Here is a 144,179-nt window from a genome sequence, read left to right as displayed (position 1 = left end):
TCTTATTATACATTTATTACAGTGTAATAATACACTGTGTTATTATACCTTTATTACAGTGTAATAACACATTGTGGTATTATACCTTTATTACAGTGTAATAACACATTGTGTTATTATACCTTTATTACAGTGTAATAATACATTCTTATTATACATTTATTACAGTGTAATAATACACTGTGCTATTATACCTTTATTACAGTGTAATAACACATTGTGGTATTGTACCTTTATTACAGTGTAATAACACATTGTGTTATTATACCTTTATTACAGTATAATAATACATTGTCTTATAATACCTCTATTACAGTGTAATAATACATTGTGTTATTATACATTTATTACAATGTAATAATACATTGTGTTATTTTACCTTTATTACAGTGTAATAACACATTGTTCTATTATACCTTTTTACAATGTAATAATACATTGTGAAATTATACCTTTATGACAATGTAATAGATTGTGAAATTACACCTTTATTACAATGTAATAACACATTGTGGTATTATACCTTTATTACAGTGTAATAACACATTGTGTTATTATACCTTTATTACAGTGTAATAATACATTCTTATTATACATTTATTACAGTGTAATAATACACTGTGTTATTATACCTTTATTACAGTGTAATAACACATTGTGGTATTATACCTTTATTACAGTGTAATAACACATTGTGTTATTATACCTTTATTACAGTGTTATAATACATTCTTATTATACATTTATTACAGTGTAATAATACACTCTGCTATTATACCTTTATTACAGTGTAATAACACATTGTGGTATTATACCTTTATTACAGTGTAATAACACATTGTCTTATAATACCATTATTACAGTGTAATAACACATTGTCTTATAATACCTTTATTACAGTGTAATAATACATTGTGTTATTATTCATTTATTACAATGTAATAATACATCGTGTTATTTTACCTTTATTACAGTATAATAATACATTGTGCTATTATACCTTTTTACAATGTAATACATTGTGAAATTATACCTTTATGACAATGTAATACATTGTGAAATTACACCTTTATTACAATGTAATAACACATTGTGGTATTATACCTTTATTACAGTGTAATAACACATTGTGTTATTATACCTTTATTACAGTGTAATAATACATTCTTATTATACATTTATTACAGTGTAATAATACACTGTGTTATTATACCTTTATTACAGTGTAATAACACATTGTGGTATTATACCTTTATTACAGTGTAATAACACATTGTGTTATTATACCTTTATTACAGTGTTATAATACATTCTTATTATACATTTATTACAGTGTAATAATACACTCTGCTATTATACCTTTATTACAGTGTAATAACACATTGTGGTATTATACCTTTATTACAGTGTAATAACACATTGTCTTATAATACCATTATTACAGTGTAATAACACATTGTCTTATAATACCTTTATTACAGTGTAATAATACATTGTGTTATTATTCATTTATTACAATGTAATAATACATTGTGTTATTTTACCTTTATTACAGTATAATAATACATTGTGCTATTATACCTTTTTACAATGTAATACATTGTGAAATTACACCTTTATTACAATGTAATAACACATTGTGGTATTATACCTTTATTACAGTGTAATAACACATTGTTTTATTATACCTTTATTACAGTGTAATAATACATTCGTATTATACATTTATTACAGTTTAATAATACACTGTGTTATTATACCTTTATTACGTAAGGGATAATGTATAGTGAGCCGGTTGTTATAGTGAATAACAACCCCGACAGGCTGAACGGGATCCCGACGCGAAGCGGAGGGATCTTGAATCAGCCTGAAGGGGTTGTTATTCACTATAACAACCGGCTCACTATACATTATCCCGCTTATTACATGGCTACCTACAAAATAAATAAATTATTTGCCGCGAATTATTGATTTAAAAAGGGGTTATTGATTTAAAAACGATTGTATTGCTTCCGCTAAAGAAAATAGTCCGTTCCGCGTCCATAGCAACGCGCTGTTTTTCATGGCAACGGTCTGTTATACTTCGCAGCGGTCTGTTATAAAGAAATAACAGACCGCATTCTATATTGGAATTCAGCCAAGCCATGTAATAAAGTGTAATAACACATTGTGGTATTATACCTTTATTACAGTGTAATAATACATTCTTATTATACATTTATTACAGTGTAATAATACACTGTGCTATTATACCTTTATTACAGTGTAATAACACATTGTGGTATTATACCTTTATTACAGTGTAATAACACATTGTGTTATTATACCTTTATTACAGTGTAATAATACATTCTTATTATACATTTATTACAGTGTAATAATACACTGTGCTATTATACCTTTATTACAGTGTAATAACACATTGTGGTATTATACCTTTATTACAGTGTAATAACACATTGTGTTATTATACCTTTATTACAGTGTAATAATACATTCTTATTATACATTTATTACAGTGTAATAATACACTGTGCTATTATACCTTTATTACAGTGTAATAACACATTGTGGTATTATACCTTTATTACGTAAGGGATAATGTATAGTGAGCCGGTTGTTATAGTGAATAACAACCCCGACAGGCTGAACGGGATCCCGACGCGAAGCGGAGGGATCTTGAATCAGCCTGAAGGGGTTGTTATTCACTATAACAACCGGCTCACTATACATTATCCCGCTTATTACATGGCTACCTACAAAATAAATAAATTATTTGCCGCGAATTATTGATTTAAAAAGGGGTTATTGATTTAAAAACGATTGTATTGCTTCCGCTAAAGAAAATAGTCCGTTCCGCGTCCATAGCAACGTGCTGTTTTTCATGGCAACGGTCTGTTATACTTCGCAGCGGTCTGTTATAAAGAAATAACAGACCGCATTCTATATTGGAATTCAGCCAAGCCATGTAATAAAGTGTAATAACACATTGTGTTATTATACCTTTATTACAATGTAATAACACATTCTTATTATACATTTATTACAGTGTAATAATACACTGTGTTATTATACCTTTATTACAGTGTAATAACACATTGTGGTATTATACCTTTATTACAGTGTAATAATACATTGTCTAATTGTGTAATTATACCTTTATTACAGTGTAATAATACATTCTTATCATACATTTATTACAGTCCCATAATACATTGTGTGATTCTACCTTTTTACAGTGCCATAATACATTTTGAAATTATACCTTTATTACAGTGTAATAATACACTGTGGTATTATACCTTTATTACAGTGTAATGATACGTTGTCTTATTATACATTTATTACAGTGTAATAATACATTGTGTTATTATACATTTATTACAATGTAATAATACATTCTTATTATATATTTATTACAGTGTAATAATACACTGTGTTATTATGCCTTTATTACAGTGTAATAACACATTGTGGTATTATACCTTTATTACAGTGTAATAACACTTTGTGTTATTATACCTTTATTACAGTGTAATAATACATTGTGAAATTATACCTTTATTACAGTGTAATAACACATTGTGGTATTATACCTTTATTACAGTGTAATAACACATTGTGGTATTATACCTTTATTACAGTGTAATAACACATTGTGTTATTATACCTTTATTACAGTGTAATAATACATTGTGGTATTATACCTTTATTACAGTGTAATAACACATTGTGTTATTATACCTTTATTACAGTGTAATAATACATTCTTATTATACATTTATACATTTATTACAGTGTAATAATACACTGTGCTATTATACCTTTATTACAGTGTAATAACACATTGTCTTATAATACCTTTATTACAGTGTACTAATACATTTATTTCAGTGTTATAATGCATTGTGTAATTATAGCTTTATTACAGTCTAATAATACATTGTGTACTTATACCTTCGTTACAGTGTAATAATATATTGTGTTATTATTAGTGCTGTCAAAGTTAGCGCGTTAATAACGCGTTAACGCAAAATCATATTAACGGCACAAATTTTTTTAATGGCTGATCAACGCAGCGCATATTTTCTGTTTGACCCGTGGCCCAACCCCAGTTGAAGAAATGGAGATACACAGTCTTGCCAATTTAACGACATTGCAGACCCTTTAGCCATTTTTTCCCTTCAAAAAAGCGCCCAAACCTTATTTAGTTTCTGAGAATCGCCGGTACTGCTCTCCCAGCACGCGCGCGCACCTCTCTCTCTCTCTCTCTCTCTCTCTCTCTCTCTCTCTCTCTCTCTGCGTCTCGTAGTATCTTTTATTCAGTTAAACACAGATATTATGCTGCTTCTCTAATTTTACATGCAAGTATAGCCGAAATCACAACACAAATATTGTCTTTATCTTATGTGTATTTGATTTCATCAGACGACGGCTCGATTATCAGGATTTTTGTGCAGATTAACGTCTTGGAAGTGAGAGCTGGTTATGTTTATTGGGTTGCATTTCAGTCACTATTTCATATTCATTCCGTTGTTTGACAAAAGAAACAGTAAAATATACCAATGAAAACAGTTTTATTCAGAATTTAGCTTCATTAAAATGGGCACAGAGACAGACAAACTAATGTAATAATAAATAATAAATGTACATTTAGCATTTTCAGAAGAGCTGCCCTGTCAAGCAAAAATCTAAGCATGTTTGTGTTAGTAAATTGATTAGTGCAAAGAAAGAGAATAATTAGAATCTGGTATTTCTTTGTTCTTTCTACATGTGTCTAATAATAGACATGAACAAGTTCTTTGAAAAACATCTATGACCTTTGAAACATGTCTTGTCTTCATGCTCTATGTTGACTATGGTTTCAATAATAAACATACATTTGCATAAAGCATCCATATTTATCCATGCCCATGTTGATTTAGAGTATTACAAACTTGAAAAGTTTTAATTTAAGGTACATTTAGAACAAATAAAAAATGTGCGATGAATTGCGATCAATCGCGAGTTAACTCATAACAATCATGCGATTAATCGCTATTAAATTTTTTTATCGATTGACAGCCCTAGTTATTATACCTTTATTACAATGTAATACATTGTGTAATTATACCTTTATTACAGTGAAATTATACATTGATCACCACATTTCTCAACACATTAAGTCATTTTACGATGCGATAAGGGCTCCCCCTCCCTACAAAAGCCAGTTTAACCACTGGGACCAACGATTATTTGTGAAGAATAACTTTAAATAAAACAAAGTGTGAAGACTCGATTACAACTTTTGCAAACCACTAGTAAAGATAAACAAATATGTGCCAGGAATCAAGTGTTGATATAGTAGTGTGGATATAGTAGTGGGGATGGCTGTGCCAGGCTAGTAATCTCTACTACACAATGAGGCCTGCTGGTGGTCATTTTGGTCTTGGTCATACAATTCTATGTTATATAGCTGACCCGGCCCCGGCCCCCCATCACAGTCAGGAACGATAATGTGGCCCCCAGAGAAAAAAGTTTGGTGACCCCTGGGCTAAGTGATGTTAGCCTATTTTACTATGCATAATATTAGGCTACTCATCATATCGCCATGAGTGATAACTGTAGGCCTATAGGCCTTCATACCTTTATTTTTTGCACGTTCCCCTATTTGTTTTCCTATTTAGACTCGTGGTGGCAACACCTTTTGTCTTTTCCCATAATTTCAATGTAGAACTTCTCCTGCTGGAATCCCTGAGGCGAGGTAGCCTAAACAAACCCCCGCTCCTCCTTACTTCTGTCCTGAGTGAGTGTGTAGCCTACTTTCCAACTTTTTTTTAGGGCGCACACTCCGAATCCTGAACAGGTCGAATGACCCACACGGTGACATGATATTGACGTGATGTGTAAATGAGCGGTAAAACGGTTGGGCAAACCCTTTTTTCCCCCTCAAGATGCTTATGTCGCCCATGCCAAAATTCGCCACTGTATATAAATATAAAATTATAATTGAATGTGAATTTATATAGGCCTATGTGTTTGAGTACATTTTTTGTTTAACTACTGACAATATTCTTCCGAATTTTAAGTAAACACCTTGTCAATAGGCCTAGAGCATTTATTTGAAGAAAATGTCAACTGGTCAAAATAACAAATAGGATGCCATGTTTTCAGACGTCGAATAATACAAAGGAAACACGCATATTCATCTTTAAACAACAAGACACTAACTTCGAAAGAGTTCAGAAATCAATATTTGGTGGAATAACCCTGATTTCCAATCACAGGCATGTTTCTCTTTACCTTCACATTGCTAATGAGTGAAAAAAAATCAAGCAGCTCGTCTTTTGTTTGGTGGCTTATGACCTTCCATCTTCCTCTTGGTCACAAACAAGAGGTTTTCAGTGGGGTTCAGATCAGATTGGACTGGCCTGGCCATGGTCCTTTTTCTTGTTTTGTTTTTTTTGTAATTTTTAATTTATTACAAAATAAATGTTCTAAAAGGCCATATTTGAAATTGGGAGGAAATGTTGTCAGTAGTTTACAGAATAAAACAAAAATGTTCATTTTACTCACATACATACAAATAGAAAATTCAGAGAAATCCCTTATTTTTCTAGAGCCTTCATTAATTTATAATCCATATTTAACTTGATATGTAAAATAGTTTATATAAAAGTACCAATCCTAAAAACTCAGAAGACTAATCCTGGAGATTATTATTTGCTTCCATCTACTGGTCAAGTCAGTTGCTGCCTACCTAACAGAGGATGCAATACTGTACATTTTCACTGTAATCCCTTAATCTTAAGGAAATACAGCTAAGCAAGGTAAAAATGTGAAGCCATAAATAGAAATCTTCCATAATAAACAAATACTCTTATATTCTTATACTCTTATATACTTAATTTTTTAATAACTTCAATTGCTTTTAACAATAATTAGAAAGTTTTAATTTTCAACTTGAAAATGACAAATTATATTTCCCTGACTTGTGCACAAGTTATCCTAAGATGTTGTTCTGTTTTGTCTGGTGTGGTTCACAAAACTGCAAAGGAAAGTGACAAACTAGAAAGAGACCCAGTGGGCTGAACATCAGGAGGGGTTGTGAAGGAAACAAGAAAGTGAGTCTGTCACATAAAAAATTCACAGGAAAGAGCTGAACTATACTATACAGTTGAAGAGGTCTTTTGTTTGAACTTCAAAACCCAAGTAAATGCCCCAGAGAAAACAGACACACACACACAAATAAGATTTGTAGCTTGATGAACAAAAACTACACCAACTGCAAGAACCGTGATAAATCTGTTCTTTAAAACAAGCAGACCAAAGACTGAAGAGTCTAAGTTGAGAAAGTTCAATGAACTTACATTCATATAATTGTTTCTTTTTTAAAACACCTGAAGAAAAAGGTCTTGAAGACATACAGTGCTGAGGCAGGTGTTTAAATTGTCCTCTGGTTTGAAGTTTCAGTCCTCTTTCTGTTTTCGTTGTAGGTCTCAGGTCAACTGGCACTAATGCTGATCCATGAGTGGATGGTGGTTGACAGGTCATAGCAGACAGTTAGTGTCCAACACTTAAACTGATGGAAAATGTCTTGAACTACCTCTTGAACAGGGGAGCATGTAAGGAAAAACTAATTTTATCTTTGGGGTGGGGGTGGCATGTTTAACGAATTAAAAAAATACGTTCCATGAGAAAACAAGGCTTTTAAAAAACTTAAATGAAGGAGGAAATAATAATAAAAAGAAAATAAAAAAACATTAACATCAACCCTTCCTGAGAACAATCAGAAAAAAAACCCATTGCTTGTTCCTCGGTGTGCATTTAAGTGTGTGTGTGTGTGTGTGTGTGTGTGTGTGTGTGTAGGGCAGACAGGGACAGGGCGATCAGTCCTGATTTACTTGGCTGGTTTGTCAGTATCCCTGCAGTCCATTATAAATCTTTTGAGATGGTGCCTGTTTCAGAAGTTGTCTTATACCTGAGAAAAAAATATTTGTTGAATTTATTAACTCATAAATGCATAAAAAAAATCCAGAAACACCACAGTAGTCACACAGAAGAGGGACAATTTTTTAAAAATCCCATTTTTTATATTCTTTATAATGTTCTCTTACCATCTTTCTGTTGGTCATCAAGCTGCTCCTTTGGAAAATCTACATCAAAGGTGACTATGAGCGATCCACGGATATTGTTGTTGTCAAAATTTGGTAGGCCCTCACCCTTCTTCCAAATACGCGCTCCTGGCTTAGTGATTTTATCTCTCACAACGTGCACCTACAAGACCACAAGATGAGTCTCTGTGAGTTTGTGAACAGCCTTATTTTATACAGCAAACACAACAACACATGACAACAGGAGGATATTAGGGATGCACGTTATTTTGTGTTCATATTGCTGATCAACCAATCATTTTTAAGTAATCTGTACCTGTCAATACTAATGTAACTTTAAATTTGGTAATAAAGTAATTTAAACTCTGAATTATTTATTAAAATTAATTATTTATATATATATATAATTCACAGTCCAAATTTTACATTTTCAAATGTTGCATTCTAACATAAACATAAATCAAGTTCACACACACACACACACACACACACACACACACACACACAAAAAAAAAAAGAGTAAATCTGTTGACAGTAAAATCTGGGAAATTATACGTGCCTTGTGGCCATCTAAATGAGTGATGTCCATCTCAAAACCGACCAGAGCCTCTACCAGAGAGATGGTGACATTTGTGTAAAGGTCGTCACCTCTGCGCTCAAACAGAGGATGCCTGGACAAGAACAAATTTACATGTGATAAACTGAAACTCAATTTTAAATCTCACTCTTTCAAACAGCTACATTAATTGAAAGTATATTAAACATACATTAAGAGTTCAATTAATTATTCTTATCACAATAATATATTAATTTACTCTTACTTCAAAACTTTGATGCGGAAACGCAGATCTCCAGGCTCACCATCAATGTGAGGTTCACCTGTGGTCAGATACACACTTGCTAAATCATGTTGCAGTATCTAGCCAATTCATAAAATTAAGTGTTACTATACTGAGTTATCTGTACAATTATTTCCTATACCTTCCCCAATGAAAGGGTATTCCATCTCATCTCTCACACCCTGCTCGATCTCCACCTCTAGTGTTCGCTCTTCATTCACAAGCCTGGAAACAATGATACAGCACTTAATAGAAAATCATGAACCGTCTTGAGTCAAAGTGAGAGTGATTATCGGGCAAACTTACTTGATATTGGGGCATTCATCACAGACTACTTCCTGTGTCATCTGGAAGCGACCTGGTCCTAGCTGTGTGGTTCTCATTTCCTGCCGGCAGTTGCATTTTCTTTTGCCTGGCGCTTCTTTTGCTACAGGTTTGTTTCGTACCACCTACGTGTTGAAGAAGAGAGGAAACACAGGAAAGACAAGAAAAGGAAAAGGAGGTTACTGTACATTACCATGTGACTATGTACACTGCCAAACAAAAGCCTATAAAAGAACACAGAAGGTCTGAATACTACAGTACATCAGGAAGGAAATGGAGAGGGATCAAGAACAAAAAGAAACTCACCTCCACAAAATTCCCTGAATACACCTCTTCTAGGGTTACTTCAAGATCCAGGACGATGTCATTACCCCTGGGAATATCCCGGCCGGCCGGCTGCCTATTTCCACCGAACATAAACCCAAAGTCGCCGAAGAAACTTGAAAAACAACAAAAAAACACATGAATATCAGTGCAGTCACATAGTGTAGATTGAATGTGCCGTTACAGTCACAACATTTTTGTTTCAAACAGACATGCTTCTAAAACTAGATAAACAACTATGCATCAGACTTTTGAAAATCTATGATACAAGCTCATTTGACAAATCAAACAATGTTAATGGAAAAATGCACAAAAATATCAGCAGTTAACTGTTAAAGAAAATGTTAATTAGGTGGGTGCCATCTTAATATCGTAGGCTTGTTTACCTGGAGAATATATCACCATGTGAACTTTGATGACCTTCCTTTAACCCCTCCTCTCCATATGCATCATACTGTTTCCTTTTCTCCTCATCTGAGAGCACCTGCATTTAAAAAGCACCATAAGAAAATAGTATTTTTACTCTGGAAAAACACCATTTACTCACTTAAAGCCAATGTCAGAAATCAACTTTGCCCCCTGAAGTTGTTGTTCTACCTTTATGAGATTATTTTTGTTTAACAGAAGAACATAAAGGACACTTTAGTGTATAAAGCCATGATTAGATATTATGAAATATACAAAATGCTAGATAGCAGATAAATAACAGCCATTTTTGCCACCACATTTTAAAAAGCTGGGGCGTTTTTGTAGCTTTCTGTGTTGTTTTTGGCCCAGGCAAGCAACCTTGGATTAATTTCTAATTTCTTTCTTTTAAGCATCCTGCTGAAAAAACAACTCAGATGTTCAATCATAATCATATTATATACTCATCCTTAAGTTAATCATCCATAATTTAATATATAAATATATTTAAGTCTAATTATTAATGTTGCATAAAATATTTATAAATGAAAAAGTATACTTTACAATATTATTTATGTTACAATGAAGTCGACCAATGACTAATTTACTTTAAACAATAAATAATTTACTGTGTAAAAATGTAACTTTGTAATATTGTAGCCTACAATGTGTACAAGCTACACTAGCGATCCACGTCACAAATCAAATGAATGACAATGAGCAGATGTTTCAACCAATCAGAGGCAGCCACACATTTCTTCCAACCAATCAAATCGCTCCATCGGTTCGTTTCTAACAACAACGATAATGCTTGTCATATTCACTAGCATTATACTGACGTTTTGTTCAGAAATAATAAATATGTCTAGCGATGCTTTAGTGATACAATGCATAGCCAGTTCAAATATTTGTATTATAGTTTCGCATAATATTTGCATGAAAACTAAGTCACATCAATTTGAATATCTATAACGGAGTAAAATTGTCTTTGTTCAACATATGAAGCGTGGTCAAAACGAATAAAAAGCCCCACGTGAAATGACTCAACATAAACAGCCATACCTCGTAAGCAGCTCCAAGGTCTGCAAATTTGTCTTGGGCATTTGGGTCATCTTGGTTCCTGTCTGGATGAAGCTGCAATGCCAGCTTTCTGTAGGCTTTCTTAATATCTTTAATTGATGCTGATCTACTAACCCCCAAAATTTTGTAGAAATCCCTCCTGAAAATACACATTATTTTAGAACTTTTGAATCATAAATCTATTCATACATTCAAATTATTGATGAACAGATACAGCTACATAGATAAGTCTATTGATTTAACATAAACATCTTGACGAGGAAATCAGCCAAGGCACAATAAAAGCTTCATATATTTCTAAAATGTATATAAACGTGGCATCGATGACAAGCTGCAGCCTTGTTACAGCAATTATCGGCAGATACTTAAAAATAAAAAAATAAAAACAATGTCCTATTTTTAAAAAACACTCCGGGCTTTAAATAAACACATTAAATTACAATAAATAACGAGGTTATTTAAAGTAGTTTATGGCGAGATTCATCAGCATGATGCATGAACAGTGGCGTAGACCAATCACAGTGAAACATGTGTACCAGCCAGAGTAACGTTAGTGAGTTTATAATGCACTGAACCTAAACGATGGAAATAACACGATATTCACTTACCCAGCCAGCACTGTCACTATCAAATATAAAAGCAGAAAACACACACTCGACAGTTTCATTCCTCTAACCGCCATGGGTACTTGTGTTTCTTTCAGAAGTCCAATAAAACACACCGGCTTTCTGTGATGTCTATCAAAAAGCCTCTTCCTGCTCTGTCACAAGTCCCGCCTCTTTTTAAAAAGGAAGTTTTATAAAAGTTCTATCGAAAGAAGACTCACTGAATCAAGAAATCGTCATTATATTATATTATATTATATTATATTATATTATATTATATTATATTATATTATATTATATTATATTATATTATATTATATTATATTATATTATATTATATTGTAGTGTATTGTATTGTAATATATTACATTATATTATGTTATGTTATATTATATTATATTATATTATAATATATTATATTATATTATATTATATTATATATTAGAATATATTATATTGTTTATATTGTATTATATTATATTATAAATTCGGAATATATATATACAGAATATCCCACAAGAGCTATTACTAAATATAAGATGGAACTTTATTTATTTGAATTTATACTTTACTCAAATACTTATATTTTATTTTATTTTATTATCACTATTTCGTTCTGCACGCAACTTTTATTTTGTTTTCATAGACGTGCAGAGAGTTTACACAGTATACTTCCGGAAAGAAATGGCATCTTTGGATAGGGTGAAAGTGTTGGTCTTGGGAGATTCGGGTAATAAATATTATCTAAATAATCTATCGACCTTCTTTTCTGTAACCTATAATCATGTGAATGTAAATTTAAAATGTAAGTGTGTTGTATAATATTCGACTAAAGCTGGAGGTATTAGCCTGCCACATTAGCTTGGATTTCTGCAATACTAGTATTATTATTATTAGAATATCTATCACGAGGAACTTCATCCACTTAGATGTTTTACAGGAATACTTTGTAAGCCTCGATATGTCTCCTCTGATCAGTGTTATTTTATGTCTGTTGACAGGAGTAGGGAAGTCCTCTCTTGTACATTTACTTTGCCAGAATCAAGTTTTGGGGAATCCTTCATGGACTGTAGGCTGCTCAGTGGACGTCAGGGTACAGTGAAAATTATCAGTAATTATTATTAATTAACTGTGTTATTATCATAGCAAAACCTGTCTTGATTCTTTGCACAGGTACATGACTACAGAGAAGGCACTCCAGACGAGAAGACGTACTACACTGAACTCTGGGACGTTGGAGGATCTGTTGGCAGTGCCAGCAGTGTTAAAAGCTCTAGAGCTGTGTTTTACAATTCTGTGAATGGTTAAGTATCAGACACAAAAATTAAAAGTTGTATTTTCATGTGCTCAAAAAGAAAAAAAATGTTGGAACATTTGCAACGACTCTTCTTTAATGCTAAATCACTATGTTTGTCTTTTTCCTGCAGGCATTATTTTAGTTCATGATCTGACCAACAAGAAATCCTCCCAGAATCTGTACCGCTGGTCACTGGAGGCCCTGAGCAAAGACTCCTCTCCAACTGGCATCATTGTATCAAATGGGTGAGTCAAGGTTAACTTCAGATTCTGTTAGAATGATTGCATCAAGCATTTCTTCAGCTGAAATACAATGCTTATATTTTGTGGTAAATAAATCAGAATACAGTGAGCGAATATTTGATTATGTTTATAATTGCCTAGATATGCAGAAATAAGTTAATTCTGATGTTTTGCACTTGCAGAGATTATGATAGAGAACAGTTTGCAGAGAACTCAGTCCCTCTCCTGCTAATTGGCACCAAATTTGATCAGATCCCGGAAAACAAGAGGAATGATGTCCTGACCCGCACTGCCTTTCTGTCTGAAGACTTTAATGCGGAAGAGATTAACCTTGTGTGTGCCTTTTAGTGCTGTTATAATGTTTTAACCTAAACTAACATAAGCCAAAAAAATAATAATTTGTCCGTTATGCATTCTGAGCTTTTTCCTGCTTTTCTTCTCAGGATTGTACAAATCCACGGTATCTTGCGGCCGGATCATCAAATGCTGTTAAATTGAGCCGTTTTTTTGACAAGGTACTTTAATTAAACTAAAGTCTATATTTCCTTTTTGACCCTAATGATTCTCTGTCATTTTGTGAGTAAATGTCTGATATATCTATGTGCAATGTATTAACATGTATATATATATACGTTGTGTCTCTTTTAGGTAATAGAGAAGAGATACTTCACAAGAGACTCTAGCCAGGTGAGTGTGTGCTTTTTTTGTTTACATGTGACTTCAATTGTGTAGCCACAAATGTGCATTTTTGAAATAATGTTGTTTTGCAGTAGTTTTAGAGAATTACTTATATATGTAGATGTAATTAATTTATAATTAATTTTATTGTAGAATAATTATTTTGTTAATTGGCAACCTATTGTTTTATTTTTTTCTCCTTAGATGCAGAGTTTCACAGACAGGAGGCGCTTTAATTTCAAGAGTCTGCACAGTGATTGAGTGTACACATATACTTTAGATTGGTGGGTTTAGTCCTGTTCATAATCTGAATAAGCATATCAATATTCTTCTGCCATCATGTTCTTCTGCAAAGACCAAATAGTTTGAGGGAATGTTTTTTTGCACACACACAAAAAAAATAACATTAACATCCAGTTTACTCACATGTATCTCATATTCTGAGATTTTCTGTATTTTCATATTTTATTTTCAATTGCAATTTGAAATCAATAATTTGGGAATTTGAGGATAGGAGGACTGAGATAACCTCACAATAATCCTAAATTGGAAATATCCCATTTTCCCCCCTTCTCATGTTTACTGTTTGTACTAATGAGGTGACATGGACCCTTGTTTTCTTTGGTAAAAGGTCATCTATGTTTTTTTTATTTTATTAAATTAACCATTTCTGCTTAATCTTTAGGATCATCTGAAAGGGAAAAAAATCATAGATTTCATAGTTTTTATTGTTGATCTTTGTAATTTAAAAATAATAAGCCTTTGCTATATTAGCAAGCTGTTAATACTGTGCATGTACAGAACTCTTAACTCGTGACAACATTAAATAAAGATGCATTTCAATAAACTCTGTTAGTGTCCTCTTTTCCACTTCTTTATAGGATATATAATATATAGCAACCTAGTATTTATATATAATATATAGCAACACTGCATGTCCTATATTCTGAGATCAAGTATCGATGCCACATGATTCTACATTCTGAAGTGAACAGCAGCTTGAGAGTGACTTCCTGCAGCACCCTTGATGAACTTCGTGGATAGTTAATACCCCAGCGCAGCCAGCAACATGTTCACATTAGCTGACATTTTCCTGTTTGAACAATAATGTAGTTCATGTAATTTTCTTAAATCTTAAACATTTATAAACACCAAAATGCTTTGGTGTAATTCAGTCAACTATCAGACAAGGAAGCATGAATCAGTGATAACCTACAGTATAAACTTGTATACTGTATGGATACATGGATATTCATCTGCAATATAAATAAATAGATGTTAGACCCCCATTCATTGCCCAACTAGGATTTGAACGTGTTTTTAAAATAGTTGAATCAGCTTTATCTTAAGTATTTAAGAGTAGTTGGTTGTGAGTGACCGGATACACTTTCAAATAAGACAGAACAACATGTAAAAAATACATTTCCTTAGAGACAGTGGTAGACATATTAACACCTAACTAGAATATTCGAAACTCTGGCTCAAACACACCTCCTAACCTCACCACACACTTCAAAGGGGCTTCAGGGGGACTTTTTACGCTACTCAGAGCAAAGAGGTATGCAATCACAAGAGCAAAACCTGGTTTTAGCAGGAACAGACTCATTTAAAAAGTATGAAACAATCACACACTTGCACACTAAACCCCACACAAGTAATTATAAATGAAATAATAATACATTTATTTTATATAGCCCCTTTAAAAGTTACTTTCTCATGGCACTTTATATGAAAGCTTTACAAAAAGTCAAACACAACAATAAAATAACATTACACTGTAAATATAATAAAAGGCAGATAACCAAAAACAACACAATAGAAAAACAAATCAAGTAAAAGCACTTCTAAAATAATTTTTTTTTTAAGACAAGTTTTAAAAATATGTAATGATTTTGCTTCCCTGATGTCAGCTGGGAGAGAAATCCACTGTTTTGGAGCATATGATAATAAGTCATTGACAACTTTAACCAAGGCTGTTTCAGCGCTATGCATTTTCCTAAACCCAGATAGAAGGTGCTCGAACAAATTATTAACCATTAAATGATTGTGTATTTGAGACGTAACAACACCCTCTGGAGGAAAGTTGCAAAAATTGTTTAAATCAGTTTTGCTTTTTTTAATACAGTAGTGACAGCAGTTTTAAGTGCTGTTGGTACAACCAGTAGACAAGGAGTCATATTATAGTTAGAACGGCAGGACACAAATAACCGAGACAAGATTTAAATAAATTAAAAGGCAAGAACATCATTTTTTATTTTATGTTTTTATTAAGTGAAAGCAATGTACTTTATTTTGTTCTGCCCATTTAAAAGCACTTTAAGCAAAGGCTGTAAAAGTGTGAAGTACACAATACTGCAATCAGGCTTCTTTTCATTGTTGAACTGACTGTCTTTATAACAATATATTTAAATTATAACTAACTGTTATTGATGAATGAATGTTTGTTCTGTTTATCCCACTAAAATAAGCTTCTCTTTGTCATCTCCTACATCTGGTGATCTAAACGGATGACTTAATGAATATTGCAGTTTATTTTAAGGGGTTTTATGGTCAATGAATAAATACTTCACATCAGAAATCAAGTGTTATCACCTTATTAATAATCTCAAATTGGCTGAACATATGGGGTTTTGACAGTTGCAGCAGAAACAGGTAATTAGCAGAGATATGCAGACTTTTTAACCAATCTTCTTTTTAATCCAGGGGAGGAAGTGGGAGATTTTTACATAAACTTGAGGAACTGATTCTTTTACACAGTTGCCATCATCGGTATATGAAGCAATTCCTTGTGGTTTGGTATTGCAGATAAGAGGACTACCTGAATCACCCTAATGAAGAAGAAGGACAGAGGGAAAACATTAATATAATATAATATAATATAATATAATATAATATAATATAATATAATATAATATAATATAATATAATATAATATAATATAATATAATATAAAACATAATATAATAATACCTTACAAAAACCATGTTTCCCATCTGAAACACTACAGATCATTCTCTCAGAGTTGAAGTTGTTCTTCCAGATTTCTTCACATTCTGAGTTCTCCTGCAGTGTAAGAGTGACTTCCCGCAACACATTTGATCCCTCTACTGCTTTTGGGGTTTTTGACCCCCAACCAGCAATTGAGCATTTAACATTAGCTGGTGTTTTTCCATTTTTCTTAGGAAGAGGCATAACTTTCACATATTTATTCAGCTTGGCTTTTTTCTTCAGCTACAAATAACAGAAAATAATTTAAAGAGAGCAAGCAAAGCGCATTAATATAGAGTCACAGTGAGTGACGGTGAAAATACCTTTAGTAACATGATATCATAGCTGTAGTCCTTCGCAGTATTATCAGGTTGAAACTTAGGATGTCGGATGTATTTTTTCACTTGGATTCTCTGCTGGGTGTCGTTCTCGTCCTTCTCTATGTTGTGAGCTCCCAGAACAACCTCAAAGTGGTCCCGACTAGAGAAGGCACTGCGACTGCAGGAAAAATGTAAAAACAGTGTATACCTTGAAGCGTTTAAATAACTAAAACGCAAAATTACAGATAAATAAACTAAAAAGTCTTTAGGCTATAACTTTATGAAAAGCATCATAAATAATCCTTCACACGCATACTAGCATACTTCAAACAGTGGGCCGTTGTCAGTACATAATCCTCTTTGATCAGCATCCCTCCACATTTCTGTTTATTTTCAAGCTGAATAGATGCCATGTATGGTCTGGAATGAGGCTTAACCTCTTTTCCACCAATAATACCACTCTCCATCCCACCTGTGACAAAAACAGTAGTAACACACCATTACCAGACTATTTAAGGAGGTATTGAATGTACATACTTTTTACAATTTGCATTCTAAGTATATTATTTTATTTTCATTTATATTTGAAATGATTTGAATATATTTTTTATTTTCATTTATATTTTTCAAAATGTTTGAGTTTTCAGATGTTATGCTCTTGTAAAAGGATGCACAATGTGAATTCAGGAAGAAAAGAATGAATAATATCTTACCAGCCACAGAGATACCAAGGAGAAGAAGAAAAGCGTATAGAACCATGGTGCAACTGCAACTGCAACAGCAACAGCCTGCGTTAAAGCATTAGTGTGCATATGCTATCAATAATATACTCAGACCCACTCATTAGCCTCACTAGTTGTATCTCCTCCCCCTCTTACCTCAAACCACAAAATGTGTATACAAAATAGCAAGCAACCATAACTCAGGAATCATTACATTTGAGTTACAGAGTAATAAAATAGTCTACTCAATTAAGTGTACTGTTATTAGAAATGAAATACAATAAAAAGTAAAAGAAATAAAAAGACATCGAAAAGTTACTGGCAGGTCAAAAAGAAATTTTAAATTCTCTTTTTAATAGAGAGCATGTTTGTAACATACACAAAGTGGGTTATTTCTAATTATAAATCCTATTTTGAAGGTTGTTGCTGGCCTTCTAATGGCATTTGTACTTCACATCAATTTTATGGACATTTTAATTTCATAACATCTTATAAAATATATAATGGTGCCTATAGTATGGTCTCTGGCCTAGTCTCTAGCACTATGACCCTAGAAGGACCAATCAATAAATGTATAATGTCTTTCAACATCAACAATGAACAATGTTCTGTAGCTTCATATGAACCAAATTTCTACAGCTGATTTTATCTGCTTGATAAGATTATTTTTACTTTATTCATACAGTATGCAAGCAGAGGTGGACAGTAACAAAGTACATTTACTTGAGTACTGTACTTAAGTACACATTTTGAGTATCTGTACTAAAGGCAATTTGACCAAAATCAAAAATACGGTCAATCTTAAAAGTGGCGTTTCCATCCTAATTATGCTTTTAAACGAAAGTTTGCCTCGGGTAGATTAACAAAAAGACCCTAGGTTGCATTTTGGCGACAGTTATCCTTGAACATCAATCTGACATCAGCCTGATTTTCATTTTCAAGCTGGGTTTGGTCTTCTAAATGCAAATTTTGTCATTGTTTTGGAACACACTAGCTTATAGATAATGGCAAGGCTAAGATATATTCATACTAAAAGCCAAAAAACTTTAAATAGGGCACTATTTGAGGGCACAGCCATTTGGGTGTCCGAAACCATTGTGGACATTATTGAGTGCACTTCACATTCAATCCAACAACTGTGTTCTAGAAATAAATTTGATATTGATTTGAGGGTAGGCAGGCATAGATTCAGAGACATAAGGTACTGTAAGTATTACACACAACAATGCAACAACAATAAAACAATGCATTGACATTTACTTTAGATACTTAAAGGTCCCATGACATGCTACTTTTTGTAGGCTTTAATATAGGCCTTAGTGGTCCCTAGTACTGTATCTGAAATCTCTTTCTAAAAATTCAGTCTCAGTGCAGAATTATAGCCACTATAAGCCAGTCCCAGAATGAGCTTCCTTCAGACGGGCCGTTTCGGTGTCTGTAGCTTTAAATGATAATGAGGAGGAGAAAGGCGGCGCAAGGTGGAGGGTGGGTGTGGCCTTGACCATCTGCGGCAACGGTAGACCATGCATGTTTACATTGGATATATTGCAATGGCACGGAGACACGCAATCGTTCAAGCCGGTTCAAGCATTTCAGTTTGACCCAGAATCTGATCCAGATGGAGAAGCAACGGATGAAGAAGTTGCAACTCAGCAGCTCCAGCAGGACGTTTCCGAATGGTTAGTTTAAAATATTATGTCTGGATACGGTACTTTATTCGGATGGTTTAGTTATTATCATGTAGCTAACGCTAACCTAACAGCCTTTTCACGGGAGATCTGTAACGTCTGTAATTTATCTTATTACAATTACATCAAGCTCTGCGATCTTGAAATGCGGATATCGCGCACGCCGTATAACCAACAGGAAAACGCTATCCAAATAACAAAGAAGTGTACAACACTCGCGTTACAGTGTGTGTATTCACACACATACTTGATGCTGTCTACCTTTACATTAGTGCAAGTAACTGCATAGCTAATGTTACAGCCACATTATACGTGTAACAAGCTAGGTAACCATAAACAGTAAAGCAACAACTTGTACCATTAGTTGACTTACTTGTCCGAGTTGTGTAACGTTAGCTGAGCCAAAGAGAGTTGGTACTGATCCAGACTTTAGTTTCAGACGTTCAGCAAGCCCAGCTCTGTATGAACCCCTCGGTGTTCATTTGTAGATCCAATTATTGAGCAATTATTATGCTTCGCTCGCTCAAAAGCCATTATATCTCTCGTGGACAAACTAAAATCGCGCACGCGCGTTCCTACTTCCTAGCTCATTTTCTCATGGGCGGAAAATATTCTCTGGGCGGGCAAAGCAGAGACAGGGGAGGTAACATTCCTCCTTATAACGTCACAAGGAGGAGATTCAAGATCAGCGCGATTGAGCGTCCATTTTCTCAAAGGCAGAGAAAGATATCAAAAGCTCGATTTACACCGATTAAAATTTCTAGAAACTTGGGGACCATATACAGGCTAGGGGAACTCATATTAATGTTAAAAAACCTCAGAAAGTGAAAATTTCATGTCATGGGACCTTTAAGTACTTTTAAAAACAAGTACTTCTGTACTTTTACTTAAGTAAAAATCGGTCTTTACAACTTTTACTTGTAACCGAGTAATATTTGACTAGTAGTATCTGTACTTTCACTCAAGTAAGGAAGTTGTGTACTTCTGTATGCAAGCTACTGGAAATCACAGAGAGTATCTAAGTGGACCCAGATCCTCCCTGAAAACAACCAAGGAGGCAATACAGACAAATAAAGTTTGTTTATTAGTATATATATATATATATATATATATATATATATATATATATATATATATATATATATATATATATATATTATTATTATTATTATAAAAAAAAAATTATGAAGTTCAAAAATAAAACAAAACTTGAAATGGCAGCAGGGAGTAGCCAAAAATTCGATGCTGTTTCAATCACTTAATGTTCTTCCTAATCCACGGAAGGAAGGCAGATATTTTCATGTAGACCTCAGGATACTCCTTGGATATACAGTTACCACGATATGTGTATGCAGCCATCCCTTGAAGTTTAGAGTCACAAAAAAGAGGACTGCCAGAATCACCCTAGAAAGAAACAGATGAAAGGATTAAATGTATTCTGCCAGTATTTTTTGTTAATCATCTACAGTAAGTGACATTTCAGTACCTGACAGAAAGCCCTTTTCCCATCGGAGATACTACAGATCATTTTCTCAGAGTTGAAATAGTCCTTCCACTTGTTTTTACATTCAAAGCTGAACTGCAATTTGAGGTTTACTTCCCGCAGAACCCTTGATGCTTCTCCTCTGGGTTCTTTCATACCCCAGCCAGCAATGGAGCATTCCACACGGGCGGGAACATTTTCAATGTTCTTAGGTAGATGGATAACATCCACAAACTTATTCCGCACAGCTTTGGCCCTCAACTGTAACATATCAATCAGAGAATACCAGAATACAAAAATTGCACAATCTGAGCACAAGCACAATCTGAGCAGCATGAATACCTTTAGTAACATAATATCATAGGTGAAGTTATTTTTTATATAATTGTGATGTTGGATGTGCTTCTCTATTTGGAATATCTGCTGGCTGTTCTCGTTCTGTCTGATATTGTGAGCTCCCAGAACAACTTCTAAGTAGTAGGGGTTTTCAACTCTGTGAAAATATTTAATGTTGAGGTTATTTTAAAGCATCATGTCAGAACATCGTTACAAACAAAATAAAGGCTAAAATACCTAACTTTTTAAAATCAGTTTAATAATCAACTGTTTCTGAATACTACATATTAACCAGTTTATTAAGGATATATGGATGCATACTTACTCCAAACAGTGGGCTGATGTCAGCACATAATCATCCTTAATCAGCATCCCTCCACACATATGTTGTCTTTTATACTGGATAGATGCCATGTATGGTCTGGAATGAGGTTTAACCTCTCTGCCTCCTACGATACCACTCTCTAACCCTCCTGTGATAGAGCATATCATGGGAACTAGAGTTTACTTAAACTTAGTTTAACTTGAAAATATGACAAAAAAACACAAGAAAAATGGTAATGAGCTTATTATTATTATTGATGTATTTCTCCTAATATATCACAATGATTTAAACTGTTTGAAAGCCATTGGTACAAAAATGTGGATATGTACATAGTCTAAAAAACCAAATGGGATCTCATTAAAATATTCCAACCCAAAACAATCTACTTGAAGAGGTGAATGTCTTACCAGACAGAGAGAGGACAGAAAGCAGGAGACCGACACTGAGCAGCATGCTGTATAAATGTGGTGATACAGGAATGGAATATGAAAGGCGTTTGACTCTCAGTGTTGCCTTTATACTGTCTGACCTATATTCTCTGTTGCATATGAAAGTATACAACGGAAAGGTGTAGGGGAAAGTTCTGACATGCTTATATTAATAGCACAGTGGGTGCAGTTCACTGAAAAATGAAGGTTCATTTTGTTTCATTCATTGGTTCATAAATTATGACATTTATTCACCATCATGTTGTTCCTGACCTGTATTACTTTACATTCTTCTGTAGAACACAAAGAATGTTAATAACCAAGCAGTTTTGGTGAACACTGACTTCTATTATATGGACAAAAAACACTGTTTTTGTTGTTGTTGTTTTTTCAAAGTATGTTATTTCATGTTTCACAGAAGAAAGTCATACAGGTCTGGAACAGCATGAGGGTGAGTAAATGATGACAGAACATTTTTGGGTGGACTTCCCTTTAAGGATTATGCGAAAAAATATCACATTCACATTAAATGAATGCAAAAGAGCTTTAAGAAGATTCCAATTCATCACTGTGTAGTATAAAACCTCCCACTAGCTTAGTTGTGATTTGACAGGAAAGGCTGGTATGATGACATTGTGGCATATGTGATGGCCATCAACTTTTGGCCCACAAACTGCCACAAACACAGTCAGTTTGCCCTAATTCCTATTTCTATTCTTATTTGAGTGTGACCACAAGTTTCCATCCATTTTTTCTTATATGACTGATTTCTACAGGTTTTTCTCTAGTCGCAATACGAATCATGGGGTTATAATAGAACCTCACCCCCCACTCTAAAATATCAACATAATACACAATTACTCTTAAATATTATTGATATTTATTGAACTTTCATAAACACCAGTGATAAAAATTTAAGAGGCTGTTTATGCCCCACTTGAAGGCCACATATCATCATAGACCAAAGACTCTAAGACACAGAGATTTTGTAAATTGCAGCTCTGATTTATCCGCTTTCCTTCTTCTTGGTCTTTATGAAGGGTTGGTGCAGTACATCATAAAGCCTTCTTGCCTAAATGAACAACAATCAGGATAGTGATTAAGACACATACCCTTGGATTGGTTAAAAGAGTCAAATGCTCTTATTGTTAAAAAAATTCCATCAAAGTACCATGCTATGTTACAAATAAAGACAACAGTTCAAAATATGATATCAAAGTGTCCCTACACACCTTCTGTGGACCGAGTCCTGGGCACAAAACTAGTTCCTCCTTAGAAGCCTTAATGATGCCCTCCAAAGACTGAAGAGATAAAATACCATCAATATAAGAACATAAAAGTATTTCAAGTTTTTTTTATGTACGCTACCATCCAAAAGAGGTCTGTAAAGTTTTTTAATGTTCTTGAAAGAAATCTCTTTAGTGTCACATGATCCTTCAGAAATCATTATAATATGCTGATTTGCTGCTCAAGAAACATTTCTTATTATTATCAATGCTAAAAATAGTTGTGCAGCTTAATATTTGTATTTAATAATTCTTAATAGTATTTATTTGAAATCAATTTTATGCATCCTTGCTAAATAGAACTAATAATTTATTTAAGAAAAATAATCTTTTGAATGGTAGTGTAAGTAATAATAAGATGTGCAACATCTAAAGGAAAAGTATTCCTTACAGAAAAAGTGGACAGCAGAGTCATGGCATCTGTCTTATTGACAGACTTTACAGTGGTTAAACAATCTGTAACCTGTCAAATAAAAAGAAAGTGCGTTTTATAGAAATGATGCCATCAGTGTTTGATTAAATGAAACCATACATGATCATTTCAGATGTATAAATAGATTTTTGGGCTCTAACCTGGGACAGGTAATTTTTCTCCACTTGTTCTTTCAGAAGATCCGCAGGTTTCTTCTCGTAGGATTTAAATGTCTCAAGGTACCGACCTGCTTCTTCAGGACTTACACATACAAACAGGTGTGTTTAGTTAAAGGAACTAAATTAAAGCGCTAAAAACTAGCAGGAACTTTAACAGCCCATATTTACACAAGCCACTCAGGAAATTCCCCTCCAGCTTGATTATTTAGAACTATCCCCCTTACCTCCAGGCCAATATGAGGGTACAGTCAGCCATGATGCATATTCGAGCAAGCTCTGTCAGTGCATGGTGAGGGTCTTTCTGATAAATGAGGAACACAGAAATGGGACATGAACATCAGCAGTCTCTAACTGAATTAAAGCTGCTTAAAACTTCAAAAACAGGCACTAAGCCAGCATTTATTTAGCATTTTACCCAGGGGGCAAAACACCTGTTTTTTAGGAAATCAGACATGGGCTGCTGTAAAAGGTTGTCATATATAAATGAAATCTATGATGTCTGAGGATCACAATCTGTGTGGCCAACCCGGTCAACAAGCTGCTGGAAACTTGTAATTAGGGTCAAAACAATGTTACCTCAAATTCGGCTTTAACTCCCAGAATCACCCAAACATGCTAAAACGGTTTGATTATATTCATGAATAGTGAGCCATATCTTCCTGATACTTTATGCTAGAAACAAACTGAGCACACATTTAGAAAGAGTGGAAGATAAGCTTTCATCTGATGCCTTGATTGTACATGTAATTAGAATGTAAGAGTTAACAATGCCTCTTAATTCATAGGTAGGCAAAAAAAAAGAAAAAAATATTGAACATTCCATTTGTAATCGGTAGCATTCTTTTCCCTTTGTTGTTGTTACAATAAACAAATTACCATGTAAAGTTAACTTTTACTGGATGAAATCATATTTTGATTTTTTTTTTTACTAACCAGACAGTCCTCATGGCCCATAACACATTTAGAGGGAATGCAATGTCAAGCCTATAATAGCCTGTCAATTCAAACAAGATCCAAGAAAGAAGTTTACCATTAACTGGTGTTAATTGTATACTGCTCTGTTTCTGTATGTACAGTATATCGTTTGCACATTTATGCAATATCAATTATTTGTATTGCAATGTCTATTTCTAATATTCTTTCACAAGTGGGATAGCTTTATTTATTCTATTGAAATAAAAAAAGGGATTTGAGGATTTTGGGTTAGGCTGGTTAGTGTTCAATCCAGGTGTTTGGAGTGTGAGACAAAGGTACTGACAACTAAATGCTGAAAGACTAAAACACACAGGAGTCATGTGTGGAGTAGGTTTAAAAGTATTTACTGATTAAAACTGTTACATTAAGTAGCAATTTGTACACACACAAAAAAAAAAAGACGAAACAGACAAACAGATTACAATTCAGGGTGATAACTAATTTCTGTAATAATGTTTATACAATTTGTTTAGCTGTTTCGGAATCACCGCTGCTGTCGCTGCTCTATTGTTTCAGCATGCTGTGTCCTGCTACATTTGGTTGCCAACCCCTAGCAACGGCATCCTGTGTAGCATGGAGCCGTTCTTCTGACAATCTTTAACCAGAGATGGGCACAAATACATCAAAAAGTATTTAATTAAAATACAAGTAATTTGTAATTTGAAAATACAAAAATATATTTTTTACAGTCTTCTGTAGTGTAAGTGTGGCGTTAGGTACATGTAAGAGTCTAGAATATTGCAATATTATTGTTTAGTGCAGAAGATGTGCTTTTAACGTACATGTTGCCACATACTGTCATAATAAAAGATAATTACGCATATAACACTATAATTGTATTATTTACACAAAAACTAGTTAACGCTGCTGTGAGGATGTTTCTAATAGCGCGGCTGTGACAAAGTTGACAACTTACTTTCTTCCGACTGCCATTATCTATTTTTTTACTCTTTTTGAAAGTTGTGAAAACACCGTTCACTGTTTCTTTTGCTATTTGAGCAAATTGGAACACAAAAATATATATTTAATGTAGTCTTTCATTCACTGCTATAGAAGTTAACCCAACTATGATGCCTTACACTTCTGAGAAACCCAGAAATGTGAACAGGGTCAATAGGATGTGTCACATCACGTGATTTACTTGCCAAAAACTGTGATAGGCAATTTGGTAGTCCTATTTGTATTTTATGTCTATGGTCCTAGGGATAGTTCACCCAAAAAGGAAAATTAGCCCATGATTTACTTACCCTGACGTCATCCTAGGTGTATCTTACTTTCTTCTTTCAGAAGAATACAATCAGAGTTATATTAAAAAGTGTCGTGGCTCTTCCAAGCTTTATAATGACAGTCAATGGGTATATTTTTCATCAAAGTGCATCTGTCCATCATAAAAGTGCATCTGTCCATCATAAAAGTGCATCTGTCCATCATAAAAGCGTATCTATCCATCATAAAAGTGCATCTATCCATCATAAAAGTGCATGTGTCAATCATAAAAGTGCGTCTATCCATCATAAAAGTGCATCTATCCATCATAAAAGTGCATCTGTCCATCATAAAAGTGCATCTATCCATCATAAAAGTGCATCTATCCATCATAAAAGTGCATGTGTCAATCATAAAAGTGCGTCTATCCATCATAAAAGTGCATCTATCCATCATAAAAGTGCATGTGTCCATCATACAAGTACGTCTATCCATCATTAAAGTGCATCTATCCATCATAAAAGTGCATCTATCCATCATAAAAGAGCATCTATCCATCATAAAAGTGCATCTATCCATCATAAAAGTGCATGTGTCCATCATAAAAGTACGTCTACCAATCATTAAAGTGCATCTATCCATCATAAAAGTGCATCTGTCCATCATAAAAGTGCATCTATCCATCATAAAAGAGCATCTGTCCATCATAAAAGTGCATCTATCCATCATAAAAGTGCATCTGTCCATCATAAAAGAGCATCTATCCATCATAAAAGTGCATCTATCCATCATAAAAGTGCATCTATCCATCAGAAGTGCATCTATCCATGATAAAGTGCGTCTATCCATCATAAAAGTGCGTCTATCCATCATAAAAGTGCATCTATCCATCATAAAAGTGCATCTGTCCATCATAAAAGTGCATCTATCCATCATAAAAGTGCATCTATCCATCATAAAAGTGCATGTGTCCATCATAAAAGTACGTCTATCCATCATTAAAGTGCATCTATCCATCATAAAAGTGCATCTGCCCATCATAAAAGTGCATCTATCCATCATAAAAGAGCATCTGTCCATCATAAAAGTGCATCTATCCATCATAAAAGTGCATCTATCCATCATAAAAGTGCATGTGTCCATCATAAAAGTGCGTCTATCCATCATAAAAGTGCGTCTATCCATCATAAAAGTGTCTATCTATCATAAAAGTGTGTCTATCCATCATAGATGTACTTTTATGATGGACAGATGCACTTTTATGATGGATAGATGCACTTTTATGATGGACAGATGCACTTTTATGATGGATAGATGCACTATTATGATGGACAGATGTACTTTTATGATGGATAGATGCACTTTTATGATGGATAGACGCACTTTTATGACGGATAGATGCACCTTTATGATGGACAGATGCACTTTTATGATGGACAGATGCACTTTTATGATGGACAGATGCACTTTTATGATGGATAGATGCACTTTTATCATGGATAGATGCACTTTTATAATGGATAGATGCACTTTTATGATGGACAGATGCACTTTTATGATGGATAGATGCACTTTTATAATGGACAGATGCACTTTTATGATGGACAGATGCACTTTTATGATGGATAGATGCACTTTTATCATGGATAGATGCACTTTTATAATGGACAGATGCACTTTTATGATGGACAGATGCACTTTTATAATGGATAGATGCACTTTTATGATGGACAGATGCACTTTTATGATGGACAGATGCACTTTTATGATGGACAGATGCACTTTTATGATGGACAGATGCACTTTTATGATGGATAGACGCACTTTTATGATGGATAGACGCACTTTTATGATGGATAGATGCACATTTATGATGGACAGATGCACTTTTATGATGGATAGATGCACTTTTATGATGATAGATATGCTTTTATGATGGATGGATGCACTTTAATGATGGATAGACGTACTTTTATGATGGACACATGCACTTTTATGATGGATAGATGCACTTTTATGATGGATAGATGCACTTTTATGATGGACAGATGCACTTTTATGATGGATAGACGCACTTTTATGATTGACACATGCACTTTTATGATGGATAGATGCACTTTTATGATGGATAGATGTACTTTTATGATGGATAGATAGCTTTTATGATGGACAGATGCACATTTATGATGGACAGATGCACTTTTATGATGGATAGATGCACTTTTATGATGATAGATATGCTTTTATGATGGATAGATGCACTTTAATGATGGATAGACGTACTTTTATGATGGACACATGCACTTTTATGATGGATAGATGCACTTTTATGATGGATAGATGCACTTTTATGATGGACAGATGCACTTTTATGATGGATAGACGCACTTTTATGATTGACACATGCACTTTTATGATGGATAGACGCACTTTTATGATGGACAGATGCACTTTTATGATGGATAGATGCACTTTTATGATGGATAGATGTACTTTTATGATGGATAGATACGCTTTTATGATGGACAGATGCACATTTATGATGGACAGATGCACTTTTATGATGGACAGATGCACTTTGATGAAAAATATACCCATTTACTGTCATTATAAAGCTTGGAAGAGCCACGACACTTTTTAATATAACTCTGATTGTATTCTTCTGAAAGAAGAAAGTAAGATACACCTAGGATGACGTCAGGGTAAGTAAATCATGGGCTAATTTTCCTTTTTGGGTGAACTATCCCTAGGACCATAGACATAAAATACAAATAGGACTACCAAATTGCCTATCACAGTTTTTGGCAAGTAAATCACGTGATGTGACACATCCTATTGACCCTGTTCACATTTCTGGGTTTCTCAGAAAAGTAAGGCATCATAGTTGGGTTAACTTCTATAGCAGTGAATGAAAGACTACATTAAATATATATTTTTGTGTTCCAATTTGCTCAAATAGCAAAAGAAACAGTGAACGGTGTTTTCACAACTTTCAAAAAGAGTAAAAAAATAGATAATGGCAGTCGGAAGAAAGTAAGTTGTCAACTTTGTCACAGCCGCGCTATTAGAAACGCCCTCACAGCAGCGTTAACTAGTTTTTGTGTAAATAATACAAATATAGTGTTATATGCGTAATTATCTTTTATTATGACAGTATGTGGCAACATGTACGTTAAAAGCACATCTTCTGCACTAAACAATAATATTGCAATATTCTAGACTCTTACATGTACCTAACGCCACACTTACACTACAGAAGACTGTAAAAAATATATTTTTGTATTTTCAAATTACAAATTACTTGTATTTTAATTAAATACTTTTTGATGTATTTGTGCCCATCTCTGGTTAAAGATTGTCAGAAGAACGGCTCCATGCTACACAGGATGCCGTTGCTAGGGGTTGGCAACCAAATGTAGCAGGACACAGCATGCTGAAACAATAGAGCAGCGACAGCAGCGGTGATTCCGAAACAGCTAAACAAATTGTATAAACATTATTACAGAAATTAGTTATCACCCTGAATTGTAATCTGTTTGTCTGTTTCGTTTTTTGTTTTTTTTTGGTACAAATTGCTACTTAATGTAACAGTTTTAATCAGTAAATACTTTTAAACCTACTCCACACATGACTCCTGTGTGTTTTAGTCTTTCAGCATTTAGTTGTCAGTACCTTTGTCTCACACTCCAAACACCTGGATTGAACACTAACCAGCCTAACCCAAAATCCTCAAATCCCTTTTTTTTATTTCAATAGAATAAATAAAGCTATCCCACTTGTGAAAGAATATTAGCAATAGACATTGCAATACAAATAATTGATATTGCATAAATATGCAAACGATATACTGTACATACAGAAACAGAGCAGTATACAATTAACACCAGTTAATGGTAAACTTCTTTCTTGGATCTTGTTTGAATTGACAGGCTATTATAGGCTTGACATTGAATTCCCTCTAAATGTGTTATGGGCCATGAGGACTGTCTGGTTAGTAAAAAAAAAAAAAAATCAAAATATGATTTCATCCAGTAAAAGTTAACTTTACATGGTAATTTGTTTATTTTAACAACAACAAAGGGAAAAGAATGCTACCGATTACAAATGGAATGTTCAATATTTTTTTCTTTTTTTTTTGCCTACCTATGAATTAAGAGGCATTGTTAACTCTTACATTCTAATTACATGTACAATCAAGGCATCAGATGAAAGCTTATCTTCCACTCTTTCTAAATGTGTGCTCAGTTTGTTTCTAGCATAAAGTATCAGGAAGATATGGCTCACGATTCATGAATATAATCAAACCGTTTTAGCATGTTTGGGTGATTCTGGGAGTTAAAGCCGAATTTGAGGTAACATTGTTTTGACCCTAATTACAAGTTTCCAGCAGCTTGTTGACCGGGTTGGCCACACAGGTTGTGATCCTCAGACATCATAGATTTCATTTTTATATGACAACCTTTTACAGCAGCCCATGTCTGCTAAACCCCCTTTGCCCCCTGGGTATTTCATTCAGAAAGAGATTTAAATAACACAACAAAAGAACAAAGAAATGCGAGTGTGAGTGAAACAGACAGACTCACCACATCAACCTGGACGAGCAACACCCTGAGAGTGAAACTCTGTCCCAGCTGTTTCAGACGCTCATGGATGTAGTTTGGGTTCAGATTATGGTAACGCACACTGTGGTCATGAGAGAGAGAGAAAGAGAAACTAAAAAATCCCATATAGTACTGGTATATGTTTCGTTAATATAAACACTATTAAAAAAGTGAATTTCTATTTGGCATTTGTAATTCAGTCAAATGAAACCACTGGTTAAGGGACTGAAAACTTCTGCAATGATTCATATATTAAACACAAAAAGCATAATCTTGCCATATACATAAAATTCTAAATCCAATTACAAATTGCATTTGTTAATTAACATTTCTCAGCTGATTCTACATTGTCTAAAATGTATTGTCACACCAATCATTACAATCAGCCACAACATGTTTACTTCCTTGAATTCTCACAAATTTTCTTTGCAAAGAGAGGTAGAGGATGATGTGGTTTCACACCTGACTAAGTGAGACGATTCCATTTAACAAGTTTCAAGTGCACATACACTTGCTGGAAACCATGTTTCTATAATTTAACACTTGATTTGCCATTAGAAATGAAGTATTATGAAATATTATTTAAGATTTCTTGGCACGAAAGGATCTGCACAGATGTTCAGTAATTAGTTTGATAACAAAAGCCACACATCTCACACGCAGAGAAAAAAAAAACACACATTGAAGTAGTACTTTGTCTTAGACAAACATTAAACTAAGCAAATAAAGGATAGAGCAGAGCTGGCAACATTTATGAAAGTGGCATTTTCATAAACTTAAAAGAGGACCTATTAAACTTTTTTACACTTTCAACTTTCTTTAGTCTGTAATATTAAGGTCTGCAAAGTTACAAAGCACAAAGTCCACTCAAAAAGGAGCTATTTTCTAGATCAGTAAGCACTGTTTCTGAACTCCCTGAAACGTCTCCATTATAGTCTAGACTAGAGTATATATGAAGAGTTGAAGTGCCATCTGAAATTTTCTTCTAGAATGTTCTTCTAGAATTTTCTTCTAGTGAGGAGATGTTTGCTGTATGTGACAAAAAAAAATGTTTTGGCCTAAAAAAATGCGTGACATTGCTTAGAGCACCTTTAAAAAAAAAAAAAAAAAAAAAAAAAAACACACCAACATGAACCCCTATTCTGTTAGACCCCAAAATCAAGGGCATAATATGGCCTCTTTAAATATGCAAATCTGGTGCAGGTTTTGAGATCAAACAAATATAAACTTATTACTTTCTTTCCTCCATGATTGAGTGCATTAAAATCCAACAAGACGTGTACACTTGGGCTCAAGTGTGTACAATGAAAACAGTGACAGCACTGCTCCCATATTTATCTCCATCGGTGTCCTGCTGAAGCTTCTAGCTTTTCAATGTGTACATTTGGATTCCAATTTTGAAGAAGAAACATTGGCAACTGTAATATTAGAAATAATCCCACTGATACTATTCATATACCCACAAACCAACCTGAGAAAAAGAGCACACGTTGTACGTCCCAAAACGTAGTCTGGCACCACTTCTCCAAACTCCCAAGGAACATTTCTCACAAACTTTAGGATGGGATTGCCTCTCTGTATAAAGATTAAAAACATATCTTAATCATGTTCTATATTTAATTTTGGTATATTAAAAATCAAGTAAAAGGTGCATTCAGTAAGTTTCGATTTACACTGCCGTTTAAAAGTCAGTAAGATTTTTCATGTTTTTGAAAGAAGTCTCTTCTGCTCACCAAGGCTGCATTTATTTGATAAAACAAAAACAAAAAAACCCAGCAATATTGTGAAATAATTATTACAATTTAAAATAACTCTTTTCTATTTGAATATATTTTAAAATGTAATTTATTCCGTTGATGGCAAAGCTGAATTTTCGGCATCATTACTCCAGTCTTCAGTGTCACATGATCCTTCAGAAATCATTCTAATATGCTGATTTGCTGCTCAAGAACATTTCTTATTATTGTCAATGTAAAAAAACCAGCCGTGCTGCTTAATATTTTTGTGTATTTCACAATATTAATATTTTTGATGGCTTTTCTTCTTCCAAATGGTCTTGGGACTAATACTGACACCTATCGACATGGAAGCATGAAGTCGATTTATTATATGCTGCTACTTCACACAAGAGTATTTCTCAATATTACTATACAATTCTTTATATTTTTTAAATCAGGGGGGGAATTCTGAGCATACCTTTTAAAGATAGGAAAATGATAGATAATGAACATACGTTAAACAGACCTGTCGAGGACTGACAATAATACTGTTCCCAGATCCTAAGAGATGAGGAGGAATGATACGACTTTCCAAACTCTGACCTTCCTCTTTCGTCTGATCTTCTGTTGGTACCTCTGCTGGTCCCTGCTGTTCAGTCTCGGGTTTTCCTGAGTCTGTGGATGCCGTACTAACTGAGCCGCTTCCAGCTGTGTTTACACTGCTTTGTCCTGCAGCATCGTTCCTACATTGGGCAGCAGATATTTGTTTCTCTGATCCATGAGCTGCTCCCTGAAGCCCCCTGTTTTTGCTCTGAACAACAAACTCTGCATAGGACAGTGGTTGGCCAGGAGCTGGAACAGTTGAGGCCTCTACTTGACCATCTTTGGCCTTAAACAACGATGCCACCTGTGAGAATAAAAGGAACCAGGATACTTGCATCATTTCAGAGACATTGCCATCTGAATAACTTAATGTAATCTTAAAGGTGCCATATATTCTTCTGCAGCATTTTTTGTTTTATTCATCTCTTGCAACTTATTATTTTTGTCATTTGAAGGTTACATTAGAACTGTCATTAAAAAACAAGGTGTTGGGCAAGGCTAAAACAATAAAAATCTACACATGAAAAGCATTTGAAAATAAATGTTCACTACTTTTCAAATGCCTTTTATGTATAGATTTTCTTAACCTCGTCAAAAGACTGTTCTAGTGAGATTATGAAAATTCATTATAAAACATTCATTATAAAACAAGTTTTTTTAAAAATGTTGAAGAAATGTAGAACTATGATGATATGTAGAACATGTTGTACTATGATGATCCAAACAATGATTGAAATAAAACTATTACTGTGAAAATTTATTTTTATACATATTTGAAAAATTAAGATGACCCCACAGTTATGGCCTCATTTCCATCACACACACACACACACACACACACACACACACACACACACACACACAAAAAAAAAACATTTCATTCCCACAAGTTACTGTTGTCTACTTGTTTCCTAAGGAGACAACAGTGTCAGTCAAGAACATGGTTGATAAGATATATGGGGAAAACACCACAAAATCTAAATAATTTGATTTAAATATCAAAAAGTGTGTTTAGGAGATTTTATATTCAAAACATGCACAGTCATAACTGCGCTTAAATAATGATGTTTGATGTGTTCTCTCTCGCTCGCTATTCTAGTGAGAAAATTAAGTCAAAATAACGAGGGGCGTTTTAAAAAAAATAATGCATGGCCTCTTAGGGCCTCCGTAATCAGAGGATCTTCCAACGTTTATGATCCACTGAGGAAAAATGTCATATGGGTTTGGAAAGGATAAACATTGGGGGTAAGTAAATCATGATAAAACTGTAATTTTTAGTGAATTGTCATATGGATCAAATGTATGAATCCAGCTTGTTGTAGTTTATTTTAAGTTCTGTCTTGAGTGTTGCACTTACTGATCGATAGTGGTAACGTTCTATGTTAGTTAGACTGTTGCAGTGTGCAACATGATGCAATGCATCAGTATGAATTGAGTCATCAACACCTTGTTATGGCCAAACTTGCAGTGTGCAAACTTGCAGTGTGAAAGTAGCTCATCATGTTGGTAACTTTAGATCGTGCTTGTTTAGTAACTTACAGTACATGCATTTAAGGTTAAGTCCCCTGGCTTAATATCAGTGGTGATAGTTCATGTATGAATGGACTTTGGTGAGGTTTGAACCTCCATACTCACAGTTATTAAGACCTCTGCTACTACAACACACCATACCAACACAATCATAGTAACGTTAGCTGCTAAGGAAACAAAACCCACCGGACTTCTTTCCTTTGTGAACGCCGAGTCGTCCAAATTGATATTGAATTTCTTTTTTTCCATTTATAAGTTATCAGTGACTGCACAAATCATAGAAACCAAACATACTAGCAGCACATCTGCCGCCATCGCAGAAAAACAAAACAGTGTCAGACAAATGTGTCACACACAGAAACATCGATCGATACGGAGACGCTACTGGTACTACCCGACAGATGGCGCCCAAACCCGGAATTTATTGCTCACATTATCCGAAAGATGTCGACATTGCAAAAGATTTTAATACTTTCACGATGCTTTTCACACACGGTGTCCCAAATGTAGCCTGCCGATTCTTAATGTTATTCAAAAATGTATTTTAAACAATATTGTACTTCCGTAAGTTTTTAAACATTTACTTCCATTTACAACTACCACATGTGACAGCTAGCCCCAGTGCCTCCTATTATCAGTTGGCACTTTTGCAGTAGCGTGGTACTTTCTTTTCCTTTAATATAAAAAATTAACATTAATGGACATTGACTAAAGTCTCATTCATGACTTTTTTTTTATCTCATCTCAGTCCTCAGAGCATCATGTTCAATGTTTTTATAATGTTAGAGGTTATCCAATTAAGAAACCCAAAGTCTGACAGACATCTGTGTATTGCCCATTTAACCCTGTTTGTGTGTGTATGTGGATGGCGTTTCGGGACGTCCTGCCACCGTGCCATAGCATCATGGGTCCCACAGACAGATGGTGCCAGCTTCTTTCTGAAGTCATGTTCATGCCCTCCAAGAGATGGGATGCATTTACACAACACGCACAAACCTTTGGCATCACACCAATGTATGTCAGTCACCTTTCAGGACAAATCAGACAAGATCATAAGTTGAAAGACAGTATGGATGCGCATAGACACACACACAAACACATTCACATACATGTATGAGCAACCATGAAAGATTTGTCTGGTTAAGTAAGGGTGTGACAAGGACACAGTTAGAGTTTTAAGGTGAGCGGGGCTGTATATCCAGCCTGTGGAGCAAAGGACTGTGGGTAAAGACGTCAAGCCAATTAGCTGCTCCATGGGTATAACCTTAAATACGTGTCCTCATATTGAAATTATAATTTCCAGAAAAAGCTTTCATTTTATACACTATACCCACAAAGATGGAATAATATTTTATTTTACTTGATTTCATATATATATATATATATATATATATATATATATATATATATATATATATATATATATATATATATATATATATATATATATAACCTATAATAAATGATCACAGTTTATTATATATAAATTATTATAACCTGCAATAAATTCTTAGTCAGAACAATTATGACTATAAAATCAAATAGAAAATACAAAAAGTGGCTGTATTTGTAATCAGATGTATTTTATTAATAATACAATTTAGACACAATTGACTGGTCCCATGTTAGATGACATCTTATTTTTATCTGCATCAGTAAATTTTGATGTAAGTTGTTGGGAGTGTTTTATTCATGTTCAATGTTTTCAGAGTTAAATATTTTAGTTTTTTACTCTTTAAAAAAAAATGTATTTATAAAAAACAAAAAAAACTTTAAATCAGTTCCACATTAAACAAGACAGTAATTACAGATATACATTACAGTCATTACCTACTTAACCTATATAACTAAATATTTCTATAATAGAATATTCTTAATCTTATGTTAGATAACCTAAAAAAAAAAAGGTGTATATTTCGCCATCTCATTTTAAATTTACGAGGCATTTTTATCACATTCAATTACATTTTTCCCTAAAGCCCTGGTTAGTTTTTACACTTTCAGCATATAAGAAGAAAACTTACTGCTGTCCTGTAAATGTTTTTTGGGGAAGAACACAACCAATCACACCCCACACCTCTGTAGACCTGAACTAGCTCAGTTTGTGATGGCAGGAGACATGTAGGATCTATCCAGGCTAGTGCTGAATATCATGTAAACTTTTATGTCTTTCATCAATACTCATTTTCACATTCTTATTCTTGTTCTTGTCCAATAAAGGAGAGGAGGGATGCGACAGCAAAGTTACAGATGCACTAGTGCTTTTAATAGCTGGTATATCTAGACACTGTGTTTTCTGTTTCGCTCTTCCGTTCGCGCTCTTTCTTGCTTTCTCTCTCTGCCCATGTTGGCAGTGAGCCTGGCTTTGGCTGCAATAACGGCCACCTCCAGACCTCCAGCCCCTCCCTCAGGTCTCTCCTCCCCTCCCCTCGCTGACCCCATGCTGAGCCGGCTGTGTCGAGCTGTCAGCCCCCGGCTGCGGGCTGCTCCTGGGCTCCCAGTGTGTGTGTGTGTGCGTGTTGGGGCAGAGGGATAACGGTCGGGTCCGTAGTGGCCGCTTATCTGCCCTGCCATCGCTGGGCAGGCGAGAGGACAGATTGGCCCTCCAGCTGTCTGACTGAAGGACTCGCAAGACCCCTTACTGAGGAAACCACATGCCCCGATACACAACACGCACATACACACACATATCTTATTGAGATCACCACATTCCCTGATACGTACACACACCAAGTCACCCTCAGCTGTAACATATGCGTTTCAGCAGCACACTGACTGTACCATCCTGTGCCAAATGAGCCAAACTATAGGTTCAGAAAAAAATGCTTTTTTCAGTATGAATGCACATGGCATTCACACATCATAGCAGCACTGCTCTGGCGTCATTTAACCACACAGGGCCGAGTGCAATAGCCAATGCCATTACTAAAGTTCATACATTTTCATACAGAGGAAAAAAAGCAACATAAACTATAGCCTAAGCTGGTTTTTAGTTGGTCAGACTGGGAGACCAGCAAGTTCAGCTTTGCCCTTGAGACCATCTTAAAGTACACCATCTTAGGCTGGTTTAAGATTTAGTTTTTTAATCTTAAAGAAAGCCTAATTTTTAATAACAAAGTACTGAAAAGTCCCATAACAGTGTCATTTTAACCTCATCTCAAATGATGTATTATTTGAAAATAAAATATAAACATAATTTGATAAATTATATTTTTGAAAAATGCCCTTTTGTAATTTTATTTCATATTTTTATTTATCTGTTGGTATTTGTGCTGATTTGTGTGTGTAGATGAAACAAAAACATTAGCTTTTTTGGCAGCAAACACTTAATATGGGTTTGGTGCACACAGGGATAAAAAGTACCTTGTGTAAAATGAAATACTCTGCTGTATCTTTAATGCTGTCGGCCTAATTTTCTGCCAGAGGTCCTGGACATCTTGTTCAGATACATGGCCTTGCCTTGCCTAAACCTGACAGCCTGTTCTAGAAATCTTATAACGGAGAACAGGATGGAGAGATTCTGTATGGAGGAATGGTCTCTGATCTCTTGTCAGGTGTTCTCCAAACTCATCAGGCATTATAGGAGAAGACTCAGAGCTGTTATCTTGGAAAAAGGAGGTTGCAAAAAGTATTTAATAAAAGGGGGCAAACAATTGTTCCCAACGTGTTTTGGAGAAAAACATTCATTTCATAATGTGATTTTCCCCCCACTTTCAATTATTTTACTTTAATGAAAGGTTCGATTTTTGCACATTTTTTAAAATAAAATATCAAAAGGATTAAAAATGCAGATTTATTTTTTACAGCCATATTTGATCATATTTACCAAGGGGGCAAACACTTTTTCACACCACTGTGTGTGTGTATATATATATATATATATATGTTAGGGGCAAACATTTTTGTGTGGATGAAAAGACACTGTTAATTTGTTGAAAAAAATGGTGAATTACTTTTACACAATAAATATTTAAATGGTTTGTTTATTTTACTCTTTGATTAAGTTATCACAGTTTTCAGATTTTTATGCTGGTTTTTCTTATAGTTGAACGTCTGAATTTCTAATCTAAAAGGCATTTGAGAAAAAAATTAATTTTAATTTGATCTTCATATTACAATTTATATATATATATATATAACTCCTGGGACACAAAAGTTCCCAAATTTAAAGAAATATACTTATATGTATTTAAATAAAATGAAGAAATCTACCGTGATAAGGAAGTGTGTGTAGGCTACCATGATAAGTAATTGTTGTTTATGTATGTAAAGTTGATTTTCAAAACCCCTAAGCTAGAGCATGATAGTAATTACAGTGTTTGTTTATTAGCTAAAAAACCTCACAACAGATCATGGCATTTGTCTCCTATTGCAGCAGACACATTAGGTCAGGAGCCCTGTTGTTGTCTACAACATTAATAACCTCTTCTCTTAGCACATAGACACATAATGAAGTGTGTTTTCTCAGTCAGGTTACAATACATTGGTCCCCACATCCCAATGCCACATATTATGAGAATTCCCAGTCAGGCTTCGTTACACTATCTTACCTCCCCCACCCTCTAATCCTGGGACCAGCAATTCCCAAAACTGCCTGTTAGCTACAATATCAATGCACAGTTTTTCATTGGCCCCTGGTGGCTCCGTCTTATGTATGTACATCTGTACACACACATAGAGAGAGAGAGAGTGAGCAAGAGAGAAATTAAGGCTATTATGTGTACGAATATAACTTAGAAAGTAAAGATATACAGAAAGTAGGGTTAAATGAGGTAAAAAAAAAAAATTCTTTCGTATCTACGTATCACTTGTGTTTGTTGGTGTGGCCTTCGGGACAGCCAGACCGTCTTGAGGGCCTCCAGGGGCTGATGGTAGCAGACTGCATGCTGTCTGTGTACGGTCTGTTCTCCAGTTGTGACAGGGAGCAATTCCTTATGAGCGCAATTAACCAGAGAAAGGGTGCAGCCAAGACATCGAAGTCAAATATGAACCATTAGAAAGGACAAGACATACCAAGAGTTTATAAAAGAAGATAAAACCTTAGGTTAGATGAAGAAAAGACTGGATGAGCTTGGACGAGAAGGATAGGTGGAACCAGGTGTGGAGAGAACCAGGACGCAATTAACAAAGACACTTAAAATGCCCACTAATGAGAATACAACCAAATCTCAAGAGGGAAAGAGCGAGGGCGAACACTGCCCACTGGATTTGAGAGGTCGTCAAGGTGAACATCTTGGGAATACTTCCTCACCAGCCACTAAGCCTCAAATATATATGATATTCCATAACATTCACAAATCACGTGCACTAAATGACCTCGTCTACCCACAATGCATCTCCGTCCAGATCCAGGGCTTCTTCCCATGACCTACTTCCCCCCCTCGTGTGGTGCATTGTTGTGTGTTTGCGGCTGCTGAATGCACCCTTCTTTTGTGGCTATTTGTGAGACCAGGGGGTTAAGACCCTTGTGTTCTCCCCAGTCTCCAAAACAGGCCTCTAAACAACCGCAGCAACAATAACAACAAAAAAAGCAAATGTTGATGGCAGCCGAACTAGGAAGCGGGCCGTGACGGCATTGCGCCAACACAGTGCCGCCTTTGTCAGCGCTCACATGCCGTATTGTGTGGCACGACATCATCGCCTCCCAGCAGCTGTTGCCGATGGAAACGAGCATGACTGTCAGCCGTGCTGGATTGTGTAATGCTTGGGCATCGGGCACGATGACTCAATGCGTGTGTGAGTTTAGATTGGGTTACCGTTTTTGCCAGGGTTACGTCTGGTTTTTCATGGTTTACGACATATGCTGACATTCATTCCCATTTTTCAGTCTTAGTCCAGAAACATACTTTGTGCAAGTACCCAAATAGCACATGTTGTCTGCTAAAGACTGCTTCATCTGAAAAACATCTGTTGTGTATAAATATCTGATAAATCTTTTTTTTCTCCCAAAAAAGTTTCTCATACATTTTAAATCAAAATAATAATCTTAAAGGCAAATGTTTACTGAACATCTGACGGGAGACATCTTAGAGACTTATTGCAGATGAACAAATACTCTAAGAAAAAATCTTGCAGTTGACATAACTTACATGTGCGTTATTATTCAACTATAACTTTAGCTAATTTAGCAAGATTTTCTTCAAACTATTACTCAACCATGGCAGCAATCGAAAACTTTTTGATACTTGAAAGAGAAAACTGACCAAAAAAAGAAGACATTTAAGCTGATAACAGCTATTTTGCTCCTTTTGGCTAAATCAATCTTGCATATTAGCAAGCGTCTGTATTCATGTGCCTGCATTGAGTATGTTTCAGGCCCTAGACTACTATGTACGTGAGAAGATGACCCGGATGTACCCCAAATGTACCCAGATTCTGAAGGGCGCATCCAATGGTCACTTTACTATCCAGGCCGGGAGAGGATTTGTGAGTGGCAGTGAAGCGAAGAAAATGATGCTGGCAGGTCATATAGCAATGACATCGATAGCAATGACATTTTTAATGGTTGCAAAGTAATTACTTTTTCAACAAAAAAAAGTGCTACTCAGAGATTATGTAATTTTGGATGCAGCCATATGTAAATGCAATCTTTTCTAATTACACAAGCTCTATGTTGCATTCATTTCCACAATGGGTGCTAAAAAGTGCATTAGCATAAACCATGACACATCAAGCTGACATCAAAGAACTAGCGGGAACAAAAACAGACTTTGTCGCCTTGCGTCGGCCAAAAAAATGCACTTGAACACACCAAAAGGACTACAAGTGACTGCCATCTAGCATGTGCTTCCTGCGCCTATATCTGTTACAAACTGCTCTGAGACTCAAAAGGTTGGAGATCCAAAAGCAGCTTTTAATAATGGGACAATCCAGACATGTAGTCCAATGTACAGGCAACAGGTCAAAACACAGGTAGGCAGTCCAAACAAACAAACAAACACATAAGGCTGGGAACAAGGCAAACAGGTAATCCAAAGGCAGGCAGAGAGTCCAAAAACCTAAACCAGAGAAATGCAGTGCAACAACATAAAAAACTTCGCAGTGAATGACAGGGTGAACCAGGCTTTTATAGGCAGACCTAATGAGGCTAATGATTAACAGTTGTATGTAATCATGGCTGATAATTCTTGGCAAAAGATTATGGGGAATGGAGTCTGTGAAGGTGTGGTAATAGTCCGGGTTGGAGTGCCCTCTGATTGTAATCCTGGGCACTCTCACTAGTGAATGTTACAATATCAGCAGGTATCAATAGTCTATATTCATCATTCAAAAAGGAAAACCGAAACTAGGACTGCAGATATAGGCTACAGATTGTAAACAAAGCAGTGCTGGCATACCATTTTTGAATGATGTGAGCTGAACACACCACAAAAACTAGCCTGATAAACCCTAACCTTGAAGATAATCTTGATGAGCAAGTGAGTTGAAATGAATTAATTTGTTGATATGTTTATGCTAGCTACCTGAAAAACAACATTTTAAGTAACTCTTCCAATTCATCCCAAAGGTGTTCAATGGGTTCCCAAACCATTTCCACATAGTTAAATTCCTTAGAATGTCATTGTACGCAATAGCATTAAGATTTGTCCTCTCTGGAATAGGCAAACTTAGTAATTAGAAGGGGTGACCACAAACTTTTGGCCATGATGAAACGAGTGCATCAATAGTTTCAAGGTATTGCACATAACAGTTTTGTCAATGGGTGCCTATACTTTGGATACCAGGATGTCATGAAATTGCACAACACACACCTTACTTTCTCCTCTCTTTTTCCCTACTCCATGTTTTTGTCCTCCTTCCTCCACCCTTAATTGCCCATAAATGTCAGAGTCACAGAGTCTCCAATGTTCTTCCACTAAATTAACCTATGTTCCCCCTACACACATATTAACACACACACACAATTAGCTCTCCTGCGCTGACTCAGAGTTGTTCATTAGTGCAGATAAACACCCAGAATTGGAGTTAAATCACAAAACACACCTGAGAACATTTATTTGAGCAGATCATCCTCCCCGTGCCTCTCGCTGTGTGTCTCTCTCTCTGTGTGTGTGTGTGTGTGTGTGTGTGTGTGTGTGTGTGTTTTAGAGAGAGGAAGAGAGACTCACTTGGGAAATTAACCCCTGTCTCACCTTGTTATTGTTGCTGTAGCTTGCATGCATGGTGCCAGCCCTGACTGCCTTTCTGAACTTAGGTTTCAAAATGTTGCCCTATTCACAAGCAGTTAATGCATGTTGCTAGAGTGCAACAGTTTGGTTATGGAAGTAAAAATCCCATTCATTTTCTCCATAGGGAAACTGATTTGAAATGGTAACATAGACCTTAAAGACAGACCTACATGGTAGGCTATATTCTTTTGTTGAAGCCACCAGCCAGCATTATTTAAACATAAATCATTTCCCTATGTTCTCAGACTACTTATATACAGTATTTGTATATACTGTATTTTTTTAACGTGGCCATTTTAGTAAAGGAGCATTGGATCCAAATGCAGTATAACAAAACCACAAAAGTAAATCCAGGCAGAGAACAAAATAAATCCAGGCAAAGTACAAGATATTCCAGACAAAGGAGAAAACAGAAACTAAGGGGCTGTTAAAAACGTAAAACTTTTTATGCGTTTTGGCCGTTTATTTACACGACAATGGAATTTTGGGTGCCTGAAAATGTAAACGTCTCCATGTAAACAATAAAAACGCGAATCTGTGAAAACGATGATGTCATGCACATGCGTATTACGTGTTCAATCTATAGTGTTTCATCGCCATCTAATGGTCTGGCAGGCAGAAGAATAAAGCGTTTTCAGTCCAGTTTGTGGATCCGTGTGAATGGGGATCATTTTGTCAATGGTGTCGTCTGCATGCGGAAAACTTAAAGGAAACACTTCTCCGTTTTAAGCATGTCATGTAAACATACCCTAAAACAAAACATAGCACATGAAACATCCATAGAGGACAACACCACACCAAAAATAGAAGAAACACTGGGGAATACACAAAAGAACAATTGCAGGAACAAGGAACAGGTGTGAGTGATTAGTTACAATGGTAACAAATGAGGTTAACTAGGCCTATAGAAACAAACAAGGAGAAAGAAAACAACACAGTAGATGCTTCTCAATACTCAAATTGATGCTTCCTCGTTTTCTTGCTCCTTCGTCCTCTAGCCTTTGACCCGAAAACCAATCAAACTCAGCCGTCTTGAAGTCATAAGCAAGGATACACAGGTGTATCCTTCCCTTGCATCCTAAGGTGGTAGAGCTAAGACGTGAGGAAAGGAAAAAGAGGATGAACAAATTCAAAATGGGAAGCACCCAGGAACTAATCACAGGAAGTCAACAACAGAAACAATAGGAACCAGAATACACTTCAAACTAAGAGTCAATTAAACACAGGGGAACAAGAGACAGGAATCATAATTATATTTATTATATTATAGTTGTGTATATATATATATATATTGTATATATTAATAAATACATATATATATATATATTGTATATATTAAAGACGTTAAATATACAGTCTTGTAGCTTTGTCTTTTTGTCTAATTTTTAAATACGTTTTGGCTTCAAATCAAAGTTTGTTGTGTTGTGATTCATCTTGTAGCTGGTTTAATAATAACTCTAACGAATATTTAAAATACCTATGGAAAAAATACTTCTGTTGCACTCTGTACAAATTAATAATCGGAAGTTGTTTAAACTGACATCAGGGAAGAGTGGAATTACACATTGTCTGTACTGCAGTTGAGCGAAGTGACATCAAAATGAGGATATTTAATTCAATTCACATTTATCTGTATAGCGCTTTTCACAATACATATCATTTCAAAGCATGAAATGCATGTGTCTTCGAAACAATTTAGACTAGTGATCTGCTTTTCATTGGCAGGACTTTAGATACATTTTAGTTACATTTTTAGTTACATCACAGCCAATTTGATACTTTCTAGTTGTTTGCAGGGGGAGATACATTCTTATTATAGAAAAATTTGACTGGACAAAAATTTTTTTTTTTGTCCAGTCAAAGAGAGAGACTGTAGATTTTAAATGTGAATATGCTAAAAGTTAATTGCAGATATTTTAAATTAAATTAGTTTAACTTAATAATTTTTAACTGCACTATATAGTCTCATTCATTTCATGACTTCATTTCATAACTGACATCAACTGACTCAAAGTGAACACTAGATCTACCAAGCTGAATTGAACTCTTTTCATAATTGATTAACTTTACACAGTTATTGAACTGAACTGAATCAACACTGCACTGACTTGTAATAACTGCTTTACAGCAGAATTTTATTATTTTTGCATCATTAATAATTTTCCCGTTAACGATCTGTATTGTATAAAGTGCTATAGAAATAATGGTAACTTGACTTGACAAATGGACTTAAAGCAACAAAACTCTACTTTTAATAAAACTGATATTTCTCCTCAACAGGAACTTTAGTGGAGATAAAGTGTGAAAGAAAGAAAGATGCAGGTGGTATCTTGTTGCCTAGGTGATGGTTGGTGCAGTCTGGGGGTTTCTATCCCTTTACACCCTGTTCACAGCTGTGTGTGAGAGAGAACCTACTGGAAAAGACACACACACACACACACACACACACAAACACAGCAATAATGAGCATCTTAGTGAAAGATGGCTCCATAAGCTCTGAGGACTGACAAACACGCTCTCTCTTCTTCTCACTCATGCTGTCTCTTCTCTGTCCTCTGTCACACAGTGGCGTCTCTCTTCTCCAATAGCGTTTCAATACTCTACTGTCACGCCTGCTGTATGGGGACCAGATCTTATTGTGCCGGCTTAAGACGCACACATTGAAAAAGAGGGTTTGTGTCAAAGGGAGAAACAGAGAGACAGAGAGAGAGTGAGTTAGAAAGGAGAAAAGAGCCCAGCGGGTTCTCTATGATATCATTGCACAGGGAAGAGATGCGTTCCATTGTGATAAACTCTTGGCAGGAATACAATCTGCGATGTAATGCTTTGGGCCGGTCAGGTGTGTGTGTGTCGGCGCGTGCACGCGTGTGTGTGCGCGAGTCAATCACAATGTTTGTACTGTGGGGGTTTGTTGACAGATGGTCAGGCTACTCGTAGCTGCTGTGGAACAGACACGCCTTTGTATCAAAAGAAAGAGAGCGCTTGTCATTCTGTAACACTTTCGTATCCATCCATCCATCTATCTCTCCATCCATCAACACTCAAGTTCTCTTTACAAAGTTTTATGGTGATATATTTCAGCTTTTTTAAGTTTCACACTTTCACCTTTCGATGTGAATTAGAAATATTGGTTTTGAACAATCAGGTTTGCAGACCCAAATCACGGTTAAGATCTCTTTAACAACTTGGTTGTATCTGTGATGGAATTTTTGTTTTGTTTTTGATAAATGTGAAAAGGTCATTTGTGACATGGAATGTGAAGGATCTTGAAAAAGTGTTAAGAAATTGATTTAAGGAAGATGAAAATTATGGTACCATGGATTTTAATGGTTACTCTTCTATTATAATTTTACTCAATTGATTTAAAATGTGCTTATGTTGAAATGTTCTGTGCCCTATGGAGGTCATTGAAAACTTCTCAAAAAATAGCAGGCTCTGCATTGGAGTAAAAATAACCCATATGTAATGTCTATCTAATCTACAAATACTCTCTCACATTATCTAATAAATTAGTGATTAATATGAAAATACTGTCAGCTGCAAGTCAGGCAGGTATGAATGTAACCAATCAGAATGTAGAATGCTGTGGAGCACATGCGCGTCTGCAACTTGAATATTTTAACATACTGTAATCTGTAAGGTCTAAATTTGTGTGTATTTTTTTGGTTGTCGAGTTGCAATGCTGTGTCTGAATTGACTCCCAGCTGGTCCCTAATAAACTGCAAAGAGTAGGCCTAACTTGCGAGTGGTGTCTTGATGCTGCACAGCTTAGGCAGCACTACAGAATCTTGCACAGTCTGGAAGTAGTAATGCAGTGATAGTGGCATATTGGATGGGATGCCGTCCCCTAGGTGGTTAGAGTCCACCAGGCAACTGGGCTGCCAAGAGCCTTAAGTCATTTAGAAAATGTCTATGACATTTCTCATAGACAGCAATGAGATTGATTGGAGACTACTGCTTAATTCTCTTGAGAAAAAGACCACAGTAATTTCACATTTGTCTTGTCTAGGGTTTCAGAAGATACACTGTTATTCAAAAGTTTGGGGTTGGTAATATTTTTGGAAATATTTTTGAAAAAGTTTCTTATGCTCACCAAGATTGTATTTATTTAACCAATACAGTACACTAACTAAAATTACTGTTTTTACAGTACAGTAATATTTTGAAATATTATAACAAATAATAATATTATTATTTAACATTTTTTTTTATTTAATATATTTTAAAATATTCCTGTAATGGCAAAGCTGAATTTTCAGCATCATTACTCAAGTCTTCAATGTCACATGAAAAATCATTCTAATATGTTAATTTGGTGCTCAAGAAACATTTCTTACTATTATCAATGTTGAAAACAGGTGTACTGCTTACTATTTTTGTGGAAACCGTGATGCATTCTGGACACTGGTCACTGGGGTACCTCAGGGATCAGTTTTTGGACCCCTCCTCTTTTCCATATACACTAAATCACTGGGACAAGCACATGGTTTCTCCTACCATTATGCTGATGACACTCAGCTCAACTTTTCATTTCAACCAGATGATCCCACTGTAGCTGCACAGATCTCAGACTCAGTTCTCAGCATGAATGAATTTGAATCATGCAGGTTTGCACTTCACAATATTAGGAAGATCAGGCCCTTAACAGAGCATGCAACACAATTTCTCGTCCAGGCCCTTGACAATCTTCTAGCTGGTCTTCCAACATGTGCAGGAAAACCTCTGCAATTGTTTGAAAATGCTGCAACAAATCTTGTCTTGATTTGATCCCAAGTTCATTCAAGATATTCATGCTTGAATACAGAATGGCCACAGGCTCCGCACCCTTTTACCTCCACTCTCTCTTACGAGTCTACATCCCCTCCAGAAGCCTGCCTCGGTAAGTGAGCGGCGCTTTGTGGCTCCATCACAGAGAGGCTCAAAATTACTCTCAAGGATGCTCACTGTTCCTGGCCGGTGGAATGATCTTCCCAACCCCATCCGGACATTCAAATCCCTCACAATTTACCTAACCCTTAAAAAAAAAAACTCCTCTCTTTCCCATGAGCACTTAGCTTTAAAAATGCTTCTATGCTTTCAATGTTCCTCATTATTCCTTAATCCCTCCCTGTTCTAGCTTATACTATCCTGAACGATGACTGAAACTTTGTATCACTGGCACTTCTCAAGTTTATTGCCTTCTTGAGATGAATCGCTTGTTGTTTTCCTCAACTGAAAGTCGCTTTGGATAAAAGCATCTGCTAAATAAATGTAAATGTATATACATTCAGGATTTTTGATAAGTAGAATAGTAAATAGAAAGTTCATATATATATATATATATATATATATATATATATCCCTTTTTATCAATTTAAAGCATCCTGGCTGAATAAAGCTATTAAAATCTTATAGTTACCATAAGCTTTTGAACAGTAGTGTATCTCAACATTATAAATTTTATTGCTCAGATTTGCCAAGACACGAAAATCTGTTCTTAAATATAATTCTTAATGTTGAGATACACTTCTGTTCAAAAGCTTAAAGGTAAGTAAGAGTTTAAAGGGCTCACTGCACTGGATGCCCATTTTCCACAAGTTGGTATGGTTCTTTAGGGTCTTCATGTAAATTTTGTAACATACTTTGGTTAAAATGTTGGTAGTGTAAAACAACCACCTTTTTACCGCCTCAAAAAAACAGCTCTGTTCACATCGACCTATTTCAGTGCATGTCTCTTTAAATGATAATGAGCAACTGCTCACCCCACCCCTCTCTTCCATGGGGCAGAAAGTGCTGCCTTGGCAGACAGTATAGACCTTATGTAGCCCCGCCCCTTTTCAGCACTGCGCTCGTTGTCTTTTGTCTTCCGGTCTGTATTTTCACAGCAATCTTATGTATTTATGAATGTAGGGCTCGTTTTAAAATCTTCTCAGTCTACTGACATTTGTTAAGACATCTGCTTTAAACATTACAATCCTCATGATAACTTTCGTTAACTTTACATTAAGTAAATCCACTTCAAAAGCTAATTACTCCTGGAACCCAATGCCATAGTACGGTGACCGGGAGGGGACAAGTTCGGTTCACTTAGTTTTGTCGTGGCCACAACATATAAACTCCTGGGAACGTGATATGTTGTTGCCACGAGATATTAATTTGTGGGAAGGTCATGTTAAGTCGTGGGAATGTGATAATAAATCGTGGCCACGAGATCATTTTGTTGAGGTAACGACATCATTATGTCTTGGCCACACGATGTAAAGTCGTGGCCTTGGGATCATATGTTGAGGGAACGATATATTTTTCTCGTGGCCACGACTTCATATTTTGAGAGAAATTATTACGAGTTATGTTGAGGGTACTACACCGGTCAATATTGTAACCATACAGCAGTCGGAGATGGAGATGACTGATGAAATAACATTTTACTTTGAATTAGGAATGTCATATAAAGATATAGTGCGGTCTCTGGCATCAAGACATTCACGTGAAAGACACCTGATGGGCATTCTTAAGTTGAATGGGCTTTTTCGTCGAAAATTTGCTGGCTTGAATGAAGTACTCGGGTCACGAATAAAGTCCCGTTAAAGGCAATAAACAAAAAAAATGATGAGAAACTTAAATTAACAAATAAAGTAAATTATGACCGGTGTAAAAGGAGGAGTGTAAAAAATCGCGTGTGAAGATTCGGTTCCCACATGTTATAAAAATCGTTCCCTCAACATATTAAGTCGTGGCCACGAGAAACCGATGTCGTTCCCTCAACATATTAAGTCGTGTCCACGAGAAACGGATGTCGTTCGCTCAACATACGATCTCATGCCCACGACTTAATATCACGTTCCCACGAGTTTATATGTTGTGGCCACAACAAAACTAAGTGAACCGAACATGTCCCCAGCCGGTCACTGTACCATAGAGATTTACAGAGCGACCACAAAAACGGAAGTTCAAGGACAATATTCTGAAGATGCTGCACGCTTGTTTCTCTGGCACATAAGGTCTATACAAATGACTGAAGGCGGAAATATAATACGGGACAGTCCGTCTGTGGTCATGGGCGGAGCATGAGCAATATGACATCATATTGCTTAGAAAATCCAAATGGCTTGATTATTGAGTGTTTAGACTTTTTGAGGATTAAAAAAAAGGAGTGAATGGATTTATAGACACATTTATATGCAAACACCATATAAAAGTGAATTTTGCATCTGTTGACCCCTTTAATACTTTTATTCAGCAAGGATGCATTACATTGATAAAAAGGGGAATAAATGTTTTTGCACTTACTATTCTACTGATCAAAAAATCTTAAATGTATCACGGTTTCCACAAAAAATATTAAGCAGCACAACTGTTAACAACACTGATAAAAGAAATAAATGTGATCATGGACTATTTTTTAATTTCCCAAACAAGAAATCATTTCTTTATACTTTTTATTTCTATATTTTATGAATTTCAAATTTATATAAATATCACATTTATCTGAATACGTTTTTAATAATGTGTTCCCAAGAATCTTCATCTAAATCAAACCCCGCTTTGTGCAGAAATGTTTCCTCCCTCACTTTGTAATATTTAGTGTTTGTGTGTGTTTCACACCTGTGTGAGACTCATGCTGTGCTACAAGCCTCCCTGTCCAGAGACACCACGGCAGTAAACAAGCATCAATGTCCCTCAGCAGGAGAGGACAAACTCCGAGAGAAGGTGAGAAAGGGAGGGCAGAGATTCATTTTAGACAGCGATATGTTAAACTAGTATATCCTGGAATTAAGAAATAAATAGATGCTTGGCTACTTATCTTGTTTTAAGTCTCTCTTACTCCTTTACGTTATATTACGTCCATGCATTTACAGTAGCCTAATATGCTTACACTAAAAGCGTGGCAGGCAAGCATTCCTGACAGTTTCCGTTTGAGGTCGGACTACTTTTCTGGTTGCACATTTTTTTACAGTATGTGCACTTTCAGTGTACTTACCCATGAAAATACTGAGTAATGTAAGGTAATAACATGGGTTAGGTTTAGGGGTAGGTTCAGGGTTAGTACCTATTATCCAGTTAGTGTCATTACAATAAGTACATAGTATGTACATGCAAAACAGGACTGTAAAATAAAGTGCTACCACTTTTCTACATGGATGACAATCAATGTAATTCCTGTGGGTGGTTAAATATGCATTTCCAATTCCAATTCACAACAGTATCTTGCATATCAAGGTTAGCTTTAATAGGTCTCAAATAAAAGTACATTTAAAATTGAATACCAAAGGTGTCGAAATAACGTGTATGGTAGATTTCCAAAGTGTGTATGTCACTAACATTGTCCTTAAAGAGTTTGTAAACTTTCTCAACTTTTTCAGAAATAGAAAACTGTTTGTGAACACAGCTTTGAAATGCCATACCAAATAATAAATCTTTATAGTCATTTTATGGTAATTCATTCAGTAGTGGTGTCAACAATAATCGATTCGGCGATGCATCGCAATGCGGGACATGCACGATTCAGCATCGATGCGGCAAAGTGCCATAATCGATTATGTCACTGTTTTAGGGGTGTAACGATACGCTTATTCGTATTAAACTGTTCGGTACAAGGCACGCATTTTCAAACCGAACGGTTATTTCAAATGTAAGCGCGTCGCGAGCGCGCTCATAATGTAGACGCTGGCGCGACCACAACATCAAATGGCAAACGCAATGTAAGCGGAACAAAACTGAGCTACTCGTGACGGACTGTTTATCAGTTTGGACCAACGCAGCGCGAGCCGATCTTATACTACACAACGCTAAGAGATCCAGTAAAGAAAGCATTTGAACTCGCCACTAAAGTAATAACATCGCTGCGAGATCTAGTGAGAAACATTGACATTTCTCCGTTATTAACGGATCAAACAGCGCTGACGTGGAAACCAGGAAGAAACATTGTGACATGAATGAACAATCCAGTGTCCACAGATCTGCAATATTCACCATGGATTTACTGTAGTAACACTAACTGCAACTTTGGAAGTTTGGCAGGAATAGTAGGCTATAATGCTTTCAAGTAACATTAAATGTCGGATTTATTTCGACATTATGAATAACATTGCTGCCCTCAAATGTTAATCTGAACTAAAATAAACATTTGTTTATAAGCACAAAATATTACATATATTTTTTTCCAAGGAGCTGTTTTGTTTTATATGCTCCTAAGAAGAGTCAATTATAGCTCCATCATTGCTCAAAGAAAAAAAATCATACTTTATGATGTTAGTTCTAATAAAAAAAAGAATAAAAAAAAAATCAAGGAAATTTCTCTGGCATTTCTTTCTTTTTGCTGTATCGAAAACGTACCGAACCGCGACACAAGTGTATCGTATTGAACTGAACCATGAATTTTGTGAACCTTTACACCCTACACTGTTTATTTTCTGGCCTTGAGTTGGACAATAAAGTTGAAATTTAATTTCAAATGGTTCTCAAGCAAAGAGAAGAGAATCATTTCTCATTCAAAGCACTGAAAGCAGTGATTTATGCTTTCTTTTTCAGGTTTGAAAAAGCCATATCCAATACCCTGTACCATTCAATTTTATTTTATTTAATGACATTTATGTCAAAGATACAGGAGAGTGATAATACACACATAGCAGCCAATAAAATCTGTTGTTCAATATCTGACTGCTTGTATTCCTCATGACTGATGAAAATTTTGCCTTGTTGTGTGCAGTAGAATTTTGATGCATCGCAATGCATCGTAGAATCGAATTGAATCGAATCGTTACCCGGTGAATCGTAATCGAATCGAATCGTGAGGGCAGTGCCAATGCACACCCCTATCATTCAGTGTTTTTAATGTTCATTAAATGGATTCAATTCATGGTGGTGACATGGAGGTATGTGGTTTTAAGGAACAATTTTATAATGTGTGTGTCCCAAAAATGTATGTACTTTTCCATCACCAGTGAAGGACAGTAAAAGTAATTTTACTAAAGTTTAATTGTTCACTTTTTTTTCTTTCTTTTTTTACAAAAGGAATAGAAAAGACAATAAGTTGGAATATACTGTAAATAACTTGAAATATCATAATAACTAATATTTCTTTAAATAGTTAAAACAGGACATATTTTCTCTTTTCCTCTTTATAACCCTCTCTTTTTTCTGCATTTAGAACTAAACTGTCAGTATCTCTCTGTCTCTGTCTCTCTCTCTCTCTCTCTCTCTCTCTCTCTCTCTCTCTCTCTCTCTGGTTTTGGGTTAACTCCAACTCTCTGACGCTGTCTGACAGTATGCAAATATATGCAAACGAGGCTCTAGTCAAGCCAAGCAGCACCTGCGGACCTGACCAGTCGAGACCAGTAGTGACCTGTGCGTGTGTGTGTGTGTGTTTATGTTGTGTGTGTGTATGTGACCGTGCCCTTCCAACAGAGGGCTTTTTTTTACACCACCCACTTTTCTCACTGCCCTCCGTAAGCATAAGGACATTTGTACACAGGCTGAATGAAATGACTTTATAATCAGCACACGATATGTACAAAATAATAAAATCATCTGGAATTGAACTCTATTGAGCAGAGACAAACTAAAGTTGACTTCATCAATAGCTGGGTCCTCATTTTTTATATATTCTTTGGGATATTGCATACAATGTTTTGAATGAAAACAAGATGTGAATGGAACATACAATACTTGTTTGCAGTAGTTTTCTTTTATTTTTAGTAAGTACACGTACTTTAATAGAAACTCAAATAAATTCCTATATTCCTTAGAATATAAGTGGATAGCCTTTTTTCCCTTTTGTGATGTATATTCGAGTGAAACGGGTTCTCAATAACAAATTTATAGGACAGGACTTGATTTTTCCACTTTTTTTTGTTGGGTCATTGTCGTTTGCTATTATTGCAATGTCATCTGGGGGATAGGTTGCTGAAAGGGATATAGTGTATATTTATAAACTCAATTAAAATATCAACTTTACAGGAATGCAATATTTTACTTAATAAATAAATACATTTTATTTAAGCTTACAGAGTTTTTAAATCAATATTTTTTTCTTTTTATTCAAAAATGGAATGTGAACACTGATTAATGTTATTCCCATGTATATTAGAAATGTTGGTAAACCGCAAAAATGTGTTAAGTAGCAAGTCATCTTATACACCTGCAGATTTTATTCTATTTATGAATTCTGCAGAGCGGTGCGCTTTGATCCTGCCTGCTGGTTTTGGCATTCCAGCAAGCTGGAGAGGAGAGAATCTGACCCCTCTCCTCCCTCTCTCCTCATCTTTCTTTCCTTCCCTCCGCTGCCCTTGTGCCGATGTGTCTTTAGGTTTGTGCTGGTCAGCACAACGTCTGTCCACCGTCTGGCTGAGTTCTGCTGTCAGTACAGTTCCAGAGGGTGTGTGTGTGTGTGTGCGCTGACGCTTGGCATGGATGTCAGTGTTTCCCAAATGAGGAGAGGTGTGCATGTTTGGTTGGGGTGGTAGGGTGGGGAAAAGCTGAGGTAAGGTGGCTCAAGTCCAGACCTTGTCTATAAATGACACAAACCCTCATGTCTCTCTTTCACACACACACTCACACACACACACACACACACACACACACACACACTCACACACACACACACACACACACACACACACACACACACACACACACACACACACACACACACAAAGCGTTTGCCCTTCTCTGTCTCTGATCAGTGGCAGAGTGCACAGGGGAGAAGGAAGAGGGCATGACAGCATCACTCACACTGTGCGAAAAGCACATGCTTTGCACACACACATATGAAAGACTATAGGCTACTGTGGGGCTGGGTTTCTCTCATACCGAATTCAATGAGAAATATACTTTCAAAAGCATGTCATTGTGGATCAGTTACTTGTAATTACAAACAGACAAGTATGACAAATATGGACCATGCTATAATCCTGAAAGCACTCATTTCCAGTTTAACATTTCACAATACATTCGATTCGGTTATGAAACAAAAGATACGGACACTTTCTGGTTGTCAAGTGTTCGTATACTGAACAGTGGGTTAAGACACCTGTGTGAACATCCACTATAATTCCCATGACACATGTTGGTTAAAAGTAATTGCAAAAACAGCAAAGAATTCAGAGAAAAAGTCTACCAGCATCGTTTGCAGATGCCAGTTGGTTTGATATTTTGTAACTATTTCAATGTCAATACTTTGCATTGTTAATATGTGTATTTATATATATATATATATATATATATATATATATATATATATATATATATATATATATATATATATATGCAGATTTTCTTTTAATAATTGCCTCATAGTTTCCATAAATTACTTAACAATAAGATTAACACTTTAAGGTTACACTTTACAATAAGGTTCTACATTTTAACATTAGTTAGTTAGCATAATTAGGAACATAAGCTAACTATGAACAATACTTTTACGGCATTTATCAATTAAGGTTAAAGGATAATTCCGGTATTGAGCACTTTGAGTCTCTTTTCTGGTTTGTTTTGGATGAACTAGAGTGGTGGACAGAAATTTTGACGATGGGTCCTGTCTCGACTTTTTGACTCGTTTAGAATCGCCTTTGACCGCTTCAGAGTGGCTGGCTACGGGCATGCACGTTCGTTTTCAAAACTGTGGAACTCACCGAGTGGTCAGTGATGTTCGTTGATGTTCCAAAACAAGTAGCGTAGCGAAATACAGTTTCTGTCGTGTTTTATTTGCCATTTTGTAAAATCCCATTGATTTCTGTTGGAGGACTCATTGCTCGTTGATATTACTGCGCTTCAGACTCAAATATCGAGCGGAACTTTATACGCGGTTGTGAGGTATCTGAAAAAAAATAGTTCCACTATTGCAAATAGGCTAACACGGATTGAAATCATACATTGCGCCGATATATTTGTTTTTAATCATCAACGAACACCACTAACCACTCGGTGAGTTGCACAGTTTTGAAAACGAACGTTAAGTGTTGTTTTAAGGACATGTTCGTGCATGCCCGTAGCCAGCCACTCTGAAGCGGTCAAAGGCGATTCTAAACGAGTCAAAAAGTCGAGACAGGACCCATCGTAAAAATGTCTGTGTCCACCACTCTAGTTCATCCAAAACAAACCAGAAAAGAGACTCAAAGTGCTAAATACCGGAAATATCCGTCTTTAATTTCTGCTTATAGCAATACATTTTTAACATTAAAAGCATGATGTTAAATTATAGTTAATTAATTATGAACTGACAATGGCTACAGTACAATGAACAATAGTTTATTTTTAAATGAACATTAACCAAGATTTCAATAAATTATGAAAAATATAATTTTCATTGTTACTGCATAATACATGTTAACGTTGTAAAGTGTAACTAAATGTTCAATTTTATTGACATAGAAGAGGATCAACACAATTTAAACCTGAAATCATGCTTTCAAAAAAATATTCAGTTAGCCTATTTGTTGTGAAATTAAACTGAATGAATGTATATTACATACATGTAATTAATAGGCTACACACACACACACACACACACACATACACACACACACAGTGTTTACGGAGCACTTATATTTCGTCTTTTGTCTGAACAGATATGCCTGCGAGCCTCTTGTGGTGAAGTATAACTGCACTTAGAATCATCTGGAAAGAACTTTGACTCAAATGAGGTAGATATTTATGGTGTTTGCTTAGCTGTTAAGAGCTAAGGGCTTTTTTTCTCAGCCCATTTTAAAGAAAAGAATCAATACATTTGATGAAACTTTAATACACTACAACATTTTACATAACCTTTCCACTCATTTATATATTGATCATATTTTTGCTCTTTTAAATCATCAAATGTCTGCAGTTTAGTTTAGTTTAGTTTAGTTTAGTTTAGTTTAGTTTAGTTTAGTTTAGTTTAGTTTAGTTTAGTTTCCATGGCCTGTCAGAGAATTTAAAAACATTGTTCCGGTAATATTTCACCACACTTTAAAATCATTAATTACACAATTTCACCAGAAATTACCATGGTAATAGTAGTTATGGGCAACATACCAGAGTTCATACAGTTTTTCCACCATAATTTACAATAGAGATTAATTTTAAAATATGATGTCTAAAATTTAAAAATTGATCGAATTTGAAGTAGCTATTTGTTTATTGGGTATTCATTCCTAAAAAGCATTATATTATTTTCCTTACTGCTCTCTGTCTCTATCGCTCTGTGGAATATCTAGTCAAGCAGCACTAACAGTGAAAAAGTAACCCGTCTAGTGGAGCACAAAGAGCATCTCACACACTCTGTGTGTGTCTATACACACACACAGACTCCCCACGCTGTGGCGGCGGGTTGACAAGCCCGTCTGCCAAACAACTCAATTAAGCAGAAAAGAGGAGGAAAAAGAAAGAGAAGGAACAGAGGAGAGAGGGAAAGGGAGAGAAAGAGAAAAGCCTGTTCCCTGTCAGCTGCGAGGCCGCCTCTGCGGGGCAAGAAGGGCAGGAACACGTCGGAGAGAAAGAAGAGAAGAGAAGAATAAAGGGAGGGTGTGAAAAGAGAAAGCTCTGTGATGTGTTAACTGGCATTCTGGACCCCAGGGCAGTGATGGGGCACAGGTCAAACTAAGAGCCACTGGGTCATTGCCACGCCGACAGGGACACCCGGCCCAAACAGTGTGTCTGTGTGTGAGAGAGAATGATTGTGAGTATGTGTATGTTTGCTCTTCTCTTCAGTCTGGAGAGAACTCTCTCTGTCCCAAGAGTGCGAGTGTGTGTGTATTTATATTGCACTTCACAGACTCTTATGAGAACTGAAACATGACTACTTTCTAGCTCTGAATGCAAAAATGCACCGTAGAACTTAATTCTTAGCACTCAGGAATTTATACACGCTTCTTCCATGACAAGTTAGGTCATTCGTTTAGTTTTATTTTTCTATATGTATCGTGGCATATAGTGGCTGTTTAGAAAATATTTTGACACTTTAGTCAGACATTAAATATGTGACTGCCATTGTATTACATAAAATATCAAGTGGTATATTATATTATATTATATTATATTATATTATATTTAAAAGATGAAATGAAAAGATGTTTCAAAATGAAGACATCAAGTATTCAGACACTTTCTGTTTGTTAAATGCTAGTGAAACATGTTCATATGTAAATATAAACAAAACCAAATGGAAAAAAACGAATTTACCACTAAAATGAACTTGAGATTAGTTAGTTAGTTAGTTAGTTAGTTAGTTAGTTAGTTAGTTAGTTAGTTAGTTAGTTAGTTAGTTAGTTTGTTCGTTAGTTCGTTAGTTAAAAGTAATTACAAAAACAGCAAGAAAGTCAGTTCTCAGAAAATGACTAGATGCCACTTGGTTTTATATTTTGTTTGGTAATGCGATGAAATGTATACATTTTTGGTTTAAGTGTCCAAATATCTTTCTTGTGGCAACTTTATTTAATGCCACAATAATTTTGTAGTATGCAGGAGAAACCAGAATTAATAGGCCTTAACTGAACGAAAATAACATGTCTGAAAGGTAATGTTTCAGATTTCTTTGGCAAGACATTGAACTCTCTTTTCTAATGTCTGTGTGAGTGTGTTTGACTGTTCCCATGCCACACCACCCTGAAGCACTCACAGTCTTCAGGGGCATAAGGGTAATGAGACGCTGTTATGGAAGCCAATAAAACTGTGTGTGTGTGACAGAGAGAGGGTGTGAGAGGATCGGCGGGTTAATGGCACAGGTCATTACTGGGCCCAGTAAAGTATGTGTACTGGGCTGATCTGGCCTGGAGAACAGTAGGCAGGAATTTTGGGGTGGAGGGATGAGGGAATACAGGAGGTTTAATGCTCGAGGAGATAAATAAGAGGGGTGGGAAGAGGAGAGGGGACACCCATCCCTCCCACTCTCTCTTTCATTCACATGTTCCAATTTATGGCTCAGCATTTCCTATCTCTAAGACTCCCCACGTTGAGAAGAGAGAGAGGGAGAGAAAGCAGAAGAATATTTTGTGAATATGATCTTGAAAAGATAATACTCTGAAAAGCACAAAAGAAGGTTTCAAAAATTGTTTTTATTGAAATATTTTTTATTTAAATTACTTTTGTGGGTGTAAGTTTACCAAAGTCTGCTTAGTAATAATTTTTATTTTAAATAAATGATTTAATTTGAAATAGCAATTAAATGACTGAATTGGATCAAATCATTATTATCTTACTTGATAAAATATTTTTTACAGTGCAGGATTGAAAAAGATTTTGTAAATTATCTGGGGGATAAAAGGTGAGTGAGTTAAGATGTTCTGTATGGTTACTAGGGTGTTGCTATAAGGATACTAGAGTGTTCCAGATCCTAGTGTTACATAGGGTGTTTCTATGTGGGTAATACTAGTTGCTAGGGTTTTGAGTGGTTGCTAACTGACCCCAAGGTACATGAACCCTGTCCAAGTTTCTTTTCAATAAGTCAGCTGCAACTTTAAGGCATCATTCAAGTTCTTAACAGAAATTGCACATTAAAGTATAGGAATGAGCAATAGTAAGAGTGGTGCTTACTAGCTAATAATGTAATTGCATAGTGAATATGAAAATAAAAACATGAATCAGAAATGTAATGTTAAAAAATGTATAAGTTTCCGTGTGTGTGTGTGTGTGTGTGTGTGTGTGTGTGTGTGTGTGTGTGTGTGTGTGTGTGTGTGTGTGTGTGTGTGTGTGTGTGTGTGTGTGTGTGTGATATATCGATGACTCTCTAACCCTGCATAAGTCACAAAGAGATTGGTGTTTTTTGGCCGGGTTGCTGGAATAAAGAACCCGAAGAGTAGAGAAATAAATCCTGAGACATGTGCAGAGGCTCTGAAAGGAGGAGTGGAGATCTTCTCACACTCATCTTTTCACCCATAGCTAAGGATGGATGGCCCTCAATCAGTCTTAAACTTGGCCTGTCTCGGACACTAACACATTTGCATGTTTACCTAGCTAGACTTCTATTGTTATTCAATAAAGCGAATAAATGTAGGCTACATTTTTAAAATATAAAAAGAAAAAGTATTGAGTTTTTTTAGCATTAATTATTTTAGTATTTTTTAAATCATGTCCTTTGAGGACGTCCCCAAAAAAGAGATTTTTTTTTTACTTCAGGAAACATTTTTGGGCACCAAAACATTAGATACAAACCTGCTGATTTAAAGCAAAACACGAAAATAGTGAAGACCACTTCATTTTCATCATACATTTAGATTTGAACATGTTCGCTTTATTTGTGAGGACATTTTTGGTCTTCATAAGAATCAAAATTTGTATACATTCCTAACAATTAATTGTTTTTTTACAAACATTTCCTCTAAATCATTCATGAAAATCGATTTGCCTGAAATTTTGTGAATTCACAGTACAGATGTCAGATATCCTCTCTTCAACACACAGTGGTTGGTCGGGCCATATATCAGTGAAGTATACCAGGACACATTGGCATTTAGTGGTGAACAATAGGACACCCCGTTCTACTTTCTCTTCTTTTGTCTCACTTTGTTTTGGCTGGATTTAGCTGCACTGATGAGCTGAAGAACGAACACAAAGAGAGAGCAGACCCCTACATTCTTCTCACAATACGCCTACCATCATCAGAGAGAAAGTTATCACCTCAGGAGAGTACGACAGGGGAAGATGGCTTTAAGAAAAGCACTGAAGTGAGGTGAAATTAGTGAGGTAATCTCTTCAAGTTGTCAGCGGACATAAGGCAGCTATATGTAAATGTAAGAGGTGGCAAGTTAAAGTGAGTGTGTGCGTCCTCGCAAAGAGAAGGGTTTTAAGTCGGAGGGTCTTACTTTGATCTTTCCCACTTCTCTGTCCCACCTCTCCCCCCTCTGTACTTCTTTTTCTTTTCTTTTTTACCTCCTTGTAAGAAAATCAAGGCCTATTAACCCTAATCTCACTTAATGGCATATACCTCTCCTTTTGTCCTGGGCGATGGGCAACAGACTCTTTCCATTCAGCCTCTCGCCCTCTTTCACGCGCCTGGCCGGACTAATCCCCTTTTGCTGCAGGGCCGATTATTCCTTGTATTTTATCATTATTCTTATGATTATAATCTGCATTCTCATTCATGCACCCCTATCCACAAGATGGAATTGCTTTTCCCTCTCTTTCATGGCTTTCACCGTGCCCCGACATTGAAAGAATTGCTTCTTCTTTTTTTCAACTGCCCGGCCTTCGGAGGGGTGGATGTCAGAGTTTGGGTGCAGGAGAGGGTGTTGTTTGTAATTTAGGTAAGTGAACTCCTTCGGTAGAAACACATTTTCTGGCCGTTTGAATGTGTTGTTCACAGAGAGTAATGAATGGCGCCACACTGGCCCGTGTAAATGCATTTACCTCGACAAGCAGCGAACGAGGGAGTGGATTATAGACGGTGAGGTTGGAGAAAGAGTGTGGGCTAATTATTATGGGGCTGATGTGGGGTTTGTTTGGGGAGTTGAATGGGGTGGGTTCAGGCAAGGCTGCGGTGAAAGAAAGGCTTCGTCCTTGTGCTGCAAAAGGGGTGCACAATTAATTATTTCAATCCGTTTGGATGCACACACGCATGCACAAGCTTACTCTGACAGAGAACAAGTGGAAAAAAACAGGATATGTGTTTAAAGATTAACTTTTGCACTAGTTTTAAACAACAGGCACACACACACACTGTTTCAGTATTACTAGTTTAATTCTAAGCAAACACAATATGGGAGACAGTTAAGGCTAGAAGATTTTGCAGAAATAAAAACTGATAACACTTTACCAAAGGTTTCAATTTGTTTACATTAGCTAATGCATATTTGCACATTCAAGTTTAAACCACTTGAAATGTTAAAAATGTATATGTAGAAATTAACATTAATCAAGATTAATAAGTGCTGTAAAAGAACTGTTCAAAGTTTGTTTATGAAATTTTTTCCAAACCTGACTTTTTTTCTTCCATGGAATTATTATTTTTTTTTTTTTTTTTTTTGTATTCCACTAAAGAAAGTCAAACAGGTTTAAAAACATCATGACATCGTTAGGTAAACTATCCCTAAGGTTAACAAATTGGACCTTATTGTATAGTGTTACAAAAAAATTAAATAACCAGACACCTCATCCTGCTCAGAGATTAAAAAAAAACTGCATGTTGTTGTATTGTTCTTTTTTAGTCTTTCTCCAAGGCATGTTGGAATCACTTTGGGAAACGTGTGGCGGGATTAACATGCACCACCCGTGGGGTCCGGCACACCCCACACTGGCACACCAGGCTCTCCGTCATGCTGCTTGACCCCCAAGCCAAGGGCTCCTCCTGGGCACCCTGAGGCAGGAGAGGGCACTTTGCCACAGCCAGTTGCTGCTCAGGGGAGGAAAGCAGAAGCTGTCCCGGCCCGGTGAGAAATGGCCACCCTCCTGTCAGCAGTAGACGTGGTACAGTTCCACTGACACCCATCCCAATGCTGACCTCGCCCAGCAGACGCCTCATCTCCTGCAAGGAAGAGCCTAGGAGTAGGATGTAGTTACGGGCCAGCACCAGCGTGGAGATTTTGGACAGGCGCCTTCCAGTCGGAGGGGCTCCATTCGGGAGGTAAGGGTGCTGCAGTGCTCCCCCTACACCGGTGGGAGAAGAAGAGTAAGGCACCATTACTTCCCTTAAAGCATCCATGGCCACGTTGAGGTCCTGCATTCTCTTCCTCTCACGGCTGTTGATCTTTCTCCGCAGCTCCTGTTGCTCCTCCGCACTAAGCTCACGAGGGGGTTTCGAAGATCTGAGATGTCCCTGGAGACCCACAGCATTGGAGGTTGGTTCTCCTGCTCCTGTTACCCGTACCATTCTTGGCATGAGTTGCTGTAAAGAGTCTTCGCCCTGCTCTCGACACCTAAAACCAGGCACAGCCTGCATTCTGGAGAAGATATTGAGAAAACATGAGTAAGATAAGTAATTGAAAATCAAATTGAGGGATTTGCAAATATCTTTGGGATTTATGTATTAAAGTTACAGTTCACTCAAAAAAATGTAAAATTCCATCATTATTTACTCACCCTCATGTCGTTCCAGTCATGTATGACTATTTATTTTGTGAAGAATGTGAAGAACTGTTTTTTCCCCAAATAATTAAAATCAATGGGGCCCAAAACAACCTTTGTCAAAAAACACAACAAGACAATGGGACATTTTTCAAAATATATTCTTTTGTGTTCCACAGAGGAAAGAAAGTCATACAGGTTTGGAATGGCTTACAGGTGAGTAAATGATTACAACATTTTTTATCTTTGGGTGAATAATCTCTTTAAAGTTCAGTTGTCATATTGCTCAGTCTTTCTAGTAGGCAAAGACTTTACCTTCAAGCTCTTGATCCACACACTCCAGATCTTCTTCCGGGATTCCTCAAATAATATTAAAGCAGTTCACTTCTTCAAGTCCATATTCTAGTCATGAGTTAATCTTCCTTAAAAACAATAATTGTTAAATGCTCAATTAGAGGGTTTGCTCTCTTGTCCACGTACTGTAGATGTCCTTTATAGAGATCTTTAAACTGTGGCTAACTAACACGCTCCTAACTATTGGAAGAATATGAGAGAAGTACTGCTATAATGAGCTAATGAGTAACTCTGTCACTCTCTCTCTCTCTCTCTTTCTGTTCCTGACGCCCCCTCATCTGCCCTCCATGCTAATGATTTGATCTTCATTTCCAACTGTTAAAAACCCGGATCGTGAGCACATCAGCTCATGTTTGTTGAATGGGATATGATGATGTCTTCATCTCAATGCAATACTGTGACATTTTCTTGCATGCATAGGATACATTGTGACATTGATTTTCAGCTACTGAATGGGGAAGCAAATGAACAAGTGAGCCAACAAACAGAAGGCCTAATGATTCTCGTCACAGGTGGCACACCGGACATACCCAGGGCAAGACTGATTGTAAAACATATAAGCGGTGCAATTGTCTCTTTTACCAAACTATTGACACACTTTCATTTAGCCTCCCTCTAAATGTGAGAGGAAGGAAGAGACATAAACAGAAAGCATGTTGTTCACGTTGAGAGCGGGAGGTGAGAACATAGAATCTCCTGTTTGTCTCGCAGGGGTGAGAGGAGGGTAAGAAGGTTGCGGCACCCGGTCCCGGTGAATGGTATCATGGCATCCATGCGCACATACTCGTAGGCTCAGACAGGAAAGGGAATTTAAAAGAGCAATCGCAACGCCAGGCACCTGCAGGGCAACAGAACACAACCTGCCAGTGTGTTGGTGTGTGTGGAATTGTGTGTGCTTCTAGCTGACCTATAAAAGACAGCCTGTGATGGATTAGAGCTGGGATGTTCGTCAGCTGTATGTCTGTGAACGTGTGTGTGAAAAGAAACGGCAACCGAAAGGAGGGAGGGCGAGAAGAGAGGGCCGAAAGGGACACCTGCTCTGACACAGAGACAGAGAGAAGAGATGAAAAAGAGAGGGAAAGAAAGAACCTGGTGTCCACCCGCAACACCGCCCCCCTCCCGCTCACTCCGTCCTTCCTTCCAGCTTGTGGGGGGTTGAATGGGGTGGCGCAGTGCCGGGGGGCTCACATCCGTATCCCCTGCCCCCAGCGCCCATTGCCTCCGTGGGTTTCATAGAGAGGCTGGAGCAGGTCAGGGACCGGTGGAGCCAGGCAGCAGGGGAGATGAGGGCTATCTTTGTGGGGGCCAGAGTGTTTTCCGTCTGGGCCAAGCCGGCGAGCTTGGGCTAGGTCTCTGGAGCTGCACCTGGGGGTTCAATCAGCTCATTCACACCAAGCCTGTTTCCTGTAGTTAACAGTAAAACGCCTGGCTGAGGTGGTGTCCACTTGGCACCGCTGGGGTTCCCATCTCTGAGACACACACAGACATGTACGATAGCTTAATTATGCTTGTAATAAAAAGCTTGGGCTGTGTCCCTGGAGCTGTATATATAAAAAAATATACACACACATTCACCGGCCACTTTATTAGGTACACCTTGCTAATATCTTGTTGGACTAACAAGAGTCCCCCACCCCCGCAGATTTGTCGGCTGCACATCCATGATGCGAATCTCCTGTTCCACTACGTCCCAAAGGTTCTCTGTTGGTGACTGTGGAGGCCATTTAAGTATGGTGAACTCACTATCATGTTCAAGAAACAAGTTTGAGATGATTTGAGCTTTGTGACATGCACGTTATACTGCTGGAATTAGTCATCAGAAGATGGGGACACTGTGGTCATAAAGGGATGGACATGGTCAGCAACAATACTCAGTTAGGCTGTGGTGTTTAAATAATGCTTGGTGGGCCCGAAATGTGCCTAGAAAATATCTCTCACCATTACACCACCAGCGGCTTGAACTGTTGATTCAAGGCAGGATGGATCCATGCTTTTATGTTGTTTACACCAAATTCTGACCCTACCATCTGTATGTTGCAGCATAAATTGAGACTCATCAGACCAGGCAACTCTTTTCCGATCTTCTATTGACCAAATTTGGTGAGCCTGTACTAATTGTAGCCTCAGTTTCCTGTTCTTAGTTGACAGGAGTGAAACCCGGTGTGTTCTTCTGCTGCTGTAGCCCACCTGTGTCAAGGTTTAACGTGTTGTGCGTTCAGACAGAGATACTCTTCTACACACATGGGTTGTAATGAGTGCTTATTTAAGTACCGTTGCCTTTCTATCAGATCGAACCAGTCTGGCCATTCTCCTCTGACCTCTTGCATCAATAAGGCATATTTGCCCACAGAACTGTCGCTCACTGGATATTTTCTCTTTTTCGGACCATTCTCTGTAAACCCTAGAGATAGTTGTGCCTGAAAATCCCAGTAGATCAACATTTCCTGACATACTCCGACTAGCCAATCTGGCACCAACAAACATTTAAAGTCACTAAAATCACCTTTCTGCAGATCGTCTTGACCATGTCTACAAACCTAAATGCATTGAGTTGCTTCCACGTGATTGGCTGAATAGATATTGCATTAATGAGCAGTTGAACAGGTTTGTATATACCTTTATTACTAATTTGTATAAAAAAAATTATGTAGTGTTGAAACCTTTACTACTTATGAATCGTTACAAATATGGTCTTAAATTGTTTAATATGGTCTTTAATTAAAAACTTTTTAATTATTTTATTATTTAAAAAGTCTTATTTTTGTAAATTTCTTTCCCTTAAACATACAGATACCCTCTGAAGTTTTAGGACAAATTTCCCGATCCATTTCCTTATTTCTTGTGTTAAGGTGAAGGATCGTGCAGCACAAAGGCAAGACGGAAGACCAAAAATAAATCTGTGCACCAGCAGAAACATCACAATACCTCTGTGACAGGCACCTGCGCTTAATTGCCCAGAAACAAAAACAATTGGGCATAAAGAAGTTGGACTACCTGTGCTAACTTTGACAGCTTGCACTGCTAACTGTTTTTCATGATGTGGAAGGTCACAACACAAGCTGATGCAAAAAATCCGCAACATTGAAATGGAGAAGGTCTGCTTCCATATTCATTACCAGACCATGGACGCCGAGAAACGTCTGCTAAATGCCGAGCGTGATATTTCAACCGCCGGCTGGCCAGCCCTTCGCCAGCTTGTGTCCGTACTGCACGTACTGCGGAGCTGTCTCGCACACCAACAAACCTGCATAAAGAAAAGTTCTAATGAGAAATTAACAGATGTCACAACTTTATTCTCTCTTTCTCTCCCCTGGAGGGAAGCAGGTGTGGAGGGTGAGGCAGGAGGGCCTAAACCTCCATCAAACGTTTCACGTTCTCCACAAAGTAGCTTCTAAAAATGAGTGTGTATCTCGTGGAGATGCTGTAAAACAGTTGACATGGGGGAGGTGAGCTGTCTAGAGCTTCAGAGCACTGCGAACGCTGCTTGACGTGTTGCTCTGGGCCGGCGGCCATGGATATGAGAAGATTACAAGCTGTTAATAGGGCGGAACCAATGAGCTGAAGGCTGGGTATTGTGACTCCCAGCATGCTCTGGGAAAGGTTGGCCTGGACAGAACGGTTGGCTTCTCAGATGGATGAATCCAGGCGAAGAGTCACCCCATGGGCCTTTTGTCAAGTTGCCCGAAGAACAGTTGACACTGTTTCAAAATCATACACAGTCAGTGACGTCCAGAGAGTGTTGGGAATCATTCTTTAAACACACGCTCTGAAGCGGTCCTGCTGAGGACACACTGATTATAGCTGTCACGGGCTACTCAGTGCCAGCTGCCATGTGTGTCACATTTCACTAATAAGAGCACTCACTCTGACACGTCACATTGAACATATGCATTGCAGAACGCCGTGCCAAAAGGCTTCATGCAACAACAACAAAAAGTAAACCTTTTGTGAGGCAGATTTCCATTTCATGGTTTTTAAAGTTTTTTTCTCACCTTTTTGTTGAGCTCTTTACAGGAATAAATGCAAAGATCGTTGAGTCAGTTCGCTTCGTCATTCACTTCTTTATCGATATTGACATGTAAATTGAGTGGTGAGGTAACAAGATCAATTCCCACCCAAAGTGTTTTTGAGCTTTCTACGAACACTTCTGTATCTCCAATCCACCATTATAGCTGTGTGTTGCAAAGCTTCTGTATAGATTGATATTCTCATTCAGGCAGTTTTAGTTTATATGTGTTACTGTAGTACAACATTTGTGAGTGTTAATTTGAATATGAACACAGTGCCAGGGCTATAACCACCATAGACTTTTAAGGGTCCCTCCCAATAATCACATTTGGCCTTATTGTCTCCCCAATATTTGATCTTTTTGAAGCTGCTCTGCTACACTTCAGTATGCATGCTCTTATTCTTAAGTACATTTTTTAGGATGGTCCGCTTTAGAGGTCTAACTGCACTTTTTGCACTGCACTGCAAAATTATTGTCATCAAATTAAAGAAGGTGGGCTTTACTATTCACAAAGCTGAAGATGAATTCCATCGCGATGCTTAACAGTGAAAGAGGGCAAGATGTAAGTAGATAAACATTTAATATGCTAAACATCCTAATGTTTTGGGACAGAAATGTTAAACAACCCCAAGTAATATCCAGTGATGCAAGCTACTTCGAAGTTTTGCCATTTTTTAATTGAAAATCCTTTTAACTAATTCATCATTCAATGTGACAATACAAGAAACATTAACTGAGCCATCTTCATATTTTAAAATAAAAATATTATTTGCAAATAATTCAAATGAATTACTTTACAATGAATTCTACTTCTTTTACTCTTTATTCCCCTTAATCCCTTTAAATCTTCCCCCAAAAAATGGTTTGGTTGCCAATGTTGGTGATTTGATGTTATTGAAACTTAAGGATTATAAACACTTCTGGCCAGTTTCATTCTTTTTCTAAGTCAATGTCTAGCCAGGGCCATTACCAAAACGGCTGACAAGATGGGCTCATTTGCTTTAAAAAAGACTTTGGATTGAACTTCCCTTCCATAAGGGAACGTGAAAGCTCATGGGATGTGATAGATGAGTTGACATCACATTAGGTTTGAAGAGAAGACAAGGAATAACTCAGTGACTTGCTGAACAAACGAGACAACATGAAAAGCAATAAGCCAGAGAAAAAAAGAAAAAAAAAAAACGGAAGCACACACACCCACTGTCAAGATCATAGGCTAAAGGGCAGAAAGTCACTGGAGTAAAATTTAATAGGAAAAAAATAATTAACCAAACAAAATTCACGATATAGGCAACAAAGCTTTGTGATGCTCCATTGTTTGATAATGAACATAGCATGCGTACAGAGTAAATTTCCGAGCTAATTTAGCTTTTTGGTGTTGAAACTTCACTATAGTGTCGGTCTGCCGTCCATTCAGGCCTGATGAAGGATGGATTCTCAGATGCTTGTCAAGGCGGCTGAAAACGAGTGAAGATAAATGAGAGAAAAGAAGAGTCAGGCGACCCATGCAAACTGAGAGCGGAACACCTCTATCACCCAACCATCCATCAACCGCCCTGACACATGCACACACAACACACACCATCTAAACGCAGCAATACAAGACACAGCTTGCACGTGAAAGTGTGTGTGTGTGGCGACAGAAGTGGGCAGAGAAAGTTTCTCACTCCATAAAGTTACTAATATGATTTTGCAGAAGGAGAGAGAACAAGAGCGTGTTCCCCTGTGGATTGAAACGGAGAGACATATGCCAGAACAGGATCAGATTGCAGGACAAAGTCATTTAGAGTTTATCGGGTACACACACAGTTTTTTTTCTGAAGGAGGAACACTGCTCATAAGATCATGTCTCTGAAAGGGTTCAGCTGGACAGCAACAAAGCCACAAACAAAAGGTCCAGCAGCCACAAACCCTCATTGGCCTGCAGAGCTCCCATGGTGCTCTTTGATGCTAAGTTGTCCTGGCCCTGTCCTCTTTTCACAGCGCATCCACACTCGGCCAGTCATGAATATCCAAGAGTTCAGCCCCTTACAGGATTATCCCCTCTTTCTTTAACCGCTCAAACATTCCTAATGCACATCTTTCTAGCTATCTTTGAGTCTCTTTTCTTTCTCTCTATTTCTCTGCTCCATCTGTCTTAGTCTCTTTCAGTAAACACATTGATCCAGGCTGTATGAGAGTGCATTGGCTTTAAATCATAGACTTGTAGGTGCACACAGCACCCCAGCTCATGACCTGCAAACAAACACAAAGTTGCGCTGCATAAATGCTGGCTGTCTCTCGCTCCCGCTCCCAAAATCCCAATAGCACTAGTTGCAACAGAGACAACTTGAAAAACTTTTCTTTCTTTTTTTTTTACCTAAATGTTTGGTTTAGTCTGTTGGGTAATTTTTCTGGGTTATTTTTTATAATGTTTACCCAGGTGCTGGGTATAATGTTAAAAATATAATGTACATCACACTGTTGTGATATTGATGTTTTAACATCAAAAGACTGCTTAAAGGAGAACTCCGGTCAATTTTAACATTGAGCTCATTTTTTTGTAAATTTGGAGTGCTGTCAACACAGAGAATAACGACAAAAATCGTTGTTGCCTACACCGTGTTATCCTCTTTTTAAAATTTGCACCCTGTTGACTTCAATGGGGCAATATTTAAACCTGCTTTTAGCCTCTTAACATCCTTGATGTGTCATTACAAGTGCACAGGTCATGCGAGTGATTCCTTCAGAGTGAACAGGGTGAATCTGACTGCAGTAGATGTGAAAGATATGAATAAAAATGATGTTATTTCAGCCAGCGCACATACCTGTATTTTCTTCCTGTTTTCGGTCGAAGTCCATAGTAATCGATTGTCGAGTTCACGCGCGTGATCATAGGTAACTAAACCTATGCGTGTGAACTCGACAATCGATTACTATGGACTTCGACCGAAAACAGGAAGAAAATACAGGTATGTGCGCTGGCTGAAATAACATCATTTTTATTAATATCTTTCACATCTACTGCAGTCAGATTCACCCGTGATCACTCTGAAGGAATCACTCACATTAGCTGTGCACTTGTAATGACACATCAAGGATGTTAAGAGGCTAAAAGCAGGTTTAAATATTGCCCCATTGAAGTCAACAGGGTGCAAATTTTAAAAAGAGGATAACACGGTGTAGGCTACACCGATTTGTGTCGTTGTTCTCTGTATTGACAGCACTCCAAGTTTACAAAAAAAATTAGCTCAATGTTAAAATTGACCGGAGTTCTCCTTTAACACATTTTATTCTCATTCTAAACTGGAAAAAGTGCTTCAAGCAGTATCTAAATTAAATCAAATTAACATCTAAATTCATTAATTAATGTAAAAATGTATTGCCCATTTATGCCTGTATATTTCCAATCCATTTTATTTTTACTAATCAGACTGATTAATTATGCAATCATCACATGACACTTTCCTAATGAATCTCAATGAACTAAAATAAAAATGTCTTTTACATGAGGATGTCCTCGGCTCCATGGGGTGTGTTACATAAGGAAGAACAGATGATGGAGGGTGAGATAAACACTTGTCTCAGGGGACGTGTGGTCTCATATGGCCACTGTACAGGTTCCTCAAATCATCCGTCTGCTTCTCCTCTAAAATGCACTTCTTGGAATGATTATGTGATGAATGACTGACACTTGCAATAACGATGATGGATCAATGAAACTGAGAGGCCGAGAAACACATTTTAGAATTGAAGGAGACCAAGAGGATAACTTTACTTCTCTCCCAGTCTCTCTTTCTTGTTACTTTCTTTTGTCCCACAATGCTACAGATGCACTTTGTTTATTTGCTTATTTTGGCTGTTTTTTTTTTAATTTATTTACATTATTTGTGTTTTTCCACCACATTTGATGCATCTCTTCAATCCTCTCCGTCTAATCCTTTGGACTAACAAGGCCCAGTGTTTGCCTCTGAATGGCCCAACATCTGTGCTGAATCAGAGGATTTAAGAGTGGTTTTAAGATCTGAGTTTAAAACCGACACACACACACACACACACATAAATATTAAAGACTAAACAATCTGTGGAAATGCTATGCATGAGGCTGCTCTAGTTTGGCATGGATAAATGTTAGCTATCTATTCAAAAAGTTTCATTTAGCCTATATAATAACTTTTTCTAATAGTAGCAGATTATGTACATTCAGTTTATTGTCTCTGTCATTTTGTTTAAGTGAACTGATCTGTGAATCATTATTCAGCGGCATAATTAAGAACCCTTATATTGGCACTTCCTGATCACTGAATGATGACACGCTAGGTAGATTTGCTTTGCAATATTTGTCCGTGCGTTATTAGTGATGCTTATTAGTATCTGTAAATACAGTAGCCTATGTGTCAGTAATCAGTGAGTGAGAGGAGACCCTCGTTAAGGTGTTCTCTGTTCAGTGGCTCCGCGGGGGAGGTGCTGCTCTGATTAATTTGGAAACGTGATAGCGTGTAATTCTCATTACCTTTCGAAGTAATTGCATTTTACGCGGAGCAAATGGGCGAGGCGGCTGAAGATTACTAACAAGCAGATGTTAGTGAAGGAAGACAAGACATCAGCAGCCTGTTTGCTTTCATGGAGCTCAATCTGGAGTCGAAATTAGTATTACACTGACTGCTACTGGGTGGATGTAATGAAACTTTTTTTTATTGAAGCTTGGAAACTTGCGTAAAAAGATTTGTTGTTGTTTATGAGGCCTTTTTTGTTGCATTTAGACTATTTAGTTGTGAAATGAAGATGTTATTGAAATGCCCATCTAGGATAAATCTGCAAATAAAATATGCAAATGAAACAGTATACATCAATAAAATATCTCTTAAAATAATCAGTTTGTCCATATAAAATAAAAATAAATGCCTTTTTTTGCTGTGCAAAATTAATATGGTGAATTATTATAATAATATAATATAATGGATTTAAAAACAAATAAACACGTAGCAAATATGAATATTCAAAAGCCAGCTTCACTCCGTATCGTTCCAGCTCAAAAATCCCTTGGAAAACATTGCAACAGAAAGAGCAATCTGCCATCCAGCTGCTGGCGTTTAGTTATGTATTCCACGGTGCTCCTTTATTTATTCCCTCCATCTCGCATTTTCTTTTTCTGTATATTTTGTGTAGTGCAAGACAGCAACTGCGTTTTTTGCATTCTAAATAAATGATCGTCTCCTTGAGGCTTAAAAACATGAGGGTAATCTTAATTTTTCCCAGAATGATGGCCTTCATAAAAGTTAATGAGAAAATCTATTTTTGGTCTCATTTGGAAAGCTGCCCAAAGCAGAAGAATTGTTTGCTTTGACAGGTAAGGGTGTTCACAGGTGACATGAGAAGTGAGGAAATGAAGGCGAATTCCACAGCTCGATGTCATAGATGTGCCAAATTACGGAATAGACATTGTGACACATTCCTTCTATCTCAATCAACTTGTTTTCTATATGACTATATTTATATTTTGACTCAGTCTGTCTGCCTGTTTTATCAATGATTAGTGTTCCGTTACCGGGTTAAGATAAACATAATTTTAATTTGAACGCAAATGGACAGTGGCGAACGCTTTTTAAGTGCGCAAAAGTTGAGCATACATTTGTTTAATTTCGTTAATTAGAATGAACAATATATTTAATTCATATTCTCTCTCCTTTTTGTATTATTACTGATATTTGGTTAAAAAAAGAAACTCATTTAGTTTAGTTTAATTTGCCTGTATACATTCTGATAGGATAATGCGTAAATCATACAATAACTTTTTATATAATAACAATTATTATAGAATTTATCAAGCATTAGTCATCAATAATGCATTACTATATAAATATAAACTACAAAAAAAAAAATTAATCTGTAACCTGTGGTATTTAAAATAAATTCTGCCACACAGAGACTGTGGTTTATTGTGGACTGTTGTCAATAATCTTAAGTTATTAAACATTCTCAATCTTTTTAGAAATTCTTTGTTCCAGTTTACAATAAATAAATGGTGTCGGCCTGAGCACTCTCTGTTTGTTCTTATCACGAGCGAATAAGTGCTTATTGTTTCCAGGGGAAAAAAGCATACCGTTTTCCAAAAATGTAAAATATATATATATATATATATATATATATATATATATATATATATATATATATATATATATATATATATATATATATATATATAACTTTTTTCGTCAAATTAACTGCGCTGAACTTTATCTTATTTTTTTATTTTTTTTACGTTTTAAGTGATAGATAGATAGATAGATAGATAGATAGATAGATAGATAGATAGATAGATAGATAGATAGATAGATAGATAGATAGATAGATAGATAGATAGATAGATAGATAGATAGATAGATAGATAGATAGAGTTCATGTTTCCTTTCATTTTGAAAGTACTTCGAAGAATATATTTGAGCTTCCATACTGAAAAAGATATTTGGGTTAATTGATCAAGCACAAACAAGTAAATAAATGCATCAATTTAAAACATTTATTTTACAGTTATGACAAACATTCACCGCACATTAATTTGAAAATACCATCAAAATAAGTAAATAAATATCATTTTGCACTTTATTATAAAAAATAAAAGTTGATAATTTTTCGCATCGGCAATGACGGGTAAGTTTGTGCAGAAAGAAGTAAATAAAAACATCAAAGATGGAGAGAGAGAGAGAGAGAGAGAGAGAGAGAGAGAGAGAGAGAGAGAGAGAGAGAGAGAGAGGTGGATCTTAGCTGTTACAGACAGCGCTTGGCAAATGCATTCTGACCCCAAATATAAACTAGGAAGGTAATATAAAATCTCTCAAACTGTACAAACGCTATCTACATATTTACACAGCATACAGTCCTATTATGTTTTTCAAAACTTTCGTTTCGTCTAATAGTAATGGTCCATGAAACTATTTAGCCCTCTTTAACTGAGGCATGAATTGGCCGGATTTATTTTATTAACTCTATTTCACATTGAACTTGTTCTTTCGTAGCAATCTCAGGATTGAAGGCTAAAAAGAGTAAGGTATATCATTTTCACAAAATTCATACACAGAAATGCACACGGATAACCCTAATATCTCTAAAGTGTTAGAAAACTCTATGTTAGTGGCTTTGATTCATTCTTCTTCGCTTCAGATCTTGTGCTTTCCAAATTGTTCAGTCATGATAAACACGAGATAATACATTTTTTTATATATATAAAAGTCTATGGTTCGTTCTCAGAGTTCTGTTATCAAAGTTCAGTGCTTTATTTTGAGTCACTGGTCAGTCGTGGCATGCTGACGGTGCTCATACCGGACACATGAGGCGGAGGCACCTGGCACATGCTACACGGACACGGGATCCCGGGACCCCAGTGCTGGAAACCAGCGCCGAGTGGCCCTGAGTTCGATGGTGCCTTGAGGAGTCCGTGATGCGGTCTGACGGCTGAGAGACCCGGGCCGGAGAGAGATGCGGCACTGGAAACTGCTGGTGGTAGCAGAGGATGATGTACCGGGTGAGCGGAATGCGAGACTGCAGCAGGGTGACCCGCTAACGGAGCGGCCGCGTGTGCAAGGGTGCCGCACCCGGACGGGTGGAAACCGGCGTGATGGGCCCCGCTCCCTCCACCGTAGATCTCGCTCACGAGCCGCTTCATCTCCTCCAGCGAGTTGCTCAGCATAAGGATGTAGTTGCGTGCGAGCAGCAAGGTGGCTATTTTGGAGAGCTTGCGCACGGATGGCCCGTGGGCGTAGGGCATGACCTCCCGGAGCCCGTCCATGGCGATATTGAGGTCGTGCATGCGCTTCCTCTCGCGGCTGTTGATCTTGAGGCGCATACTCTGCAGTTCGTTCTCGGATAGAAGTTTACGGTCCTTTTTGGAGAGCATCTTCAGAGCCATTGCGTCCTCATCGGCGCTGGAGCTGCCATGCAGATCTGCGCCTCTTAACTCCGGAGGAGAGTCGCTCTGCGTGGAGGAGACGGCGCCGGAGAAACCCACGGACTTCTTGACTGCGGACAGGAAGAGATCATCGCCTTCAGGAGAAGAAGGTCTACTGGACACTCGGCTCGTGTCGGAGTCCATGATGTTCAGTGCGCTCGCAGCTTCTCACAGATGATTTAATATTCCTTTAAAAGAAGGTAATGATTAAAAACAAATTCAAAAATACATTTTTTTTTACAATGAAATAAATGTAATTAGAAATTAAAAACTAAAAGTAAAATAAAAAAATATATAAGGTTTAATTAAATGCAATACAGCAAATTAAGAGTAGGCTAGCCTATGTTCTAGAAATTCATATAAACTCTCCAACTCCATAAGTTCCATAAAGTAAAGCTGTTAAAGTTTGTTACACAGTTTGCGAGTTTAGTGGCGAAAAAGCAAACTATAGGCCTATAAAAAGATCATTTTGAAAACAGTTAGAGATGATCTAATAGCTAAATCATATAATAGTAGCATATACAAATTACTCAACTGAATAACTAGAAGGAGAACATAATTTAATCATTTAAGTCATGCTAGGCGTTTACTAATTGTAGGCTACATTGTTTTTAATACTTTTTTAAAAAGTCATCAAATCATTGCATTTATTTTCTATATATTCAAACTTACCGGTAGCAGGTGCAAGCGCGTGTTGTGTATTGTTAGTGTGTTATTCCAGTTCACTCGTGCACTGTTTGTGTTTGGCACGCCCGAGAGTGACGAGGGGTATTTTATAGTAGGTCCCTCCTCCCCATCACCCGGGGACAAGTCACCGGGACAATGTCAACGCTTTTCCGACAGCCCGTCAAGAACCAATGAGCTCCAGTGGGTGGGACTCCGAAAATCTGATGTCATTGCAAAAAAAAAAAAAAACCGAGGCTTCATTAACTGCATTAGACACACTTCGCATATGGTGCATCCTTACAGTCACAGAACATCGTTGGGTTTAGATTACAGTGAGTCGGTTGAACTGTGCAATCTGTACTGAAGCTATTGAGTTAGGCTATAGTTAGTTGAGTTAGTTAAGTCAGATGGTGCATGCGTCCACAAGTAGGCTAGATGAAAAACTTAAGGGAACTTTGTTTGACAATTTTGTACTGTTTAACTGTCCTAACTCTAAATGCACAGCACAATGTTGAGAAATTTAATGGCAATAAAATAAAATGAAATAAACTGCACTCAAGAAATTAATATTTTCACAAATTACACTAGACTATTTGTAATTAATTGGCATTTAAAATAATTATATATAGGCTATATATATATATATTTAATAGTAAGATATGGTAAATTCTATATAGCCTATGTGGTGTGAAGATGGATGCGGATGCAAGTTTTTCTTCGTGATCGTTTGTGTAGCCTATTTCCCGCAGTATTGAGCGCGGCAGTTGCAGACACTGTTTTGCGGTTTGAATGCGCTCATATTGTTTTAACCCGGTGACCCCATGCGGGCGCCTGACAGCTGACTGATTTCAGCCGTTAAACGCATTTAAAACGTTAGGAAACGAGGCGTGCAAAATGTTTTAAACGGTTATGATCTGAAACATTTCAATTAGGCCAATATGGACGAACAAAAGTTTTTGTTTGGGGTAGAAGAGAAGGGCATAAACATGTAGCTGGCTACAGCTATAGGCTACTAATATTTATGAGAAATTTACGTTTCTCTTATAGCCTACTTTGGAAATTAATTGAAACACATACGCTATGTGTATTTAGATAGATAGATAGATAGATAGATAGATAGATAGATAGATAGATAGATAGATAGATAGATAGATAGATAGATAGATAGATAGATAGATAGATAGATAGATAGATAGATAGATAGATAGATAGATAGATAGATAGATAGATAGATAGATAGATAGATAGATAGATAGATACTCAAAAGAGTCTGGAAATGTGTTTGTTCATATCTGACTCCACAGGTGCAGATTTAACAGACGCATCAGTGAGTTTAGGAGAGACATCACCAGATCAAGGTCTTTAACATATTTTCACTGAAGCATCTATGAGCTGTTGTTGTTTGGTTGTTTTCCCCGTGCGGACAGTCCCGTCTGTCTGTTTGCTTGTTTACTCTCGTTAAATACGCTTATGCAAATGAGCTGGTTTAAACCGTCGGTGTCGGAGAGAAGTTGTAGTTCAGTTCCTTCATTATGAATTCCGGTAATCTCACTTGTTAAGTGTACCAAAATGGTAATATATGCCGCGACTGTCTGGATTAGAAACGGGGGGACAGAAAGAGCCCTATTGTCGAAGCTGCAGTTTATTCCTCGCGCATATAATTATCTGAAATGTCACCCGGGGAAGAATGCAATGCACACAAATTCACACACACCCACACACGACACACACTGACTGACAACTGTCTTGGGAGCAATTACAGAGAGAGAAAGACAGGGGTTGGTCAGCCCTCGATTCATCCCAACTTTGGTAACTGTAGTCCGCCGAGAATGTTGCCAATTAAGGCTAATTAAGAGCATCCATGACTGACGTCATTACCTCTTGATTTAGATTACACTGAGGCAATGAAAAAGATGTACTCCTTCTTACAGACCTGCTTAAACAAGACTTAATGCATAAACACTGGCCACATTACAAGCAGCCAATGTGAAAGCCTAATGAGCAATGTTCTTAATTGTAAGTTTCAGTGGATCAGTTCATAATGCACATTGTCATTGTTGCAATTGTGATTATTTAATGTAATATGCATACAATTTACACTGATGCAAAGTGATGCTTTATTCAGTTTTGGCATGTCTTTTTCGTATTTATACTGCAAAACATTTCAATTAACCATTTTCCCGAGTTTCCAGACAGCATTTTACAGCTTATTCAAACTTCACAGTTCAGGTGCAGAGAATTAAATCAACTGAAATGATAGAAATACAGAACTGGCTACATTTTATGTCGTTCAGTCGTTTAATTGAAAGCTATTTGTTTAACACAACACCTTTCCTGCCTCGGAGAAGAGGGAGAGAGAGAGAAACGTTAGATACGAGAGCTTTTGCCACCTCAGGGTGAATGAATGTTAGCCTGGCTGTTGAGTGTGGAGGGAGACTGAGTGCTAATTTCCGCCTGTTGGCAAATCCTCTTCTTTTCTCATTACCTTTATGAGATAATGATGTGTTTGCATGTGCATTCCAATAATGAGGTGGGCAGAAGGTGTGTATATGTGTAAAAACTGTTAACCCCAAGAGCTACATTAGCCAGTGCTGTAACCGCAGTCATACTTAAGTTAATGAATCCAGCTGGAGTTCACTTTCAGCTTTTTTCTGCAAAACCCCAAACTCAACATAAGCACAGTGTAGTACTTTACTGTTATGTCACGACACTTTCTACATCTTCAAAATGTTTTGCGGTTCTATTAAACAGAGGTTCTTTTTAATCTTCTTTTTGATCCTGTGTCTGTTTGTTTTGCAAAATAAATGAAAATGGGGTCTAAAGTTTAAAACCACTAGTGAAAATGATTCTATTTTGCATTAGTTTTTAATGGATCCTTTTCACATTTCCAGGGTTCTCAGAAGTGGAAGTCGTCATAGTTGTGTAAACGTCTATAGCGGTGAATGGAAACTACAACATCTCAATTTGCTAAAAAAAATTGTGTGTGTTTCTATGAGTTTTCAAAATAGAAAAAACAAGAAAAAAGATTGGCTACAGTTAGGGGTGTAACGATACCCTCATGTCACAATTCGATACTGAACTCACTATATTATTGCGATACTCCAAGACATATGATAAAAGGTTCACAATTTTTTTTACTGTTGATTAAAATGCTAAATTTGTTATTACATTGGGGGTATTACTGAATTGGACTTGGTGCTGGTAACCCAATGCACAGAACAATAGTGACACCAGAATAAAAATATTCATGATTCTGAAGCTGAAAATACAGAATACAGAAAGACAAATATGTTTGCACTCTGTCACTGACTAGATATATTTAAAATAATGTAGGCCACTTTTTGCTGGTAACATAAGACATTTGGCATTATCAGGACCCACAAATATTCCCCCATAGCATTATTATACATTACATTCAACATTAGTAGTTTAGTGTAGTACTGACACTAAAACTCTGAAAACTTGATTTCTTTCTCACACAGTAATTTTTATTTTGGGTGAACTATCCACGATACATATTGTTGCATTTTTGTATTGCAGTATATTGTGACACGATATATTGTTCCACCCCTAGTTTCAGTTTTACAGAAGAGCTGTCACTCTTTCAGCCGTTGTATTGGAAACATCCACACAGCGGTGTTACCTAGTTTTCTGAAATGTATTGCCAAGGTATAATACAAAGTATTGTGTTATAAATGTACATTACATTTTTTTTTAAATGTATAGAATTGCAATATAACTGTTGAAACACATTGTGAAAAGGGTCCATTAAAAAAATCATTAAATTATGTTATCAGCATAGAAAGTGAAATTCAATTGAATAAAAATTTAACTGAAAAACTAACATAAATTTCATAATTTAATAGTATTTTTGTCTTCCTTTTGCAGTCGAACTGCATGAACTCCACATCTTAAAGCTGGTCATGGTAAAGAAGTTGAAATGATCATTGTCACAGATTTGCATAATATTGATAGGTGAAATAGTGCTCAATATTAAATATTTTTTCCCAGCATAACTTGCAGTTCAATTTAGTTAACTTTTGCACCCTCATCCATCCTGATTCCTTCCCCTCACCATCCAACAGCTTCTTTTCTCACTAAACAGCCTTACAATTATTCCAAACAGTTTTGATTCAGTGTAGCATTGCTTTAATATCAGAAGAAAACTTTCACTCTCACCCTCTACATCTCTCTTTCTCTCTCCGTCTGGGTGGCAGTTGGGCTTGTGTTGTGTTGAATGCCAATAGTGAAGAGCAGCATATGTGAGCTAGTCTTAATCCTGCTAATCTTCCCTCCAACTGAAAAAGAAAGAAAAAAGAAAACCTTTTCTCTCAAGTTTCTGAGCCCAAATGGCTTTCTAAAGAAAATCAAAACATGCATCTTCTTTCCTTTCTTTCTTCTCACCCAGACACCTCATATACATAGTGAATATAAGTGTTGATGGCATTTTTAACATATGGACATCACAAATTTCTGGCCACAACATCTCAATAAACAGATCCCCCCACCTCTTCCTCTCCCTGCTTTTCTCCTCTATTACAGGAGTGTAAGTTGTTGGGGTCTACACAAGTCTTTTGTCCCTACAACAGCCATTAGTAGGTAATTAAGTCTTAACATAGCCTCTGCTCCCCTGGCTACTATTACACCCTGCTCAAATGGAACGGCTTACAAGCTCCTTTACACGGCTGGACAAATTGAATGGTGCTCATCAGGCTCTGCCTATTATTCCTGCCACCCCATCTGGCTGCCAGCGGATAAAGGGGGATTTGAAGGCGGTGGTGAGGGGCATGCAGGCCGCTGTGCTCAGGCTGAGAGCAGGAGAAAGACCCGGGGCTTCACTGGAGAAGAGCCCCCCCTCCCTTTTTAAGGTGGCTGCTTCTTTTCAGGAAAAAGCTGTGGGATTTGCTGCAACCAAATGCTACAAATGTTACCACAACCTGCTCCCCTGATCCTGCAAGAGGGAAAGAAAAAAAGGAGGGGTGTGTTCTTGTGTGAAGCAGGGGGATGCTGAGATGGACCCTGAAAATGAGATGATGTCAGTATGGATATTAATCAAGAAAAACATTTTTGTTTCTTAAGAAATCTGCACCTAAAGGAATTTTTTTCCATCATTTACTCACTCTCATAATGAAAAATAAATAAATCATTTTACATTTTTTAATGTCCATAAAATTTAAATGGAAGTGGTCCAGTGTGTCTTGTATGAAGAAAACCGGTCTAAACATTTTTCTAAATATATTCAAAGATTTAATTGTGCTTTTGGAGTTGTACAGTGCCAATGATACTGAAACCTTTTTCATTAAATTATTTTTTGTGTGTGTGTAAAAATGCTAACAGCTTGTTAATTGGTTAACAGTGGGTTGGTTACCTTACCATTTATCAGTTAAACATTGTAAATGCTTTAACATCACATGCACAAAATAATGTCAAATTTACAGTAAAAAAAACAAACAGTAAAAGGACATTCCCAAAGTCCCTGCATGATGTGTGTTTTGTTTTATATTTTCTGTTATTTAGTTTATTGCATTATTTTAGTGCCATGTGTGTTACCCTGATGGTGTTTTGTCTTTTTGTCTAGAATCTCTGATTCAGCACGTGGCTTTCTATTTTACCACCTGTATTATTATGATGGTTATCACGGTCATTTCTGGCAACAACAGCTGACGTTTTTTATTTAACACAATATTTTTAGTGTAGCTACTCGCCTGAACTCAGTCAGTCTTAGAAGTAACTATGAGATAAAAATAGGAAGGGACCAAAAAGACTGCATATGAAAAACTGAGACACAGAGCTCTCGCTCCCAAAAGTCATTTGAAAGAGAGCATTCCTGTACTATTGGTTCCTGGTCCTTCACTCAAACACATGCACTTACCCTCGTGATGTCTAACGAGGGGGCTGGCAGCTTTATTACGAGCATCCCCTCCCACAGGCAGGCTGAAGCAGTAACAGGTTGGGGTTTTGTTTTCAAAGGAGGAGAGTTGTTGTGGGGAGAGCTGCCCTCTGTGTCACCCTTCTGTTCCCCAAGTGCCTGTGTGCTGTTCTATTGTCTCTGCCCAGATTCTTTAGTAGGTATACATCTCTCCATCCCTCCTCTGCATCCCGAACTTTCACAGCAGCCAGGGGTCGACATCATCTATGTCAGCCTTACACTGAATGTTCACCAAAAACCTGAGCATCTTCAAAGAATGGGTGGCACTTCCTGTGGATATTCTGCAGAAAAAAAAAAAAAATGCTGCATGAAAATCTCCCTTACGTTTTAAAGACTTCATTAATATCTAAGACTTTTCCAGACCTGGAAATGACCCGTTTAAAATGACCTGATATTTAATATAAATTTGTTCCTGCAACAGCACATTCATGGTTTCAGTTCCCAGGAAACACACCCTGAAAAAAATCTACCTAAAAAAAAGGAGGTAACATCTATATTCAAGTCTAACAACATTTTACAACACTCAATCAATACAAATGCCCTAACCTAACCCCTAACATAAAATATTTAAAATTAATAATCTATTTCAATCTTTTTAAGTGTTTTCAAATGTTTTATTTTCACTGTTTTTTTATTTTTAAATTGTTTATTTAAATTTTACATTTTCATGATTTAATTAACGCTTTTCAACTGCTCACAAACCCTGCAGTTCCCTCACAAACCCTCAGGGGTAAGAAAACCCCTGTTTGGAAAACATTTTAATACCCGTAGGTTATGCCAACAAAATGAAATGTATGGCTCTGTACTGATAAAGTATTATGTTGAATGCATTGTGGAATTAAGATAAAATACATATAAAAATGGAATAGAATCTATCTGATTATGGAAACTCACTCTAGTACACTCATTCGAATAGAATATTTTATACAACGTTCGCCACAAATCCACAAGTTCATAAACATCCCCAAATTCCGCTTATTTTTTGGCAGAGCTCAGTGATCATGATAGTGTTTTGATGTGTATGTGCGACTGTTTCGCTGCAGATACGAAGGAATGCCGTTGGGTTTTCTCACCCCTCTGGCAGCGTCGCTCATTCAATTCTTTTGCCATTACGTTGTCATCAAGCCATTTGGCTGCTCTGGCCTCATAAGTGCGGCAGAAGAAAAGAGCTAGTTGATTCAATTAAAGCCATACCAATTCAGCTCCACTGAGAGCAAGCCAAGAAGGTTCTTTCAGAGAGAAAGGAGAGGGAGAAAGCGAGGAAGGTAGAGGAAAGCCTTTTATTCCCTCTTGTCTCAGATTTGAGTGCAGATATTTGTTGTTGTCTAGGTAGTCTAAATGTGTCTTCCGTTGTGCATTTAGGAGTAGTGTTATTTGCTAAAATGGTTTAGCAAATGCACACATGAAGCAAAAATCATGTTTATGCTTGTGGTCCTCATGGTCTGTCTGTGCATGTGTTTGTCGCAGGGGCCAGCAGTGGCCGTTTGTCACCGTGAATAGGCTCAGGGTGGTTCACATCATTGGGGCATTGAAGGTGTCTCCTCCCCTGTTGTAAAACAAGGGTGTGTGTCACACGGGGACATAGGAGGCATTGTGCTCGTCGCAGGGGCTACCGTACCACCCAGAGTGTTCCCTAAATCTAATCCCCCCTAACACCTCCCCACGACCCTGTCCGGCCCACGGCCACAACCCCGTCCTGACCACTACCCGCACAGGAGAGCGGGATGGACTGTGAAGGTATAAGTCAGGGATGGACATTGGGGCTCCGATATGTACGTTTATAGAAAGAAAGAAAGCGTGAGATGAGATTGAGGCCTAGAAGAGGCGAGGGGGCGTGTCTGTGAGTTTCCCCTAACAAGATAGGTCAATGGGATGATTGATGGCTGCAGAAGTGGGAACAAAACAAGGGGAGGCGATAAAAATCAGAAAAGAGGGGAAAGAATGGAGAGGGAACGAGGGTCTTGTATCCGAGTTAGGGACGTCTGTGCGAGTGTGAGAGTGTGTGGGAATATTTACTGCCCCGCAGAAGTGGGCGGCTCTGAGTTGTTGCTAATTAGCGGGGAGGCATCTGAGCTCTGTGTACTGTGGGTGTATGGAAATGGCAAGTATGCAGGGATAGAAGGAATACGACAGGATATTTAGGTGAAAGAATGGCTATGCTGACCACCTAAGATGACCCCCCCCCCCCACACACACACTAGCATATACATACCTAAAGTTACACACCCTCACTACTTTCCCCCGCCTTCTACAAATTGATGTAAATGAGCAGTGCTTTTAAAATAAAGGCAATTAATTTATGGGCAACTGTCAGTTTCCTGAGTCAGAAACACACACACACACACACACACACACACACACACACACACACACACACACACACACACAACCAGCAGGGCTCTTAAACTGAAGAGTTCAGGCTTGTGTTTTTAAGAGGGGTCTCTTGTCATCTGAAGTACTCTGAAGAGGATCTGCAAACTATCGCAAGCAGGGACACGGGCAAACAACACATTAGGACATACATTCATAGGTACAGTATGCCCAACACACAAACTGTTCCTTATTTACTAGCTTTTACTACCTTATTTACTAGAAATTACTAGCTTTTGTTTCTTGGTGCAGTCAACTGGCAACAAAGTCTTTGACTTTCAGAGTCAGAACTCTGAAACAGAACATTTTTATGTAAAAATAAAGGCCTTCTCTTTTTTTGTATTTTTGAGTAAAAAATAATAAATACAAATATATATATATATATATATATATATATATATATATATATATAAAGATTAATAATTATATATAATTAATAACAATATATTAATAATTAAGATGGACCAATCCCTTTAGACTGATCTTACCTTTTTCCACTCCTAAATTTGAAGTTTCCTTGTTTTGTTCTATGTTCTGAACCTCCTACAAATTTTAAATTGCCCCTTTTTTCTTCCAATTCGAAAATATCAAACAAAAATGACACCATTAATGCCTGGAACAGGAAAGCTGCTGGTCTTTCAAGGAAATGAGCCGTGTCCATAAGACACTTGATCCCAGGTTACTTTTAGAGGCATTGTGCCTGTAATTCAGTAAGTGTGCACTTAGTTACCTTGCATAAATATATCTGATATATATCATGACAAACTTTTTCATACCCTTTACACAAAGGCAGATCTGACACATACCCTCGTACACCCAAAATTATACTACTCTCAGGGCTCTTTTGCAGCAACTTTTCCTTTATTCTCTTCTCTCACCAACCCATCTGCTCTTCTTGGCACATTCAATTACATTTCACCTTGAGAAAGAGAGTGAGAAAAGCATCAGGCTCTAATGAATTGCAACAATTACGATAAACAAACCCACCCATTGCTAATGGCTGCACATCACTCCACTGCGGAGAATAACAGATACAAGGGAGGTCTAATATATATTCTGATTATATATATTTAATATTAATTATATTACACATACATACCCAACGGATTTGGACCTGTTGCTCTAAAATATGCAAACACACCACACAGTCTCTGAAGTGTCAACCTGTAGCTCTAATTGGATTCCTACAGGGGAGTCAATTTTCTTCAAAAGGTGTTCAAGTCAACCCTTATCCAGCAAGTAAAGCACACAAACCCAAAAAATGCCTCTCGTTAGACTTCCCACAACACACACACAGACACAAGGTCAGCACGCATAACAGTTTTCTACCATGTTTTGGATTGGGTTTCAGAGCCAACACCTCACACACTGTCATCAGCGAGTTAACACCCAAGTCCCAGTGGTCATGCTTGCCAGGTTGAGTGTATAACTGACAGGTGGGAATGAGGGAATTGTATATATGTGTGTGTGTGTGTGTGTGTGTGTGTGTGTGTGTGTGTGTGTGTTTAGCAAGCAATCTGTAATGAGGGGGCAGTGTGTGTTTAGGCCTGTAATGAGGTGTGAGAGCGAAGCGAAGACCTTAATAGGCAGCAATTACTGAGTGTGTTGTCATTGAGCGAGTCTATTTGTGTTTCGGTATATATATGTGTGTGTGTGTTTTTGCATGCCCATGTTGCAAAGGTTACTTTGACACCTACTCTCTAGCAATTCCAGCAAAGAACATTTGACTGACAGCATTTCAAAGACACAGATCCTATTTCAAAACTAACTGTTGCGTGCATGGTCGTGTGGGCATTAAAGAGTATATATAATATAATCCATTTTGTCTGTCTTTATGACTAATATATATATATATATATATATATATATATATATATATATATATATATATATATATATATATATATATATATATATATATATATATAATTATATACATATATAAATAAATATATATAATTAAATATATATATATATATATATATATATATATATATATATATATATATATATATATATATATATATATATATATATATATATATATATATATATATATAAATGATCTAGATTATATTTTTATATATATATATATATATATATATATATATATATATATATATACAGTGCAATGCATAAGTTAATACACCCATGCTAAAGTTGACTAAAAAGAGGAATAAAAAAATCATATTTTGGAAATTGAACTTAATGCCTTAATTTAAAAAATTAGGAAAAATCCAACCTTTTAGGACACCAATTTTCTTTGTGAATGAATAATGTATCATAAAAAAAAAAAAATGTTCTTCCTTAAAATACATGGTGCATAAGTGTGTACACCCCTATGTTAAATTCCCATAGAGGCAGGCAGATTTTTATTTTTAAGTATTTTTTTTTTATTAATATTTAGGATACTATGCATCCTGATAAAGTTCCCTTGGCCTTTGGAATTAAAATAGCCCCACATCATCACATAGCCTTCACCATACCTAGAGATTGGCATGGTTTTATTTCAGTTAGCCTAAAAGCTAGTTTGATTTGCATTGAGAGATGATCTTATGGAAAGTACTCCATGCCGATCTCTAGGTATGGTGAAGGCTATGTGATGATGTGGGGCTATTTTAATTCCAAAGGCCAAGGGAACTTTATCAGGATGCATAGTATCCTAAAAATTTATAAAAAAAAAAATACTTAAAAATAAAAATCTGCCTGCCTCTATGGGAATTTAACATAGGGGTGTACACACTTATGCACCATGTATTTTAAGGAAGAACATTTATTTATTTACGATACATTATTCATTCACAAAGAAAATTGGTGTCCTAAAAGGTTGGATTTTTCCTAATTTTTTAAATTAAGGCATTAAGTTCAATTTCCAAAATATGATTTTTTATTCCTCTTTTTAGTCAACTTTAGCATGGGTGTATTAACTTATGCATTGCACTGTATATATATATATATATATATATATAAATATATATATATATAAATCTAGATCATTTATTTTTTTATAATAATATTCAAATATAGTGTATATATATATGATGTTGTACCATTTACACTTTGTCACAGTTGGTCAGGCATGCATATATACATGTATGTTGTGCTTATTGGGACACAGGTTCCAATCCAGCTTGCATCTTTTCCTGATCCCACTTCCTATCTCTTTCCCCACTTTAATGTCTGTCTTTTTAATTAAAGACAAAAAGGCCACAGACAAAGAAAAAAAAACATGAAGTTAAGTTACACACTACGTCATCTCTCTCCGATGCTCTTTGACTTTTGGGTGACCTGGTGACGACCTCCCAGGGACACGCTGGTTTTGGGATAGTCCCCAGGCTGACCTCATCAATTAAGATGACGATGAGTTCAACAGCAGCAAGCCACCCCATCACCATCTTTCTCCCACTCTTGCTCACCCTGTACATCCTTTGTCTCCATTAGTTTCCATCTCTCTGTGCGCATTCCTTCATTAGACACATCTCTCGTGATCTCTGTCCCTGTTGTCCCTTCTTTGACATTGTCTCACCCCTTCACCTCAGTTGAACTTCATTTGCCCTCCATTACAGTAGTTCCTCCGTGACACTCCTTCTGTAATTTTTTCAAAAACAAAACAATAACTATTTCTCTCCATGTCCGAGTGATTTGTAGAGGCACAGTCGGGTTCAAAAGTCCACATTGAAAATATGATTAAAAAAAATCTAATTTTAACAAGGAGATAAACAAAATCAGGTAATAAAAAAAATATAGAAATATTATGACATAAAATTTGAAATATTTAAGACTCTGCACTATTTCTAGGTCACTAATCAAATAAATACATTTCTGATCTGAACATGTAAACTTTTTACAAAAGGTCATAATGTTCTTGCTTCCATTTAAGCACAAGATCCTCTTTGGATCATTCTCAAATCATGCAGGAGAACACGATCATAATATTCTGAAATTACTTTCTTTAAGGCAAACTTTTCACTTAACGTATTACACTTTAACGAAACATAACATGTGGAAAAAAATAGAAGCATTTTCATAAGTGGACTTTGAACCTCTTTGCATTTGGGGGTGCTGGTATCCAATGAAACAGGGCCTGTCTAATTTAGAGACACAGTAAAGTATAAGACATCTCAGCATGTTTGAGCATGTGCATGCAGGACACAGAGAAAAAGAAGAAAGAAAAGCGAGAGAAAGAGAACATAGCTCTGATCTCTGATGAATATGTAAATCCTGATAGCGGCTTGCTCTCCAGGGGACCCCCTTCACCCCTGCTTTCCCACCCCACACAAGAGACGAGGGACCGGGCCGCACTGAAGCTTAGCGGCCCGAGATCTTCACTCCCCGGATGATAATCCCACTGTCCAAAGGCACGGATAACGAGAAGAGGACCATAATCCTATTGTCCCTCTGTGTCACATATGTCGCTTAACACACTGTCTCTCCATCACAAGACTTCATCCAGAGCTGCAACAGATTGGTCCCCTCCAAAAAAGTGCTTGTTTTTCTTACTGTCCCTCCTCCCTCTTCCTCTAAACAGTTTTCACACATAACCCGCACACACCAAGACCTTTCAGAAAAACCACACAACACGGCATCATCTTCACAAACTCCTCAGGCTGGGTTTGTATCAATATCGCATCTCCATATTGCTGTGTGGGTGGCATGCGGTGGGGTGTGTGAGAGAATATATGCGTGTGTGTGTGGACGTCTCAAGTTAAGATGCACCCCTCGTCTCGCCCGCCTACCTCAGCCCTACGGCGCTTTGTGTCAGAGAGGACCTGTTGGTATCCGCCTTTGTCACTGAGTGTGTATGTCCATGGGCATATGGTTGATCCACCTCCAATAGGTTCATGTAGGCAGAAAACAGCCATTCATACGCCTATTCAGTCAAGCTGCTAGAGACACAGATTACTATGTCATAACACAGAGGGAGGGAGAGAGGGAGGGGTTTGGAGTGATAGCGAGAGAGAAGAGCGAGAGAAAGAGAGATTACTTCATAAACTTACTCTGATCTCTATGTGTGTGGCGCTGCTCTAGCGATTGAAAAGATAGAGCCATTGTCGTTCTTTCAGGCCTCGACTTCAAACACCTAAATTTGTTGCACCAACTACGGCGAACTTGAGAGATGCCGTGTTTGAATGCAAGTCTGGGGTTTTTTTTCTGTTGAATCAAACTCCTTAAAGGGATAGTTCACCCAAAAATGAAAATTCTGTCATCATTTACTCACCCTCAAGTTGTTCCAAACATGTATGAATTTAATTGTTATGTGGAACATAAAAGAATGTATGTAACCAAACAGTTGAGGGCACCATTGACTTCCATTGTATTTATTTCCATATGCAAGTCATTGGGGCCCATCAACAGTTTGGTTACTGACGTTCTTCAAAATATCTTCCTTTGTGTTCAGTAGAAGAAATAAATTCATTCAGGTTTGGAACAACTTGAGGGTGAGTAAATGATGAAAGAATTGAACTTTTTTGTGTGTACTATCCTTTTAAGGCCTGATGGATTTGCACAAAAACGCTGAAGTGCCGCTAGTGAACGCCATTAGCATCTTGTTTAATATCTATATTCTAAACTCTAATATGTCAGATTTGAGGAGCAAAGATGGCAAAGATGTGTGAGATTGAGATATCCAGTCATGAAACCTAGCATTATAATGCAGCCTTCATGTGATATCGGAATATTTTTTGGATTTTATCGAGTTCAAGAGTTTTGTTGTCGGAAACAGTAGGAAATATTTAGGATGACAGGTTATTTCTTGGGGAAATCTTAAGCCAAACTGTACGGCTGATATTGAGTCAATATCCATTTAATATTTATAATAAAATGTTCCATTCATTGGTAACCATATAAACATTACCTGAGATATTGTATACATTCACTGCATCTAGATACGATTCTGACGATTAAGGAATTTTAGTCAAATAATTTTTGCTATTTTTGTTGTATAAAATCAAGTGGTTATGTCTATGCATAAATACATCAATACAAAAAACAATTGCTTACAATTAAAGTCCAATCTTGTTTGATCCCCAACATTCTTCAAAATATCTTCTAATACAAAAACCTATTGTATCTGTATGTAAACGTACTGACTTTGATGGACTCTTGTGGTGCTATTGAAACATTGCTCTGCATCCTGATCAGCCTAACACAGCATCCCTGTGGAATCTGTATTACAACCATTGGCAGTCAGGGAAAGTTTTTCGGGAAACCTGTTTGAAAACAGGTTCCATTACTTTCGCATGTCAGTTTGCTGCTGTTAGAGACACAGACAGAAAAGAACGTGACATGAAAAGTTTCTGATTACTGCACGAATATCCTTCAAGTGTCCAGTTTCTCCAATTCAGTGTTTACGTAAAGTTCACTTTCCTGACCTCTGCGCTGTCTACTTGTCTCATCGGCTTGTTTGTCTCTCCCTCACGGCTCAGTACCGTCAGGGTTATTCTCTGCATGTCCATACTCGATCACCTTTTCTGCCCTCCTAGGACAGAAAGACTCTCCTTCTGACAGTAATGGCCATCACTGTCTCACTTCCTCTCATTCTGATGACCTCTCGTTCTCAGGCCCCAATCACTTGTTCGCCAACAGTGTCAACACTGTCATTAAAGGCACATTGTCCTTATTAATTAATGAGTGCTGTTGTTTTTTTTCCCTCTCTCCCTTTCTGCATACTTATTCGGATTAACATATTCATGAGTCGGCCAGCTTTGCAGCAGCTTGCTCGCGAATGGGGCGGCTCTGTTTAGCCCCTGTGTTTTTGTCTTTCTCCATACCTAACCTCGTTTGCTGGGCAGATCCCTGAACCATTAAAGCTCATGATCCCTTTATGCCAGCGAGACTCAGACAGGAGGGTCGGGTTATGAACCCAAACGCTGCTGTTTCACGCACCAGTAAACACACCCTGGATAATAAGGCTCAAATGCTAAGTGTTACAAACTGATTAAAATGTCTGTGTTACAACTTTATCTAGCCACAATAAACAATGCTCCTCCACGAGAAACTGCGGCAGCTTTGGATATTGTCCCAGAACTGGCCAAATGTTCCCAGCCCTGGTTATTTTGCAGGGTGATCACACGAAGAAATGTTTATTTGATTATCGTATGCAGGAACATAAAGCGTAACAAACAAGCAATCCCAGACATTATTAAAAAGGAATGTTCAAAATGATTACTACAAATATGAACTAATTCTTCACTGCAAACTTGACCTAAAAATCCTTGATGCTTAATTTGCAGTTTAATCTTTGTACGCAAGGATACGCAATATATCAGTACCATATCAGTTATCAGTCAATATCAACGTTTTTCTATTTATTTGTCAGTATTGTCTAAATGCTTATTTGCTCTCTAAATCACATTTGTCATCATCTAATGTTCACTTAAAGTTAATCTTTAAAAACTCTAATCATTTTGTAACAGTGTAAATTAAATCTCAAAATTAATATCCATTTTTCATACTGTACATTATATAGCTTTTCAAATGTTTGATTTTTTTTAGTTTTTTATTTTGAATTAACAGTATTAAGACAAACAGGGCCATAGCTGGACCTTAAAAATGTGTTCCATTTGGAATTGTGGGGCCTCTTTTGCCCTGCTAGCGACGACCCTGAAGACAAATTAGTATAGAATAAGCCAATAATTAGCGGCTTACAACGTTGGTGAATCCCTAATTTGATGTATATACAACAGTCAATAATCTCAGACAAAAGTTAACAGTTGTAACATGATAAATAAGAAAGTATTAGCAATTAACATGTACATTAATATTACAAGGATACACAAGATATTAGTGACCACATCTGTCCACATCGTCCAATAATGTTTTCTTTCGGATATTAGACAGATCTTAGGATATGATAAGATCAGGGTTTATTTATTTTCTTCCAATTCAAACATATTCTTCTGTTAAAGGTACTAAATTTTTTTCTACTATACATTTAACAGTTTATTTTTCATTTAAATTCCATATCAAAGCTTTCATTTTAAATTAGCCATAATGTAAGAATGTATTAAATAAATAAAATAGTTAATTAAATAAACGAATAAAAATCTATGTCAGTGTACATATGTAGAAAACATAACAAAAAGTGAAAATGTAGTGAAATTATTGAAAAAAATGGGCAGGTTTGTGTGCAAGTGATTTCCATTTTTTCCACTTCCTTTTAATTTCCTGAGGAGTGAAAGCAAGAACCCCTCTTATTAGCCATTATTGGTTGTGTCCACCACAAAGCCCTGCTAACTGCTAAACATTTACCTTACACACACACAGAGACACAGACTGAATCTGTCTCTCCCTTCAACTCACTGCCCCTGCTTACACATTCACTCACATGCACATACACACACACTAAAACAGTCTCTATCTCCAACTCTTCGCCACACACACACTCTGACACACCAATTTGTAGCCTGCACAGTCACATTGTTTGTTGAGCCTTGCAGTGCAGGCCGCTTCGTTAGCTTGGCCTTTAACGAGCTGCTTAATTGAGCTGTCTAGCGGGCCACCTGTCGCCCTGCACCTCATTAGCATACTAATGCTCCTACATTGTGCTGCAGTGACAGCCAGAGAGAGAGAGAATTAAGGGATAAAGTGGCCGGAATGGAGACAGAGATGTTATGATTAACCAATTTTTTACAATTACTAAAAAAGGATATATTTAGGTTTGTTAATCTGACAAAATTATGCATATTATCATACTAGAATTAAAATCGTAATGGCTTTCCTTGATACAATTTTATTATATTTACCTGTTCCATGTCTTGCAAAATATTACAATTTAAACGTAAAGAATGACAATGACATGACATTTCAAAGCCTGAAGGTGTTACCAAAAAAAAAAAAAAAAAAAAAAAGATTTATAAGTTAGACGTACTGTTTGCAACCAAATGTGCTGTGTTGAGCAAATTATACGGCTTTTAAAAGCCAAAATTAATTTGATCACTGATTCATTTTATTAGTGAGCTGGATGCAATTGGGCAATGCTAGTGCAATGATCGTGGAAAGGATTAATAGGCTTTTTCACCTTTGTACTGGCTGCACACAGTTGCTCAAGTGCCTGCTTTCATTCAATTCATGACATGCAGCTGCAGCACCAAAGATCTACCTGAGAGAGAGAGAGAGAGAGAGAGAGAGAGAGAGAGAGAGAGAGAGAGAGAGAGAGAGAGAGAGAGAGAGAGAGAGAGAGAGAGAGAGAGAGAGAGAGAGAGAGAGAGAGAGAGAGAGAGAGAGAGAATGGTTTTTGTCAATGGTTAAATGGCTTGACAGGTATTGTTGTGTGTGATTGGAGCATTCAGTACAGCCTTGGACTAAATTTGCCTCTAAACACACTATAAACTGGAGAGGCCTTTAGACCTCACACAGTACACACATGGACATGTGATTCACACACTTGTTCTGCCAAACACAAACTAAACTTTTGAAGACAAGCTCCACACTTGCAGACACTTTTTTGCCCTGACCCTCGGAGGCCGAGTCCCCACCAGATGGAGAGCCGTCCACCTCAACCATTGATGACCATGAACTTTAACCTGGAACAGGCTGACCACTTGCACTGACCGTCTGACAGATACCCACACAAAATACACAATCACACACAGTTCGTATTAATGTATATCCTGGCTATTCCTCTGGCAAGAGGGAAAATTTCAGTGGTGAGGGTCTGCCAACGGTTCATTAGATAAAGGATTCTTGCTCCCACTTAACATCCCAGAGAGACACTTTAGAAAGGCAAGACAAACATGACACTTACCAAATCTGTTTGAAAGACCAAAAATACTTCCTGTTTGCAGAGGAAGCAAGTTAAAAAGCTAAAAGTCCAAAAGTATATTTGCATGTGAGCTTGTGTATTTGATGTGCACTAATGTGACAGCAGAAAGCTGGCACGGGGAAACCAGCTCACAAAAGATGAGAGGCACCACACTGGGCGACCTACTCTGCTCTTTTTCAGTCCCAGAGAAAAGTGCAAGATACTTTACCTTACTGCGAGAGGACAGAGGCACAGATACCTGATCATGTAAAATACCATTTCTTTATTAATAATAATAATAATAATAATAATAACAAATAATGTAGTAATAAGTAATAAAATATATTTATATAATTTAAATATATCAAATTGATAATTCGTTATAATTAATACTTTATTAAACTGTAGCCAAAACCAAAAATAACTAAATTTATTTTGTGATTTTATAAAAATTATTTTTATTATTAAAATTGTAATTTTGTAATTCAGTTTTCATAATTTAAGTCAATAGGTTGTTTAGTGGACCTGTTAACTTTTTCTTTAAATCAGTTTTCAGTAACAATACTTTTGTCAAGATTCAAAATAAGTGTCAGCTGATCACATTATTCATTGCTGAGCAAGACTGATCTTTAAAAATAATAATAATCGGCCTGGCTGTTGTTAACAACCTATTTATTATACATGCACACCATTGAGAAAGAGGGCAGAAAAAGGCAATGGCCATAGAAAAGAGGTAAGAAAAGAAATTGAAAGGTGTGTGTGTGCGGGGGGGAGGGATCTGAAAAGGTGGCTGTGGAAATTTAGGGGGGACAAAGTCACACCCATGCCGTACGCGCATTCAGTTCTGCCGGTAAATACTGGGTCTGGACAAACCACCATATGCTAATCACCACAGCATTTTCACGTCAAAATCAGCATCCCTGTCCCTCTTGCTCCCAAACTCATTCTTCCTGCCCATTCTTTCCTCTCCCCCCCCCCGTTAATTACCGTATGTCTTTCGCTTTGATAGAGAGTCTCTTGCACGAATTAGTACAATATTGCAGTCCCCTTTAAAGCCCAACCCCCCCAGGCTCCCCCTTCTTCCCCCCAGTCTTGCTGGATTGGGCAACCTTGTGCACGTATTGGTACCGGGTTTTTCAGTAGAACACTTGTCAGTGGCATGCATATGGAAATGTGAGTCTCCATTTTAGCTGCTAACTCCGCATCCCCTCTAAGGCCCCTTGCTGTGTGCCCCCCACTATCACAACTAGGGGATGCTGGGACCTCATGCTGGGGGCAACAAGGCGTTGTACTATTGAGGGATGGACGGGTCAGTGGAGGGGTACACTAACAGACAGGACACGCTTCTCTGGTCAAACACCAGCCCACCCCTATATTCTGAGCTGGAAAGGTTTAGCCTGACATTGACCAGCTGTCATATTTATAAAACAGTTGTGGTTAATGTATGGAGTAGAATTGTGGGTTAATATCTGAAATAAGAACAATAATATGTATTACTTGAGAACAGACATATAAAATATATGTAATGATTTATCATTAAATGATCATTTTAATAATTATAATCCTTACATTTTTACAAACAACTCTTTCATGGATCAAACAATTATTTCCAACAAATGTGTTGTGTTGATCATGATGTGATCTTTTATGCAAGTGTCATAAAACCAAACAATTATCCTCCTTGCATCTTAAAGTAAAAAAAAAAAAAAAAAAAAAAAACCTTAAAAACAACTTTTAAATGGAGTAGGACAGGGGAATATGATGTCATGAGAAAAAAATCCCTTTCATTGTATGGACTAGTACGACCTCACTGTAGTAAAAAAGCCTCTCAAGGACATAAGCCAATCAGAATAAGAATAAAAGAGAACACAGAACCTAATCCGCAGCCCGCTATCAAACAGGCCTCTTCTGCACAAGTGTGAGCGGTTGAGAAATGCTCTCTCCGGGCGTACGTGTGTGAAAGCGAAAGGTGTTTGTGGGAGAAAGCGAAATGACAAGTGTGGGTGTGTGTGTTAAAGAGAGTGTGTGAGACTGGCAAGCTCTTGACCTGCGGCTGTATGCTGCTAATCCTCTGATCAGGATGCCAGGAGGACTGCGGGGCCTCAGGCCGGCCCCTGATAGACTGTCCCGCTCACAATAATACACTGAGACCTCAGCCCATTTACATCCTACAGGCTGTCAGAACCGCTCACACGGTCCACACATTTGATCTCAATAGAGATGGAGCCCAAATAACTACAGAAGCAAAGTAACTTGTTTCTGTATTATTCCACATAATTGTGTAGTGCAAGTAGTGTGTTTACACTAAACAATGCAACTACGCGTAGCATACTATGAGTACTCGGATGACGTCCAACTGAAATGCCAAAAAAATACAAAATATTCAAGTTGCAGACGTGACCACAACCCAAATTTTACAAATGTGAGCTGAATGCTTTAGATCACTCCACGTGTGATTTATGCTTAAATATTCAAACTAGTGTTAAAACAAACAGCAACACAAACACACGCATATGAAAAAAAAAATTCCCTCAACTAAAATCAAGTAAATTAGTTCCATGTAGTACAAAAACATTATTTGAGATAATTACTACCCTACTACAGCTTAAGAATGGCAGGAAAGGTGGAATTAGTTATGATTTAGGAAAATTTAGCAATTTTTTTTTTATGCGTTAGACCAGTTTGAACCCTCTAAAATTCAAGGATGATTTGCTTGAATGCGGATACTGGCAAAAATTGGTAAAACTGGTTGTCCTTACTAAACAGCACAGCCACGAGTAACCTAAAAACCAACATGAAAAAGCTAAAAACATGATAATTTATACACAGGTCAAGAAAATGTTTTAGCAAGTCAAGGCCATTTTTAGACAGTCAAAATACGAAAAAGGTGTGCAACTAAAACAAAAAAACAAAAGTAATGTCTGCACACTGATATGACTGCTCAAGAAAAGTATTTCTTTCAACGTTTCGACCATCTTTTTTGACAGTCAGCATAAAGAAACCCGTCGTCCAAGAGTGCAGAGAAAGCACCAAGCGAGTTTGTGTTTCTGAGTAGAAGGGGGTGGGGGTGAGGAATCTCAGACAGCCAGGCAAATACTTACCATTTGTCTGTGTAAGAGCGTCTGCAGGCCCCCAAATCCCCACGTTTTGTACGAACAAATTGGCAGAACGCGGGGTCTTGTTTGCCCAGCCTCTTTGGGCGGCTGTGGGAAGTGGGTAGGGCTGATGAGAAGTGGGTGGGAGAAATCCCCATCAAAGAGTGCCGTGCCTGGGAACAGAAGAACTACATGCCCTGGTCTGAGAACTGGCCTCCATCAGAAAGAGTGACGTCTAAAGTAACCAGTGGAGAGAGACTCATCTGCCTGACCTGACCCAAATACAACTGAAAAGAGCGAAACCAATCAAGAATTTGACACTATCAGATCACACAACAGCAGAGGCGGCAGTGGGAAAGGAAAAGAAAATTATATTATGATTAAAACATTTCGATGAAAAAGTACATTATTAACAGTAATTTAATGAAAAGTGACTGTGAAACCCTTTATAAATGTTACAAAAGATTTCTATTTCAAATAAATGCTGTTCTTTTGAATTTTCCATTCATAAAATAATTTCCAACACAGATAATAAGAAATGTTTCTAGAGTTTGAAATCAGTCAACAAATATAAGCAGTTATAATAGGATTGTGTTTGTGTTCACAGCCTTTAAACTCATACCTCAATAAGATGCGGGTGGGTGCTCAGGAAATGAGTGTGTGGACAGACCGCAGGTCTCTTTGAGGTGCGTGTAGCCTTGCGTGATGCCATATGATGATCAGTGCCTCTAGCTAGACGTGTGACTAATCCTGTTAGTCTAAACACACCCGTTTCCTTTTATCTCACTGTCTTTCTGCCTCTCTTCAGTTTCCAGGACACACTTCTCCCTTCACCACCTGATTTCCTAACCATAGACAATCACTTTAGAAATTAGCCATGAACATTTGAACATCTGTATGTCAGACAGAGCAAATGTATTAAATGTTATTATAATATTCGGTTTCTTCTCTTTAGGATAGGAGAGAATGGGTTAAGCTATGACACTTTTTACATCAGACTCTAGGCAAAGAGAAATAAGATTACTACAGATTGTCAAATCAATGAACAAGAAACCTTACCAATCCCAAACTTGTGAATGGTAGTGTACATTCACATTCGAACTGCAATTCTGCATCCTGTTTGTTAACTCAATTCAAATTCAGAATTGAAGTGTAATTTAAAAGGCATTCTCAACTTAATTCTGAATGGCACACAACACTGTCATTCAGTTATAGGTTACTGTCAACTATTAAAGAAAATATTTTGAGTTTGAAATAACTTGATTTTCAGTTAGCACATTACTGCATTACATTAAGTTCTGACTAAATGACTAGACACTGTCATTTTATATATTTTGTTAAGAAAATTATTTACTTTATTTTCAATTTCAAACTTCATATTTGAACACACGGTGTCTAATATATTTAAAGAACACAGACACGTTAAGCTTTTATTGGTGCACTGTATTAAGTTGATACTCTGACATCTCCATTTCAGTTTTTTTTTTTTACTGATGAGCTTTTCTTGTCAAGTTACATTTAAAAGTTTTCAAAATTAAGAAATCATAGAGCTACATTTACTTCACATTTACTTTTTTCAAAAACAGAGAGTGCCCTCTGCTGGATATTCACCAAAATACCATTTAATACTGTCAGGCAGATACAAGTTTGATTATTAATGTCTGTCAAGTCTTTCACAGTCTTGTTTTGCAAATCACTAAAAATCACAACAATAAATAGCCTACTCTTTTTCATTTATGCAGTCTGATACAGATCCTATATGAGTGATAATGATGAAGATACTGATATACTGGTTGAACTTTTACTTCCCGCTGAGCTTTAGGACGTCTCTCACCATAGCACCAATCCCATCAAAAATCAAGTGCAACTTTGTTTCACACATGAATGCAGGTGTGGTCACCACCTTATTCTTCTGGTCCACATGAGATTCGTAAGGACGGAAGGTTAAGGTTAATTCAGAAGAACAAAGCTCTCATAACATTAATGAGAAGTAAATTAAATAAGACAAGTTGAAATCATGACACTAAAATTTTTTACTTTTTAAGTCATAATTATGACTTGTATGTAATGATTATGACTTTTTATACCATGGTCTGGGTGAATACTCAATTCTGATTGGCTGCAGGGTGTCCATTAAAAAGTGATGGAGGACACCTAGTAAAGGAGTTCTGGTGAAACTGACTGTTTACCGTTTCTTAATTAATAAATAAATGCGCTGGCTACATCAGCTGTCAGTAACCATAGCAACTGGCAGTAAACTGAAGGGTTCTACGAGCGGAGCGGACTATAAATATCTCCGGTTGCTAAATAAACCGTCAGGCGTAACCAGAGAAACCAAGTTATTGTTTGTAAAAACTTTAGATTTCGATTGTAAAACTAATTAAAATATAAACTAATGTTTTAAAAATGTGTTATTTGGCAAGTGACCATGGTATAAGCGGGTTAATGCCCTTCGAGGTGTCCATTGTCAGGTATTAATGGACTTTCACACCTCGCCGTCGTCCATTAATACCTGACAATGGACAGTGGACACCTCATTGGGCATTAACCCTTACTTATCTTACAGTATGTCATAATTTTGACGAGAAGAGAAGAGAAGAGAAGAGAAGAGAAGAGAAGAGAAGAGAAGAGAAGAGAAGAGAAGAGAAGAGAAGAGAAGAGAAGAGAAGAGAAGAGAAGAGAAGAGAAGAGAAGAGAAGAGAAGAGCTCAGTCTGTACAGGTAGGATATGGTGACTTCTTTAACAGTATGTTTGGCTCCCAGTGCAGTGATGGCTTGTGCAGTACCAGCATATGGCCACTTCCCACATTCCTCCTCCTCATGACCCACCGTCACATCCACACCTGGAAGAACTCTCGCCGCCAGCACTGGAGATATACAGCACAACCTGGTGGCCAGAAGACAAGGAGTCAGTGCTTTAAAAGAAAAAAAAAAGCATCCATATAAAGTCTGATTTGACAAATATAATCTTTTTATTTCAAAGCACATCATAACTTTTAGGCCCTGTCCCAAATGGAACCCTAAGATCTTGCGGTCTTTCTCCGAGTCCACACTTAACGCAATATAATGGCACTTTGACTGTCAGGTAGAAGTCTGCTGCGGAGCTTGGGTCAGTACGGGCTCTGTAAAAGTGCGCAACGAGGGCGCATATCAGCTGCGAAGGGGCAGCTCGCAAGCACCCTTCTGAAACCTAAAATGAAAAATGGGACACCCAACAGTCTTGTACAGACATGTTCGCATTGGACATTGTAAGTCCACATAAATGTGCCATTTGGATACCTATTAAGTTCTGTAATCGATTACAAAGTTTTGCTACTGACTTATAAGGCCGTAAATGGTTCAGCTTCTGTGTATTTAACAGATCTTCTATCACCAAACAATCCACCTTTAAGGTTACAAAACTCTGGACTTTTGGTTGTACCTAGAATATCCAAGTCCACTAAAGGAAGGAAAGCGTTTTAACACTTGGCTCCTAAACTCTAGAATAGCCTTCCTGATAATTTTTGGGGCTCAGACTCACTCTCCAAGTTTAAATCTAGATTAAAGAGACATCTTTTTAGCCAAGCATTCACATAATACATCTCTTAACCATGTACACCAGTCATATCAGATCAAATGCAGATGATTACACTTAATGTAATGAACAGCAGCTATGCTAATTATTTTCTATTTGCTTCTGTTTTATCTCAGGATGCCCCTCCTGAGGTAACTAGAGAGTACGTCAGCTCCAGTTTGGATCTAGCCTCTTATGAAGACTTCAGATGCCCGAACACCTGTGAAGAGATGACGTCAACTCCTGGACTTCAGATGATGCAAGCTCTGAATCAACATGCAACAATGCTAAATTTCTATATATTGTAATCATTATGTTTACAACTTGTAATAATGGCTTAAACTCATTGTTTCTGCCTTAAATGAATACATTTGTTAGCTAAATGTGTGATTTGTACTCTGTGTACTTGGACACAGTCATCTCTGATAACAGAACACTCTAAATTGTATTGTAGACGCATGCATTTTTCTTTTCAGACTGCTTTGAAATGATATGTGTTGTGAAAAGCACTATACAAATAACTGTGAACTGAAATTTGGGACAGGGCCTTACTTATCATAGCACTTGAAGTTCTTGAAATTACTGACTTAAAATGCATTCCTTATTTTGTTCAACTTTAATAACCTTGCCAGCCATTGTAATCTGGTTCTGTTTTTTTTAACCTATAAGATTATAAATACAAATTTAAATAGTGTTTAAATTAATTTTCACTTTTCACATTTTTTTAGGCCTTTTTATTGTCCAGACCTCAGGAACATAAATTTTACTTAAATAACTTTAAATGATTGCAACACCAACATAAGATATTTCCATAACAATACATTTTAACACATAAAAGCACAAAAAGACACCAAATCAGTGGACTTTCCACCTTATTTTTAATGAAAGAGCGGACGCTGCCATTTGTAAGTTGAACGTTTCTGGCCTTTGCTGTCATCAGCTTACAGTTTTGTTATGTTGTTAAGCATTTTCGTAATTATAAACACACTGGTTTGTAGCGCAAATAGTTTTTACCCCCACTGAAATACAGATTTATCTATAGAGGCAAAAGAATCAGAAGTCTCACATTCATATTCTCTTACTTCTGCGTTGTAAAATAAGGAGAATATAGATAGTAATTTATAACGACTTACCCAATTGGCTTTCCTGCTTTATGGAAGTCCTTTAAAACCCGCTCCACATCCTCATTCACTTTACAGTCCTTCCCATCAATAGCAAATGTTGACCTGATGATGGTAAAGATGCAGAAGACAATATACAGAGAGATGAGGACTACAACAGTGGCAAGCTAAAATACATCTAAATGCAAACAATGTTTATCAAAAAGTTAGCATTGGTTTAAAACTTTTTTTTTAAAAAGGCAAGTCCAGTTTATCACATTTAGTCGCACTCACAGGTTTTTAGCTGCACCGAAACCACCAGGGAAGATGACCGCATCATGATTACTGGCACTCAGTTTTGCCAGGTCAGTGATGTTGCCCCTTGCGATACGCGCTGATTCTGATAAGACGTTCCTATATAAAAAGAAAAGTTGAGTGAGTTAATAATATGTTAATAATTGAACTCCTACAGTAACAAAAGCACAAAAGTGTACAGATATGCTAAGGTATATAATGAATTGTTTTGACAGTGTAATCTTTACACAGAATTTCTGAGAGGACACTTCACCTCGACTCGGTCTCCACTGGCTGACCTTTGCCATGGTCTATCACATGCATCTGAGACACATCGGGAGCAAACATCTGAACCTCTGCACCTCCCCGACTTAGATGCACAAGGATTCTACATACACAAACATATAGCAAAAACGAATATTCACGCAAAAGAAAAGAGTTCAAGCAATAACTCGCATAAAGCATAAATCAAAATAGCATAAAGACACACATTTGGGTTACACTGAGAGAAAAAAAATCTGAAATAGGACATTAATTGTGACATATTTTACAGTAGTGGAGAACTCCTAACGCAGGAGTGTCCAATCCTGTTCCTTGATGGCCACTGTCCTGCAGAGTTAAGCTCCAACCCCATTTAAACACAACAGAACCAGCTAATTAAGGTCTTACTAGGCATATTAGAAACTTCCAGGCAGGTGTGTTGAGGTAAATTGGTGCTAAACTCTGCAGGACAGACAGTGGCCCTCCATGACCGAGTTTGGACACTCCTGTCCTAGGCCCTAAAGTTAAACTTGGCATGAAATCCATGCAACGAAGAGACCTTCTGTCCCTTATAGAAGTAGATTTTTGTGAATCCGCTGAGTAACTAAGGAAAGAAAAATATTATAGAGACATAAAAATAAAAAAACTAGTAAGTTACTCACGCTGATGCCTCATGGATTTCAGTGCCATCATAAACACCACATCCAGACAACACCTAGTGAATAAAGATTAAAAGTTAGAACTCAGAACTCTTGTTGGCTTGTGTTTTGTGACGAGCTGGAGAGCAATAAACAAAAACATATGAAAAGCCTTACGGATTACTAAAAACCGATAAATCAATGTTCAACTGTCTTAAAGGGATAGTTCACCCAAAAATTTTAATTTTGTCATTACTTACCCTCATGTTGTTCCAAACCTGTATGGGGTTCTTTCTTCTGTTGAACACATTTTTTACAGTCTATGGTTGACCACAAAATAATATATTTTGAAGAATGTTGGAAACCAGACAGTTGACGGCACCCATTGACTTCCATAGTAGGAAAATACTATGGAAGTCAATGGGTGCTGTCAACTCTCTGGTTACCAACATTCTTAACAATATCTTTTTATGTTCAACAGAAGAAAGCAACTCATACAGGTTTGGAACAACATGAGGGTAAGTAATGACACATTTTTGGGGTGAACTATCACTTTAATGATACTGGCGGCTGGCTGTACTCTCATGTCACCAGGGACTCGCTTTTCTCCTTTATCGATTAGTGAAGGTTAAACAAGAACTTCAGTATGAATAATACTGTAATATTGTAGCTGTGTTCATACTCCGCTGCCCGTCGGGGTTTATTCTGAGATAATTATTCCCTGACAGTGACTATTTTCTCGTAACGTTACATTACATGTATTATAAAAGTGTCACTGATTTCTAATGTTGTATGCAAATGACCAACTTACACAGGGTGACATGAAGCGCCTCTACCAGAACTGAGAAAGAACTACTTTCAGAACACGGTAAAACCCCACTGAAATGCAGATGTTCATGAAATCTATTAATTTCACACAATACAGTTCTAAAATGGGACACTAAAATGTGTAACGTTAGGTATTTTGACATCGAGCGCGGACAAGAGTCACGTGCAACGCCAGTTTGGGTCTGCATAACTACTTACAACAGCGACTTTTGCGCTACTGCAGCTTGAAGATGCATGAAACTGAGCAGCAGCCGCATATCTGAAGTGGGCAGTACGGAACAGCGAGCGCAGAGCAAACATGGTGTGGAGCGAGGAGGACATGGAGGACCAATTGCTTCTTCGCCGTTACTGATGGATGGAAAATCATAGAAACATATCGCCACCTACAGTTTACTGTGCCAACCCACAATCTAGGCCTTAAAAATGTGCTGCATCAGAGTTTAATTAATAACAATAACATGACAACGTAATTATATAAATAAGCATAACTTTATATATACAAATGCTATATATATATGTGTGTGTGTGTGTGTGTGTGTGTGTGTGTGTGTGTGTGTGTGTGTGTGTGTGTGTGTGTGTGTGTGTGTGTGTGTGTGTCTTAATTAGTTTAAAGACCGCCATAACAACCTTTGACCATTTTTTTTATTTTAAAGTTATAAAGTGAATTCTTAGATACATGAAAAAATATTACAAATACAAAAGTCCAAGGCTAAATCTTTTGCCAAGTGACAAGTTCTCTTTAAAGGTGTCCTTAATTTCCATTTATCAAAGAACAGCATCATAACATCTTGAGTAAATGTTTGAAGTTATTATTTCTAGATTTATGTGGTTCTTATTATTAACTTATTAATATTAAATTAGGGATCACTAAATGAACAATTAGGAAACTGGATGCACACATAACATAAAATAGAAAATATATTTCTTATAAGTGTAAAGCAAACTGTGGGACAGTTTCCAAAACAAGACATGTCCCTAAATTGAATTTTAGCAGGGAATTTCCACAAACACCATCTTAACTATTTGGCGGTAAACTGTACGTACATGTACAAAATAAACTCCAATGACACCCCATTGCAATTCTGAGCAAAACATCTGGGATTGGAGCAGCAAAAATATACTAATGAACAACAGACACTTAACAATTATACAGAATGCACAAACTTGGACAGGACTTTGCCTGCACTCTTGAGGCGCTCCAGTCGCTCTTTCAGTTCTTTCCTTTTACGTGCAACAGTGGAATCTTCTTGGATCAGCATTCCTGGATTGTTCCCTCCAATCATGGCAAGCATTGCATTCTGAAGCTGAGAGATGTACTGGTCCAGCATGTGATACTGGACTATCAGTGGAACTTGATTAGCCAGACGGTCAGAAGTAATCTACAAATACACACAAAGTACATTCAAATACATTGTAAACCATAATAAGCTAAATTAATATTTATTTCAAGACTCTGCCACAAATAATTTAACCTCTCCTTGCATATATGACAGGAGAAGGTGATGTGTTTTTGACGTTAAAATCTTTCTGCTATCCCAAGATGGAAGACAGAGACAACTACAAGAAAACCAACCATACGTTTTTGGAAAACAATCATTATTCTTGCAATTGCTAAGTGGCAATAGTGGCAAAAAGATTACGCACAGAGATTAAAGAGAAAAGACTCCTAAATCTTCAGGTATGTGAACAGATGCATAAATGTTTCAAATGATTACCGTAAAATAGGCAGTGAGATGTTGTGTCATCTCGCGTACATCTGCACTGATGAACTGCCTTTGCACAAGAACTGTTTGACTTTGTTTTACAGTGTCAAGCTGATTGCTGTACAGATGGTCTTGGGAGTAGACAATCCTCTCCATCTTAAATTGAGACTGTATTTTCTCCTCAGCTTTCTGAAACTGCTCATCGAGAAAATCTTCAGTTGGATCTTTGGTGGCCCTTAATAGGTGAGAGAAGGCCTTGAAATGAGAGCTAACAAGGCAGTTCACACAGGAATGAACAATGTCTGTAATAAAGGACACAAGAAAACAAAACAGCCAATCAAAGGAGTTACAGTAAGACACAACATAGTAAATTATATGCATACTTGATATACATCACCGAATTTATGCATTTGAATTTATTTTTTAGCATGCAACACTGCAAACCATCGTGAAATACTGCCATTCACCTGTGACATCTTTGAGCAGCTTTAAAGCAGGTTCCTCCAGCTCCTCAATGTGTTTCTTGACAATGTTTTCGAAAGTTCTATAGTTCACAAATCCAGGAAGCTCCTTTCCTCTACGAGTCCTAACATACTTTTCTACCTCATCTCTGAGGGTTTCCTCCGCTAGAGAGAAAAGATGAAAGAAAATCTTGAAGTACACACCCCTGCAGCACAAAGGGTTCAACTCAAACAGCATGTATATTGCATGCCCACAGAGAAGTTTTGATGCTGCACAGAAGTGGCTTAAATTAATTTATGAAGGAACTCAAGAAATAATCTCACAAGCTTGATGGCTGATTGACATTAATTGTCGAGAGACAACAAGACACACTGATTGTCCTTTAAAGGCTACAGTGGCTTGGTAGTGTAGACACTAGGAGCCTTAACTGGGTGAACTGCTTTCCTGTAATGAGATTATTGTAGAACAGAGTTCCATTCAAGAATCCAATCTTCCCTCTCATTTATGTCATGGTCAAATGTTTACTGATTTATTAAAAATTGAAATGTCTAGCACTAACCCATTATAAACTACCTGTAGTGTGCCAGATTTAAACTTTCTGTAAATTAAAGATTTAAATAATACATTATTTTATCAGAGAAAGTGCAAAATAAAGATAATAATATTAAAGCAATATAAACTGCACAAAGCAACATTACTGTCACTGATCATTTAAAATGTATGCTACAATGTAAACAAAATATTATTTATTAACACACTCTTTATGGTTTTGTCATCCAGAACGCGTTTCCATCTTCCAAATTCCTTCCTGATTTTGGTGAAGACCCTCATGTCTGAGCTTAGATCTTCTTCTGCCCTTTTTACTCCTTCAAGGGCATCACTGAACTGGCGAATTTTCTGCAGAGTGCAAATCTCATCAGGTTATGAGATTTGAAAAAAAGGTCACTGTGGCGAGCAGGACGAGGCCGAGGGCCGTGGGAGGACGGCGCGAGGCCGGTGGCGTAATTATGATGAGCTACACCTGTGAGACGCACCGGTCTCGCATCTCTCACGGAGGAGCGGAGGCATAAAGGAGGAGCGACGACAGTGAAGAGCGAGAGAGGACAGGCCTGTGTTTTAGTTGATGTTTTGTTTTTGGTTTGTGTTGCCAGCAGTCGTCCGTGAGGGGCTGCTGGCTTTTACTTTCATTTTTGTATTTGTGTATTTATTTATTAAATATGTTTGAATGTCCGCCGGTTCCCGCCTCCTTCTTCCCGTAACATCTGAACCCCGTTACAGTCACATAAAAACATGTGGGGTGCAACATGTACAGTTATTCTGTTAAGATTTTTACCATAATCAGAAAATTGCTCCTCTCGTGTTCATCAGTTGGAACTCCATCTCCCAGTGCTCTAAGATCCGCAGTCGTCTTCTCTAATTTCATCTCAAGTTGTTTCTGCAACTGTGGCAGCGTTTTCTAAAGGTAAAGAAATATTAGAAATTAGAAAGCAAAAGGCAATCTAGAATTCTGTATCCTATTCTGATTTTAGTCTTCTATACTTTAAGTCATTTACTCTTTTCTGTCAATGTCTCTGCTGTAACTCTTTGTTAGGGCTGAGTGATTAATCCAATTTTAGCTTTGATTTATTAGCTAAATATTATACTGTTAGATAGACTTACATTTAAAACTTAAAGCATTATTAAATTTTGTATATATTATATTTGTCCTATTTGTAATTTGAATCTATTTTAATTGTATTAATGACTGTCTCACTGTCTTCAATAATTATTTGAGGACTTTTTTAACTTATATTAGTTTAGTATTAGTCTAGTATTAGTGTCCGCTTTGGTATCGAAATTGGTATAGAGAGTTGTGACATTTCAGTGGGATCTAAACTTTTGATATCAAAGCAACATAATTTCCTTGTGAAAAAACGGAGAGATTCACATAGGATTTTGGCCATATAACCCTATCCTAATTATGATAAATAATGGTGATTTCAATATTGATCAAAATAATCGTGATTATGATTTTTGCCATAATCGAGCAGCCTTTCTCTGCATACGCACAGTAATATGTTCAACCAATTCTTTTGTGAGTCTTTCTGCAAGAAGGGGTACTGTAGCTTTTCCTTCCTCAAGAAGAGACCTGAAGGGAAAGAATGAATTTAAAATAATGACAAGGAAGTTGAGGACTGCAGCATAACTACAGCATTTTGCATACGTTTTATGAGTGGGTTATGTGAAACATGTATAAATATATAAAGTGTCATTGTTGTGAAACAACAGCAACAACACATACAGAAAAATATTACTAAAATATAACGTGAAATGATTGTCATGAACATTATATATACAGTATTAGATTATATTTCACTAACATCTTGCCTGCATATAAATCACACCATTGTTTTTCTTCCACAGACATGAAATGGCTCATGCTTCAATTGTGAGAGAAAAGACTTGCCTGAAATGAGCATGTTCATCAAAAAAAAGTCTTTCTTTTTCCAGCGCTTTGACCAGATCAAGCTTCTCATTGATGTCTTGCTGGCCTCGGCACTTTACGATCATGTAGCCCTTCTTCAGTTGTATCACTTGATTATTGACTGTTCTGACCACCGTCTCCTCCATGCCTTTGTCCACTAAGTCCGGTTTAGTCAGAATACCTGCAGATATGAATATTTGTCTATACACTCTTATCAGTGTTTTATTTTACTATCAAGAAAACAGGAACAATGCATTTGACAATACTTCACTTATTCAGTGAAATGTTACGTACCCAGGGTCCTTTGTCCGGTTGAATCTACTTTGAATGCCATCTGCAGTGCCTCAGTGGTGGCGATGTCAATGTTTGCAGGCACCACAACCAAGCTGATGGTTTCTTGTCTTTTAATGAACTTTTCAATGACATCTTTTATCTGTTACAGAAAAACAACATTAGTAATTTTGAAGGGATAGACTTTATTCCTGAATAAAAAAAATATACGTTTTTGGTTTGTATTTTGACACACGTTCATTATAAATGGCACAGTCCAACCTGTAATTTTATTTGAAATTCCTATAACCATAATAACCACCTGCTCCAGCATTTATGTTTAAAGGTTTAAGAAACAGTGTGTAAAGGAGCTATATCCAAAATATTGGAATGCTATAAACATTTCGAAACATTTACATACTGTACAAATAGTCTTACTTGTTTCTCGATGTCTTTTGGCTGGTTGCCAGTGGCAACTCTAGCAATACCTGGCAGATCAATGAGAGTGAGATCAGGGACATCACTGGACTGGATCTCCAGAGTGATCATCTCATGACTGATCCCTTCTCCCTTTCCAGCCAATACTGTCTGAGCTATAAAACAATACCATGTCACAAACATCCCACAGACGACAACACAATTAATTCAACCATTTTAAAGACTCAATAAACTGTATCTGTATACACTTAAATGTGTAGGCTAAGTATACAGACCATTTAAGACAGCCTTTTCTATTTCAGCAGGGTCCTTCAGTTGCTTTATTTGATCCTTATATGACAGCAATCCATGCCAGTTGTTGTCCTTCGTAATTTTCTTCAGTTTCAGTACCAGAGGACAGCGTGTCACAATACCTGTGTTTTAAATACTAGATAGTCAGTTTCTTATTTGAACAGACTTCCTTACAATTGAAATGTTCTAAACACTTAAGTAATACAGTATAACACAGTAAATAAATTCAGATCTATGATTCAGACAGATGAACAATAGATAGAACGATAGATAGAATTGTGCTTGTACTGTACCTGTTCCCCTAGGTAGTGCCACTCCAGACAGGGCTTCCAACACAGAACTCTTTCCTGAGCTCTGGTCACCTATGACAGCAATAGCTGGCAAGTTCAGGTCCTTTTCAACCCCTAATGACCTGAGAGAGTCCACTAGGTCAATGCATGGGCGGACCTTCTCTTCATAGTGCTGGCTAAGACCATTAATCTTATTTCCTCCCTTGACTGGAGACATGTCTGCAAAGAGAAAAACAGACAGTAGTTCAGCCAGAGTTCTTATTATGTGGTCAACGTTTTATTCAAAAGTTGTTTATAGAGTAATTATGGATAAAGCACGTTGTTAGGGCGTTGTTGTTGTGCGAGCATTTGAATTTTAATAACCAAGAGTCGAATGCACACTATCAGTTTTAGAACTGTTTTCAAACACAATTCAACGTGAAAGTCTATAAAAAAATAACCATTCAACTGTTTCCTTAAAACTTTCCATGACTTTATAGCTTTTCCATACCACTGAACAAAGTGGAAACAAAAACTGGATTCATCAACGGCTCTGCTGTGAAAGACGTTTTACTATAGTTTTAGTAAAACTTCACAACGTGGAGAATTTTTGAATATTTTACGTTTTGTTGTGCATTCAACAAAAAACAACTCTTTGTCGAATGTCAAGGAAAGGTGTCTCCAATTTCGCTCGGAAATGGAGTTTGTCTCATCATTAACAGGCGGGAAATGGGATGTTTAAAGATTAGAACTCTTTTATCTCTGTCGCTCAGGTCCACTTATTCACCGGTCCGGGCTGAATGTGTTCATGTGTATGTAAAGTGCATTATTAGAGCTGAACAGATTATCTACCTATATCCATTATATTATTCACACTGTATGTACAGACTAGTCATTGCCCGTAGTCAGGTTAGACGCCATATTGAATCTAAAGCGGATGAGAGGCTGCTTCATGTAACTCTGTGAGGAATAGACTGAAGGTGATGATACACAGGGCAACTTATTGAGCAATGTTGCTGGGCAATCTAGCCGAGCGATTGTTGCTTGGGCACTTTCCCATTGAAAATGGGCAATAAATTTATATCTGGGTAATTTAGATCGGTCGTGGGCCCTGTGTCTCATCTCGTTGCCCATTGACGGCAATATTGCCTAGCAACATTGCTCAAAAAGTTGCCCTGTGTATCATCCACTGACTGATCTATATAATGACATTCTATATAGATCAGTGGTATCATCACCTTGAAATGCTCATGCTGTGTTCGAAATAGCCCCCTGACCCACATTCACCATTCCCTACATTAGTGATGAAATCGAGTCAGCGAATTTGCGCAGGAAGGGCTACCGCTTGTGCATAGTTTGTGCTTGCTGTTTAATAATAATAATTTGACTCTGCCATGGAAACTAGCATGTATAGACATTAAATAAACAATTTAATAATTAATTAAAAAGTAATTACCTGTATGATGTTTCGCTAGACCAGCGCGGTTTGGAAAATGGATGGATGATTGAATCAGCTGGCAGCTGCGTGCGCCATCTCCTGGCCGACTCGGGAATTCACAGGTGGGGAAAAAAAATACGTGAAAGTAGGAGAGAGCTGACGCTGTGATAGATCTGTGAGCAAGCGTCAATGGCTTGAACTTGATGCGGGCAACGAGTGGTAGCCAGTGCAAAGAGTTGAACAGAGAGGAGTGACGTGGGCCCTTTTGGGCTCGTTGACGACAAGACGAGCTGCAGCATTCTGGATCTTTTGTAGAGGTTTAGTTTCACATGATGGAAGTCCAGCCAGAAGAGCATTTTTTCTAAAATATACTAAACTGTGTTAAAAGTTGTATTGAGAAAATAGGTAAAAGCATGATGCTAATATACTTTTAATATATTTAAAGATAGTACAGTTTTTTGTTATAGCAGTAATAGCAGCCTACTATTGAAAAAGGAATATATTTCAAATACAATAAAGTATACTTTTTTCACTAGGGCTTTTAAGGTAATCAGCTAAGTTAGCTAGTTATTTTTATTACTGGCGTTTTATTAAATTCTAAATATTCGAATGTTAGTGAGATTTAAAGACATAAAACACTTTTAGATATCAACAGGAAGTTAATGCAATGGCACGGCTTGGCTGCTCCTCTTCTCTCTGTACAGAGGTACAATATGCCACCCTGTAGTCACAGCCGAACAGCTCCTGAGACACCCTATGGCCTATGCTTTTCAGGCAGGGCTTTTCCTGTAATTATCATAGGACAAAATATAAAATAGGGCAAAAAAAAGTTATTTTTTCTTCTATTTCTGCTTATTGGGGCAACATTTGGCACACCAACTGTGAGATATACACTAGAGAGAAAAAAAGTCCATGTAAACCATAAAATCATGTCAAATGTCAAAAATATATCTTTGTATCATTTCTGTGTTGAAATGGAAAGATTATTAGACTGAGAAATGTTTATTTTATTATTATTATTTTAAGGAACTGTTCAAGACAGTAAAAAGAACATCCATTGTCCAAATGATTGTCCTCTTTTGGGTCATCATGGGGATGCTGGGAGTCTGGGACCTATTCTAGCATTTTGGACCGGTGCTCTCAAAATGTCTCACTTGAAAACATACCACAATTATCAAAGGAAATTTCAATCTAAATTAAACAAATTTGATCTTTTCTGTAGGGACAGAGATGTCTTTAATTTCCAATCATCATAGAACAGCATCATGAGTGCAGTATTATGACAAATTATTCACGTTATTAATGCAACACCATATTCATGTGAAAATTCTGATATTTTAAAGGTCCCATTCTTCGTGATCCCATGTTTCAAACTTTAGTTAGTGTGTAATGTTGTTGTTAGAGTATAAATAATATCTGTAAAATTATAAAGCTCAAAGTTCAATGCCAAGCAAGATATTTTATTTAACAGAAGTTGACTACAAAAAACGGCTGGATTGGACTACACCCCTCTACTTCCTTCTTTAATGACGTCACTAGAACCGTTTTTTGTCTAACCTCCGCCCACAGGAATGCTCCCTCAACTCTACTGGCTACTTGCGCACTTCTTATAACTTACTGTTTACTCAGCTCTTGCGGTGATTTTCTGAAGTAAAACTGACGCTTCATCTTTTGTGTGATGTACAATAAACTTTACTAAACTCATCAGTACATGTTTGATCATCATTCAGACACCAGACTTGTAGGCTAGCCTATTAATAAATAATGGATACATAGCCTACAAGCAGATGACAAATACGTTATAATAACCGCAATTCAGCACTCTGACTCTGTAGGCATTATTGTCCGACGCGAAATGAACACCATTACTGAGAGTTTCTGATATTATCATCATTCCGTGAGATGAATTTTTCCTGGCAGACTGAGCGCGAGCTCATGAAGCTCCGCCCCCTGTGTCGTCCAGCAGCACCTCATTTGCATTTAAAGGGCACACGCTAAAACAGCTCGTTTTTCTGAGCCCCAAAAAATGACAATTTAAACATGCTGTAAAAAATTATCTGTTGGGTATTTTGAGCTGAAACTTCACATACACACTCTGGGGAGTGTGTACACTTCACACCCCTTTTCTTGTGAAAAGGGGCATAATACGGGACCTTTAATTTAAAATTACAAGGTCAAAAATTTGCAATAAAATAAAAACAAAATATTCACAAACAGTATTAATCATTCAAAATAAGACCAGAAACATACAATAAGAAAAGTATTACGAAAATTCTTTCAATTAATTCATGCCAACTTTAAAATAAAGGAACAGTCAGGAAACGTTATAGGGGCAAGTTTTCCATGTAATTGATTGCTGTATATCCACTATAATAGGGATTTTCCACCACAATTTATTTTATTTTTTGCTTTTTATTTTCCACCAACATTTTAATTTGCATCTATCCATTTTCCAAATCACTTTTCCTAAGGCCGAAGGTAGGGAAACAGCAGATCAAGATGGCTAGTACATTACAGACACAGAGCAAACACACACACACACACACACACACACACACACACACAGACATACGCACATTCACACTTGTGCATTTTAGGGGAAACCAGAGCATCCGTAAAAAAAATATGCACCAACACGGGGAGAATGTGCAAACTCCACACAGAAAAGCCTCCTGGTTCAGCCATGATTTCAACCAAGAATCTTCTTGCTGTGAGGTGACAGTGCTACTGCTACCCAGAATGCACAAACTTCGACAGGATTTTGCCTGCACTCTTCAGGCGCTCCAGTCGGTCTTTCAAATGTTTCCTTTTACGTGCAATAGCAGAATCTTCTTGGATCAGCATTCCTGGATTGTTCCCTCCAATCATGGCAAGCATTGCATTCTGAAGCTGAGAGATGTAGAGGTCCAGCATGTGATACTGGACTATCAGTGGAACCTGATTAGCCAGACGTTCAGAAGTAATCTACAAATACATACAAAGTTCAAATTAAATGTAAACACAAAATATAACTAGCACAAATCAATATTTGTCATAAGACTTTGCCTCTCATAATGCCATTGATTATGTAAAAAGTTAACTAAAATTCTTTATTCATTTTAAGATGTTTATTTTTTCTGTTATTTTTTTCTTCTATCCCATGTTTAATGTAAAGGATCAGTTAAATGTAAACAGTTCAAGCTGTGGTAGCTGTTTAGAAGGAAATTGACTATTGCAGAGGAATGAGTGGTTGGAGTATTTAGAATTTAGAAACAATCGTTATAATTTGCAGTTTTGTTAGATGCCTTTTGTGGTACACAGACTACACACTTCACCCTTTTAAAGAACAAAGATTACTTACTTATTAGGTATACAAACCTTGAAATAGGAGCTGAGATGGTATACCATCTCGCGTAAATCTGCATTGCACAGCCAATTTAGGCCTATGGGTTTTTTCTTTACATTGCTTAGCTGGTCACTGTAGAGACTGTCTTGGCAGTAGACAATCTTCTCTATCTTAAATTGATAATGTATTTTCTCCACAGCTTTCTGAAACTGCTCATCGAAAATATCTTCAATTGGATCTTTAGCAGCCCTCAACAGGTGAGAGAAGGCGTTGAAATGAGAGTTAACAATGTGGTCCACACAGGAGTGAACAATGTCTGTAAATAAAAGAGATGAGAAAGCAGAGGAGTTTATCAGAGGTCAGATCATGTATGCATAATTGCCACTGATTTTATGCATTTGTATGATTCTCTCAATCTTTTTGAAAGAACGTTGTTTCTACAGTAGTAACAAATCACATAAAATTTAGGGGAACAATTTAAATTGAGGGCACAGTAAACCATCAAACATTATGATGCTATTTACCTGCGACATCTTTGAGCAGCTTTAAAGCAGGTTCCTCCAGCTCCTCAATCTGTTTCCTGACAATGTTCTCAAAAGTTCTGTAGTTCAAAAATCCAGGAAGCTCCTTTCCTCTACAAGTCCTAACATACTCTTCTACCTCATCTCTGACGGTTTCCTCCACTAGAGAGAAAATACAGAAAAAATAGTTTGAATACAACCATTGTCGTTTGAACTTGCAACTTACAACATTAGTTACAAATCATGCTTTAAGTATGCTTGCACAAGCAGTTACAACAAGCAGTAGGTCAGTCATCAGCTATACATCTGTGTAAATACCTCACATAAAATCTCTTTATGCTGATGATATTTTGCTCTGTTTCAAATATTTCAGTTTCCGTTCCTGAATGTTTAAATCTCATTTGGTACACTTTTGGGTAACAAAAATTAACTGGAATCCATCAGCATTAATGCCCCTTGATGATGCAGCTAGATAGGAATCTAACAGCTTACCTTCCTTGATCCTCATAGTTAAGCGGTTTACATATTTGTTAGGGGTGTGAATCGTCACTGATCTCACGATTCAATTCGATTACGAATATCATGTCAACGATTCGATACGATATCACGAAGTGTCGCATCCTCACTTTTCTATATTACTGCACATGCCTAAATTTTCATCAATGCATACAAGCAGTCAATATGAACTCCCTTTTTATTTGATCTACTCTATCTACTTCTATTTATATTATGCCCCGGTTTCACAAGATATCCCCAGAATATGTCTGAAATTTCAGCTCAAAATACCCCACATAATCTATTATAGCTTGTCAAAATTGCCCCTTTTTGGGTGTGAGCAAAAAACACGATTTTGTGTGTGTCACGTACGTGTGTGTACGTCTTTAAATGCAAATGAGCTGCTGCTCCCCACCTGTAAGTTTGGCATCGGGCCAAAAAAAAAAATTTCGCCACTAGACGGCGGGCCAGAACATAGTCAAAGGATAATTTAAGAAATTAATTGTTGAACAGAATTATTCCTTGGCATCCTCACGTACTAAACTGCATTTTTTAAATTGCGTGCTGGAGGTACGCTATTATATCATGTGCAGAGTGATGTTAACATTTAAGATATAGCTGGTGAGAGAAAAATGGCACTATCAAAGAGTCTAAAGAGGAAAGATGACATTGAAAATAGGGCATACAAAGAAGAATGTCAAGACAACAATGAGTTCATCCTACATAGTTTTGTGAAGGCAAAACAGGTGTTGTGCCGAATTTCGACCTCCGCCAAATTATTACCCCCCTAGCATTGGTAGGGTTAGGATTAGGGGTGGGGTTACACTGTAAAAAATAATTCTGTGGCTTAGTAAATATTACAGAAATTTTTAACTTTATTAACTTAATAAAATCTCTGTATATCGTTTACTTGATTGTTTGAGTTAAACATACCAAAATAATTGAGTAAAAATCCAACAGTTAATTTTATCTAAAATTTACAGATATATTTAAGTTTTTTTCAATAAAATAATTTAGTATTTGACTAACCAATTATTTCTTTATAATATACTATATGTGAAATTTCTATCAAAATATTTGAGAATGTTTAATTAAACTGATCTGTTTCAAGAAACAAAAAAATTACTTAATTCAAATCAATATTATTAATATATTTAACACGCTCTTAAAATTGAGTAAGTTTACTCAATTAAAACAATGCCCCCCCCCCCCCCCCCCCCCCCCCCACCCTCTGACGTGACGAAAACTCGACGGTTGGAGTGAGCGTGGCTGTTTGAACTCTCCAGTCTCCAGAACAACAGCTCTCTTCTCAGCGTCGCAGATTTGGTGCATTTTCACTGTGAAATTCAGGTTGGTGTATGTTTTATTTTATCTATAAAATCATTACTGTGCTTTAAATCATATTTAATGCAAAACAACATACAGAGGCGTAATTCGACACCTAAACGAGACGAGAGCCGCCTTTGTCTTTTTGCGTGATTGAAACGCTTTGCATAAACACATGGCTTTCATAATGATAATGAATATAATTATTATCATTTGGATGATAAAATGTTCTCAGAACTATCACTTTTTGTTTATTGGCAGGTTATGTCAGTCGCTCGCAGTCTATTTCGGCTGTACCTCAGTGACTGTGAGTGAAACGCTGGACGGCGGTATGAAGTTCAAAGTTCACCCGCAGAGCGCGAGTCTGTCTCCGGCACGAGGACCAGCGCAGATTCGGTGGATATTGGATAACAGAGTGGTTGATTACACTTGAATTAGGCTACCTGAATGTTTAAATATTTCATTTTTACTTGTTAAATAAGTTTAAATGCAGGCAATATTGTATACATGAAAAAACAGTCTAAAATGTGCTGTATTGCTGTACTCATTGAAAATAAAGGCCAATGTAATGTATACTGGTGGTTGTGTGGAGTACTATTTTACAAAGGTTTAGAGAAAAAAAAGTTAATATTACTCATTAATAAAAACAGTTAATATTACTCATAAATATTGTTTTTTTAATGTTTAAATGTTAAATTATTTCTACTCAATTTTATTTGTTAATGTACCAGATGCAGTTACTCAGATTTACTTATTTTTTTACTTGCATTTACTCAATTCATGCAGTATATTTCATTGATTTCACAGCTTTTGAGTGTAAAAATGTTTCACCAATAAAATTGAGTAAATAATAGTTAAACTTTTTACAGTGTAGGATTAAGCAATCAGATACTGACTTCAACAAGGGGGGTAATAATTTGGCAGGGGATCGAAACCGGTGTGTCTTTATCCACAGACTCTTTTGAATGTCTTCTGAACTTTTCAAATTAAAAGCTCTCAATTCATCTAAAAATAAAACATTTCTGCAAAAACATTCTCGTACTTTTATTTTGAAGGCAAAATCACTAAAGACGAAGTGACTGAGTAACTGTTGCTGTCGGTCGTGAGTGACAGATCTATTTCAGAACCAGCCGCTATCAAAATAATCTGGCTGCAGGCGCGGGCCAGATATTATTGCTGGCGGGTCAGTTTCTACTTTACACGAGCTTCGGATACTCTGGCAATAAAAAACGTGAATTTCACTCAACCAAATTCTGAAACGTGTAATTTTTTTTGTGTGTGGTTCTAAAAAAAAAAAACAAGCGCTACTTGGTATTTTTATGTTTATATGTTTACTTAAATGTTGTAAAGTGCTTTAACAAATTGCCTAATAATTTTTACAGATAAATTGCTTTAATACCAATTATCAGGGTGGCCAAGGACTTTAGTACAGTAGAATACTTCTGCTGTCAGGAAAGCCAAATCAAGTTCTTATACCTGTCCTGACCTGAGCACAAGCTCTCATTCTAATCTTGAAAGTCTTAAATACTTATATATAAAGTCTTAAATACCATATTTAAATACGTTAAGTCTTTAAATTCATTTAAATTGATAATATCACAAGTGTACCTAATTACTGTTTGTCTGATGAGTGCCCAATCTCTGAACAAAAAGGTTTCAATAAGCGCCACCTAGCTGTAAATGTAAGCACAACAAAAGCTCACGTTGTTTTCCAAAGACATATGATTACTGTATCTTAAACCGGCACTGATTGCTAACCTCCACTTTAACTGATTTCCCACACAAATGTTAATGCTTTGATGTTAAAGCTAGAATGTCCACTAATGTGTTTATTAACAAAAAGGCATGAGTGGAGAAAACAAGGAAATTTTATTTTTTGTCAAAATTTTCATAAAACTGCAATTTATATTATTTCTATAGGTTATACAAAAAAAGACAAAAAAGACAAAATAAATAGGCTGAATAAGCTGATCAATTGCATGTTAAATGGTGGTAGCCTATATGGTAACCCCCTAAGCTCACAGAAATGGTTAGACCCAAGTCTTCAGCAGCCAATGACACTGACCAGTTCAAACTGATTTTTAACGTTTATTTCAAGCGTATTTTAGTATGTATTTAATGTGTATTTCACGTCTTAAATATGCATTGAATATGCGTATTTAACGCGCTGATTTGTCATGTGCAAACAACACGTATTTAAAGTGTATTTCACGCGTAAACAACACGTTAAATACGCGTTAAATACACGTTGACATTAAAATTCACTTGTTTTTGGCGCACATGGCTTTCCATACACTGTTGCACATGACCCAGATCTCTTCCCATTTTCTCACAACTCTTTAAGTTCATTTAAGACTTTATTTAACTCATTTAAGACACTCAACAAAACAGACATTTTGGTATAATTGTGTGTTGTTATTATTAAGCAGCACGTTCACAGGCAGCGCATTCTCTTTTTAGCGCTTGAATGGTTTAAAAGCATTTGCATGAAGAAGAACGTGATTATATAATGTAGCGCTAGCCAAAGGATGACAGAAAAAATGGATGCTGCGTTAATTGCGTTAAATATTTTTAATGCATTAAAGGGTTACTTCAGGATTTAGCATTAAGCTTTGTATTAGTAGAAAACCTGTAGTATTTTCGAATTACCATGCTTTCCCCCCTCATATCCCCCTGAGACAAGAGATTTATGTATTTTTTGTCTTGAAAAAAATCCTCTGATGACGCAAAAATCGTCATTTTGCGTCATCGGAGGATTTTCTATCCAGAGGCTAAAGACTACAGCCAGTAGATGGCGTTGTTCCGCATGTTTACAACCCGCCCATACAGGGTGGGATCTCACTCACAGAATGTACACAGTATCAGCCATCTTTCTTTGGAAGCTAAGCTAGCATGCTCTTGTTCTGTGGAGAAAGCTGAATATTAGGAGAAAGCTGAGTAAGTAGGGGTTACCATCTTCCTTTTCCCGGACTTGTCCGGCGGGCGAGACTGTTAAAAATGTCCGGGATTCGGCTTTTGCTTTCTGCGGTCGCCATTCATTGTTTACATGCACACCTCTCGTTTCAGTCTAACTGAATTAATTCCGATCGGTGAATCTGACTGTAGTGTTTACATGAACGCTAAACAAGTGATCGGTTGATGTGCGCTTTACCCTTGCTAAAAAAAATTTCCGCAACCCCGTGAGAGATGCGAGACCCGGCGCGTCTCAGTAATGACGCCACCGGCCTCGCGCCGTTCTCCCGCGGCCATCAGCCTCGTCCTGCTCGCCACAGTAAACATGATGAATGGCGACTGTAGAACGCAAAAGCCGAATCCCGGACATTTTGGGTCTCTAAATCCCTGGCAAACTCATCACTTACTTAGGCTAGCCTTGTTGTTTTCAACTATGCTCTCTAACCGGTAGGCGTGGCCTCCTAAGGCAGCGAAGCAAGTGCATTCTGGGAGTTGTTGTCTTTCATCCACATAAGCCAAAAATACATTTTCTGGCTTTTCTCAGTCTAGAAAGCTCCAAATTCAAAAATTTCTCCACATTTCTTCTACTTAAATGACCTATTTTAAATACACATTCATCTTCCCAGAGGTGAAGTATCCTTTTAAACTGAAAAACATTATTTGCATGCATTAACGTTGACAGCACGGACATAACCAAATTTTTGATGGAGTTTTTACACGGCACCCCTGCTCTCAGGGCCGGATCTACCATACGGGCAATCTGGGCACGTGCCCAGGGGCCCTTACGCCCTCCGTGATCAGAGTTTTCTTTTGTGCGCTACATAAAAATAGTATACACAAGGCTTGGTCTCGATCTTGATATATATCCAATCAGAATAAAAAAAAAGTGTATATTACATTATATGATCCCGCTCTTATTCATGCAAATGCTTTTAAACAATTCATGTTTGCGCGACAAAAGTGTGACTGTGACACACACACACACACCACAGAGAAAGACACGCCAGTATCGTGCGCACAGACAGCATGCCAGAATACAGTTCTCTTTCGTGCTTGAACTTACAATAACACAAGTTTTTTGTCGAGTATCTTCATAACATGATGAACTTGAAGAGTTGTGAGAGAACGAGTCGCGTGTGAGATCAGCGTCTCTGTCAGCAGCGGCTAGTCTTAAAGAGACAGCAGCCAATAAAGCTTTCTGTCAGTAAAGTTATTCAAAGAACAAAAAGAACAGAGAAAATTACTCACTGCTCTTGACTAAAGAACGTTTTTAGCTTTAATAAGGATTAGTCTATATTTAATTTAGAATTTATGCAGTGCAGACTGTTTGATAACTTAATTCAATATCGGTATATGTCCTAGGCCTACCTGTTAGACAGTAAGGGCACTGGTAAATATGACATTTATTTTTTACTATTGTATTATTGAGACAAAGTTTGCAAAGATGTCAATTGATACTTTGCACGTGACATCAGTTGTACTGGCTGGAGGGCAAGAACGTCATACTCTAGCAACGAAAACCAGTAAACTAATCAAGGATCTTGCCAGGACGTTGCCAGTTTTAATATACAAAAGTTGGTGTTTTGAGGTGTACACGACATGCCAGATAGTTGTTGTGCGATGGGATGCACTAACCGCGTTTGTTGCCCGCCAGATATCACGTGACTGCAAAGTATCAATATTTAATTTTGTAAAAAATATTATTTTAATTTGAAAACACAGTGCATTTAGTTGTTGTTTCTAGTTTGAGTCGAGAAATACACATTTCAGCATTATCACTAATCTGTGTGTGCATTTTACTTGGGAACCAAGCAAGTTGACTCATGAAACCATTTGTTTATTATATCACAATCGCATATCGCAATCGCAATATTGACCTCAATAATCTCAATATGACATTTTCCTCAAATCGTGCAGCCCTACTTTTCAGAAAAAAAAAAAAATTGTATCATTGTCTTGTGAACTTGTCATTCAGCTTTTGACCAACAGTGATGGCATGTCAAATCCCACACCTGGTGCCTTAGTATTGTGTGTGTGTGTTCCTTTGGAGAGTGTGGTTGTCAGGTAGGGGAGGGGGGCCCATGAGCTTCAGTGCCCAGGGGCACCTGGGGGTACTAATCCGGCTCTGCCTACTCTCGCCAGTTGGGAAAAGCTGTTCTACGCGTTTGTTGTGTAACCTATACTAAAGTATGTCAATCATCATTAGAGTGCCACCCTCAGGCTGAATAACGCAAGGACATTACAATTCTGCTAAAAAAGTGTCTGATGTGTTCAGCGATTAGGATAGAAAGCTTACAAAATGTTTTTCATAAACTAGCGCTAAGACCCAGAATCTACCCTACCTAAATTTACAGCATTAAAACATTACTTTTTTTTCATCATAGACTCTCATCAAGTTGTTTCAAACCTGTATGAATTTATTTTTTCTGCTGAAACACAAAAGAAGATATTTTGAAAAATGTCTGTAACCAAACAGTTGATGTGTCCATTTACTTCCATAGTATTTTTTTTTCCTACTATGGAAGTAAATGGACACAACAACTGTTTGGTAACAGACATATTTCAAAATATCTTCTTTTGTGTTCAGCAGAAAAAAGAAATTCATACAGGTTTGAAACAACTTGAGGGTGAGTATATGATGACAGAATTTTCATTTTTGGGTGAACTATCCCTTTAAATTTACAACAAAATATCTGAGTCACTTTTTCAAATAAGTAACGCAAGTTACTTTTCCCATTTATTGACTGACACCAGAGCCCGTCTACGGAGAGCCTGCCCACTCCCTATTAAGTCCTATTGTACCGAATTTTGGTTGTAGTTCCACCAGAGTTCCACTGGGGGCGATCGCCCATGAGTGCAAAATGAATGGGAGTCTATGGGGCTATACGGCTAAATTTGTCTCTTTCACCAGATTGCTGTTGAGAAATCTCAGATTCTGCTAATGAACGCTGATTGGTCAGTGAAGGACTGATTACGACCAGAGATACCGCTTGATGGCATCGTGGCATCCGAAGCGAGACCAGAAACAAACAAATCAAAAACTCGTCTAGCACATGTATTTACCTGTGTCAGCTGTGTTGTCGATGCCTCAGGAGAAAAGAAAGTGCAGAGTGCGAAAGCACCAAAGTGACTGAAGGATTGCCGTAAAGCAGTATCTCTGGTCGTACGATGTGTATGGCGTCATTGACACTTTAAAAGACTTTTTTAAGCAAATAAGTGACTTAGAAAGGTTAGAAAGGTCAGAGTCCAGGTTAAACCAAGTCCAGGTTAGAAAGAGTAATGTAACATTACTTTCCATAAAAAGTAACGTCTCGGTTACATGACCCTCGTTCCATGAAGGAGGTGAAGGGTTAAAATTTAAGAATCTATTTCAGATATGCTTCCTTACATAACATCACAGTGAAGAATACTGATTTTAGCTTTTATGGTTAAGATCTCAGCAAAGTTGTAATTCCTGTTTTCTTTAATGGCTCTTCGAGCCCCCGCGATCCCGACTGTCTCACTGGTCTCTGCTTTGAAGAAACAAAAACTTTACAACAGAGGGAACGGAGACACATCGGTGACCGACGAATAGGAATCTCTCTTACCAGCTGTGATAACAGCCTTTTTAGCGCTCTCAACCAGTGCACCGTTACCAGCTGTTAGAACAGCCTTTTTTTTCTCAGACGTAAATCATGCAAACCATGAGAGAACTTGACCCCACTGCAATGCCGTAACACCAACGAAGAGGAGAACTTCTTCCAGAAGAGCTGACTTGTTTGTAGAAACACATGCTTTCTAGAGAGCAGAAGACAGCTCTGAAGCGAAAAGCTAAAAATGCGATGCACCTTCTATTCATTATATACCCGCGTTGCGAGGCGGAGCAGCTGATGCAAACAACGCATACCAACGAGCATTGGCTTGTTTAATTACACTCGAAGTAGATTGGCCTCTCTAGCGAGATTGGCGTTGAACATGACCGACTAAAAGGGAACCAAGTGGTGCAATTAGTTACTTTTTAGGGAATAATGTAATATTGTACCACATTACTTTTAAAAGTGCAAAGGACAAGACTATTCAGAGCTGGGCAAAAATCGCGGAAATGTTGTTAGATAAATTAAAGCCCTGTTTTCCTAAGTATGCTTATTTTGACTTACCCAATTACATGTATTTCAGTGTAATCAGTTCTCATGGCATCTGTTTGTATAGTTCATTGGAGTTTTGATTTATGTTCAAAAAATCTGATAAAATAATCATAGAACAGGCTGAATTGCACAAAGCAACCATCAGTAATACAACTTCATCCCAGAAACAAAAGTTTGCATAAAATGTCACTACTTGTGGTTGCATCCCACAAGAGAGCAGTCCATCACTGGATGCAGGATCATTTTAATCAGGGTAATGCTATAATGCTAATGCAATAATTCTATTATAAACTCACTCTTAATGGATTTGGCAGCCAGGACGAGTTTCCATTTTCCAAAATCCTCCCTGATTTTGGTGAAGACCCTCATGTCTGAGTCTGAGTTTTTTAGATCTTCTTCTGCCCTCTTTACTCCTTCAAGGGCATCATTGAACTGGCGAATTTTCTGAAGAGCACAAAAATAAAATAAAATGTTTAAAAATGAAATCCAAGTAAAAACATTGCAGGGGTGGAACATATACAATTAATACTTCCAGCATAGGGTTAGGTAATTAACAATAATTTAGGACAAATATAATAAAACTTCATAGAAAACTAGTCTAGCTGGATGGTGCCGATGAGTGTACATTAACGGGAAATAATAAAGTTGAGGACGTTCTGTGGCATTCACCACCAGATATGTCCAGTAGTGTTGACCATGCACCATGAAGTGTTTTTTTTTTGTTTTTTTTTACCGTAATCAGAAAATTGTTCTTCTCTTGTTCATCAGTTGGAACTCCATCTCCCAGTGCCCTAAGATCCTCATTCGTCTTCTCTAATTTCCTCTCAAGTTGTTTCTGCAACTGTGGCAGCGTTTTCTAAAAGTGAAGAAATAAGTTGGAAATGGAGACTTTAGAATGCAAAAAAATCTGACCCTATTCTGACTTTAATTTACTTCAGTCTTTTGTTTCTTTAAGGCAAACTCTAATAAACTAGGCATAACTTTGCTTACGCACATAAATGTGTCCAACCAATTCTTTTGTAAGTCTTTCTGCAAGAAGGGGTACTGTAGCTTTTCCTTCCTCAAGAAGAGGCCTGAAGGGAAAAAATCATTTCAATAGTAACAAAGAATTTGAAGACAACTGGAGAATTTTGCATCATTTATATGTATAAATATTGTAAATATTAACAAAAAAAGGCCATTTTTAAAATGCCACACAAATGTCCCTGATACCTGACACACATTTCAGTGCAGTCTGTCAAGTGCCCTAAACACTGTAAACTGCAAAACAAAAGTCCAACTCTGAGGATGCACCTCAACAAGGGTGTTTCAGTGGGCTGGTTCAGCGCTCATGTGCTCATTGCACAGCGTCATATCGGCCAGTCCACTATGTAGATAGTGGTTAAACATGAGATATAATTCATTTGGGGTATATCAAATGGGCAATCCTTGGTCTTATTAATCTATTACTCGTTCCAGAGCAAATCAATTTTGGTTAAGGGGAAAATTAAGTTTCATAGGTTATTTCGCTTAAATCCTGTAAGCTACTAGAGTGCTGCTTGTACGTTTGACTTAATTGTTTGCTTGTGTATTCCCTATTGTCTTTTATAATGGCTATTGTTGTTCATTTAAATATTGTTGTTCATTAAATAATATTTTATATAAGTATGCCTTGTTTGGTATTGAGAAAGGATCCTGATATGGACTTGAGTGAAACTTAAATTATTACGCCTTTAGATGGCGGCAAAAACTGTCTTTATGAGTGAGTCAGAACAAGGAAGTTGTTCTCTTTCAAGCATACGTTTCGGTGTCTCACGATGGGATCCACCCCTTCCGCGTATTCCGGTGGTGGTAGTTATGTTTGAGGCCTATAATAAAAGTTTACCTCTTAGTAGCGTGTGTGTGTGCGTGTAGCTAAGACAGCGCGCATCAGAGAGTGCGCGTCAGAGAGAGCTTAAAGTGATATTGATGTTAGTCTCGGGTCAGGTTGGGTTCGGGCTGAAAAATTGCAGACGTTGTCGGGCTGGGGCCGGGTTAGGACCAGATTTTTCGGCCCGTGCAGGGCTCTAACGACCCGTGACCCGTGGTCTCTCCTGTTATGCAGAGATCTACTGTCACAGGCGGGGGGAGATCTTTCATCCTCAACCAGAACACTTGGCACTATGGGCCTGGCCAGTGAGTGGTTCAATTTGAATACAACCGGTCTGTCTGACAGCGTTATCAGAACCATACAGAATGCTAGAGCTTTGTCGATGAGGTATCTTTATGAATGCAAATGGAGCGTGTTTGAGCTCTGGTGCGCGGCTAAGCATGAGATTCCCTTTCAGTGTTCAGTGGCAGTAGTTCTTAGCCTAGAAATCTAGACGCACCCTAGCGGCAGCAAAATGTATTTCGCAGCCAGGGTAGTCTAGCAACTCTCAATAAACCTTCTCGCTGCAAAAACCCAGATTGGGTCAGGCCAATCACGTTGTGTATAGAGTAGGCAGGGGCGGGCTTAACATACACTTAACATTGCGACGGTTACCTGGCTGCTGCTACTTGAAAACAAAGAATGGCTGCTGATGGAGAACAACGGTCTTTCGAATCGGCTTTGGCAACGACTCTGGAGGACTTAAGTTTTTCTTTGTGAAAAGAGCAAAGAACGGCACTTAAGTCATTCTTAAAAAAAGGAAGATGTGTTCGTCGTTTTGCCGGCCAGATACGGCAAAAGTTGAATCTATCAACTAAGCTCCGCTGTTGGGAAAACGCTCTGGTTGGTTGAAGCGCTGTCCTATTGCGTGCAGAGGGAATTTGAAAGACAGCCGTTTATCCCGCCCCTTGGATTGAGCCGTGACTATGGTGAGTTTCCAGGCCTAACATCTTGATGTAGGTCTGGCTTGCCAGGCTTAGTAGTTCTATCATTTCTACAGGATTTGATAGACCAAGGGAAAGCATTTTCAACCCATAAAAGTGTATTTGGCTGCTATATCTGCTTGTTTTGAGCATCCTTTAGTATGCAGGTTCATGATGGGTATTGCCAATTTCAAAACCGCTTTCCCCTTCATGGGATTTAGAACTTGTACTTGATGCTCTCTCAATGTCCCCATTTGAGCCACTGGACAAGATTGATTTCAAAATATTGTCGCTTAAGATGGCGCTGTTAGCCTTGACTTCGGCGAAGCACGTAAGTGAGATTCATGCACTTTCGGTGCATGCATCCAGCATGCCATGTACACAGTTCATGCCCGGGGATGCAGGGATAGTTCTGAAGCCTAATCCTGCATTAATGCTCAAAATAGTTATTACTATCACTCCTTTTGAGCTAAGAGCTTTCTATCCACCACCTTTTGCTTCATCAGAACAGGAAAAGTTAAATGCGTTGTGCCCAGTGCGTGCTTTATGCATTTACACAAAAAGAACCAGAGGGTTCAGGAAGAGTGATAAGCTGTTCAAAGCCGATCACTAAGCAGCGTTTGTCGCACTGGATAGTGGAGGCAATTTTGTTGGCATTTTCCAGTAAGGGTCATGTGCCCCCAGCTGGTTTACGTGCACACTCAACAAGGGGAATGTCAACTTCGTGGGCTCTCTTTAAAGGAGTCACAATACAGATATTTGCGAAGCAAATACATATTTGCGATGCAAATACATTGCATACATTTGCAAGGTTTTATAAACTGGATGTTACAGCTCAAACTTTAGCACATGCAGTAATGAGCGTAGGAGTTTGAGTCATGACTCATGACTCGTCCAGCCCTGGAGGCAGTACTTGTGGTTGGCAGGAGACTTCGAGACAGGCTATCTGGCAATACGGGAGTTAGGATATCCCATAGGGAGACACCGAAACGTATGCTTGAATGTGAACAACAGGTTACTTGCATAACCCCGGTTCTCTGATAGCATTAAGTGAGGTGTCTCACCAGATCACCCTCCTTGCTGTTTGAAGCGAGGAAGAGGTGTGCTTGTTTTGAATGTCGTTATGACGTTGTGTTGCTACTGAGGGGGTGGGGTAGCCACCTCGTTCCTTTGTTACAAGTTCTACATTTTTAGAATTAGTAACGGAGGCTTGGGCTCAACTGTTAAACTGTCAACTTGAGATTTGAATCCATGGCGGAAGGAAGTAGTTCTGCACAACAGAGGGTTTTTAAAGACACTCCGTTGTTCACACAGCTATATCGCACTGCTACTCGTGTAATATTGCTCATATATCTCTCACAAACTTCTTGGCTTTATTTTTTCACTCTACAGTTTTTCTTACATATATGGTTTGTGTTAGATATTCTTTTCTTGCCTAAAATGAGCATGTTCATAAAAAAAACGTCTTTCTTTTTCCAGCGCTTTGACCAGATCAAGCTTCTCATTGATGTCTTGCTGGCCTCTGCACTTTACGATCATGTAGCCCTTCTTCAGTGGTATCACTTGATTATTGACTGTTTTGACCACCGTCTCCTCCATGCCTTTGTCAACTAAGTCCGGTTTAGTCAGAATACCTGAAAATGCAAAGAGAAAGATTTTTATTATTTTTATTATTTCATAAAACAAGATAAACTATACAGACAATACTTCACATATTCAGTGAGTAGCCTATTTGTACCCAGGGTCCTTTGTCCGGTTGAATCTACTTTGGATGCCATCTGCAGTGCCTCAGTGGTGGCGATGTCAATGTTTGCAGGCACCACAACCAAGCTGATGGTTTCTTGTCTTTTAATGAACTTTTCAATTAGATCTTTTATCTGTTATGGAAAACCAAAATAAGGGAATGCAGTGCTGCAAGAATCAATGCATCTAGAATACATAATGTTATCTGATACTCAAGCTTTTTTTATAAACTGAAGATTTGTTGACACTTATATGGTGTTTGGGGTCCGTTCAGACCCTTTTAATGTTTCATTGTTCCCTTCATCTCAGTGGCATGAGACTTTTTGACTAACCCCAAATCAAGAAAAGTTGGGACATTTTGAAAAATGCAATAAAATCAAGAATCTGTGATTTGTTCATTCCCGCAAGAGAGAATTGTCAACAACAACAACAAAAAATCACATTCCTCAATGAAAGATTGCAAAGAATTTAGGTCTTTCACAATCTGCCATACATAATATTGATTTCAGACCATGCTATTAAAAAGTTATGGATTTCGTGTCGATAGACAAACCCATTTTTGTTTACTGCATTAAAAAAATTTAGGCATGATGACAAAATGACGTACGGTAATTGCTGCTGTGCTTGCAGCTATATTTTACATATGTTTTTATATAATCTTATTCTAAAGTTAATTATTTTTTACATTTGGTTTATTGAAATAAATAGTCAATACAATCTGACTTAATTTTTTGTGGAATTTTAGCTACTGTATATTTTTATAAAATTTATGTGGCATTATTACAAAAACAGACACTTCAAGACACCTCAAACCTCAACAACAAATTCTAAACTTTCACAAAAATATATATAAATTAAAGCTGCAAGCAGCGATGAAAGGGCCCTCACAGCTGTGCCACCGCCACCTGGCGGCTTTAGGAAAACAGAGCACGGTGGGCAGTATGTAAATATAGGAGGACTATGTCAAGTCATTTGTATTTGTCACACTTCCTGCTACCAGTAGTTGGCATTAATACTATAACTGAATATTGTCAAACAAACATGTGAAGTTTGGGGCAGATCGGACATTGTATGCCTGAGTTACTACAAATTCCTCTTTCGTGGCGTTAATCGCATACATTAGCACTTAGCAAGTGTTGCATGATTTAACATGTTTCTATCATGTTTGGTACTTCATGGCATATTATAATATGTTTCTTGGAGTGAATTACAGTGTAAAGCATGCCACTTCATGTTGCCAGGAGGTGGCGCTATTACTATAACTGAATATGGGCATGCAGATGTCTTCAGGGCAGGACTCTTATCAAACATGTCAAGTTTGGGGCAGATCGGACATTGTATGCCTGAGTTACCACAACTTCCTGTTTCGTGGCGTTAATCGCATACATTAGTACTTAGCCAAGTGTTGCGTGATTTAACATGTTTCTAGCATGTTTGGAACTTTATCGCATATTTTAAAATGTTTCTGGGAGTGAATTACAGTGTAAAGCATGTCATTTCCTGTTGCCAGCAGGTGGCGCTATGACTAACTGAATATTGTCATGTAGATGCATTCAGGACCGAACTCTTATCAAACGTGAAGTTTGGGGCAGGTCGGACATCGTATGCCTGAGTTACAACAGCTTCCTCTTTCATGGCGAAACGTCAGGCCACCACGGACACACCCTTCAGCGAAAACTCCAAGATCTTTACAATATACCACTGCTAAGGCCTTAAGATTACACTGACCATACATGATGTTGATCTGGCTAAATCTCTATAAGGAGTTTATCACAGTGTAAAAAGTGCCATTTCCTGTTGCCCACAGGTGGCGCTATGACTGGAACTGAATATTGGCATGTAGATGTCTTCAGGCCAGGACTTCACAAACATGTGAAGTTTGGGGCAGGTCCGACACTGTATGTCAGAGTAACAACAACTTCCTGTATCATGGCGAAACATCAAATTTTGTCAGGCCGCCACGGACACACCTTTTAGCGAAAACTCAAGATCTTTGCAATTTAATGTCGCAAAGGCCCTTAGATTGGACTGACAAAATATGATGTGGATCTGATTAAATCTCTAGGAGGAGTTTGTTAAAGAACGTCTGGAAATGGAAAAAAACACCAATTTTGCAGAGAAAAGTCAAAATATCTCAGTTGGCCAAATCCAGAAACATGAATGGATCTCTGTGGCCCTCTGATGGCTATATATAGTCAAAATACTTTTTTTCTAAAACTAACTCCTACAGGTTTTTTTTTAACCAGCAGATTAGTAGGGAGGTTAAGTGACTTTTGACTTCAAGTCATGATGCAAAGGTCCCCTTTGGTATGGAAGTACCTTAGGGCCATAGAAATAAATTTATCCTAAGACACACGTGAGATCACATTTTGTATCTTATATACGCACATTTTTTAAAAATGGCCGCCGACCATACTTGAGAGGCCCATATCTTTGCTTCTGTTATAGCTATAATGACAAATTTGGTATCAACGTGTACATTTTTGGGGTCAAGGAGTCCAATAAATTAGGTTCCAAGACTAAAAAACAATAATGTTGTCCTTACCATGACAATTGGAGGTGAAGTATGCAATTTTTTATTAAAAAACACATGCCAAACACACAGTGTTTCGTGGGAGGTGGGAGGTTTTTTCCTAAAATGTTCGATTTTGACATCTTAATTTCAAAAGGCTATATCTTAAAAGTGATAAAAGATAGAGACTTTCTGTAAATTAGAGAAATATTAAGGAAGACCCAAAGTTTATGTAGGGATTACATTTCCCCATCTAATTTGCATATTATGACGTCATTATGGTGGCGGCCATCTTGGATTATAGAATTCTCATGAAAAGTCACGTTTAAATGATAAAATGATCAAATGCAGCACTTCTTTCCCCCCAAAATGTCCCTCACCTTCTGTATGCTATATTGCACAATACTGAATGCTCAGGTAAATAGTAAGTAGTAAACAAACTGTGTAAATCATTACTAATAAATGGTAGAAACAAACCGAATGCAAGTAGCGGTTGGCCTTTTGCTGTAGAGATTTTCTATTTACTACATATAGTAAATCATCCTCATTGGCCAAGTACTCAAAAGCCGGCATTCCCATCAGCTTGCGATAGACTATGCATAATAGCCCCTCTGCCCAGTGTCACACCGTCTCTGCTCCTGCTGGGAGCAGCACGGCCAGATCTGCCTCGCGCACGCGCCGAGTGTGCACAGCTCGGACTACTGTCATTGCGACTCCCCACCCTGCCTCCACCTTGCCCCCTAACTGTCCTATGAATACTTCGACCTCGTCTAACATACCCAGTGGCATTAGACAAACAAAGTCTCCACCACAATACTGTCGCCACGATTGTGGAGAGGCACACACGGTAAAAATCTCCCGCCTCGTTCCCCACAACACTAACACGCCTGCTAACTTCGCGATGAACACTCCGACCCCGAGAAACATTGTTCCCACCACTGACATTGGGTAAAGGACCATCTAAATTGGGCAAAGGATTCACCGTTTGTGCTTGGTGTAGGGCTATACTTTCACTTTCAGAATCAGGCAGATATTCCCCTTCATAATCAGGGTCCACGAATAGAAGACCCAACACTTCATTGCGGGTAAGCTTTATTGATGCCATTAGATATAATAATAATAATAATTATAATAATAATAATATAATGCAAATACTCGCTGACGTTGACAATATTGCTCTGATAAAATGGCTCACTCGCACACTAGCTCCGCTTTTGTTCGCACTGATTCAATGCACTCTAGCTCGAAGATTTTGTATAGAAGCATGATGTTTTTTTGAGTCGCGGATGAAGTATGACATGTCTGCCATCTAATGGAGGGTAGGTTGAACGAAATTTGACACCCTATTTGACAAAATCGGCCGTTTTATTCAGTGGACTGCCTGAGGTGGGACCACGACACCAATCTACTCCTAGTGACTGATCACTGAATTCGCTATATCTATGCTAAATGTTTTCAAGTGGTCATATGACACACATTCCTCTTTTATGCATGGCCTCCACCAGATATCTACTACCACTTTGCTGGTGTAGTTTCATTGCCAGATATAGCGAAGCTGGTGTTTCCCTCTCTCTTATGTGACGAGGAACACTGCCATGTTTCTTGGATCTGCATCTTACAGAGTTGAAAATTATTTGCTGCCCAATGGATGTTGCAGCCTGGAACTTCTCAGGTCCAGGAGGTGGCTGATCAATACCTGATCCACCAAGAAGCATGTGTAAGAACGATCTCAGCATGGGAGGGATAGAATCAGCTTCACAGGAAGTTGAGAAGGCACCTGTAAAAGCATGCTTCATGGGGAGATACTCTTGCCGAAGGATTTTGGCTGCTTTGAAGATGATGGAGACATCGGTAGAAGTGTTGTTTTTCATGTTAGCAACAGCTTTGCTCAGGTCATCATCAAATACAATGGACCAGACACGATTTATTTGTACTGATCTGATGTCAGGAATCAGGCGTTCAATATCCTTCCGAAGGCGTGTGGTGTTGCATTTGATGTTTGGAAATCCAAGATCAGCAATGCGCTCGTCATAGAGGGCTGTCAAGTCAGACATTGCCAGTGATTCCCCTGAGCAACGATAGTCCATGATGTATTCGAGCAACTCATTGAGGACATGTGCTCTGATGACCTGAGTTGCATTACTTTCAGTTGAGTCACATCCAACAGTTTCTGCTTTTCTATAGAGCCTAGTCAGGCATGGACGATGATAAACAGCATTAATAGCAACCATGTCACCAGCAGCTAGTTCAGCCAATAGATGCCTGTCACCCACCACCTGAGCACATTCTTTCACTTTTCTATCCAAGCCAAGGGTGGCAGCCCTCCTCAGTTCCTTTTTTTTGCCCACTTCACCACAGAAGAGACACAGTTTATCAAATGGTTCACATGATGATGTTGAGGGTCTGGGTAAAGCGAGTGTGGTGGACTTGTCACTCATGCGCCATGTTTTTACTGGACTCACAGACTTTTCATGCTTTTCATGCCCGATAGGACTCCTTCTTCAGCTTGACGGCATCCCTTACTTCCGGTGTCCACCACCGGGTTCGGGGATTGCCTCCTCGACAGGCACCTGAGACCTTACGGCCACAGCTCCGAGCGGCCGCTTCGACAATTGAGGTGGAGAACATGGTCCACTCGGACTCAATATCTCCAGCCTCCCTCGGGATCCGGTCGAAGCTCCACCGGAGGTGGGAATTGAAGATCTCTCTGACAGGAGACTCGGTCAAACGTTCCCAGCAGACAGTACGCTTGGGTCTGTCGAGTCTGTCCAGCTTCCTCCCCCGCCATCGGATCCAACTCACCACCAGGTGGTGATCAGTTGACAGCTCCACCCCTCTCTTTACCCTCTCTTGGAGTGTCCAAAACATACGGCCGCAGGTCAGATGAAATGACCACAAAGTCGATCATCGACCTACGGCCTAGGGTGTCCTGGTGCCACATGCACTGATGGACACCCTTATGCTTGAACATGGTGTTCGTTATGGACAAACTGTAACTAGCACAGAAGTCCAATAACTGAACACTGCTCGGGTTCAGATCAGGGGGGCCGTTCCTCCCAATCACGCCACTCCAGGTGTCACTGCCACTGCCCACGTGGGCATTGAAGTCCCCCAGTAGAACGACGGAGTCCCCAGTTGGAGCACTTTCCAGCACCCCTCCCAAAGACCCAAAGAAGGCCGGGTACTCTGCACTGCCGTTTGGCCCGTAGGCACACACGACAGTGAGAGACCTATACCCGACCCGAAGGCGCAGGGAAACGACCCTCTCGTTCACCGGGGTGAACTCCAACACATGGCGGCTGAGCTGGGGGTCTATAAGCAAACCTACACCAGCCCGCCACCTCTCACCATGGGCAACTCCAGAGTGGTGAAGAGTCCATCCTCTCTCGAGGAGTGTGGTTCCAGAGCCCAAGCCGTGCGTAGAGGTGATCCCGACTATCTCTAGTCGGAACCTCTCAACCTCACGCACAATCTCAGGCTCCTTCCCCGCCAGTGAGGTGACGTTTCACGTCCCTAGAGCTAGCTTCCATGTCCAGGGATCGGGTTGTCGAGGCCCCCGCCTTCGACTGCCGCCCGATCCTCTCAGCACTGACCCCCTTACGGTCCCTCCTGCAGCTGGTGAGCCCATGGGAAGGCGGCCCCACGTCACTCCTTCGGGTTGAGCCCGGCCGGACCCCGTGGGGGGAGGCCCGGCCACCAGGCGCTCGCATACGAGCCCCAACCCCGGGCCTGGCTCCAGGGTGGGGCCCCGGCTGCGCCATACCGTGCGACGTCACGGTCCTCGGTTTAAGAGGGATCTTTTTTCAATCTTTAGGGCGGACTGACATAGGAAGCATAAACTCCAGTCACGGCATTCCATTATGGCTAATATGAAAAAAGAAATTAAGTTGCTTTAACATCATAAGAGAGATAATATGAGCATTAACAAGCATTCGCAAAAGTAAAAAATATCAAATAATGAAGCTAGCTAACTAGCTAGCAACATGTAGGCTATAGGCTAAAAATGACACTAACTAGCAGTGGTGGACGAAGTACACATACCATGTACTTGAGTAAAAGTAAAGATACTCAAGGTAAAATATTACTCAAGTAAAAGTAGAAGTGCTGCCTTTAAACATTCACTTGAGTAAAAGTACAAAAGTAGTTGCCTTCAAATGTACTTAAGTATCCAAGTACTATGATTTTTTTATGGCTATAATTGTCCTATTATTATTTTTGTCACAAGACTCTTGCTTAACTCAGTCTACGTGAAGACTCCAATGTCACTCTTGGCACATCAATCTATTAATAAAATGACATTAATTAGTCTATATATATATTTATATTATATATATATTTGAATTGAATACATTTTTTGTGTGTTTAATTTTGGACGGAAGGGGACTGTTCCCATAAGGTATAATACATTTACAGTATTTACTGTATATATTTTTCACGAGCGTCTAGTTATAATAGGCCTATTATAAACATCCTAATGTTATGATACATTCACATAAACCTGCACAATGCCATTAACACACACACACACACACACACACACACACACATTTATACATATATAATATATATATATATATATATATATATATATATATATATATATATATATATATATATATATATATATATATATATTTATTTATTTATTTATTTTTCTACGTTATGGGAGCAGCCTATTTCCCTCCAAAATTAAACATCAAAACGTATTAATGCAGTGTTTCTGCTACTCCCCAGAAAAAAAAAAATGCTATTATATGCAAGTAATTTTAGTGTCAACGTAATAAGCAATGCTCATTATGCGTCAATATTTACCGATAATTGCTGCAATAATAGCTGCTGCTCTCTGCCCCGCTTAAAATCATTGGCAACGTCATTTATCACGTGACCGCGCGGCGGCGAGATTACAGCGGCTGCACACTGCACAGACCATTCGCTGAATGATATTAAAATACTGCGACTCGAGATAGATCGATTAGAGTGTACTAGTGTAGACGGCTCTGTATGCTTTTCAATCACTCTCGCGATGTCATAAACGGATCGGTCTGTGCAGCTCCGGTTCAAGTCGAACAAGCCTATAGTGTGTCGCAACCTTATACTGTCTATGGTCGCAACTCTCATAACGGCTCTGGTTCACGCAGATAGCGCCAAGGCAAGTTCAAAACAAAGCATGCAAGTTGTAGGCTAGTGATTGGTGGCTCGTTTGACCAGTTAAGTTTTTATCCACTCATAAATAAAAAGGAACGACTGATTTTGAAAATGTAATAGAGTAAAAAGTAAGATATTTGACTTTGAAATGTAGTGGAGTTAAAGTAAAAGTCTTCCCAAATTTAAATACTCAAGTAAAGTACAGATACACAAAAAAACTACTTAAGTACAGTAACGAATTACATTTACTTCGTTACTGTCCACCACTGCTAACTAGTCACTAGCTAGTTATGATGAAGCTAACTAGTTACTAGCGACCTAGTTATAATGAAGCTAACTAGTTACTAGCTAGCTAGTTACTAGTTATCTAACATTAAAAGCATTTTTCTATTTAATGAGGAAGTCATACGAACCTCAAAGTGTTAACCTGTCACCTCTGACCTTCAACAGCTGTCACAGCTCCTGGTGCAGATGGGATGTGTTGTTGCAGGAACTGATTCGCTATAGGCTACAACTGACTGGTCGAAATCTCATGCTACTTAGGACAAATGTAATGTACAGAAGTAGCTGCACTGCTTAAATACAAAATTAAAGTTTTTGAAGGAAAAGATAAGTAAAGTCACTCTGATGACACAATTTTTATGTGAAATGTGCATATTTACCCCCAATTGTCATGGTATGGGGAAAATTTTAGTTGTTTTAAACTTGAAACCAATTTTATTGGATTCCTTGACCCCAAAAATGTACACTTTGACACCAAATTTGTCATTATAGTGATAACAAAAGCAAAGATATGGGCTCTAGAGTATTTTCGGCGCATTGGCGGCCATTTTTGAAAAAAACTGTTTATTTCTGATACAAAGTGTGATCTCACTTGTGTCTTAGGATAAATTTATTTGTATGACCCTAAGGTACTTCCATACCAAAGACGACCTTTGCATCATGACTTGAAGTCAAAGGCCTATTTTTTGGGCTTAACCTCCCTACTAGATGGCAGAATTCTGCCTCTAACACCTAGATCAATATCCAGAAACTCATATTTAATTTAATTCATCATGACTTTTGTCCACTGTAGTGGACATTATATTTGAGTGAATTTTTTTGACATCATACATGTCACATGACACAACCTGGGTGTCCTGTAAAGAGCACATTCAGGACTTTTCAGAGATACCAAATGTTTGGAGGTTTCACCATGAAAACAACTTCTCCTTGGTCTTTAAAAATGTCTGACATTAATTTAGTGATGGAAATATGTTAATATATTGTAATTATAATTTAAATTTGACTACTTTTCAAATTGTATTTCATAAAACAACATCTCAGGAAAATGTTAAGGGGTTTCAAATAAAAAAAAAAAACTTTCTGTTACAGAACAGGGCATTGATTTCAAACGTGTCCACTGTAGAGGACATCAGAACTTAAATCATGTTTATCAGGCATTTTGGGAGACAAAACAAGTGAATATGGAAATAAATTATACATCAATATTCCTATGAAATATTAGATATTATTATTAAAATATTGCCAATTATTACTCCAATTATTACACTTCTTTTTTCATTAAATGTTGCTCCAAGAACACATTAATGTGCAAATTAGATACAGTGTATAGATACATTGCATTGAATGGGAATATTAATTTATGGCCATTTTACCCACATATCGCATAAAGTAAAATGGTCTATCAATTAATTTCGTTATCAACATAGTTGAGAATCATCTTTATACAAATTTTGGTTAATTTTTTTTTTATTGGTGATTGAAAAAAAAATCCCATTGTTTTTGCCTATACATATAATTTCATGTCATTTTATTTTTTAAACAACTTAGTCCTGGCATTTGAAACTGGAATATTCTATGCTTATTTCACCCTTACGCTACATCATGGCGATATCGCAAGACAGCTTTTCACTCGACGGGAAATCTCGTCACAAATCTCGTGGCACGAGATCTCGTCACACCCCTACTTTTATGGCAAGCCGTTTTAGCTTAAATTGTACCCAGCGTTACTCGTCGTAATTGCATTTTTACTAGTAAGAATTCAATTAGAGAGCTCTAACAAGAAAAACAAGGAAACAAGAAAACAAAAACAAAAAAATTACTTTTGGGAGATGCGAGAGCGAAGTAGTCCAGTGATAATTGACAGGCAGCCATGGTGAATGCAATAACCGGAAGACGCAGTAGCCTACACTGCTTCAGCAATTTTTCACAGCTACTTCCGGCATTCTATTGTGATGCGATAACGGCCTATTAGTGTCTTACTTGTTTCTCGATGTCTTTTGGCTGGTTGCCAGTGGCAACTCTAGCAATGCCTGGTAGATCAATGAGAGTGAGATCAGGGACATCACTGGACTGGATCTCCAGAGTGATCATCTCATGACTGATCCCTTCTCCCTCTCCAGCCAATACTGTCTGGGCTATAAAAAAAAACAACCATGTCACATACAATAGATGACAAAACAGTTAATTCAACTATTCTAAAGGCTTACAGGGAATTAAAGTTCTCAATAGACTGTATCTGTATACACTTAAATGTGTAAGTATACAAACCATTTAAGACAGCATTCTCTACTTCAGCTGGGTTCTTCAGTTGCTTTATTTGGCCCTTATATGACAGCAATCCATGCCAGTTGTTGTCCTTTGTAATTTTCTTCAGTTTCAATATCAGAGGACAGCGTGTCACAATACCTGTGTTGAATATACTAGATGTTCAGCTTAAAGGTAGAGTAGGCAATTTCAGAGAGGGTATGCTGTAGGCTATGCACAAACAGGGTGCGCGGAGGTATGGAAATGCCAACGCTGTCTAACGATCAACTCGTACGAGTGAGTAAAAGGTGGCCAATTCATACGACCTCACTCGTATGATGTGTCTAAACACAGTGATGGATTGGTTTAGGGGCGTGGTCAGGGGTAGGTCATTCCTACAAATTCATACGAATTTGGCAACTCATAAAATATGTACGATTAAGCAAAAATCTTACAAATTTGTGCAAGTGAGGTCCTATGAATTCGTACCAATTAGCCACCTCATAAATTTGTACAAATTGCCGTGAGATCGGGTTGGGAATTACATATGTTGACATGCAGGTATGCACATTGTATAAATGGGGGAACATTTAACATATAGCAAAAAGTGTTTATAAAAAAAATTGCCAACCCTATACCTTTAACAACACATTATTTAGACTAATAAATAAGGAAAGAGCAAACAAGTATTTCCAGTCTGTTGTGTAATGCATATTGTGCTATTACCTGTTCCCCTGGGTAGTGCCACTCCAGACAGGGCTTCCAACACAGAACTCTTTCCTGAGCTCTGGTCACCTATGACAGCAATAGCTGGCAGGTTCAGGTCCTCTTCAACACCTAATGACCTGAGAGAGTCCACTAGGTCAATGCATGGGCGGACCTTCTCTTCATAGTGCTGGCTAAGACTACTGCTCTTTCCCTTTGAAGAACTGCTTGGAGTCATGTCTGAACTCTGTCTGGAAAATATGACAAAAAGAAACAGTTCTCTGTAGATCAGTGATATTGAATTGTCAACCAATGATGACCTATCAATTTTAGAACTTTCAAGAAAGAAAGTTCAACAAAGTCAACAAAAATAAAGATAGGTCACAGCCTTATTAAAACTTAAACTTAACTGTCAGGCTAAGCCTGAGTTTTTACATTGTTCCTTTAACACTGACCGACAGGAACACAATGATATTACCACTGACTCTCTTGCATACCATTGTTTGACTTTATTAACCACTATCCGTCCAAAAATAAATATACAGTACAGAAAATCAACTTAAGGCTACAATTATAAATGACACAATATAGACCTACAAACGTGTTCAACCCCCCCCCCCCCCACCCAAAAAAAAGGGTTTGTATATTTTGCTGTAGTGTGTCAATAGGAAATATCAGTTTACATTTCCAAACATTCTTTTTGCCATTAATTGTAATAATCCAGTGAGATTTGTGTAGGCACAAGGAGTCTGACAACAGCCGGTATGATCTGATCTCACCATCATCGAGTCCGTTTGTGATTACATGAAGAAACAGAAAAAACTGAGACGGACTAAATCCAGAAGAACTGCAGGAACGTCTCCAAGATGCTTGAAGAAACCTTGCAAAGCTACAGTACTGTGAAAAGTATACTGCCACTTGTGTTAAAATGCTGTAAAGTGAGAATGCTTTCAAAAATAAAATCACAAATTGAATTTATTTATGATTTAACTTCTATTAACTAATTCATAACAATATATGGTGCAACGACCCTTTGCGTTTAAAACGGCTTTTGTCCAGGTACACTTGCGCATAGTTTTTCAGGTAGCTTTGCAGGAAGGTTTCTTCAAGCATCTTGGAGACGTTCCCGCAGTTCTTCTGGATTTAGTTTGTCTCAGTTTTTTCTGTTAATATTAACATACCTAAGACTTTTGCACAGTACTGTACACATACACACACAGATGTTGATTAGACAGGTATGCCTTAGGCTGGCCACAATAAAAGGCCACTCTAAAGTTTATTAAAGTTTAAATACGCTAGCTATTGATTTAAAATCACTGAATAATTTTTTGAATGAAACACAACCACTTGTATCTATTTATTCTATATTTAACTCTCAATTACAGTTTATATTACATTAAATACAAGATTAACACATGCTTTTTAAAAACATCCAATTCCGCGTGTGCTTGTCAAATCAAATGATCAATCAAATACGTCATCGCACTGTTGCGTTGAGTGTGCTGTTGAGTGTGTTCAGGTGGTACCCAGAAAGGATTATGGGAGATGTAGTGTGCTGTTGTGCTGTTGGAGATCGTGACGTTTTGTGCTGCATTCAGTTAAACTAGCTTACAAAACTTTTCCTCTCTCTCTCTCTCTCTCTCTCTCTCTCTCTCTCTCTCTCTCTCTCTCTCTCTCTCTCTCTCTCTCTCTCTCTCTCTCTCTCTCTCTCTCTCTCTCTCTCTCTCTCTCTCTCTCTCTCTCTCTCTCTCTCTCTCTCTCAAATTCAAATTAGCTTTATTGGCATGACTTGTACAGTATTGCCAAAGCATTGGCCATTACATAGGCAATGAACAAATAATCAATAAAATTAATCAGTAAACAAATGCATGAATACATTTATACAAAAAAAAAAAGAAGAAAATAAATCCGTACAATTATTAAAAATAAATATACAATTATTTATCCATCTGAGGTTCCACTGGTTGTCCTCATTTCATGGCATGAAAAGACATATTTTGCAGCAATTATCTCACATTTGGGCATTTCTCCCAGTACATATGGGAGTTTCTGTGTGTCTGATATGGATTCGAATTCAGGGTATATTTGGGAAATGTTTGCAAAGTGTTTTTGTCTTAGTGTATTATATTTGGGGCATGAGGTTAGAAAGTGCAGCTCTGCCTCTAGCTGTCCCCTGTCACACTGGGAGCAGAGTCTCTCCTCTTGTGGGAGCCAGCTCTGTCTGTGGCGACCCTTCTCAATGGCTGTGTTCACTCAGTCTGTATGTTGTCAGAATTTTTCTTAGTTTAGGGCATTTTATTGTACTCAGGTAATTTGCCAGTGTGAATTCTCTTTTTAGGGTCAGATAACATTGTACTTTACTTTGTGTTTTGGTCATTTCTTTCCAGTATTCAATATATTTTTCTTTCTGCTTGTTGATAATATAGTTTGTTCTGCTTGAGCTGGCGTTGCTGTCCTGAGGCTGTTGGGTACGTGTTACTGCAGAGAGCCTCAGGACAGCTGGCTGAGGGGACTCTTTTCTGGTTTCAGCTCCTGGTATGTTAGGGCTTTGTGATGATATGTCTGGGGGTTAACTGATTTTAAGTGATTGTAAAATTTAATTGATCTTTTTTGTATTTTTAGTAAGAGGGGGTATTGGCCGAGCTCTGCTCTGCACAGGTTATTTGGTGTTTTTCTCTGCACCTGTAGGATGCTCTTACAAACTCGGTATGGAAAGATTCTATGATTGTTTTGTCCCATTTGTCAAATTCATTATTAAGTTTTGGCCCCCAAATTTCACTACCATATAGAATTATTGGTTCTAGTACAAATTGGAATTTTTTTAGCCAGATTTCAATTGGAATATAGATTTTAATGTTTCTTTTTATTGCATAGAAAGCTCTCCTTGCTTTGTCCCTCAGATCTTTCACAGCCATGTTGAGGTTCCCTGTGTATGTAATGTTGAGGCCAAGGTAAGTGTAGTTTTTTGTGTGTTGTAATTTAGTGGTGTCTAAATAGAAATTGTGTGAAACCTGATTTCTGTATTGTTTCTGAAAGATCATTATCTTAGTCTTTACTGTGTTTACTGTCAGGGCCCAGGTCTGGCAGAATCTCTGTAGAAGGTGCTGCTGCAAGCCTTGTTTAGTAGGTGAGAGACCTCTGATCTCTGTGCTGTTCAGGGTGAGGCCATGGGTGCCGTGGAACTCTCTAACTGGTTTGCTAATTCATTAATATATAGATTGAAGAGAATTGGACTGAGATTGCATCCCTGCCTCACTCCCCGGCCCTGGGAGAAGAACGCTGTTTGTTTGTTTCCAATCTTTATGGCACATTCACTTTTTGTATACATGTTCTTAATCAAATCATATGTTTTTCCTCCAATGCCACTTTCAAGTAGTCTATAGAAGAGGCCCTCGTGTCAGATGGAATCAAAGGCTTTTTGGAAGTCAACAAAACAGGCATATACTTTTCTTTTGTTGATGTTTAATTCTTGATCAATTAGAGTCTGGAGTGTAAATATATGGTCCGTTGTGCGGCAATTTGGCAAAAAAAAACAATTTGGCATTTATGCAGAATATTGTGGTCATCAAGAAAGTTGACAAGTCGTTTATTAATGAGGTTGCAGAATATTTTTCCCAGGTTACTGGATACACATATTCCTCTGTAGTTATTTGGGTCATATTTATCTCTGGATTTATGAATTGGGGTTATTTCTCTCTCTCTCTCTCTCTCTCAAGGGTGCAATGATGATGTGATTGTGTTTTTTAGGTCCTTACTCTAAGCAAGAATGCTGATTGATATCAGTTTTTATAATGCCATGAATGATCTTTTCCATCTTTGCATTCATGATGTGTTGTGTACTACAATAATTGAAGATTAAAAAATTTGTTTTTGATTCTGAAGTTTAAAAACATAATAATTATAATATTTGCTTTGTTAAAATGTGAATTGATGTGTTTTTTGGCTACTTGTGAATAAAGTTTTTTTCAAAAATCAAAAAATCTCTTTCACTCTGCCGCGTGCGGAAGTGGAATGTGGAAAAAAAGAACAGGGTAAAGAGGCAGATCGAGCACTTAGTTTAGGATTACTATAACAGGTGTTATTTTAACGATTCATGAAATACGAATCACTGTCTAGCCATCTGAGATTTAGAAAGGGAAACAGAGGTTTGTCGGTAGCCTGCTCTAATTTGTCGGTAGCCTGCTAGCCTATAGCGTGTTTTTATGACGTGTTTTCATGGTCATGTTTTCATGTTGATCCTGGAATGAAATTACAATCAACCTATCAGATATTTGAAGGACAAGTTTACAGTTTGTCAAGTTTGCTTACAACCAGAATAATCATTATTATTATTATTCAAGTTAAAGGACTCACATAACGATTTGAGAGCAGAAAGTCGCTCCACTCCGTTCCAGAGTAACAAAATGAGTTTTTTTCTCTTTCCATTTTTAATGAAAAACTTATAGAGAGGGAGAGAATAGAATAGAATATATTTTATATGAGATGGAAGCAGGTACTCACTCAGTTCTCCAACGGCGCCTCTGTGATGTGAGATGCGCTGACCGTGAAATAGCCTATAAACGCTTAAGTTTCACTTTCCTTTCATCTGAAACTGCACAATGTACCAGTGGCACCTATAGGGATGGGCGATACCATTTCAAGGCCAGTATCGCCGATACCGATACCAATACGATAGGCTACCTCAAAATTGAACTTTAAAATTTGAAAAAAAAAAAAATTAAATTATTGAATTACTAAGATTAAAATGGGTAATGACACCCACTTAACAATATATTTGAAACTTGAAAGGCATTTTAACATTCAATACACCTTAATTGGAATGTATTAGATTATAATTTTATTTAGGCTACACATGGTTAAAATGTTTATAATTTTATTTAGGCTACACATGGTTAAAATGTTTACTTCTACAAAAATCTACAAAACATTATAGACCTATTTGAACTATGGTCACTGTAAAGTTAATTGTCATAAGGGACTTCCAGTGATAGGCTGTTGAACCAATAAAATGCAACCTTTTTATTCTGACAGTGTATGATTTCTAAAATTAGTTAGGCTCAAGGGCGTAGATTTGGTTTGAACATTG

General features: G+C 37.4%; 9 protein-coding genes across 11 annotated transcripts; 1 reads left to right on the top strand and 8 right to left on the bottom strand.

Annotated features, from left to right (window-relative positions):
• Positions 1-7,271: 7,271 nt before the first annotated feature.
• dnajb11 (DnaJ heat shock protein family (Hsp40) member B11) lies at positions 7,272-11,892 on the bottom strand. The gene is made up of 10 exons (XM_081367640.1): positions 11,674-11,892; positions 11,048-11,204; positions 9,967-10,064; positions 9,563-9,695; positions 9,239-9,381; positions 9,075-9,157; positions 8,915-8,972; positions 8,653-8,764; positions 8,097-8,256; positions 7,272-7,960 (listed from the first exon to the last, which is right to left on the bottom strand). Exons 1-10 carry the CDS (start codon positions 11,745-11,747, stop codon positions 7,896-7,898), a joined length of 1,083 nt encoding a protein of 360 aa, XP_081223766.1. The 5' UTR covers positions 11,748-11,892; the 3' UTR covers positions 7,272-7,895.
• Positions 11,893-12,333: 441 nt separating this feature from the next.
• Positions 12,334-14,737, top strand: rabl3 (RAB, member of RAS oncogene family-like 3). The gene is made up of 8 exons (XM_081368056.1): positions 12,334-12,400; positions 12,672-12,763; positions 12,844-12,973; positions 13,098-13,212; positions 13,392-13,542; positions 13,653-13,724; positions 13,858-13,896; positions 14,092-14,737. The coding sequence occupies exons 1-8, from the start codon at positions 12,355-12,357 to the stop codon at positions 14,146-14,148; spliced, it is 702 nt and encodes a 233-aa protein (XP_081224182.1). The 5' UTR covers positions 12,334-12,354; the 3' UTR covers positions 14,149-14,737.
• Positions 14,738-16,156: 1,419 nt separating this feature from the next.
• On the bottom strand, positions 16,157-22,250 carry LOC308692866 (uncharacterized protein). The gene is made up of 9 exons (XM_081369300.1): positions 22,157-22,250; positions 21,750-21,897; positions 21,092-21,581; positions 20,864-21,009; positions 17,909-17,991; positions 17,520-17,667; positions 17,199-17,373; positions 16,858-17,118; positions 16,157-16,715 (listed from the first exon to the last, which is right to left on the bottom strand). Exons 1-9 carry the CDS (start codon positions 22,200-22,202, stop codon positions 16,566-16,568), a joined length of 1,647 nt encoding a protein of 548 aa, XP_081225426.1. The 5' UTR covers positions 22,203-22,250; the 3' UTR covers positions 16,157-16,565.
• On the bottom strand, positions 21,979-35,083 carry ercc1 (excision repair cross-complementation group 1). Its single transcript, XM_081367839.1, has 9 exons — positions 34,874-35,083; positions 33,081-33,461; positions 32,308-32,411; positions 30,819-30,918; positions 24,279-24,355; positions 24,037-24,136; positions 23,855-23,926; positions 23,410-23,478; positions 21,979-23,249 (listed from the first exon to the last, which is right to left on the bottom strand). Exons 1-9 carry the CDS (start codon positions 34,934-34,936, stop codon positions 23,184-23,186), a joined length of 1,032 nt encoding a protein of 343 aa, XP_081223965.1. The 5' UTR covers positions 34,937-35,083; the 3' UTR covers positions 21,979-23,183.
• A 26,892-nt stretch (positions 35,084-61,975) lies between these two features.
• Positions 61,976-62,683, bottom strand: olig1 (oligodendrocyte transcription factor 1; the record flags this gene model as incomplete). The annotated part of the gene is made up of 1 exon (XM_081367840.1): positions 61,976-62,683. The coding sequence occupies one exon, from the start codon at positions 62,681-62,683 to the stop codon at positions 61,976-61,978; it is 708 nt and encodes a 235-aa protein (XP_081223966.1).
• A 10,966-nt stretch (positions 62,684-73,649) lies between these two features.
• On the bottom strand, positions 73,650-97,545 carry olig2 (oligodendrocyte lineage transcription factor 2). Its single transcript, XM_081369228.1, has 7 exons — positions 97,520-97,545; positions 93,080-93,160; positions 81,634-81,971; positions 80,431-80,712; positions 79,941-80,059; positions 75,768-75,982; positions 73,650-75,283 (listed from the first exon to the last, which is right to left on the bottom strand). The coding sequence occupies exon 7, from the start codon at positions 75,237-75,239 to the stop codon at positions 74,424-74,426; it is 816 nt and encodes a 271-aa protein (XP_081225354.1). The 5' UTR covers positions 75,240-75,283; positions 75,768-75,982; positions 79,941-80,059; positions 80,431-80,712; positions 81,634-81,971; positions 93,080-93,160; positions 97,520-97,545; the 3' UTR covers positions 73,650-74,423.
• A 769-nt stretch (positions 97,546-98,314) lies between these two features.
• On the bottom strand, positions 98,315-103,965 carry gatd3 (glutamine amidotransferase class 1 domain containing 3). 2 transcript variants are annotated; one of them, XM_081369219.1, is made up of 8 exons: positions 103,769-103,943; positions 103,554-103,621; positions 102,767-102,819; positions 102,118-102,231; positions 101,844-101,963; positions 101,583-101,675; positions 99,627-99,783; positions 98,315-98,827 (listed from the first exon to the last, which is right to left on the bottom strand). In XM_081369219.1, exons 2-8 carry the CDS (start codon positions 103,563-103,565, stop codon positions 98,699-98,701), a joined length of 678 nt encoding a protein of 225 aa, XP_081225345.1. In that variant the 5' UTR covers positions 103,566-103,621; positions 103,769-103,943; the 3' UTR covers positions 98,315-98,698. The 2 variants fall into 2 exon arrangements, with proteins under 2 accessions (XP_081225345.1, XP_081225344.1); XM_081369218.1 differs by lacking the exon at positions 103,554-103,621 and having other exon boundaries at positions 103,769-103,965.
• Positions 103,966-104,715: 750 nt separating this feature from the next.
• LOC308692865 (interferon-induced GTP-binding protein Mx) lies at positions 104,716-109,705 on the bottom strand (the record flags this gene model as incomplete). The annotated part of the gene is made up of 11 exons (XM_081369299.1): positions 104,716-104,949; positions 105,286-105,575; positions 105,741-105,899; positions 106,494-106,632; positions 107,069-107,191; positions 107,785-107,863; positions 108,182-108,380; positions 108,494-108,632; positions 108,908-109,062; positions 109,183-109,320; positions 109,492-109,705. 11 exons carry the CDS (start codon positions 109,703-109,705, stop codon positions 104,716-104,718), a joined length of 1,869 nt encoding a protein of 622 aa, XP_081225425.1.
• Positions 109,706-111,755: 2,050 nt separating this feature from the next.
• On the bottom strand, positions 111,756-143,682 carry LOC308692462 (interferon-induced GTP-binding protein Mx-like). 2 transcript variants are annotated; one of them, XM_081368502.1, is made up of 12 exons: positions 143,594-143,682; positions 139,115-139,344; positions 138,413-138,550; positions 138,125-138,279; positions 128,198-128,336; positions 127,895-128,093; positions 124,643-124,721; positions 124,382-124,504; positions 123,945-124,092; positions 114,755-114,913; positions 114,263-114,546; positions 111,756-113,869 (listed from the first exon to the last, which is right to left on the bottom strand). In XM_081368502.1, the coding sequence occupies exons 2-12, from the start codon at positions 139,329-139,331 to the stop codon at positions 113,636-113,638; spliced, it is 1,875 nt and encodes a 624-aa protein (XP_081224628.1). In that variant the 5' UTR covers positions 139,332-139,344; positions 143,594-143,682; the 3' UTR covers positions 111,756-113,635. The 2 variants fall into 2 exon arrangements, with proteins under 2 accessions (XP_081224628.1, XP_081224629.1); XM_081368503.1 differs by having other exon boundaries at positions 139,115-139,340; positions 143,594-143,632.
• Positions 143,683-144,179: the final 497 nt, after the last annotated feature.

The sequence above is a fragment of the Scardinius erythrophthalmus genome (genome assembly GCF_964197995.2).
Source record: "Scardinius erythrophthalmus genome assembly, chromosome: 6".
NCBI classification, from domain to species: Eukaryota; Metazoa; Chordata; class Actinopteri; order Cypriniformes; family Leuciscidae; genus Scardinius; species Scardinius erythrophthalmus.
Note: the sequence above shows the minus strand (reverse complement) of the source record. Positions and strands in the feature narration are given on the sequence as shown.

Coding starts and splice junctions, on each gene's coding strand:
- dnajb11 (XM_081367640.1), bottom strand. CDS start 11,747: ATGGCGGTTAGAGGAATGAAACTGTCGAGTGTGTGTTTTCTGCTTTTA. Junction 11,205..11,673: donor ATAGTGACAGTGCTGGCTGG/GTAAGTGAATAT, acceptor GTGTATTTTCAG/GAGGGATTTCTACAAAATTT. Junction 8,257..8,652: donor CTCATTTAGATGGCCACAAG/GCACGTATAATT, acceptor GTGGTCTTGTAG/GTGCACGTTGTGAGAGATAA.
- rabl3 (XM_081368056.1), top strand. CDS start 12,355: ATGGCATCTTTGGATAGGGTGAAAGTGTTGGTCTTGGGAGATTCGG. Junction 13,213..13,391: donor GGCATCATTGTATCAAATGG/GTGAGTCAAGGT, acceptor TTGCACTTGCAG/AGATTATGATAGAGAACAGT. Junction 13,897..14,091: donor TCACAAGAGACTCTAGCCAG/GTGAGTGTGTGC, acceptor TTTTCTCCTTAG/ATGCAGAGTTTCACAGACAG.
- LOC308692866 (XM_081369300.1), bottom strand. CDS start 22,202: ATGCTGCTCAGTGTCGGTCTCCTGCTTTCTGTCCTCTCTCTGTCTG. Junction 21,010..21,091: donor GGAAAAGGGCTTTCTGTCAG/GTACTGAAATGT, acceptor GTTTCTTTCTAG/GGTGATTCTGGCAGTCCTCT. Junction 17,992..20,863: donor TGGATTAGGAAGAACATTAA/GTGATTGAAACA, acceptor ACACTAATGCTT/TAACGCAGGCTGTTGCTGTT.
- ercc1 (XM_081367839.1), bottom strand. CDS start 34,936: ATGGAAAAAAAGAAATTCAATATCAATTTGGACGACTCGGCGTTCACA. Junction 33,462..34,873: donor TCACAAAGGAAAGAAGTCCG/GTGGGTTTTGTT, acceptor TTATTCTCACAG/GTGGCATCGTTGTTTAAGGC. Junction 23,927..24,036: donor AGAAAAATTACCTGTCCCAG/GTTAGAGCCCAA, acceptor TTTATTTGACAG/GTTACAGATTGTTTAACCAC.
- olig2 (XM_081369228.1), bottom strand. CDS start 75,239: ATGGACTCCGACACGAGCCGAGTGTCCAGTAGACCTTCTTCTCCTGAA.
- gatd3 (XM_081369218.1), bottom strand. CDS start 103,891: ATGTCCTCCTCGCTCCACACCATGTTTGCTCTGCGCTCGCTGTTCCGT. Junction 102,820..103,768: donor GTAGCGCAAAAGTCGCTGTT/GTAAGTAGTTAT, acceptor TTTATTCACTAG/GTGTTGTCTGGATGTGGTGT. Junction 98,828..99,626: donor ATACTGTTAAAGAAGTCACC/ATATCCTACCTG, acceptor TTCCGTCCTTAC/GAATCTCATGTGGACCAGAA.
- LOC308692462 (XM_081368502.1), bottom strand. CDS start 139,331: ATGACTCCAAGCAGTTCTTCAAAGGGAAAGAGCAGTAGTCTTAGCCAG. Junction 138,280..138,412: donor AGAGAATGCTGTCTTAAATG/GTTTGTATACTT, acceptor TTTTTTTTATAG/CCCAGACAGTATTGGCTGGA. Junction 114,547..114,754: donor GCTGCTCAAAGATGTCGCAG/GTAAATAGCATC, acceptor TTTTATTTACAG/ACATTGTTCACTCCTGTGTG.